Source organism: Salmo salar, chromosome 03 (assembly GCF_965601325.2).
Source record: "Salmo salar chromosome 03, fSalSal1, whole genome shotgun sequence".
Classification (NCBI taxonomy): Eukaryota; Metazoa; Chordata; class Actinopteri; order Salmoniformes; family Salmonidae; genus Salmo; species Salmo salar.
Window position 1 is genome coordinate 33,272,187 of NC_138293.1, and position 144,179 is coordinate 33,416,365.

The 144,179-nt window shown below is 41.8% G+C and overlaps 4 protein-coding genes across 8 annotated transcripts; 3 read left to right on the plus strand and 1 right to left on the minus strand.

Moving 5' to 3' along the window:
* Window positions 1-6,143: 6,143 nt before the first annotated feature.
* On the plus strand, window positions 6,144-88,152 carry spidr (scaffold protein involved in DNA repair). Its single transcript, XM_014191130.3, has 20 exons — window positions 6,144-6,387; window positions 6,805-6,960; window positions 7,094-7,157; window positions 9,192-9,404; window positions 21,826-21,971; window positions 31,895-32,148; window positions 36,620-36,723; window positions 40,641-40,929; window positions 46,461-46,671; window positions 46,964-47,196; window positions 70,624-70,782; window positions 79,095-79,182; window positions 79,388-79,528; window positions 79,776-79,835; window positions 80,604-80,820; window positions 81,101-81,337; window positions 82,730-82,823; window positions 82,989-83,103; window positions 83,514-83,567; window positions 87,672-88,152. The coding sequence occupies exons 1-20, from the start codon at window positions 6,370-6,372 to the stop codon at window positions 87,789-87,791; spliced, it is 2,973 nt and encodes a 990-aa protein (XP_014046605.3). The 5' UTR covers window positions 6,144-6,369; the 3' UTR covers window positions 87,792-88,152.
* Window positions 88,153-88,348: 196 nt separating this feature from the next.
* LOC106599802 (CCAAT enhancer binding protein delta) lies at window positions 88,349-89,959 on the minus strand. The gene has a single exon (XM_014191131.1). The coding sequence runs from the start codon at window positions 89,625-89,627 to the stop codon at window positions 88,713-88,715; it is 915 nt and encodes a 304-aa protein (XP_014046606.1). The 5' UTR covers window positions 89,628-89,959; the 3' UTR covers window positions 88,349-88,712.
* Window positions 89,960-91,285: 1,326 nt separating this feature from the next.
* mcm4 (minichromosome maintenance complex component 4) lies at window positions 91,286-107,444 on the plus strand. 4 transcript variants are annotated; one of them, XM_014190931.3, is made up of 17 exons: window positions 91,286-91,351; window positions 92,005-92,083; window positions 92,250-92,405; window positions 93,908-94,071; window positions 94,186-94,287; window positions 94,427-94,522; window positions 94,651-94,746; window positions 95,124-95,262; window positions 99,649-99,869; window positions 100,159-100,279; window positions 104,207-104,466; window positions 104,806-105,171; window positions 105,488-105,615; window positions 105,881-106,088; window positions 106,380-106,608; window positions 106,820-106,953; window positions 107,140-107,444. In XM_014190931.3, the coding sequence occupies exons 2-17, from the start codon at window positions 92,023-92,025 to the stop codon at window positions 107,230-107,232; spliced, it is 2,574 nt and encodes an 857-aa protein (XP_014046406.1). In that variant the 5' UTR covers window positions 91,286-91,351; window positions 92,005-92,022; the 3' UTR covers window positions 107,233-107,444.
* Window positions 107,445-107,883: 439 nt separating this feature from the next.
* On the plus strand, window positions 107,884-120,310 carry LOC106599804 (ubiquitin-conjugating enzyme E2 variant 2). Of its 2 annotated transcripts, none has more exons than XM_014191134.3 (4): window positions 107,884-108,024; window positions 116,577-116,746; window positions 119,224-119,349; window positions 119,494-120,310. In XM_014191134.3, the coding sequence occupies exons 1-4, from the start codon at window positions 108,009-108,011 to the stop codon at window positions 119,638-119,640; spliced, it is 459 nt and encodes a 152-aa protein (XP_014046609.1). In that variant the 5' UTR covers window positions 107,884-108,008; the 3' UTR covers window positions 119,641-120,310. The 2 variants fall into 2 exon arrangements, with proteins under 2 accessions (XP_014046609.1, XP_014046610.1); XM_014191135.3 differs by having other exon boundaries at window positions 116,577-116,725.
* Window positions 120,311-144,179: the final 23,869 nt, after the last annotated feature.

Genomic DNA, 144,179 nt, shown 5'->3' on the forward strand with positions numbered 1-144,179 from the left:
AGAGCACAGGGTGCCAGTGGCGAATTTGCCAATCTTGGTGTTCTCTGGCAAATGCCAAACGTCCTGCACGGTGTTGGGCTGTAAGCACAACCCCCACCTGTGGATGTCGGGGCCTCATACCACCCTTATGGAGTCTGTTTCTGACCGTTTGAGCAAACACATGCACATTTGTGGCCTGCTGGAGGTCATTTTGTAGGGCTCTGCCAGTGCTCCTCCTGCTCCTCCTTGCACAAAGGCGGAGGTAGCGGTCCTGCTGCTGGGTTGTTGGCCTCCTCCACGTCTCCTAATGTACTGGCCTGTCTCCTGGTAGCGTCTCCATGCTCTGGACACTACGCTGACAGACACAGCAAACCTTCTTGCCACAGCTCGCATTGATGTGCCATCCTGGATGAGCTGCACTACCTGAGCCACTTGTGTGGGTTGTAGACTCCGTCTCATGCTACCACTAGAGGGAAAGCACCGCCAGCATTCAAAAGTGACCAAAACATCAGCCAGGAAGCATAGGAACTGAGAAGTGGTCTGTGGTCACCACCTGCAGAACCACTCCTTTATTGGGGGTGTCTTGCTAATTGCCTATAATTTCCACCTGTTGTCTACTCCATTTGCACAACAGCATGTGACATTTATTGTCAATCAGTGTCACGTCCTGACCAGCAGAGGGCGTATTGCTTAGTCTAGGTCAGGATGTGGCAGGGGGTTTGTGTTTGTTAAATGTTGGGTTGATGATTGGGACTTCCAATTGAAGGCAGGTGTGTATAGTTGCCTTTGATTGGAAGTCCTATATAGTTGTGTGTGTTTGTCTTTGGGGTTGTGGGGAATTGTTTTTGCATTTGCTTTGTGAGCCTGCAAAACTGTTGGCTGTCGTGAGTACTGTTTTTGGTTTTCCAGTGGATACTTTACTTGTTTTGGTAATTAAAGAAACATGAGTGTCCACACTTCCGCTGCGCCTTGGTCCTTCTCTCTCATGTATGACATTTTCAACGAAGAGTACGACTTATTCTGTGACAATCAGTGTTGCTTCCTAAGTGGACAGTTTGATTTCATACCATAACCTCACCCTGGGGCACGCTGTTCACAACTTTCACATCAACAAACCGCTCGCCAGGCACAACGCCATACACGTGGGCTGTGAGGCCGGTTGGACGTACTGCAGTGTTTCCTCTGGAAAATGTGTTAGCTGTGGGGGAAAAGTTAGCGGGGGGGGGTTTAAAATATGTATAAGTACTGAAAAGTTTGGTTCTGGTGACTTTTTAAAAGGAAAATAATCGAATAAACCATCTGAAATATAATTTCCACCCACAGAAATTAGCTCAATAACGTATTGGTAAAAGTAGTACAGTATACAGGATGCAATTTAAGGTTGAGTGCTGCAGCTATCTAAAGAAACACAACAGAAACCTTCTTTCTGAAATAAAAAAAGTTTATTTTGACAAAATGAACAGAGGAACATTTGACTGAACATGAATTAGAGCCCACTAATTCATGTTCATACCAAAATGAGGGCTTTGGAAATCTCTTTCCAGGTTCTGACAAAAACCTAGTTCTGACATAGTTTACAGTCTTTGTCAGAGCACTTTATTATTCTGGGTTTTTGGAAAAATATTTCCAACGCCCTCCTGTAATTGAGCTCCTTGATGGGAGGGCCGTTGATGGAAAGCCGCATGCAGGCGGCTAGATGCTCTCCCTGCACTCTGTTCTTTAAGTCTGTTTTGATCTGTAATAACAGAAAGAATGATAAGAGAAGGGAGAGGGACAGGGAGAATCTAATTTCACATTTAAATTATCTTACTGGTTTCATTGAAGAGAAGTCCCTCTCACAATTAACTGAAGACACTGGTATAGTCAGTACGATTGTTGCCAGCTGGCTAAAGCAGGGGTAGAGCTGCCCCCACTCATCAAACTGCGAGGCCAGCTTTGTCATTGTCATCAGCTGGTCCAACCCCTGAAATACATGAAAAACTAAAAGACGTACAACATTAAAGAAGAGCCAACAGAGTGGTAGTTCTACAGGAAAAATGTTTGGCCAACACTGGCCTAAAATGTTCTCTTCAAAAGATTGTCACACTCATGCCATACCTTGAAAGCTCCAACTAGTACATGTTGTTTGTGAAAGTGCCACTCTTGCAGCACAGCAGCCTCTGGCGCTTGCAAGAACTGCCTGGAGAGGAGGGCCAGGTTAAAGGTGTTTATCCTCTCACTAGAGAACGCAGCCTAAGGTCCCAACACACTGAGGTCCCAACACACTGAAGGCCCCCAGAATCTCCAGGTGTTGGAACCTCTGGTCTAGGCTGTCCTGGAGGCCAACAAGATATGGATCCATGACCTAATTACAGCACAAAACAGAAAATAAATTATTAATAGCTGTTTGTTTTAGTTTATCCAACACGCATGATGTAAGAGTTTTTCCTAGCCACCGTGTTTCTACACCTGCATTGCTTGCTGTTTGGGGTTTTAGGCTGGGTTTCTGTACAGCACTTTGAGATATCAGCTGATGTAAGAAGGGCTATATAAATACATTTGATGTAACATTGGTTTCGTCACAGCATTTGAAAACATTTTTTTTTACCTCCTCTCTGAACCGAGCCCAGAACTGCTCCCTAGTCTTGGTCTTCTCCACCTGGCCTCTCCCTCTCCTCTCCTTCTCCTTGATGTTGAATGCCCCCAGACCCATTGGGTCATCGAGGTCCTGGTGGAGTTGGCTCAGAAATTACCCTGGGGGCTGGGAATCAGCAGAATTATTTTATGGCAAGCAGTGATGCCATTGTCACAGGGACCTACAACACAATAGTTATTTTGCTTGAAGTTATTATAATGAAGTGTCAGTAGTTCTTAAATATTTAATTGAGTCGTGCTGTTAAACTGAGACATTTGCACACGTTTGAACATGAAGATAGAAAATAATGTACCTGCTCTTTTATGGCCAGGAAGTTTACCTCCTCCTTTTGGAATACCTTTGAAAGCCATGTCAGGTGAGGCAGCATGTCCGCCTGCAGGTAAAGTGCTGCCACAAATATGTACAGTTAGAAAGGTTTCACTCCACAATGATACATGAATTGACAATACAAAACAGGTTTTAAAAGCCACATTGTGGACCATTCAAATAAGAGTTTTGAGACACTGAAAGCAGTAATAGCAACATAGTACATTAATTTAATTTCGAGTCCACTACAATCTATAATACATGTAGGCCTACCTGCAGGTGGCACAGAAAGCATAGAGGCCCTAAGCAGTTGGTCACCTGTTCACCTCCACCTCCTCAGACTATGCAGCCAACACTGCGCTGAGGTTTCGCTGAAGATTAGCCACGGCCAGGTGCTGGGACAGCCAGCGAACATTCTTCACTTCCTACAAAATACATTTATTTTGAGTGTAGATGCAGTAGGTAAACAAGATGAAACCAGAGTAGCCAAGTGAAGAAATGTGATGCATAACCTTACCTTTCGCTGAAGCAGCTTTTAAGACTTCTGTCTTCTTACTGCTTTTGGCAAATTAACTATGAAGCTGCTGCAGGTGCTCCTTGAAAGTGTCCATATAGGAGACCTCAGCTGATGCATCTTTACAGGCCAGAGCAAGGCGGTGGGCAGCACAAGCCACAGACACCATCCACGGGAAGGCATCCTTTAGCTGTTTTGCCACACCACTATGTTGTCGTGTTCGAAGACGAGGAAAATTATTTGTATCACAAGAACTACCGTAAAAATAGTAATTCTAAGACTTTGTGTTGTGTCCATACCAGTCATCACTGCAGCCCCATCAGTGCCCAGGCCGTACAATCTCTCTGTTGGTATCTTTTTGATGTGCAGCACCTCCTCGATGGCAGCAATGATGGTGTCTGCCTTGCCATCAGGGACTGACACCAGGTCCAGGAACTGGTTGTAAAGTTGAACCTCTTGGTCCATGTATCTGGAAAACATTCAAAAATCCACACACATTATTAGTCATGTGACTGTAGAATATCACTATTAAAAATAATTTTGTAACACTTATTGAAATAATACCTGACATGTAAATCCAGCTGCTTATTAGTTGCCATTTCTGTAGTTTCATCAGCGTCCAGGCCAATGGCTACTGATGTCTGGATGTCATGACATGGAGGATAGGCTCCTCCACAAGTTGAGCCAGAATCTTAAACATTTCGTCCACTATTATGTGGGACCTGTAGTTTGTGTTCCTGTCAATCTTTAAGTAAATGAGAACAATGTGAAATAAGTCTGGTGACATTTAAATATCAAGTGAAGAAAACATGAGCAAAAACACAGAATTGTGGAGCACTCATTCACCTTGAGCTTTGTGAAATAGTCACAAGCAACCCAGCAATTCAGCAAGGTCCAGCAGTTTTGGGAAGTTTGTGTGATGGGCCTGCTCCCGCTTTGTTAGATGGAGCAGACATTTAAAACCCCCAATGACGGCCTCGTGCTCAAGCACTCAAGCACTCAACCATGACTGAGGAACCTGTGAACAGCAACAGACATAATGCGTTATTATTGAGCCACGATTAGTGCACAACCTGAGACATCTTTTACATTAGAAGACATTTTGAGAAATGGAAGGATCCAATACAACAATCTTTACCTTTTGCCAGCATTGCATGAGCCCTCATACTTTCCATGTGGCGCCCTGTCCCTGGGTGCCGGTTAATATAGTCCAGCTGTAGTTATGTAGAGTGTAGTTTAGTGGAATTACTGGTGGCTGGAGCAATACCTATTACAGATAGCAAGCATTACAACACTACACATAATGCTATAGACTAGTACAGACTAAATATGCAGAAACATTTTTAGCCCTTAGCCTAATTATTGAAATATGACTAACCATGTGGTGTATTATATAGCCACGGCTTCAGTCTGTCAATTTCAAGACACTTTGGGTCCTATCCGGATTGCCGGTGGTGCGCACATGGACTTACTACTCACTCCTCTCCTTTTATCTCCCCTCCTGGCTCTCGCCTTTCCTCTGTTTCACTCTGCTCTCCTCTCTCCTTTTCTCGTTCCATCTCCCCTCTTGGCTCTCTCCTCTGCTCCATTCTGTCCCTCATACATCCCTACCCCACTCTGAATTCTGCCTCTTCTCTGTCTAGTAAAGTAAGCCATACACTTGTTATAAAAACGATAGCTTAAGCTTTTAAAGAGTTAGCTAACTAAAGAAAGTTTATTTAATTCAGGCTGATTTCACATTAGCTAGCTAAGTTAACATTAGCTGATGGTCTTGTCCCTGCTCCCTCTCTTTCACTGCTGTGGCTGGAAATATTTCAATAAACTCATCTGAGAAAGATAAAAATCTAATCGAAGACAGATAAATGTAACTATATTGCTTGCACTTGATACAGTTCCAAATGAATTTGCTAGCTAACTTGCAAGACTAGTAACGTTAGTTAACCATGTTTCTGTCATCAACATACTTGTGGATATTGGATAGCTAATTGCCGTTACAATTGTGGCAGCAATATTATAGATCTAAATTATGTTAGTAGAGTTTTTAGGTTATAGATAGCTTATGTAGTTAACTAGTTGGCTAGGTAACGTTAGTCAAATTAACGTACCTTTCTTGTAGTTTCTCGTGCAGGTGCACGCTGAGGTGATTCAAGTGAATTTTATTTCATGCCACAGAGCTTCTGTATTGCGCACTAGTCACTCCCACACTGGTCCCTGGCATTCCGTTTCTCTGCAGGTGTATGGGGGGTGATAAGTGCATGAATTAAGCATTGGGAAGCTACTGATACCTCTCATCAAGTCACCGAACGTCTTCCTATCACCATAAAATACCGCCATGAATTAACATGGACTGTCAATGGAAAAACATTTTTTTGTAAGGCGTCAAACTGCTGATGGGTTCACGTCATGTTCATGTCACGTGACACGTACACGTCATGTAGACGTAGTAAGACGTTGGTATGACGACATGTTAGTTACATGCAGGCATCACACAGACATTAGTAAGGTGTTGGTATCATGTCATATCAGTCAGATGTTCAATGGTAGGCGACAGTGGTACGGTTGCCTAGGCTTAATTCTGGCACGTATCACCCCCCATACAGGTGCATTCTGAAGTGATTCAAATGCAGTCTTTATCAAGCACTGGTCACTCACACACTGGTACGCTGTGTTTCTTGAGTTGTAGGCTGCCTGATGCGTAACAAATCTTTAGTACTGCATTTCCCAGGAGCCAAAGAAGATTTGACCACTTCCGGAAAGCTTCACGTGAACAAACGTCGCCAGTGGCGCGCCAAGAAGAAAAGTTGTGGAGAAGGCGGCTACCATTAGTGGTCATTTCATATACTGGCTAAAATACTGTATATCACAATATTTTTATATGTTTGGACATTTTATGTCATACCCACTCATACAAAACGACATGTAACCATTTGCCAACATGCCTTTTCAAGGAAAGGTACGTTTCTCTAAGTCTATTCTGCTTGGTAGCTAACGTTAGCTAGCTAAATTAGAATGCTCTGAGTCTGGTTCAATTGCACGACGACAACAACGTTCTATTGATTCTTTCATAGAGGGGTTTTCCCACGATTCATGTTTAGTGACTGGCTTCATTATACTTTAGTAACTCACCAAAGGGAATGTTGATAGAGTGCAGAGCAATTTTCTCTGCATGTGCAGGTTGTCGTTTCTCTAAAATACGAAATAAACTAATTTTGAGCACGCCAGAATAACCTGGGATGCGGATGCATCTGTTAGTGCAGATCCGATGCTTACACATGGACCAGAGTTATCTAGTTAACTAGCCAGCTAACGAGACAGTTTAATTAAATATCAACTTTGCAGTGTTTTACATATGAAGTAATTTATTTTTCAGCGCAAAAGATATTCCAAGGACATAAAGTATATGTTCTTTCCTGATGTCAAAGTTGGTGTCAGAAAAGTGGGACGAGGGCCTTCAATCACTGACAGTTCTGCTACCAAGTCCTGGGAGAGTTGTGGAGACAGCTTTTTGGACACTCCTGTGATAAAGGTGGGTAATGCACACAGACTATATGATCTAGAAGCAGTCTGAACTACTGTACTTCATGTTGTCATTCCAATTAATCTCCATCATTCTGAGTTGCGCATATTGCTTCAAACATATCAATGTGGATTTATTTTAGAACCTAAGTTCGTCTGGGAAGAAATGGCGAGCTGTACGACGACTGGCACAGTCACCGGCACAAGGTATTGTAAACAATAGTTGAATAGTCAACAATACGGTTGGGCGATATTATTATTCTTGGTCTATCGCCGATTGACAGCCATCTTCGATGGTGACGACATCGCAATGTGACAGACGATCGTTTAGCCTATTTTAACAGACGACCGTTTAGCCTATTTTAAGTTGACTGGCGTCCCTATCTGCTATAGCCTATTTCAATAAATATGTACAGAACGCCACAGCGGAATGGAGGCTCAAAAGTTTTTCAAGGGTTTTTCTTTATTTGACTATTTTCTACATTGCAGAACAGTAGTGAAGACATCAAAACTATGAAATAACACCTATTGAATCATGTAGTAACCTTTTTTTTTTTAAACAAATCAAAATATGTTTTATATTTGAAATTCTTCAAAGTAGCCACCCTGCCTTGATGACAGCTTTGCACACTCTTGGCATTCTCTGAACCTGCTTCATGAGGAATGCTTTTCCAACAGTCTTGTTCCCAAATATGCTGAGCACTTGTTGGCTGATTTTCCTTCACTCCAACTCATCCCAAACCATCTTAATTGGGTTGAGTTTGGTTGATGGTGGAGGCCAGGTCATCTGATGCTGCACTCCATCACTCTCTATAAACTGCGTGTACAAAACATTTCCATGTCATAGACTGACCAGGTGAATTTAGGTGATTGCTATGATCCCTTATTGGTGTCACTTGTTAAATCCACTTCAATCAGTGTAGCTGAAGTGGTGGAGACAGGTTAAAGAAGGATTTGTAGGCCTTGAGACAATTGAGACATGGATTGTGTCTATGTGCCATTTAGAGGGTGAATGGGCAAGACACAATATTTAAGTGCCTTTGAACGGGGTATGGTAGTAGGTGCAGGGGCACCGGTTTGTGTCAAGAACTGCAACGCTGCTGGGTTTTTCAAGCTCAACAGTTTCCTGTGTATCATGAATGGTCCACCACCCGAAGGACATCCAGCCAACTTGACACAACTGTGAGAAGCATTGGAGTCAACATCTCAAAGTTGTTTGAATATCCTAAAAACACAAGGTAGCCAAACTAATGATTAGCAAGAACAAACAATATCAATAGCCTATTGAAAAATCGAATGACAAGTTTAATCAATTTAAGTTTATTAAGAAGGAAATGATCCGTGCAGGGCGGAAAAATTCCTCCATGCCAGGTTGAAAACCAAATGACCAATCCTCCTACAAAACCTATCATAAAAGCTTTAAGACAAGGTCAAGTAATGAACGGTAGCCTATTTCCCAAATATTGTGATAGCCTAAGGTGTCCAAAAGTTGCCACTTTCAAAAAGAACAAGAATGAAAGTTTGAGTCTATAGGCATAGGCTTTTCTCAATCGGTTTTATGAGAGATCCAGAGATTAAACAATGTTAAGACAGGCGGATTACTCAAATAAAGCAAATATTATCAAGTTCTGAAGACGCTAGACTTTTAGCTTTTATCCAACCCATGATTTATAGCCTTGCCTAACTCACTACGGCAAGGCAATGCGTTCCTCATCGGAGGCGGACACGCACAAACCTGTTTCATGCTGAAGCTCCACCAGAAAGGAATATTAGAAAATATTTGCCTGCACATAGCCTCTGTCCAGGGTTTCAACAACATTCTCTTTTGTCATGATTCGTCTAGTTGTAGAATGCAATTTCACACTATAGCCCAACAGTGGTTAAACTGAGTTTAAAATAACAAAAATATTTGGTTGGCCAATAGGGGGCGATACCATTGCATATCAATGTTTTATGAGTACCTAATCACAATGGGACAACAATGCTTCATGATGTTTACTTGTCATTTGTGTCTGTGTCTCTAGTGATAACTAACTTGTCAAATGCATTCTACTATACTGATTTAAAATACCTATTGGAAGGTTCTATAAGTGCCTGATGCAAAACTATACGAATGCATCTTCATCTGTCATTGACAATCCATTATTACTGAAATTACTTTATTATTATCCATGAACATCCATTAAAACTTTGTATCGCATGAGACTGACTGTCTTTGTCCTTGTCCACCTGTGTGTCCAGTGCAGTGCAGTGGTCTGCGGTGTGATGAGGACCCAGTGCACATCGCCTGGAGCTCCAGTGAGAGTGAGCTGTCTGACAGTGAGCCCCAAGGCCAGCAGCCTCCTCCAACTCCCCCCAGCAGCATTGTGGCTCAGGTGCACCGCGGGCCCCGGAGACCAGGAGCCCCCATCCAGTCCTACAGCCGAGCCCAGCGCATGCTCAGCACTGAAACAGGTACTTGAGACGGGTGCAATGTTTAGTGCTCTGTTTGCATTCAGCTTGCATTGTATGACACAATCTATGGTTCGTATTTTGATTTCAATATGTATTTGTCTTCAAATGGCATTCAGAGAATATTCGTCAATGCCTCCTCGTCAGTGCAAAAACTGCAGTCGAAAAGGTTGTAATTAAGAATGGAATATTCTGTAGGGATGGGGGAAAAATGTATTCACTAGAGTATTGCAATATTATTTTTTCAGATTTTATATCGGTACTGTGATACTTTTTTCCCTGGGTAGTTAATGTTAGCTAGCACTATAGTCGGCTGTACCTGCACCAACATTTTTTGTTGTTGTTGGGGACCAACTTTTATTTAGTTTGTAATCTTTTCAGAAGGGGGGTACAGGTATAACATCCAAAGTCATATTCATTCAGATATATTCATATATTTTTGCGTTTTGATATTTTCTTGTACCTGTGGGCTGCCACAAAAACAAAACAAAAATATGAGAAATGCAAATAAAGAACAGTATCAACAGTTTTGTATTATTTTGTATGCAAGGAAAATAAACAAAGTCTCCCCCTCCCCAACCCATTCCTCCCCTCAGTCCCCATTGCAATGTGTTATTGTTAAATATAGAAGTCATGACCTGCCATTTTGTTTCCTAGTTGCATAGTTTTTCAATTTTGCGCCTAATAGAAATTATGTGAGAAATTATAGGGCCAAAGCGTAAAGATTTTAAATGCAATTGCATGTTAAACTTTGGTGACCATGATTTAAAAAGGAGCTGTTTTTTTTCTCAATCTCAACTTGTGAAGCGTGCCTCCCATTCACCATTCGGATTCATAGGCTATAGCCAGCCTACCATTGACTATCAACGCGTCACCCACCACTTTACAACTTGAGCTTGAGGCAGCATAATTGTTTGAAACCTGAACCTTTTTACTTTAAGTCCAATAATGAGGCATTTCTTACATTATTTCAAAGTAGCCTTTCGAAAATCCATCCATAGAAACATGGAGGCAATTTTTTTATAGAGACTTCCTCATGCCATTAAACAGCATTTCTCTCCTGTTTATATTAGTTTTCCAATCAACTTTAGTTCGTTTTCCAGAAGCCAAAGAAACAATCCTAGTCTTATTAGCAACCCATGCTAGTTGTTGCTATTAGATTTCCACTCTTTCTAAATTTCTAGCAGAGATTTTCATCTGTCACATATGGAACCGCTCGCATTAGGTGTGCAGTTTAGAACTGTGTTTTCCGCGGTTTGCATTTTGGCAAATGTTTACAAATTACGTTTTATTAGCTGCTTCAATACAGGAGTTACATGTTCAGTAATGGGCTATAGCCATTATTGTGGCGCAGTGGTCTAAGGCACTGCATCTCCGTGCAAGAGGCGTTACTACAGTCCCTGGTTCGATTCCAGGCTCTATCACATCCGGCTGTTATTGGGAGTTCCAAAGGGCAGCGCACAATTGGCCCAGCGTCGTCCGGGTTTGGCCTGGGTAGGCCGTCATTGTAAATAATACATTTTTCTTAACTGACTTGCCTTGCTCAGTTAGTCGGCAGCAAAATTGACCGAAATGTGGATGCCTATCTCTTACCTTTCCATATACATTTTGAAAACGCACTGTGGATTTTATCCCAAGAGCCGGAAGGGTGAGACATGGGAAGCATTGAGCTCATGAAATTAAACCGGGGCAATATATTGATTTTCACAATAGAAATTCTTCTGGTAAGAGTGACTGGGATTAGAGGTCGACCGATTATGATTTTTCAACGCCGATGCCGATTATTGGAGGACCAAAAAAGCCGATACCGATTAATCGGCCGTTTTTGTAATAGTGACAATTACAACAATACTGAATTAACACTTATTTTAACTTAATATAATACATCAATAAAATCAATTTAGCCTGAAATAAATAATGAAACATGTTCAATTTGGTTTAAATAATGCAAATACAAAGTGTTGGAGAAGAAAGTAAAAGTGCAATATGTGCCATTTAAGAAAGCTAACGTTTAAGTTCCTTGCTCAGAACATGAGAACCTATGAAAGCTGGTAGTTCCTTTTAACATGAGTCTTCAATATTCCCAGGTAAGATGTTTTAGGTTATAGTTATTATAGGAATTATAGGACTATTTCTCTCTATACGATTTGTATTTCATATACCTTTGACTATTGGATGTTCTTATAGGCACTTTTGTATTGCCAGTGTAACAGTATAGCTTCCGTCCCTCTCCTCGCTCCTACCTGGGCTCGAACCAGGAACACATCAACAACAGCCACCCTCGAAACAGCGTTACCATGCAGAGCAAGGGGAACAACTACTCCAAGTCTCAGAGCGAGTGACGTTTGAAACGCTATTAGCGCGCACCCTGCTAACTAGCTAGACATTTCACATCGGTTACACCAGCCTAATCTTGGTAGTTGATAGGCTTGAAGTCATAAATGGCGCAATGCTTGAAGCACAGTGAAGAGCTGCTGGCAAAACGCACGAAAGTGCTGTTTGAATGAATGCTTACGAACCTGCTGCTGCCTTCCACCGCTCACTCAGACTGCTCAAATCATTGACTTAATTATAATATAATAAACACACAGAAATATGAGCCTTTGGTCATTAATATGGTCGAATCCGGAAACTATCATCTCGAAAACAAAACGTTTTTTTCTTTCAGTGAAATACGGAACCGTTCCGTATTTTATGTAACGGGTGGCATCCCTAAGTCTAAATATTCCTGTTACATTGCACAACTTTCAATGTTATGTCATAATTACGTAAAATTCTGGCAAATTAGTTCACAATGAGCCAGGTGGCCCAAACTGTTGCATATACCCTGACTCTGCGTGCAATGAACGCAAGAGAAGTGACACAATTTCACCTGGTTAATATTGCCTGCTAACCTGGATTTCTTTTAGCTAAATATGCAGGTTTAAAAATATATACTTCTGTGTATTGATTTTAAGAAAGGCATTGATGTTTATGGTTAGGTACAGTCGTGCAACGATTGTGCTTTTTTTCGCGAATGCGCTTTTGTTAAATCATCCCCCGTTTAGCGAAGTTGGCTGTCTTTGTTAGGAGGAAATAGTCTTCACAGTTCGCAACAAGCCAGGCGGCCCAAACTGCTGCATATTGCCTGACTCTGTTGCAGAGGTGACACATTTTCCCTAGTTAAAAGAAATTCATGTTAGCAGGCAATATTAACTAAATATGCAGGTTTAAAAATATTTACTTGTGTTTTGATTTTAAGAAAGGCATTGATGTTTATGGTTAGGTACACGTTGGAGCAACGTGTACCTAAGCGATTATATGCAACGCAGGACAGGCTAGATAAACTAGTAATATCATCATCCATGTGTAGTTAACTAGTGATTGTGATTGATTGTTTTTTATAAGATAAGTTTAATGCTAGCTAGCAACTTACCTTGGCTTCTTACTGCATTCGCGTAACAGGCAGGCTCCTATTGGAGCGCAATGTAAAGCAGGTGGTTAGAGCGTTGGACTAGTTAACCATAAGTTTGCAAGATTGAATCCCCGAGCTGACAAGGTAAAAATCTGCCGTTCTGCCCCTGAACAAGGCAGTTAACCCACCGTTCCTATGCCGTCATTGATAATAAGAATGTGTTCTTAACTGACTTGCCTAGTTAAATAAAGGTGGAGGGAAAAAAAGAATCTGCGTTCAAAAATGCCGATTTCCGATAGTCATGAAAACTTGAAATCGGCCCTAATTAGTCGGCCATTCCGATTTAATCGGTCGACCTCTAACTGGGATGTTATTCCATCTACTGAGTTTTGATTTAAGTTATTTGAGTGTTCTGTTAAGTTTTTGGCAATGGTTTTATCTAAAGAAGGATATATCTATTCCTAAATATTTAAAATGGGAAACTATTGGGATTCCATTAGAGCTGACCCCATTTAGTCGACTGGTAGATAGATTTTCTTTTTTTGTCGAGCAGTAGCATATATATATAATGAATTTTTTTATATATATATATATATATATATATATATATAAAATCGAAATAATCTGGCACATGAGACACCTTTCTGATTTACGCCTGTCTTTGTGGACTAATCCATTGCTGAGTCCGTTGGGATGGTACACCAGTATCACCAGTAGTGTATTTACCATTAATTACAATCATTTATAATCTACAATGTTTGTTAGGTTGCTGTAATTTCTGTTAATGCATTCAATATATTATTACAGTGTTAGTATTGTCCTTGTACGAATGTACAAGTTGTTTGCAGAGCGCATAACCTAGGCTACACATTTGAGCAAATTTTTATTCCATTTACTAGTTTTCAGTTTAATTAATTGTCTTTTTGCTTGGAGCGCTTCTGTCAATCTTGAGTAAGGACACACACCTGATTACGCATAGAAGTAGGTCTAGGCTACCTGGCCTGTGTGCAAATGTAGGCCTATAAATGTGCTGATTTGGCTTAACTCACCACCACCGTTAAGCTTCTCAGATAAAACATTTCTTTGCCTCAAACAGCAAGTGAAAGTCTGTTTTTACACCCTTGAGAACGACAAGTTCCTAAACGTAGCCTATTTGAAAAATCTTTCCAACTCTCTCCCTTTCGATAACCACTCAGCATAAAAGGGGAAAAAAATGTAATAAAATAGGCCTACCTGATTACTTCTTATCCTTGCACTAATAGCCTACAACTGTGTCTGTCAGGAGATCATCACTGGCTCATGAAACTGAGGGTCCAGAATATTTTATGCAATGTTGCAAGTTTGCTAGCACAGCCTTTGGGCTGGACCAAGTTAATTGTTGATACAATGTTTCAAGTTCCTTGCATATAGGCCATGTGTAGCCAATGTGATTTATGAGCTATTTATTTTTATCAGGATATTTTTTACCTGTGGGCTGCAATGTTTTTATTTGTTGGCTTTACGTAGGCAATGTTTTCATATTGGCTATAGAAGTTAATTTTAGATGTATCATTTTCATTTACAGTGCATTCGGAAAGCATTCAGACCCCTTCCCTTTTTCCACATTTTGTTACATCACAGCCTTATTCTGAAATTGATTTAAATGATCATTTTTCCTCATCAATCTCCACACAATACCCCATAATGACAAAGCAAAAACAGGGTTTTAGAAATTTTTCCATAAAATGAAATGCCTTATTTACGTAAGTATTCAGACTCTTTGGTATGAGACTTGAAATTGAGCTCAGGTGCATCCTGTTTCCATTGATCATCCTTGATGTTCTACAACTTGATTGGAGTCCACCTGTGGTAAATTCAATTAATTGGATATGATTTGGAAAGGCGCACACCTGCCTATATAAGGTCCCACAGTTGACAGTGCATGTCAGAGCAAAAACCAAGACATGAGGTCAAAGGAATTGTCTGTAGAGCTCTGAGACAGGATTGTCATTTGGGGAAGGGTACCAAAACATTACTGCAGCATTGAAGGTCCCCAAGAACACAGTGGCTTCCATCATTCTTAAATGGAAAAGTTTGGAACCACCAAGACTCTTCCTAGAGTTTGCAGAGATGGTTGTCCTTCTGGAAGACTTCAATCTTGGTTTCATCAGACCAGAGGATATTGTTTCTCATGATCTGAGAGTCCTTTAGGTTCCTTTCGGCAAACTCCAAGCGGGCTGTCATGTGCCTTTTACTGAGGAGTGGCTTCCTTCTGGCCAGTCTACCATAAAGGCCTGATTGGTGGAGTGCTGCAGAGATGGTTTACCTTCTGGAAGGTTCTCCTATCTCCACAGAGGGACTCTGGAGCTCAGAATGACCATCAAAGTAATGAATGAAGGGGTGCCAATAATTGTGGCACAAATATATTAGAGAAAAATATTTGTTGTATGATAATGAATTTTTTTCTTTCAATTTTTTTTACTTCAAATAAAGGTTTGAATTTTGTGAATATTTTGAATGAAAGACTAGGAGGATAAACAGCACAGATTTTTTTTTTCACTGCCCCTTTTGCTCATATTTACTAATGGTGCCAATATTAGTGGAGGGCACTGTTTGCAAATAAGGCTTTTTTGTTTTTAATACATTTTCCAAAATTTCTTAACCTGTTTTCGCATTTTCATTATGGGGGATTGTGTGTAGATTGAGGATTTACAAAAAAAAATTAATCCATTTTAGAATAAGGCTGAAACATAACCAAATGTGGAAAAAGGGAAGCGGTCTGAATACTTCTAGAATGCACTAATATATGGAAAAATACATGTAAAAATGTTGGCCAATTGATTGGTCGAAAGAACAAATGACTTTCGGGCGACCAAAATTGTTTTTAGTCGGGGCGAGCCCTTGATTCCATAAGTACAAGTGGGGTTCTCTGTTGGGTACTTGAGTGGGAGGGAGTAGGGTTAGATTTATTTTTATAACTTGAGATGGAGCAGAATTTGTCTATGATCTTCAAAGCGTCTGGGAGAGATTGAGATACATTGTCTAGATAAAGTAAGATGCCGTCGGCGTATAATGAGATGACGTGATCTGTAGACTTTAAAGATATTGGTGTAATCTGCCTGGGCAAGGGGCTCCATAGACAATAGAAATAGTGCAGGTGAGATGGGATCACCTTTCCTGCTACTTCTATTTATTCTGAACAGGATGGTTGAGGGATTAACCTTTTAGTATTTTAATCATATTAATGAATTTGGAGCTAAGTCCCATATGTTCTGAAACCGACCAAAGATATGACCATTGTTGCCTATCAAAAAGTTTGTTCTGTGTCCAGAGAGAGAACTGCTCAAAGAGCTTTGGTTTCTGATGAAGCATGTTACATATGTAATAGATGAAGGAGGTTATCTGAGGAGAATCGATTTTGGTCTGTACATACCATTTTGGTTAAGGAAGTTTCGAGACGGGCTGACAGAATTTTAGAAAATTCATTTTGAGTAAGAGTGGACCTAATTAGTTCCAAAATGTTAAATGGACCTCAGGAGGAATTCCTTTCCAAACAGGTGATTTTGCCTTTATTCATGCTATCCATTGCCCTTTTGAGTTCATGTTGAGAGTAGAATAGTTCTTATTGTTTAAAAAGGACTCAATCTGGCTTGGTGTGGATTTACAATCAGAGGTGTATAATTCTTTATAGAAACCGGAGAATCTTTGGGTGATTTAAATTGGGTTCTGATAGTAATTCACCTGATTTCAGATTCAATGGTTGCAATATCCACAGATTGATCATTACTCCCTAGCTTGTTGGCCAGTATACGAATGGGATGTGTACCATGGGAGTATTGGAGAGCCAATAATATACACCTGCACTAGACTACTGTCAATAAAATTTGCAGTAAACATGTACAAGTTAAACTTCTAAACAGATATTTATATTATTGTGGAAGTGTTTATTCATATCCTTGACTTGCGCAACATAAGCTCCCACAGTGCTTATAAGCGGGAACAAAAAATACATGTTTCCTATGAAAAGAATAACTCACATTTGTATATGCTAAAAATGACAAAATAAATAAAGCAAACAAAATAAGTATAAAATTAACCAAATAAATTACAGTGCAAATAAGTTTAAGGCACACAACAGAATATTGTAGCCTAGGCTACATTTATTTAGAATAAGACGCATCTGTGAATACAGGCTTTGAAAATGATAAAAAGTGCTGTTTAATCAGCTTCTTGATATGCCACACCTGTCAGATGGATGGATTATCTTGGCAAAGGAGAAATGCTCACCAACAGGGATGTAAACACATTTTGAGAGAAATAAGCTTTTTTTGCGTATGGAACATTTCTGGGATCTTTTTATTTCAGCTCATGAAACATGGAACCAACACTTCACATGTTGCGTTTATATTTTTATTCAGTGTAGCTGGCAAACATTTTGTTGTGCATTTCGTACAGTGATTAGATAATCTGGCGCATGCTGCACAACAAATGACTCACAAGGCTCCGGTCTCTACTTTGTTTGCTTGAAACAAACAATATGTGATTGGGGACTACCGTAAGCTTCATAATAATGTGATAGGTGAAGTGAAGAACGCAATGTTCTTTACCTCCTAACTTATTACACAAGTTGACTGCAAGTATTTACTTAAGTAGCTACAAATATTAAAATGTCTTAAACGTAAAATAAATAGTTTAAATAGTATTGAAAAACCATCCTGTGGCTTTATTCCCAAATACCCAGGTATACGCTATACCACCCAGGTCTACCAGTTTGTACAAATGGTTCTCTGTTCTATGTGCGTCGTTTTGGAGCGGATGTGTTTCTTGGAGCATTGCTATCCATCAATGGTTTCTTGCTAGAATATCAAGACAGCTGGAACATTTGATAGGATTATTAAGGCCTTTCTAATGTCACGAGAGAATAGCTAGTTTTGCCATTGTGTTCCTAATGTTTGGTTTATTATTATTATGATAGTAATAAAGTAAAACATGAAATAATTTACCACTTCAGACCTTTACAGTTGTTGGCAGAAAATGGAAACAAAAAGACGAGCAATATGCAAGTCCAATGCGTAAACAGTCAAAAATATGATAGCTGTAGAAGCAATAGCACTTAATCCATTATCTTAATTTATTATTAGCAATATGATTTGAATGACCTTAAACATTAAATGTGGCCTCCCTTAAAAAAAACAAGAACAAGAAAGAAGGTATGTGCGAAAAGGGAAGTATATCCTCGAGATTGTATATAATAATTCACTATTGACTGTAGGGCACGTCCTCCTTGGAAGATACATTCAGTATCCCATGTTGGACTGGCCATCTCTCCTTGCCAGTAGCAAAATAATCTATCTAAAACAATTTGTAGGGACATACCTACCAACTTATGTTTCCATATTTAGTTAGCCCAAATGGATTCAATGTGCTGTAGCCACACAGGAAAGCAGTCCCAGTATGTATGACACCTCCATATATTGTTCATTAAACCCTCTTTGGGCTAGGGGGCAGTATTTTCACGTCCGGATGAAAAGCGTGCCCAAAGTAAACTGCCTGCTACTCAGGCCCAGAAGCTAGGATATGCATATTATTAGTAGATTTGGATAGAAAACACTCTGAAGTTTCTAAAACTGTTTGAATAATGTCTGTGAGTATAACAGAATTGATTTGGCAGGCGAAACACCGCGCACAATCCATCCATGGGAATTTTTTTTGGAGCTCAATCTGTTTTCCATTAGTTTTCTATGGCAATCCCTTTTTAATAGAAATATGCTTGCAGTTCCTATGGCTTCCACTAGATGTCAACAGTCTTTAGAAATTGGTTGATGGTTTTCCTTTGAGAAATGAAGAAGTTGCCCTGTTATTTTCGTGTCACTCCAGGTGCACTCTGTTTTGATGCGCACGACCTGGAACGTGCTTCACTTTGTTTTCATCCGGTATTGAGCACAGTATTTCCCGTCTTAAATTTGTTAGATTAATTACGTTTTCGGATACATACATTTGGATTAGGAACGTTGTTTGGACAAAGTTTACAGTTAACTTATTAGATACTTTGTAGGCATGTTGGGCGAGTTGGAACCGGTGTTTTTCTGAATCAAACGCGCCAAATAAATTGACATTTTGGGGATATAAAGAAGCAAATTATTGAACAAAAGGACCTTTTGTGATGTTTATGGGACATTTTGGAGTGCCAACAGAAGAAGATCTTCAAAGGTAAGGCATGAATTATATAATTATTTCTGACTTTTGTGTAGCACCTGCCTGGTTGAAATGTGATTTTCATGTGTTGGTATGCTGGGCGCTGTCCTCAGATAATTGCATGGTCTGCTTTCACCGTAAAGCCTTTTTGAAATCTGACACTGTGGCTGGATTAACAAGAAGTTAATCTTTAAGCCGATGTAAAACACTTGTATGCTTTTTGAATTCTTATTATGAGTATTTCTGTTTTTGAATTTGGTGCGCTGCAATTTCACTGGGTGTTGTCCAATCAGTCCCGCTAAAGGGATTGGCGCGCGACGGGATCCATAAGAAGTTTTAACTGGCTTTTTTCCCATCATTGTCTAAATGGCCTGGATCATAGGCAATATCATTTTAACTAGTTCAATGGTCAGCAATAATTGTAATATTGTTCCTTGTACCCTAACATGAGTGGGTGTCCTCATTGTCTTATACTGTGGGCAACATCAGGGCAGAGGTCCAAAATGTTAATCAGTGGCATGGGACCCAACTTCTCCTGCCCGAACAGTTCATAGAAAAGACTACTCATGAAGGTCAAAACTCTAGTTCTTCTCATCCTATACAGGGGGTGGAAAAAAGTATTTGATCCCCTGCTGATTTTGTACATTTGCCCACTGACAAAGAAATGATAAGTCTATCATTTTAATGGTAGGTTTATTTGAACAGTGAGAGACAGAATAACAACAACAAAAAATCCAGAAAAACGCATGTCAAAAATGTTATAAAAGGATTTGCATTTTAATGAGGGAAATAAGTATTTGACCCCTCTGCAAAACATGACTTAGTACTTGGTGGCAAAACCCTTGTTGGCAATCACAGAGTTCAGAACCTTCAGCTCCCTCCACAGATTTTCTATGGGGTTAAGGTCTGGAGACTGGCTAGGCCACTCCAGGACCTTAATGTGCTTCTTCTTGAGCCACTCCTTTGTTGCCTTGGCCGTGTGTTTTGGGTCATTGTCATGCTGGAATACCCATCCACGACTCATTTTCAATGCCCTGGCTGAGGGAAGGAGGTTCTCACCCAAGATTTGACGGTACATGGCCCCGTCCATCTTTCCTTTTGATGCGGTGAAGTTGTCCTGTCCCCTTAGCAGAAAAGCACCCCCAAAGCATAATGTTTCCACCTCCATGTTTGACGGTGGGGATGGTGTTCTTGGGGTCATAGGCAGGATTCCTCCTCCTCCAAACACGGCGAGTTGAGTTGATGCCAAAGAGCTCCATTTTCGTCTCACCTGACCACAATACTTTCACCCAGTTGTCCTCTGAATCATTCAGATGTTCATTGGCAAACTTCAGACGGGCATGTATATATGCTTTCTTGAGCAGGGGGACCTTGCGGGCATTGAAGGATTTCTGTCCTTCACGGTGTAGTGTGTTACCAATTGTTTTCTTGGTGACTATTGTCCCAGCTGCCTTGAGATCATTGACAAGATCCTCCCGTGTAGTTCTGGGCTGATTCCTCACCGTTCTCATGATCGTTGCAACTCCACGAGGTGAGATCTTGCATGGAGCCCCAGGCCGAGGGAGATTGACAGTTCTTTTGTGTTTCTTGCATTTTCGAATAATCTCACCAACTGTTGTCAACTTCTCACCAAGCTGCTTGGCGATGGTCTTGTAGGCCATTCCAGCCTTGTGTAGGTCTACAATCTTGTCCCTGACATCCTTGGAGAGCTCTTTGGTCTTGGCCATGGTGGAGAGTTTGGAATCTGACTGATTGATTGCTTCTGTGGACAGGTGTCTTTTATACAGGTAACAAGCTGAGATTAGGAGCACTCCCTTTAAGTGTGCTCCTAATCTCAGTTTGTTACCTGTATAAAAGACACCTGGGAGCCAGAAATCTTTCTGATTGAGAGGGGGGTCAAATACTTATTTCCCTCATTTAAAATGCAAATCAATTTAAAACATTTTTTACATGCATTCTTCTGGATTTTGTTGTTGTTATTCTGTCTCTCACTGTTCAAATAAACCTACCATTAAAATTATAGACTGATCATTTCTTTGTCAGTGGGCAAACGTACAAAATCAGCAGGGGATCAAATACTTTTTTCCCTCACTGTAGCTTGTTTTCCATCTTCTTCTTTAATGTTTTAAATGGCGAGCCAACATGTTTTGGGCACTTATCTCAAAGTCGTTTTTCATGGCTCTCTTTTCACTCTTCAGCAGACAGTGAGAAATATGTTTGGAACATTAAATCTCAGTAAATTCGCAGCATTGAATCACAATACATATAGAGTCGTGATGCATACAATCGCAATACCTATCGTATCGGTACCTAAGTATCGTGATATCATATTGTGATGTCCCCAGCAATTAACAACCCTAATATTCTGTGCATGTTCATTATGTTATCAGCCGCATATGGTAAAAGTAACTGTCAAGTGTTTCCAGATTTCTATAAAGTAATTAATTGCAAAATGAGTTAATTTTCCTTCCAAAAAATTGTAATTATTTTTGTTAAAAAGCAGCTTTTCTGTGTTTGAATGATGTGGGCCCAACCCAACAACAGAATGTTGTCGGCGTATACCGGTAATTACAAATATTAATCTGAGAAGACCGCTGATTAGCCAGCTAAGCCTCCTCAGGGAGGATGACATGTTCTATGAGGAAATGGCAAGCATTTTTGAAGCGGCCTGTTTGAGGTGTGTTTTTTTGTTTTTTTGATGATTTTTTTCTCCAATTTATGCTTAGACCACGTACGAACGAGTATAGGAAAGAGTCAACTCCATAATTTGGGTGTGAGTTAACAGAATATGAACTTTTAAAAGTGAGATTTTCACTGGACACGGTTGGTAAAAATATATATATATATATTTTTTAGATGAGCTTCCGACGATAGACACGGATAGCGATGTGGATGAGGCTGAAGATGATCAGGGAATGGAGGACGGTGTGGGGGAGATCTCTGACTGTGAGTCAGAGTCCTGCGCCCGGGAACCGAAAGAATCATCACCTAAACCTACAACTGTGAGTAAACTAGAGCTTTACTCACACTTTTCCAATACTACAAAAAACAAGATAAAATACTGTATCTATAATCACATCTATAAATACTAAACAGAAATAAATAACTCAGACATTTCACATTGTTTAAGACAAATATACTATTGCTAAAATACTGGACACAAACAATAGTTTACGGTCTACAAAAATGTACAGAGGCAAATTAAGAGCTATGGCATTATAAGAGTTTCAGCCATGTTCAATGACACTAGGTGGTGCTGTGCACCGTACAGTGCATTATTTTGTTCCCTCTGCCTTTATATGACAGTGCTGTGTTTACGATTGTCTACCCCCAGTTTAATCTAACCTCCCTTCACTCAGTATGAGTGTAAAGGTAAATATGTGCACGTGTATAGCAACATGTCAATAGCGTCATGGTGGTTTCCCGTAACACCTGTCAGTCAGTATGTCCGCAGGGCCACATGGTTTGCCCATTAGGCTACACCTGATACAAATCTGGAATATGCCCTTCCCACTCAACTCATGACGCATGTAAACACAACCTAATATACATTTAAGGAAACATGACTTCACATATATACATTTGAATGCAATATGACTATTTTATAGCACTAATCTGAACATCAACAAGGTCTAGTTAGTTATATTTTTATGATCTACCTTTTTAGATATTCTACCACTAGGTGGAGTATTCAAAAACAAACTGACAGAATAGGTCTGGCAGGCCAATACCAACACAGTACAATGCAGGGCACTTTCCTCTGTAGCTCAGTTGGTAGAGCATGGCGCTTACTATGCCAGGATAGTGGGTTCGATTTCCGGGACCATCTGTAGGTAAAATGTATGCACGCACTACTAAGTTGCTTTGAATAAAACATCTTTTACACTGAGTGTACATAACATTATGAACACGTGCTCTTTCCATGACAGACTGACAAGGTTAAAGCTATGATCCCTTATTTATGTCACTGGTTAAATCCAGGATTTTTAAGCCTTGAGACAATTGAGACATGGATTGTGTATGTGTGCCATTCAGAGCTTGAATGGACAAGACAAAATATTTAAGTGCCTTTGAACGGGGTATGATATCAGGTGCCAGGCGCACCGGTTTAATTGTGTCAAGAACCACAACGCTGCTGGGTTTTTCACGCTACACAATTTCCCGTGTGTATCAAGACTGGTCCACCACCCTAAGGACTTCCAGCCAACTTGACTCATGTGGGAACTGTGGGAAGCATTGGAGCATCCCTGTGGAAAGCTTTCTTTTGACACCTTTAGAGTCCATGCCCTTACGAATTGAGGCTGTTCTGAGGGCAAAAGGAGGTGCAACTCAATATAAGGAACATGTTTCTAATATTTTGTACACTCAGTGGTGTATATTATAAGTTCAGGTCATGTTCTAAATTGTTACAGTTCATAAGTTGACCCCAAGTGGTGTTGCTGAATGGAGCACTGTCTATGTGGGGAGAGAGTAGGGCACGTTCCAAAACGGCCAGCAGCCACTTAACCAATGTCCATGTATCAGTAAACTCAAATCTATTTCAGGTAATATACACATGTTTAACCTCATCTTTCTGGAAGGTAGAATTGTTTTGGCCTCTAAAGTTGTCTGTATTTAATTGTGGAAAGGGGGCTATTTTTTTGTGCTGCCTGACCTAGGTTGTGTTATTTACATCATGAGATACAAACAGCCTATTAGATGACACATTATATTTTGCATTCAACATTGTTAATGTTTGACATAAGTCAATCTATTATTTTTTATGGCGGAAATATGTTTATCTTTAGCCTACCTGCTCACATGTAGTGATTGAACAGGGAAAGAAGGGTGCCTTTATGTCATGTGTTCTACAGCGGAGGCTTGCATTATGTCAGTCTTCAGAAGTCATTCAGCGGTGTTTGTTAAAGGTTGGCCAGGCACCTTGAGAATGTACAAGGAGTGGTGTTCTGTTCACTCTGATGTTTTCCAAAGTTCTAGAATATTTTACTATGTGGCTTTGGGAGTGTTCAACTAGCAGCCCACCATGACATTTGATTGATCAATTAAGTCATCGTTTGGTTAAAGCTTAGAAGGTAAGGATGGAAATAATAGACTCTCACCCTCTTGAGGACTAGAGTTGTGTTGAACCCTCCAGATGAGGATTAAAGTGCCTTCAGGAAGTATTCACACCCCTTGACTTTTTCTATATTTTATTGTTACAGCTTGAATTTTAAATGAATTCAATTGAGATGTTGTGTCACTGGCCTATACACGATACCCCATAATGTCAAAGTGGAATGATGTTTTCACCAATGTTTACAAATTAATAAAAAATGAAAAGCTGAAATGTCTTGAGTCAATTAGTATTCAACACCTTTGTTATGGAAAGCCTAAATACATTCAGGAGTAAAAATGTGCTTAACAAGTCATAATAAGTTGCATGGACTCACTCTGTGTTCATTAATAGTGTTTAACATAATTGTTGAATGACTACCTCATCATACAGCAGGTAGCCTAATGGTTAGAGCGTTGGAATAGTAACCGAAAGGTTGCAAGATCGAATCCCCGAGTTGACAAGATAAAAATCTGTCGTTCTGCCCCTGAACAAGGCAGTTAACCCACTGTTGCTAGGCCATCATTGAAAATAAGCATTTGTTCTTCACTGACTTGCCTAGTCAAATAAAGGTAAAAAAATTTAATCTCTGTATCCCCACAAAATAATCTGTAAGGTTCCTCAGTCAAGCAGTGAATTTCAAACACAGGTTCAACCACAAAGACCAGGGAGATCTTCCAATGCCTCTCAAAGAAGGGCACCTATTAGAAAATAAGTTAAAAATAAAAATTAGGCAGGCATTGAATACGCTTTTGATGGTGTATCAATACACCCAGTCACTACAAAAATACAGGCGTCCTTCTTAACTCAGTTGCCGGAGAGGAAGGAAACCGCTCGGGGATTTAAAACAGTTAGAGTGTAATGGCTGTGATGGGAGAACTGAGGATGGATCAACAACATTGTAGTTACTCCACAATTCTAACCTAATTGAGTGAAATAAGGAAGCCTGTACAGAATACAAATATTCCAAAACATGCATTCTGTTTGCAATAAGGCACAAAAGTAAAACAAAAAAATATGGCAAAGAAATGAACTATGTCCAGAATACAAAATTATATGTTTGGGCAAATCCAACAACACATCACTGAGTACCACTCTCCATATTTTAAAGCATAGTGATGGCTGCATGATGTTATGGGTATGCTTGTAAACGTAAAGGACAGGGGAGTTTTTCAAGATAAAAAAAAAATCTAATGGAATAGAGCTAAGCAAAATCCTAGTGGAAAACCTGATTCAGTCTGCTTTCCACCAGATGCTGGGAGATTCATTCACCTTTCAGCAGGACAATAACATAAATAATGCTGAGCGATTTAGTGCTTTTTGAGGTCTGTTCGATTTCAATAATTTGTTTTACTTAAAATGCATTATAAAATAAAATGGTATTAGTCACATGCGCGAATGCAACAGGTGTAGACCTTACACTGAAATGCTTACTTACAAGACCCTAACCAACAGTGCAGTTAAAAAAAAATACAGATAAGAATAAGTAATTAAAGAGCAGCAGTAAAAAATAACAACATTTACAGGGGGGTGCCGGTACAGAGTCGGAGTGCAGGGGCACCGGTTAGTTGAGGTAGTATGTAGGTGGAGTTAATTAAAGTGACTATGCATAGATAACAACCGAGAGTAGCAGTGGTGTGGAGAGGGGGGGGAATGCAAATAGTCTGAGCAGCCATTTGACCAGATGTTCACGAGTCTTAAGGCTTGGGGGTAGAAGCTGTTTAGAAGCCTCGTGGACCTAGGCTTGGCGCTCCGGTACCACTTGCCGTGCGGTAGCAGAGAGAACAGTCTATGACTAGGGTGGCTGGAGTCTGACAATTTTTAGGACCTTCCTCTGACACCGCCTGGTGTAGAGGTCCAGGATGGCAGGAAGCTTGGCCCCAGTGATGTACTGGGCCGTTCGCACTACCCTCTGTAGTGCCTTGCGGTCGGAGGCCGAGCAGTTGCCATACCAGGGAGTGATGCAACCAGTCAGGATGCTCTTGATGGTGCAGCTGTATAACCTTTTGAGGATCTGAGGACCCATGCCAAATCTTTTCAGTCTCCTGAGGGGGAATAGGTTTTGTCGTGCCCGCTTATTATGTGGGTTGAATGATGTAACGCAGAGTAAAACAATAAGTCAAATGATGGTAGTAACTGCCCATTACAGCTCATCACTTATTAACCATTTATTCACAGTACTTTAAGAAATATTTGTTTTGTTTGACTTAATTTCATTGCAAGTCATCTCATTTCTATAGAGCTGCTGCCTATGCTGTCTGACCAAATAAAAAAAAAAATCAATTTCTTAAAATAAACTTTTGACTGCTGAATACCAACTATCAATCACTTAGATCATATATGTTCAGGCTCTCAAAGCAACTGCTTTCTATCCCTGTAGGTTGCACGTTCTCTCTTCTCTTTCTCCAAGTCTGCTCCGCACAGACCGAGTGCATTGGATTATGGTCATTGTAGTTAATTACCATGTTTTCTACACTAAACTAACGAAAATGGCGGTTAATCGCACAGCACCACCAAATCTACACTGGAGTTTCTTACCAAGAAGACAGTGAATGTTCCTGAGTGTCAGACTTACAGTTTTGACTTAAATCTGCTTGAAAATCTATGGCTTGGAAATGTTTGTTTAGCAATGATTTAACTACCAATTTGACAGAGCATGCATTGACTCTGTCATTTTTATGTATTTCATTTTCAATACATTTGCAAAAATGTCAAACATGTTTTCACTTTGTCATTATGGGGTACTGTGTTAAAATGGTTGCTTTAATATATTTTTTTAATCCATTCTGAATTCAGGCTGTAAGACAACATTTGGAATATGTCAAGGGGTGTGAATACATTTTGAAGTCACTAAGGTGCTTAAGCCTATGTTTAATGAACATACTGAAATATGTATGGCCAACGAGAAGCTACATATTAGCCCTAGTTCTGTTGCCAGAGACAATGTTAAAAGGAATACTGTTGCTTGAGATTGTTTGCTGTATGCACACTGGATTGGAGTTACATTGTATGTATGTGTTGTCTTGACAAGTTAGAATGTGCCTCTGAAGGAGTTCTCTGTTAGTTGTAATGCAGTCGAGGCTATGTTCGTGAGGAAGCCTCATGCATGTAGTCAGATAATCATCACCCCCACAGACCATGCAGCCATTTCCCTCTTACTTTCACAGCTGCTATCAGCATTCTGGGAGTCAAAGGTTACCTATCAAACCTCCCTGAACTGGAGGCTTGTGGTCTGAGGCCTCACAGAAACCAAGAGATTATCTCATAAAGCTGAATCCACCTAACATGTGAAACATTAAAAGTTGAACGTTTTTCTTAAGATCGGGTGTTGATGTCAATGGGAGATTTGCTTGACGGTTTGAGTAATCGAGTTATAGCCTAGGTTATTCTCAGGTTTTTCCTATATTCAGTGTAGCTTTTTCTATTCTTTGAAGCCCTGGTTTAATTTGGGGTTGCTTATATTTTACATTTATGCGTATTACTCAGGCTTTTACACAGATTTGTTAGTGTGAATAACTCAAATAAAATCTACACCTTACAGTGAAATACTTATTAACAGGCTCTAACCAATAGTGCAAACAAGGTATTAGGTGAACAATAGGTATGTAAAGAAATAAAACAACAGTAAAAAGACAGGCTATATACAGTAGCAAGGCTATAAAGGTAGCGAGGCTACATACAGACACCGGTTAGTCAGGCTGATTGAGGTAATATGTACATGTAGATGTGGTTAAAGTGACTATGCATATATGATAAACAGAGTAGCAGCAGCGTAAAAAGAGGGGTTGGGGTTGGGGCGGGGGGCACACAATGCAAATAGTCCGGGTAGCCATTTGATTACCTGTTCAGGAGTCTTATGGCTTGGGGCTAAAAACTGTTGAGAAGCCTTTTTTTCCTAGACTTGGCACTCCAGTACCGCATGCCATGCGGTAGTAGAGAGAACAGTCTGTGGCTGGGGTCTTTGACAATTTTTAGGGCCTTCCTCTGACACCGCCTGGTGTAGAGGTCCTGGATGGCAGCCAGCTTAGCCCCAGTGATGTACTGGGCCGTACGCACTACCCTCTGTAGTGCCTTGCCGTCAGAGGCCGAGCAATTGCCATACCAAGCAGTGATGCAACCAGTCAGTATGCTCTCGATGTTGCAGCTGTAGAACCTTTTGAGGTTCTCAGGACCCATGCCAAATCTTTTTAATTTCCTGAGGGGGAATAGGCTTTGTCGTGCCCTCTTTACGACTGTCTTGGTGTGTTTGGACCATTCTAGTTTGTTGTTGATGTGGACACCAAGGAACTTGAAGCTCTTACCCTGCTCCACTACAGCCCTGTCGATGAGAATGGGAGCGTGCTCGGTCCTCCATATCCTTAGTCTTGGTTACGTTGAGGGATAGGTTGTTATTCTGGCACCCCCCGGCCAGGTCTCTGACCTCCCTATAGGCTGTCTAGTCATTGTCGGTGATCAGACCTACCACTTTTGTGTCGTCTGCAAACTTAATGATGGTGTTGGAATCGTGCCTGGCCATGCAGTCGTGGGTGAACAGGGAGTACAGGAGGGGACTGAGCACGCACCCCTGGGGAGCTCGTGTTGAGGATCAGCGTGGCAGATGTGTTGCTACCTACCCTCACCACCTTGGGGCGGCTCGTCAGGAAGTCCAGGATCCAGTTGTAGAGGTAGGTGTTTAGTCCCAGGATCCTTAGCTTAGTGATGAGATTTTGAGGGTACTATGTTGTTGAACGCTGAGCTGTAGTCAATGAATAGCATTCTCACATAAGTGTTCCTTTTGTCCAGGTGTGAAAGGGCAGTGTGGAGTGCAATAGAGATTGCATCATCTGTGGATCTGTTTGGGCGGTATGCAAATTGGAGTGGGTCTAGGGTTTCTGGGATAATGGTGTTGATGTGAGCCATGACCAACCTTTCAAAGCACTTCATGGCTACGGACGCGAGTGCCAAGGATCTGTATTCATTTAGGCAGGTTGCCTTTGTGTTCTTGGGCACAGGGACTATGGTGGTCTGCTTGAAACATGCTGGTATTACAGACTCAATCAGGGACATGTTGAAAATGTCAGTGAAGACACCTGCCAGTTGGTCAGCACATGCCCGGAGCACATGTCCTGGTAATCCGTCTGGTCCCGCAGCCTTGTGTATGTTGACCTGTTTAAAGGTCTAACTCACATCGGCTACGGAGAGCGTGATCATGCAGTCGTCTGGAACAGCTGATGCTCTCATGCATGCCTCAGTGTTGCTTGCCTCAAAGCGAGCATAGAAGTGATTTAGCTCGTCTGGTAGGCTCATGTCACTGGGCAGCTCACGGCTGCTTCCCTTTGTAGTCTGTATTAGTTTGCAAGCCCTGACACACAAGATGAGCGTCGGAGCCGGTGTAGTATGACTCAATCTTAGCCCTGTGTTGAGACTTTGCCTGTTTGATGGTTCGTCGCAGGACATAGCAGGATTTCTTGTAAGCTTCCAGGTTAGAGTCCCGCACCTTGAAATTGGCAGCTCTATCCTTTAGCTCAGTGCAAATGTTGCCTGTAATCCATGGCTTCTGGTTGGGGTATGTACGTACGGTCACTATGGGGACGACGTCCTCGATGCACTTATTGATAAAGCCAGTGACTGATGTGGTGTCCTCAATGCCATCGTAAGAATCCCAGGAACATGTTCCAGTCTGTGATAGCAAAACAGTCCTGTAGTTTAGCATCTGCTTCATCTGACCACTTTTTTATAGGCGGAGTCACTGGTGCTTCCTGCTTTAATTTTTGCTTGTAAGCAGGAATCAGGAGGATAGAGTTGTGGTCGGATTTACCAATTGAAGGTGAGGGAGAGCTTTGTACGCGTGTCTGTGTGTGGAGTACAGGTGATCAATTTCATGTCATTTTAATAGACAAAAAATGTGCTTTTCTTTCAATAACAGGACATTTCTAAGTGACCCCAAACTTTTGAATGATAGTGTACGTGTACGTTGGAGGCAGCTTATGGTAGGGAAATGAATATTCAATTCTCCGGTAACAGCTCCGATGGACATTCCTGCAGTCAGCATTTACATTTACATTTTGTCATTTAGCAGACGCTCTTATCCAGAGCGACTTACAGTAGTGAATGCATACATTTCATTTCATGCATTTTTAAAATATTTATTTATTTATTATTATAATTTTTTTGTACTGGCCCCCCGTGGGAATCGAACCCACAACCCTGGCGTTGCACACACCATACTGGCGTTGCAAACACCATGCTCTACCAACTGAGCCACAGGGAAGGCCAATTGCACACTCCCTCAACTTGAGACACCAGTGGCATTGTGTTGTGACAATTGTGTCATTTTATTGTCCTCAGCAACTGTGTAATGATCCAAATTTGAGGGAAATAAGCTTTTTGTGCGTATGGATAATTTCTGGGGCGTTTTATGTCAGCTCATGAAACATGTTGCGTTTATATTTTTTTTCAGTGTAAAAGCTAGTGTTTCCCTATCCTATTCTGATCAGTGGCTATCCATTTCCCTTTCCTTTGACTACAGTTTGGGTCAGAAGGGTAAGAGTTAGTACTTCCCACTCTCCGCAAAGGATGAGGTGGTTGCTATCAATAGTAAATCAAACTGGATCTAACAGGAAATGGACTTTGAGGTCTCAATCCAAAAGGACCGATTTATTGTTCCGTATAAAGCTGAAACAAAACACATGGCTCGGCTGACTCACTTTATCTGTGTTTGCCAGCGTAGTACTCATTTCGTTTTTATTATTGATCTAGAACTGTGTGGTGGGTAGCGAGGAAGTGGAGCATGCGTCCTGATGCTTTATTTCAAGAGTGCATGAGGATAGCCAGCTAGCCACTTCCCAGATGAAGGCAGATCCACATCCAAGCTCAAGCTAAACCTCCAAAGCCAAGACCTGGGTTTAATATTATTTGAAGTCTTTTTCAAATAGGTGTGATTGATTGAGTGGAATAGAAAAGTCTCCAAAAGTACAAATTCCGCCCACCTGGGCTGGCATTCCAGGCACTGGCAGGCTAAAGTGATCACTCAAACTATTTGAATGAGTTCCAATAGTATTTGAACCCAGGTTTGCCTTGGCTGTCAGCAGCCAACAGGGTTAATAACCTGCACCCCATCTGTGTCGTGCCATCAGGGTTATAAACTAGCCTTTTCCTACTGTTGGTTCAGCAACATGTCAGCTAGGAGGCAGGACCTGTCCCTCATAGGCTGAGAGAGAGCTGTGTGCTCTGTATTTACTTACAATGCATCCAGTGCCGTGCAGGCAGGGTGAGTGAACACATTTTTGAGCACGGGCCAGGAACATCGTGTTCCTGCTCTCTAGCTAGTTAGTGTGACATCTGCTGGCACTCCGCCTAGCAGGGTCAAGTTGAATCAAATAAGAGAGCACGCTGCTCGGCTGCTGCGTAGGCTGGGGTGGTGTGGGTGGCTAACAGGGAAAGGGGGCTGGTATGCTGGTCTTGTCTGCACATGACAGGGTGGAGGGTGTTTCGGATTTCTCTACATGGGAACTGATATCCTCAGGTGTGCTGTGTGTGTGCCCAATGAGACAGAGCGTTCTGTTATTGTTAGTGTAACGTCTTGTTCCTTTGTGCCCACTCTTAATCGTTCCACAAGTGTACCTTAATCCTCATTGATGACAGTTTTTAAGAAGGGTTTTTGATCATATTGTACATAACACTTGACAAGTGCTTATGCCACATATTAGCACCCAAGTGTTGGATCTAAGATGAAAACATACTTCTTTGAATGAAGGAAAATACTTCTGCCAAAGTATGACCTTTTGGAATTAACTTATTGCGCTGATATCATGTTATGTGTAAAGCTCATAATAATAGACTAATCATCCCCAGGTAACAGACACTGACATCTCAGACTACCTGTCTGATGGAGAGGGAGAGAGCCATGACACCCTGAGCCAGAACAGACTGGAGGCTGGGGTTGTGGCTGAGTGTCCTCTGCAGACTGGGGAAGGGGAGGGCAGCAGAAGGTCAGTCAGTGACTGGGTCAGGTCCGCTCAGGCAGCGTTGCAGACGCCCCAGAAACAGACCGACAGGAACTCCAAGACCCCGGAGGACTCCAGCAAAAAGAAAAGGACATTTCAAAGGTTCGACTACTAAAGAAAACATATTTTTAAGAAGCATTTATGATCTCATAATAGGTTCGATCAGTGGTAGGCAACCCTGTTCCTGGAGTGTCCTGCAGGATTGTGTTCCAACTAGGCACCACACCCGACCAACTGAGCTAATTGGTCAGTAAATCAAAAACATTAAGTCTCTGCTGCGTTCCAGGACCAGGGTTGCTTACCCCTGGGTTAGCTCTTGGATAATGAGAAGCAATGCGAGGGAAATAATCATCATGATCATTGCGAGTCACATACACACACACACACACTGTCTGCGGATGTTTCCAGGGTGATGCTGCTGATCAAAGGGCCACCTGGGTGACGACATGTGGGTGCCAAATGTCACTGTCATAGTTAAGCCCCTCGGATAAGGCATAATCTTTCTCCACAGTGTACCATAACAAACTACGGCTTGTGATTCCTCTGTCTTTCTACAGTTGATCAAATAGAATTGTATTTGTCAAATGTGCCGAGTACAACTGGTGTAGACTTTACCGTGAAAGGCTTGCTTACGAGCCCTTTCCAACAATGCAGAGTTTAAAGATAAGAATAAAGTAGTAACACGGAGAATAAAATAAAATACACAAGAATGGAGCTATACACAGGGAGTACCAGTACCAGAGCAATGTGTATGAGGTTCGAGGTAGATAAGTACATGAAGGCAGGGTAAAGTGACTATGCGTCAGGATAAATAATAATAATAATAATAATAACAATAATAATAAGAGTAAAATAAAGAACAGAGCAGCAGAGGCAAAGTATGAGTATTAGCGTGTGTGTCTGGTGTCAATCTGCATGTGTGTGTTGTGTGTATGTAGTACGTGTGGGAGTGTCAATGTATCGTGTGTGTGGTTTGTACACTGAACAAAAATATAAACGCAACAATTTCTAAGATTTTACTGAGTTACAGTTCATATAAGGAAATCAGTCAATTGAAATAAATAAATTAGGGCCTAATCTATGGATTTCATATGACTGGGAATATAGAAATGGATCTGTTGGTCAGATACCTTTTTTAAAAAGGTAGAGGTGTGGATCAGAAAACCAGTCAGTATCTGGTGTGACCACCATTTGCCTCATGCAGCGCGGCACATCTCCTTCGCATAGAGTTGATCAGGCTGTAGATTGCGGCCTTGTGGAATGTTGTCCCACTCATCTTCAATGGCAGTGTGAAGTTGCTGGATATTGGCGGGAACTGGAACACTGTTGTACACGTCGATCCATAGCTTCCCAAACACGGAAGAACTGGGACGTTTTCAGCTTCCTGGAATTGTGTACAGATCCTTGAGACATGGGGCTGTGCATTATCATGCTACAACATGAGGTGATGGCGGCTGATGAAGTGCTCGACAATGTGCCTCAGGATCTCATCACAGTATCTCTGTGCATTCAAATTGCCATCGATAAAATGCAATTGTGTTCGTTGTATGTAGCTTATAACTGCCCATACCATAACCCCACCGCCACAATGGGGCACTCTGTTAACAACATTGACATCAGAAAAAAACACTTGCCCGTACGTCTGCAATATGCCTGGTACAGTTGAAACCGGGATTCATCCGTGAAGAGCTCACTTCTCCAGCGTACCAGTGGCCATCGAAGGTGAGCATTTGCCCACTGAAGTCGGTTACGACGCCGAACTGTGGTCAGGTCAAGACCCTGGTGAGGATGACGAGCACGCAGATGAGTTTCCCTGAGATGGTTTCTAACAGTTTGTGCAGAAATTATTCAGTTGTACACAGTGGTGTAAAGTACTTAAGTAAAAATACTTTAAAGTACTACTAAGTACTATGTTTTTGGGGAATCTGTACTTCACTATTTATGTTTTGGACAACTTTTACTTCACTACATTCCTAAAGAAAATGATGCACTTTTTACTCCATACATTTTCCCTCACACCCAAAAGTACTTGTTACATTTTGAATGCTTAGCAGGACAGGAAAATGGTCAAATTCTCACACTTATCAACATCCCTGGTCATCTCCACTGCCTCTGATCTGGCTGACTCACTATACACACATGCTTCGTTTGTAAGTTATGTCTGAGTGTGCCCCTGGCTTTAATATAAGGAACTTGAATTTCTACTTTTAATGTTGATCCATAAGTATGTTTAAAAACAAATAATTTTAGACTTTCACTCACGAGAATTTTGCTGTGTGAGAGAATTTTTAGTGTGTGTGTGTGTGTGTGCAGTGCATTCAGAAAGTATTCAGACCCCTTGTCTTTTTCCACATTTTGTTACGTTACAGCCTTATTCGAAAATTGATAGATTTTTTCCCCTCATCAATCGACACACAATATCCCATAATGACAAAGCAAAAACAGTTTAGAAATGTTTGCAAATGTATAAAAAAAAAAAAAAAAGATTTACAGTTTTCAGAACCTTTACTCAGTACTTTGTTGAAGCACCTTTGGCAGCGATTACAGCCTCGGGTCTTATTGGGTAGCTCTGGAGCAGGTTTTCATCTAGGATCTCTCTGTACTTTTCTCTGTTTATTTTCCCCTTGATCCTGACGAGTCTCCCAGTCCCTGCCGCTGAAAAACATCCTCAGCCTGATGCTGCCACCATGCTTCACCATATAGATGTTGCCAGGTTTCCTCCAGATGTGACTCTTGGCATTCAGGCCAGAGTTCAATCTTGGTTTCATCAGACCAGAGAATCTTGTTTCTCATGGTCTGAGAGTCTTTTAGGAGCCTTTTGGCAATCTCCAAGTGGGCTGTCATGTACCTTTTGCTGAGGAGGGGCTTCTATCTGGCCACTTCACCGTAAAGGCCTGATTGGTGGAGTGCTGCAGAGATGTGGTTGTCCTTCTGAAGGTTCTCCCATCTCCGCAGAGGAGCTCTGTCAGAATGACCATCGGTTATTGGTCACCTCCCTGACCAAGGCCCTTCTCCCCCGATTGCTCAGTTTGGCTGGGCGGCCAACTCGAGGAAGAATCTTGTTGATTTCAAACTTCTTCCATTTAAGAACAATGGAGGCCACTGTGTTCTTGGGGACCTTCAATGCTATAGAAATGTTTAGGTAACCTTCCCCAGATTTGTGCCTTGACACAATCCTGTCTCGTAGCTCTACGGACAATTCCTTCGACCTCATGGCTTAGTTTTTGCTCTGACATGCACTGTCAACTGTGGGAGCTTTAAATTGATAGGTGTGTGCCTTTCCAAATCATATCCAATCAATTGAATTTACGACGGGTGGACTCAAATCAAGTTGTAGAAACATCTCAAGGATGATGAATGAAACCGGGATCCACCTGAGCTCAATTTCAAGTCTTATAGCAAAGGGTATGAATACTTATGTAAATAAGGTGTTTCTGTTTTATTTTTTATTCCCAAAAATAATTTTACCTGTTTTAGAATAAGCCTGTAACTTAACAAAATGTGGAAAAAGTCAAGGGGTCTGAAAACTTCCCAAATGCACTGTATACTGAACAAAAATATGGATGCTACATGTAAAGTGTTAGCCTCATGTTTCATGAGCTGAAATAAAAGATCCCAGTAATGTTCCATAAGCACAAATGTTTTCTCTCATTGTGGATGACTTTTTTTACATACCTGTTTATTGATCATTTCTCCTTTGCCATGGTAATCCATCCATCTGCCAGGTGTGGCATATCAAGAAGCTGATTTAAACAGCATAGTCATTACACAGGTGCACCTTGTGCTGGGGACTCTAAAATGTGCAGTTTTGTCACAACACAATGCCACAGATGTCTCAAGGGAGCGTGCAATTGGCATGCTGACTGCAGAAATGTTGCCAGAGATTTGAATGCAAATAACTCTACCATAAGCCGCTCCAACATGATTTTAGAGAATTTGGCAGTACGTTCAACCGACCTTGAGAATTTGGCAGTACGTTCAACTGCAGACCACGTGTAACCACTCCAGCCCAGGACTTCCACATCCGGCTTCTTCACCTACGGGACTGTCTCATACCAGCCACCTGGACAGTTGATGATACTGAGTATTTCTGTCTGTAATAATGCCTTTTTGCGGGGGAAAAACGAATTCTGATTGTCTGCGCTCTTGCCCAGTCATGTGAAATCCATAGACTAGGGCCTAATTTTTCCCAATTGACTGATTTCCTTATATGAACTGTAAAATCGTTGAAATTGTTGCATGTTGCGTTTTTATGTTTTTGTTCAGCGAGTGTGCAAAATTTCAGTGGAAGATAGTCAGTACAGGTAGTTTGGGTAACATTTAATTGACTATTTAGCAGTCTGGCTAATTAGCAGTCTTATGGCTTGGGGGTAGAAGCTGTCTGAGGCTGTTGGTCTGAGATGTACCATTTGCCTGACGGTAGCAGTCTATGGCTTGGGTGCACTGCACAGTTGGATGCACAGCACAGAATAATGTTCACTTCTTATAAATCGATTTAAAGTAGCTTAGACTGTATCGAGCGCTATTTATACAGTATTCTTGAGGATATTGACGTTGTGTGTGTTTCCTGCAGTGGCGGCATGGCGGAGCGACTGAACCGACTCCAGTGCAGACAGAGATCAGCCATCAGCTTCTGGAGGCACCAGTCCATCTCTCACACTAATACTACAGCCACAGGTAATACAGACAACAAACAAACACACAAGTCCGTGTTTGACACCCCTGTAGTAGGGCTGGCAATTGCCAGGGACCTCACGATACGATAGATGTGATATTAGATGTGATATTACCACGATACTTTGGTGCTGGTACGATATGTATTACGATTCTCACGATCCTATATGTATTCCGATTCGACACTGCGAATTTTCTTGCGATTCGATGTTCCAAACATATTGCTCACCATATGTCTGCTGCAGAGGGACAAGAGAGAGCCATGAGAACTAGTTTTGATCGAAAAACAAAATTGTCTCTGTATTTAAAAAGAAGATGGAGAAGAAGCTATGAAGGAAAAATACTGGACTTTTGGTATATATACAACTAACTAGCGCAAAAATAGTAATGCGATGGTCAAAACGATACGATATATTGTCAAAAATAATATCCTGATTTGTTACTGTATTGATTTTTTTCTCTCATCACTACACTATAGGCACAGGTATTAGGCTACAGAGTTTTTTATTTGACTGAGAAACTACAACAGACATGCATAAGTAACCATGTGCTCTGTGAATATAGAAACCCAGAAGGGCTAATGAAAGGATCCCCAATCATCGTTACCACACATTCCTACGTACGCTAAGTGTTCCCCGTTAATGGTTCAACATTAACTTTGATTTGATGCGTTCTCTGAGACAGAAGTCAATCTCTCAGGCAGGTGTGATTTTTCTGCTCAGATCTGTGGTCACGTGAAGACTGGAGCTCGAGCGTGTGGAGGAAATGCTGGTTGCTCGTTGATAATTGTGACAGCAGTGAATTTGTTTGGTCGGGGCCAGTATGTAGGTGACAGGAAGCACTCTGCTTACTGACTTATGTTTTCTTTCCATGGTGCTACCAAAGCACGAGTCTACCCTCATTGTCATTGGCTCCTAGATAATTAGGTTAAACCACTATTTTAATGTGACAGTTGATCGTGGAAAAAAAACAACCAAAAAAACGTCTACCTTTTCGAACTCCCGTTCAGGCAGTAGGTCAGTTAGATGGCTTGATTGTCTTTCATCAGAGTGCGAGAAGAACTTGTAGAAGATAGAATGTTAAGGAGAAGACATTTGCTCTAACTTGGCCTCATTTTTAGAATCATGTGACATCTAGTGTGAGTATTTGGCCCTCGTCCTGGATCATAACAATGTTCTGTGTGCTATACTGCATACCTGTGTTGGCACTTTTGTTTGTTGACTTTCTCACCTTGATTTACGAGCACCTGCACTTAAACAATAACATCGGCAGTTATTACAACACAACTATATATATATATATATATATATGTTATTGTTTAAGTGCAGGTGCTCGTAAATCAAGGTGAGAAAGTCAACAAACAAAAGTGCCAACACAGGTATGCAGTATAGCACACAGAACATTGGTATGTATGTGTGTGTGTGTGTGTGTGTGTGTGTGTGTGTGTGTGTGTGTGTGTGTGTGTGTGTGTGTGTGTGTGTGTGTGTGTGTGTGTGTGTGTGTGTGTGTGTGTGTGTGTGTGTATATGTGTGTATATGTGTGTGTGTATATGTGTGTATATATATATATTATATATATTATATATATATATATATATTATATATATATAGTGTGCTCATTACGCAGTTTCTTTAGATGAAGCACAAACTGTGATTTAGTAGGGACTCGTAGTTTCCAACCGGCCAATATTCAACATAGTTTAGAGCAGAAAACATGTTAATTAACTACAATGATCATAATCCGTTGCCCGCCTACTTATCCGATCTGTGTTTTTGTTTTGCCTGATACATAAGAGACGAATGTGATTAATGACTGCTGAATACCAATTATCAAAGTATGCCTTATTTACTCAATCTTACTTAGAACTAGTAAGATTGATTTTGTCTGACAGCAGCTCTATAGAAATGAGATGATGACTTGGAATGAAATAAAGTCATCAAATAAATCAAAGCGATGAGCAGTCATTACTATCATGGGACTTTTATTAGTAGTTTTATTCTGTGTTACAGCAGTCAACCCACATAATGCAAAGAGCATTTCATGTTTTTTTTATTTTTATAAAAAAAAAAAAAATTATCATTTAAATGAAACTAAACCAACCTCAAAAAACAAGAATCGCTCAGCACCAGCTATAACAAACATGTTCATCCTCACGAGAATAAGCTGTGTGTTTGGCACAAGTGTGTGTGCGTCAGTCATAGATGTTATTTCTTCACACACTATTCGATTTTAGATTGATTAGTTTATTGCAGGTCAGAAAGAGGACTCCATTCAGTCTTTCCTGTATTCACCTGCCCACTAATAAAGGGTTCACTATCATTGTTATATACTGAACACAAATATAAACGCAACACGTAAAGTCATGTTTCATGAGCTGAAATAAAAGATCCCAGGAATGTTGCATACAAAAAGCTTATTTCTCACAGTCCTGTTTACAGTCCTGTTAGTAAGCATTTCTCCTTTGCCAAGATGATCCATCAATCTCACAGGTGTGGCATATCAAGAAACTGATTAAACAGCAGGATCATTACACAGGTGCACCTTGTGCTGGGGACAGTAAAATGCCACCGTTTTGTCAGAACACAATGCCACAGATGTCAAGTTTTTGTGGGAGTGTGCATTTGGCATGCTGACTGCAGGAATGTTCCAGAGCTGTTGCCAGATACTTCAATGTTCCTTTCTCTACCATAAGCCACCTCCAACTTCGCTTTAGAGAATTTGGCAGTATTTCCAACCGGCTTCACAACCGCAGACCACAGGTAACCACACTAGCCCAGGACCTCCACATCCGGCTTCTTCACCTGCAGGATCGTCTGAGACCAGCCCACCCGGACATCTGTTGAAACTGGGGGTTACCTCGACTAAGATTTTATGCACAAACTGTTAGAAACCATCTCAGGGAAGCTTACCTGCGTGCTCGTCGTCCTCACCAGGGTCTTAACCTGACTACAGTTTGGCGTTGTAACTGACTTCAGTGGGCAAATGCTCACCTTCAATGGCCGCTGGCATGCTGGAGAAGTGTGGGGGGAGTATTTCTGTCTGTAATAAAGCCCCTTTGTGGGTAAAAACGAATTCTGATTGGCTGGGACCTGGCTCCCCCTGGCTCCCAGGCCCACCCATGGCTGCACCCCTGCCCAGTAATGTAAAATCCATAGATTAGGGACTAATGAATTTATTTCAGTTGACTGATTTCCTTATATGAACTGTATATCGTTGAAATTGTTGCGTGTTGCGTTTATATTTTTGTTCAGTCTAGTATGTCTTGTGTGCCAAATGGAGGAACATGTCTCTGGATATGATACATGTTCTAACAATTCCTTCCACTTAGTGCTGACTTTGATTTACTCTCCTGTTGACAATCCCCTCAGGCAAACATCAGTGATAGTCACATACTCCAACGTAGAGCTGCTTTGTCTTGCATTGAAATGGAGTGCACTGATATGGTCTCGATTCACATCACAAACGGCATGATAGATGGTCAGTGTTACACACACACATTACATTGAGCTAAGTCACACTCTGCTTATTTGTCTATGGCAGGTTTGTTTGAATTGGGACGTTGGGCATGTTTTGTTCTTTAGAGCCACTCTCAGCTTGCTGGATGCGGCAGGCACACAAGATTGACCCAATAGCATTTGCAAGAACGTCATTGAATGTATGAGCTTTCCAGTTTCTGCATTTCATAACAGTATAATAGTTATAGCCTACTTTATTAATTCACATAATCACTGTCATAAGAGATATTACATTATGAGTGACACTGAGTGAAACTGTTCTGAATACTTTTTTCAGATCCAGGAAGTGAATTTCTATTTAACTTCCTTAATTGAAAACTGAATTGACCCCAACCCTGTGAGGCGAGTGACCCACATAGACACTCGCATCACACACCATCTGTGTTGTTCTTGTCTCTCCTCCAGTCGATAAGCCTGGGGTGCTGGTGCTGGAGGTCCTGTCAGTCCAGGAGGAGAGCTGCATGCAGCTGGCCCTGTGTGAGCAACACCACCCCCCTGCTACAGGCCACCACAGGCCTCCATCCAACACCACCACCACTATGACAAGACCTGAACAGCACAATCCCTCTGCTACAGACCACACCTCTCTTCTCTCCACCACAAACAGAGCTCGGGTCCTGGTACTGTTCAGTAAGGAGACGACTGCTCAGCTCATGCCTGCGCCTCGAGACCTCATCCATATATACCCACCATGGTGAGAGAGCATTAGTCTGCGATAGTTAATAATGCAAAGTTATGGTGTCAAGTAATCAATTTAATATTGAAAGGGGAAATGCCCAAGTCATTATGTTATTTACACATCTTCCTCATGCAGCAAAACTATAGTCATTAAGTTTCCTGCACTTGTCTTTTCCTACTATCACTGACTTTGCTGGTAATTACTTTCAGGGAGAATGTACTTCGACTGTGATATGTGGTTGTCTGACCTAGCTATCTTAGAGGGATAGTTACCCAAATTACAAAGTTATACTGATCATAATTGGCGTGAGGTCAAAATCAAAGTAACCATATGGCGTTTTAAAACACCTGATTTTTCTGAGCAATAAAAGGCGTTCCAGTGTATTTCATCTGTGCCTGTGCTAGCACTAGCCGAGCTAGCCTCCCTCTTTAGCGTAAGTGAAGAGTTCAGAACTACTGAATGTATGCGTCTTAGAAGTCGTTTTTACATACAAACTTTATATGTCCCAACTCCGAATCAAATATGCTTCCCAAATATATCACGGTTGCTGTGGTATAACGCTTATTTTGATTTTCTGCATTTATCAGAGTGCCATCGGGTAGCCTGATTTCAGATGTGTCCATGTAAACAGGGAAATCGTTCTTCTTGCAAAGCATGTAAACGTTTTAATAAAATTATTATATTAATCTGACTATCCGCAATATTCGCATTATTGTGTAAAAGTACTCACTGTAAGCAGTTTATTGACAAGGTATGACAGCAATTCATGCTTTGGTTTAGTTTCCCTGGCACTGTTTCCACATGCTACAGTTTTAGCATTTGTGGCACAAATCCCATTGAAGTCATGGGACCAATAATAGCATTTTTCACACACCATGTCCAAATCATCCAAAGTATCTAAAATTGATTGTGAAGCTCAACAAAGTCACTTAAACAGTGCATTTGGAAAGTATTCAGACCCCTTCTCTTTTTCCACATTGCGTTACAGCCTTGTTCTGAAATGGATTAAATAAAACATTTCCCTCATCCATCTACACACAGTACCCCATAATGACAAAGCGAAAACAGGTTTTTAGAAATGTTTGCAAATGTACCTTGAGAGGATCTGCGGAGAAGAATGGGAGAAACTCCCCAAATACAGGTGTGCCAAGCTTGTAACATCCCCAAGAAGACTCAATGCTGTAATCGCTCCTAACAAAGTACTGAGTAAAGGGTCTGAATACTTATGTAAATGATATATTTCAGTTTTTATACAAAAATAAAAGAATTCTCCCCAATTCCATGGTATCCAATTGGTAGTTACAGTCTTGTCCCATCGCTGCAACTTCCGTACGGACACGGGAGAGGCGAAGGTCGAGAGCCGTGCGTCCTCCGAAACACAACCCAGCCAAGCCGCACTGCTTCTTGACACAACGCCCGCTTCACCTGGAAGCCAGCCGCACCAATGTGTCGGAGGAAACACCGTACACCTGGCGACCGTGTCAGCGTGCATTGCGCCTGGCCCACCACAGGAGTCACTAGTATGCGATGGGACAGGAACATCCATGCCGGCCAAACCCTCCCCTAACCCGGACGACGCTGGGCAAATTGTGCGCCGCCCCATGGGTCTCCTTGTTGCGGCCGACTGCATCAGAGCCTGGACTCAAACCAGAATATCTAGTGGCACAGCTAGCACTGCGATGCAGTGCCTTAGACCACTGTGTTTTTAATGTTTAAAAATGTCTACCATTTTTGCTTTGTTATTATGGGGTATTGTGTGTAGATTGATGATGAAAAAAAAACACATTTTAGAAAAAGGCTGTAATGTAACAAAATGTGGAAATAGTCAAGGGGTCTGAATACTTTCTGAATGCACTGTAGATTATTTGAATATGTGTGAAAAGTGCTAGTAACAGTCACATGACTTGAATGCTAAAACATTTGCATGTGAAAACAGTGCCAGGGAAACTAAACCAAACATTGCTGTCATACCTTGTACATTGACTGCTTACAGGATAAGGAAACCAATGTCATTTTGTAATGTTAATTTGGGTGAACTATCCTTTTAAGATGAATACACTAATTCACTCTGGATAAGAGCGTTTGCTAAATGACTAAAATGTTAAATGTAAATCTCAATTATATTTTCTTAAATAGGCCTACCTGTACTTTCTGTTTCAAAATGTGTTATCATGCGTTACGGGAACTTATGCAATGCTGTAGTGTGTATACACAGTTAGAGTAGTTGGGGTGTGTGAAGTTGTTTGGGAGCAGGAGCAAGGCAGAGGATGGTTCCAGCTGTTGGGGGTTTAGTTTGGGAGTCCAGCATGCAGCTCTGGAATATCCAGGCTCTGAGCTGGCCTGGCGGAAGTCCAAGGGCCTACTCGGTGCTCTGACGTCAAAAGCTGCTCCAGGGAATGCTGCTTCGGATTCCTCTTCCTGGCAGTGGAGTAGTTAGGTCATTTCCAGCAAGCCGGCCCGGGAAAAAACACTGGGCTTTTTTTCTGGAGCATTTGGGAACAGAGTGGAAGAAGTCAAGAGGACAGGATTGAAAACACATGCGGCTCTTATTGCGCACACACACAGTGTAGTGTATCAGTGGTTTAGCAATATCATAGCAGTTCTCTTTTCTCTGTGTTGTTTTTCACCAGCAGTGGAGAAGAGTAGTCTCCCACTGACTTATTGAAAGCAAAATAATTTATACTGAAAAAAAATATAAATGCAACATGTAAAGTGTTGGTCCCGTATTTTTTTTTTCTGAAATAAAAATTCTCAGAAATGTTCCATATGCACAAAAAGCGTATTTCTCTCAAATTTTGGCCACAAATGTATTTACATCCCTGTTAGTGAGCATTTCTCATTTGCCAAGATAATCCATCCACCTAACAGGTGTGGCATATCAAGACGCTGATTAAACAGCATGATCATTACATAGGGGCACCTTGTGCTGTGGACAATAAAAGGCCACTCTAAAATGTGCAATGCCACAGATGTCTCAAGTTTTGAGGGAGTGTGCAATTGGCATGCTGATTGCAGTAATGTCCACCAGAGCTATTGCCAGAGAATTGAATGTTCATTTCTCTACAATAAGCAGCCTCCATTGTCGTAGAGAATTTGGCAGTATCTCTAACCGACCTCACAACCGCAGACCATGTGTAACCACACAAGCCCAGGACCTCCACATCCGTCTTCTTCACCTGCAGGATCGTCTGAGACCAGTCACCCGGAACAGCTGATGAAACTAAGGAGTATTTCTGTCTGTAATAAAGCACTTTTGTGGGGAAAACTCATTCTAATTGGCTGGGCCTGGCTCCCAAGTGGGTGGACCTATGGCTGCGCACCTGCCCAGTCACGTGAAACCTTATATACAGTTCATATATTTCCTTATATGAACTGTAACTCATTTAAATTGTTGAATGTTGCATTTATATATATTCTTTTTCAGTGTAGAGCCCACAGAATCTGCTCTTTATACCCAATTTCATATTTTGGTAATGAGATATAGACCAACTATTAATCTAGCTTATTTGCCTATTGCTGAACTTCGTAGCCATTCATTCTCATACATTTCAAATCAAAGTTTATTTGTCACGTGCGCCGAATACAACAGGTGTAGACCTTACAGTGAAATGCTTACTTACAGGCTCTAACCAACAGTGCAAAAAAGGTATTAGGTGAACAATAGGTGAGTAAAGAAATAAAAACAACAGTAAAAAAGACAGTGAAAATAACAGTAGCGAGGCTATAACAGTAGCCAAAAAGAACAGCCAAAAGGGGAAAACCCCAGGAATTCATAAAATTAGCTATGCTGGTAAAATTTATATTTTGTCTATCAGCTTCCTGTGTGACACGTGAATTGTTCCTTCCCCCATAATCCTTCACTGAGTAGGCTGGCCCCACCCTCCTTCCGCCGCCCACTCCTTGTGAGTGGGCAGAGAGCACAGACAGCCAGCAGCAGAGCGCAAATACCTGCAGACATTATTCACCTCACTGACTCGGTCTCTGACGACAGCAGCCGCTCCTTAACCTAACTACCTGTCTGATGACACGTAGTGAACGTGTACTAGTTCCCAACAGTCACCTGCACTGTGCAGGGTCACACTTCCTGTTGCTCCTTTAGGATAGCCCTGACACTGAAAAACAGGTTTTTCAAAACCTTGATACTGACACTAATTGAGTGTGCTGAAGCACCCTATTTATATTAAGAGGCTTTATTAACATTGAGAAGTCTTAGGCTAAATGATAACTAACACATTGAACGTGTGGAACTAGAGTGTGTGCACTTGTTCACTTCTGGACAACATTTAAAACAAGCTATTATTTATAATTTCCTGATGATTGACACTACCAGAAATGTACACCTACTGAATATTAGGTAACATCTTTTTTAAAGTTGACTCAAATTACCTCAAATATCAAATTTGTTATATAGAAAGCAACTGTAGTCTACATTGTATGAAGTGTGATTTTATTACCCTGGCTCCTCCATCATATCACCAGTCAGAGGCAGGCTGGGACATGTAAGCTGAAGCCACAGAGACTGCGGTTGACCCTGAGTCAACTATAAGCCATATTATTACCTATGTCACATCAAAAATAATTATTGAGTCAGACCTTTGTATCATCCACATAATAAACACTTAGAGAAATAATGCGATCTGAATTGGATGGATTGTTTTCAAAGGATGGACATTGTCTGGTAAATTATTGTTCAGATGGGCGTGAAGTGAATATTCTTAACAAGCTGAAATGCTTGACTGTTGATATAACCTATTTTTTTTCAAGAATTTTTCTCTAACTACTTGATTAATGTGAGTGTGATCTTGATATAAAAGGGAAACAAAAAATAGACATTGATCAGCCTCTTTACATGCAAAGGATCATCAAATGACATGCAATGCACACATTTCCTTTCTAGTTTTATTAAGCCCCAACTGAAATGTACGTAGGCTGCTATTCTGAATTTGAATTGAGGGTGTTTATGAAAAATAACAGGAAGAAAGAAAGTGTTAACCACATAAAAAACAGAGCTCCACTTTCTCTGAGGGATTTGGAGCGTACTGTGAAGCATGTTTGGTCAGGCTTGCTGCTTTTCCACAGTATCCTGAACAGCCTGTCTGAATTCACTGTTGTGGAAAAGAAAAATGCAGCTTTCTTTACAGCGAAAGATTCCAAACTTATCAGTTCAATTGTATTTTTCCATGGAGCATGGGGGCAGGCTAACCCACCTGAATCTGCTACGTGCCTGGGGGTAGGGTGTTTAGAGAGTGAGGAGACCGATGGAGGTGGAGGCGGATGCCTGCTTATCAATCGATCTACATTTGACATTCATCATACGTCTTCTTCAGCCTTCCTGCCGCTGCAGTCTTATGCAAGAACAGAGCCCCCCTAAATCTATATGTTTAGTTTACTCAATCTTTCCACTCCTTTTAACCTGAATGTTGTGTGTGTGACAGATGACCGAGTCAAATACCATCTATAGTTTTCTGTCAATTTACTAAACGAGATTTGGTACAACACAACTTCTACTCTATATTTCAAAATTAACCCTTTTTTTCCCTCTACAGGCAAAGTCTCATGATTGAGGGCCAACATAATACCATTATTCTCAACACACACTTCAGCCAGAAGGTCTACTCTGACACCAAACAAACCAGCATGTCCCTCCCCAGAGCCCTGGTCCCAGTAGAGAGATGCAGCCCATACTCTCTAACCAGGTCATTTGGCCAGCTTGAGATCAAAAAGACTTCACCAGAGGGAAATGGCACAGTCAAACAGGTGGGTTGGGTTTCACTATATTTACTGGCAGACATTCCACCTAGAATGGACAATAAAGTTATGTTCTATTGATGTTAACCCAGGTTTGATTTGCCGTATTATTTTGGTGGTCTGCACAGTCACAATCCGTACCAGTGGGGTAAAGTACAGTGTGGGTTAACCTGCTATGTTGTCAGTGTCTCAAATCTTAATTGAGTAACACAAATATTCCCCCATGTTTGTCCAGGTACAATATGATGTCCAGGTCCAATAAGTGTGTTTTTTCCCCTCTATTCAAATCTCTGCCCTCCAGTCTTTATGCAGCCAGGGAGGCCCAGGTGCAGCCAGCAGCGGAGGGTGTCACTCCCTCCTAGAGGCCATCGAGGGCCTGGGCCAGGCTGGGTCAGTGGGGCAGGATGTGGAGGTGGTGGTCCAGAGGGTCTACTGTACCCCCATCAGGGAGCGCTTCACTGGGGCTTTACTCAAGTCCAGAGCTGCTGGCAGATCCCCTAGAGTGCCGCCTCCTCTCCAGAAGGGCAAGAGCAGGTAGAGTTCAGCAACATGTCTTATCTTTTGTCTGATATCTTGTTTCATCTACCATGAAGTCCCCATGAGGTTGAATATGATGGCCAGTTGTGAGTGTTTACATGGTAAACTAACTGCAAAGCCGGGTGTACACTGCAAGATTTTGGCCCCGATTTAGCTGTCCCAGACAAGTTTATGAGATCCGAGACAAAATTCCTCTACTCGGGTCGTGCGGTCTTATCTACTCTCATTTAATGTGAGCAGGTCAGAGAGACAATCTGAGAGCTACTGATCCCGTCTATGAATTATCCCAGACGTCCCGTAGTTTGAGATGTGCAACAAGTTTTGAGAACGGTGATCAGCAATAGCCAATGAGAGCTCGCCAGAGAAGAAGCCAGTGAGGTGATAACGTTGTATCTCATCACCCAGAATGTGTAGATACTTGAGCAGGGGCGATGACTACTACTAGTATGTGTTTGTAGCCTACTTGCCTTTAACCAAAGCCAAAGTGTCTCGTTGCTTGTGAACTTCAGAGCTGTAATGTTATTTAATTAAAAATGTATTGGCAAAATATTTCTGACTGGAAACATTTGACGCTGCTTTGAGTCAAGCTTGTTTTAGCTATGTTAACAATCTAATCACATTGTTTTCACGAGACAACGGGGTATGTAGAAATCTCACAAAGGGAAGAATATTGTAACGTGTGACCCCCTGTCTGTGCCACGTTTTTTAGTGTGCGCACCACCAGGTTCTCAAGACAAAAAACTACAGGAAAGACACTTGAGAGGCTCAGCGATGTTAGGGTTTAGTTTACTGCTCTACGGCAAGATATGAGTTGCCACAATGTTTGTTCTTCAAATTATGTATTTTATTAAAACAGAAACATTGAGTAAATAACCCACATTGTTTTGAGAAATAAATTAAAGGTTTCTTTTTCAGGTTTTCGATCTCAATCACTTTTTTATAGAAAAACAACAAAATTGGATGTTCTGAATTCACAACAATGCTTAAACCACATCAGAAGACCACTTTTAAGGTCTGAGAAAAATTTGAGAAATTTGGATTTTTGGGTGTAGTTGGCCTTTTAATTCAAGTGCACACCTAGCAAGAGGCTGTTGGGGCTGATTTTGTAGCACACGCAATGGTAGAGTTTACAAAACAAATACCTACTGGATTGAAAATAATTATCATTTTGCCAGGTAAGCATAGTTTACTTTGTAGTTAACATTTAGTTGAAAAGGTTTTTCGGAAAGAAAGCCTTTCCATCTACAAGAAGACTGTTTTCATTAGCATCATCGCTAACAGCTACACAAATTGGTAGATGTGCACAACGCACACACACAGATGGGCATTCTTATCCTGTTTAGGATAGGGGGCAGTATTTTCACGGCCGGATAAAAAACATACTCGATTTAATCTGGTTATTACTCCTGCCCAGAAACTAGAATATGCATACAATTATTTGATTTGGATAGAAAACACCCTAAAGTTTCTAAAACTGTTTGAATGGTGTCTGTGAGTATAACATAACTCATATGGCAGGCCAAAACCTGAGAAGATTCTATATGGGAAGTGCCCTGTCTGACCATTTCTTGTCCTTCTATAGCCTCTTTATCGAAAATAGTGGATCTCTGCTGTAACGTGACATTTTCTAAGGCTCCCATAGGCTCTCAGAAGGCGCCAGAACGGGGAATGAGATCTCTGCAGTCCCTGGGCGAAAAACAGTAGGGGTTTTGGAAAGTGGTCGTCCTGAGAACAATGACACTGGTGCGCGCGTGCATGTGAAGACTCCATTTTCTATTTTCAGTGTTTGAACGAAAACAAGGTCTCCCGGTCGGAATATTATGGCTATTTTACGAGAAAAATCGCATAAAAATTGATTTTAAACAGCGTTTGACATGCTTCGAAGTACGGTAATGGAATATTTTGAAATGTTTTGTCACGATAAGCGCCGGCGCGTCACCCTTCGGATAGTGTCTTGAATGCAAGAACAAAACGCAGCTATTTGGATATAACTATGGATTATTTGGAACCAAAACAACATTGGGTGTTGAAGTAGAAGTCCTGAGAGTGCATTCTGACGAAGAACAGCAAAGGTAATCCAATTTTTCTTATAGTAAATCTGAGTTTGGTGAGTGCCAAACTTGGTGGGTGTCAAAATAGCTAGCCATGATGGCCGGGCTATCTACTCAGAATATTGCAAAATGTGCTTTCACCGAAAAGCTATTTTAAAATCGGACACCGCGATTGCATAAAGGAGTTCTGTATCTATAATTCTTAAAATAATTGTTTTGTTTTTTGTGAACGTTTATCGTGAGTAATTTAGTAAATTCACCGGAAGTTTTCGGGTGGGTATGCTAGTTCTTTTTGTCACATGCTAATGTAAAAAGCTGGTTTTTGATATAAATATGAACTTGATTGAACAAAACATGCATGTATTGTATAACATAATGTCCTAGGAGTGTCAGGTTAGTGCTGCATTTAGCTGTGGTTTTGGTTTTTGCTAGCTTGAAAAATGGGTGTGTGATTATTTCTGGCTAGGTACTCTCGTGATATAATCTAATGTTTTGCTTTCGTTGTAAAGCCTTTTTGAAATCGGACAATGTGGTTAGATAAAGGAGAGTCTTGTCTTTTAAAATGGTGTAAAATAGTCATATGTTTGAAAAATTGAAGTTTGGGGATTTTTGAGGTGTTTGTAATTCGCGCCACGCTCTATCATTGGATATTGGCGAGGCGTTCCGCTAGCGGAACATCTAGATGTAAGAGGTTATTCCTTTTTCAGAAAGTTGCAGGAAATATGAATCAGTGATGCATTCTGTTAATGTCTTATGATAAACTTAGGCTTATTTAATACATTTTCAATGCGTATAGTAGATTCCCTACTAAGGTCAATATATTTTTTAATATTCTTGAGTTCTGTTTTTATGCCTGGATTCTGTGAGGGCACAAATTTTCAAAAATTTGGACCAGAATAAGGCTCTCCGTATACCTATTGTTCCTGCAGTGATGATTTTTTGTTTTTTTATTTATTTAATCTTTATTTTACTAGGAAAGTCAGTTAATAACAACAAATTCTTATTTACAATGACAGCCTACGTCGGCCAAACCCAGACAACGCTGGACCAATTGTGCGTTGCCCTATGGGACTCCCAATCACGGCCGGTTGTGATAGAAGGCTGGAATTAAACCAGGGTGTCTGTAGTGACACCTCAAGCACTGAGATGCAGTGCCTTAGACCTCTCTTCATCAAATGTTTTCAGAATTGATCTGCAGATAATCACCAAAAGGCTTTGGCCTACCAGTAACCTATGCAAATTAGGGAGCCAAATGAATAGCTCTCTTACCGATGGATTCTGTAGTCTAAATCTTTCACATAGTATTTATGGTATTTTGCTTGTTATAAAAAAAAAAGACCAACCAGCTTCATGAGACAGTCACCTGGAATGCATTTCAATTAACAAGTGTGCCTTTAAAAGTTAATTTGTGGTATTTCTTTCCTTAATGCGTTTGAGCCAATCAGTTGGCCCAACCAAGTCTCTTCTTATTATTGGTGTCCTTTAGTAGTGGTTTCTTTGCAGAAATTCTACCATGAAGGCGTGATTCACACAGTCTACTCTGAACAGTTGAGATGTGTCTGTTACTTGAACTCTGTGAAGCATTTATTTGGGCTGCAATCTGAGATGCAGTTAACTCTAATGAACTTATCCTCTGCAGCAGAGGTAACTCTGGGTCTTCCTTTCCTGTGATATGGACTTGGTCTTTTACCAAATTGAGCTATTTTCTGTATACCTACCCTACCTTGTCACAACATAACAGATTGGCTCAAACGCATTAAGAAGGAAAAAAGGATCCATAAATGAACTTTTAACTAGGCACACCTGTTACTTGAAATGCAATCCAGGTGACTACCTCATGAAGCAGGTTGAGAGAATGCCAAGAGTGTGCAAAGCTGTCATCAAGGCAAAGGGTGTCTACTATTTTGGTTACTACATTATTCCATGTGTGTTTTTTCATAGTTTAGATGTCTTCACTAATATTCTACAATCTAGAAAATAGTCAAATTTAATAAAAACCCTTGAATGAGTAGGTTTGTCCAAACTTTTTACTGGTACTATATACAGTTGAATTCGGAAGGTTACATACACCTTAGCCAAATACATTTAAACTCAGTTTAAACTCGTAACCTGGGAACTGCAGCACATGAACAATCAACCTAACCATGGATCTATAGGCATAGGCTAGTCTAAGAGTAAGACTTACAGTTTAAGTCGGAAGTTTACATACACCTTTTGCCAAATACATTGAAACTCAGTTTTTCACAATTCCTGACATTTAATCCTAGTAAAAATTCCCTGTCTTAGGTCAGTTAGGATCACCACTTTATTTTAAGAATGTGAAATGTCAGAATAATAGTAGAGTATGATTTATTTCAGCTTTTATTTCTTTCATCACATTCCCAGTGGGTCAGAAGTGTACATACACTCAATTAGTATTTGGTAGCATTGCCTTTAAATTGTTTAACTTGGGTCAAACGTTTTGGGTAGCCTTCCACAAGCTTCCCATAATAAGTTGGGTGAATTTTGCCCCCTTCCTCCTGACAGAGCTGGTGTAACTGAGTCAGGTTTGTAGGCCTCCTTGCTCGCACATGCTTTTTCAGTTCTGCCCACAAATTTTCTATAGGATTGAGGTCAGGGCTTTGTGATGGCCACTCCAATAACTTGACTTTGTTGTCCTTAAGCCATTTTGCCACAATGTTGGAAGTATGCTTGGGGTCATTGTCCATTTGGAAGACCCATTTGCGACCAAGCTTCAACTTCCTGACTGAGGTCTTGAGATGTTGCTTCAATCTATCTACATAATTTTCCTTCCTCGTAATGCCATCTATTTTGTGGAGTGCACCAGTCCCTCCTGCAGCAAAGCACCCCCACAACATGATGCTGCCACCCCCGTGCTTCAAGGTTGGGATGGTGTTCTTCGGCTTGGGATGGTGTTCTTCGTTACGTTTCCTCCAAACATAACGATGGTCATTATGGCCAAACAGTTCTATTTTTGTTTCATCAGACCAGAGGACATTTCTCCAAAAAGTACAATCTTTATCCCCATGTGCAGTTGCAAACCGTAGTCTGACTTTTTTATGGCAGTTTTGGAGCAGTGGCCTCTTCCTTGTTGAGCAGCCTTTCATGTTATGTCGATATAGGACTCGTTTTACTGTGGATACAGATACTTTTATACTTGTTTCCTCCAGCATCTTCACAAGGTCCTTTGCTGTTGTTCCGGGATTGATTTGCACTTTTCACACCAAAGTACATTCATCTCTAGGAGACAGAATGCATCTCCTTTCTGAGCGGTATGACGGCTGCGTGGTCCTATGGTGTTTATACTTGCGTACTATTGTTTGTACAGATGAATGTGGTTCCTTCAGGCATTTGGAAATTGCTCCCAAGGATGAACCAGACTTGTGGAGGTCTACAATTTTTCTTAGGTCTTGGCTGATTTCTTTAGATTTTCCCATGATGTCAAGCAAAGAGGCACTGAGTTTGAAGGTAGGCCTTGAAATACATCCATGGGTAGACCTCCAATTGACTCAAATTATGTCAATTAGCCAATCAGAAGCTTCTAAAGCCATGACATTTTTTTTAAATTTTCCAAGCTGTATAAAGGCACAGTCAACTTAGTGTTTGTAAATCTGACCCACTATGATACAGTGAATTATATGTGAAATAATCTGTCTGTAAACAATTGTTTGAAAAATTACTTGTGTCAAGTACAAAGTAGATGTCCTAACCGACTTGCCAAAACTATAGTTTGTTAACAAGAAATGTGTGGAGTGGTTGAAAAACGACTCCAACCTAAGTGTATGTAGACTTCCGACTTCAACTGCTACATACAAACATACATACGTACGTACGTACCTGTGTGTGAATCTACAACCATTCTCTTGATACTTCCTTTCCTTGTGAGTAACCTCTTGCTATTTGTATTGGCTGCGGACCACGTAGACACTTCAAAAAATGCCTACAGACAGCTGTCAGCGGGGCTTTCCGTTGTACAGTTACACCCTCGTTCTAATCAAAAGACTAGTGAATAGCCTTCTCTCTATAAGACTATGGGTATCTTTATATGCGTTACTCGACTTAATTTATTCATTTCAAGTGACTTACTGAAATCAGTTGCCATCCTTCAATTGTTCATGAATCATGTCTCCTCCTGGGCAGCTCACAGTAAGGGTCTGGTCTGGGCGGGTCTCGTCGTCTTTTGGTCAGACGGGAATTTCCCTCACGCTTCATAAAATGCGGCACCACTTCTCCTCGCAGACCCCTACTGGAAAGCCCCAGAGGCAGAATCAATCGTCCTGTTCGTTGATGTCAAATTGTTGTGGAAAATCTACACAGGGACACACTCTAAGTCAGTCTTTAAATTAATCATTCTGTTTATCACCGCGCTGGAGAGGTTCCAACCAACCGAGTGCAGCCAGTATACATGTCGATCAGGAGCTCCAACGGGGCAGTCCCGTTAATTCTCTTATATACTGACACACAAAGTAATAATTGCATGATTTAGCTTTTTCATTATTCCTAATTATCATAAGCTGAGACCTTGAAACTGAGAGATCGTTCTCAAACAAGGGTCTGGAAGTACTGCCAAATTGCAGATACTACAGTGAGGATTTCTCTCTGGTGTTAATTTGCATGAACACAGAAATTGGTTATTAAAAAAGCACAAACATAAAAATGTCCATCACAGTGCTTAAAACCTCTCTGGGACATGTGGGACCCGCGGTACACACTATTCAACAGCCAGTGAAATAGCAGGGCGGCAAATTCAAAACAACAAAAATCCCACAATTCAAATTTCTCAAACATACAACTATTATATCCCATTTTAAAGATACACTTCTCGTTAATCCAACCACATTGTCCGATTTCAAAAAGGCTTTACGGCGAAAGCATAACATTAGATTGTTAGGACAGCGCCTAAACAAGAAAAACCACACAGCCATTTTCCAAGCAAGGAGAGGCGTCACAAAAACCAGAAATACAGCTAAAATTAATCACTAACCTTTGATGATCTTCATCAGATGACACTCCCAGGACTCAATGTTACACAATACATGTATGTTTTGTTCGATAAAGTTATTATCTATATCCAAAAAACCCATTTTACATTGGCGCGTGATGTTCCAAAAATGTATTGCCTCCAAAACTTCCGGTGAATGAGCACATCAATTTACAAAAATACTCATCATAAACGTTGATAAAATTTACAATAGTTATTGAAAGAATTATAGATACACTTCTCCTTAATGCAACCGCTGTGTCAGATTTCAAAATAGCTTTACGGCGAAAGCACATTGTTCAATATTCTGAGTACATAGCTCAGCCATCAAAGCAAGCTATACAGTTACCCGCCAAGTTCTGGAGTCAACTAAACTCAGAAATAGTATTATAAATCTTCACTTACCTTTGCTGATCTTCGTCGGAATGCACTCCCAGGACTCCCACTTCCACAATACATTTTTGTTTTGTTCGATAAACTCCGTATTTATGTCCAAATACCTCCGTTTTGTTCGCGCGTTCAGATCACTAATCCAAAGGCATAATGCGTGAGCGCAAAACCCGAGACTAAAAGTCAAATAGTTCCATTACCGTTCGTAGAAACATGTCAAACGATGTTTACAATCAATCCTTAGGGTCTTTTTAACATAAATCTTCGATAATATTCCAACCGGACAATAGCGTATTCATTACAGAGGCAAAAGAAGGAACGGCGCACCTGCGTGACCGCGCAGTAAACAACTCGTTGGTCTCAGGCTTGAAACAGCTCTTATTCTCTTCCCAGTAACAGTAGAAGCATGAAACAAGGTTCTAAAGACTGTTGACATCTAGTGGAAGCCTTAGGAAGTGCAAAATGACCCCACAGACACTGTAGTTTGGAAAGGCAATCAGTTGAAAAACTACAAACCACTTCCTGGTTGGATTTTTTCGCAGGTTTTTGCCTGCCATATGATTTCTGATGCCATATGATTTCTGTCACAGACATCATTCAAACAGTTTTTGAAACTTCAGTGTTTTTTATCCAAATCTAATAATAATATGCATATCCTACCTTCTGGGCCCGAGTAGCAGGCAGTTTAATTTGGGCACGTTATTCATCTGAATTTCCGAATACTGCCCCCTGTCACCAAGAAGTTACGGTTGTTGTCCTGTTGGAAGGTGAACCTTCGCCACAGTCTGAAGTCCTGAGCGCTCTGGAGCAGGTTTTCATCAAGGATCTCTGTACTTTGCTCTGTTCATCTTTCCCTCAATACTGACTAGTCTCCCAGTCACTGATGCTGAAAAGCATGCCCACAGCATGATGCTGCCAACATCATGCTTCACCGTATAGGGATGGTATTGGCCAGGTTTCCTCCAGATGTGCCGCTTGGCATTCAGGCCAAAGAGTTCAATCTTGGTTTCATCAGACCAGAGGATCTTGTTTCTCATGGTCAGAGTCCTATCGATGCCTTTTGTCAATCTCCATGCGGGTTGTTGTGCCTTTTACTGAGGAGTGGCTTCCGTCTGGCCACTCTACCATAAAGGCCTGATTGGCGGAGTGCTGCAGAGATGGTTCTCCTTCTGGAAGGTTCTCCCTTCTCCACAGAGGAACTCTGGAGCTCTGTCTGAGTGACCATCGGGTTCTTGGTCACCTCCCTTACCAAGGCCCTTCTCCCCCGATGGCCCAGTTTGGCCGGGTGGCCAGCCCTCGGAGTCTTGATGATTCCAAACTTCTTCCATTTTAAGAATGATGGTGGCCCCTGTGTTCTTGGGACCTTCAATGCTGCAGACATTTTTTCGTACCCTTCCCCAGATCTGTTCCTTGGCACAATCCTGTCTCGGAGCTCTACGGACAATTCCTTCGACCTCGTGGCTTGGTTTCTGCTCTGACATGCACTGTCAACTGTGGGACCTTATATACACAGGTGGGTGCCTTTCCGAATCATGTCCAATCAATTGAATTTACACAAGTGGGCACCATCCAATGCTGGATCGAATCCCCGAGCTGACCCTGAGCAAGGCAGTTAATGCACTGTTACCCGGGCGCCGAAGACGTGGATGTCGATTTAAGGCAGCACCCCGCACCTCTCTGATTCAGAGGGGTTGGGTTAAATGCGGAAGACATATTTAAATACGGAAGACATAATTCTAAACCTGTTTTCGCTTTGTCATTATGGGATATTGTGTGTAGATTGATTGGGGGGAAAATTAATTTAATACATTTTAGAATAAGGCTGTAATGTGGAAAAAGTTATGTGGTCTTAATACTTTATGAATGCACTGTACAAGGAAAAAATACATGTTTTGACCAATCGAGTTGTCGAACGAACAAACGACTTTCGGTCGACCAAGATTTTTTTCAGTTGGGGACAGCCCTAACATATATACAAACGGAGATTCGGTGAAAAGAAAAATCTGACATTGATTGATTTATCAAGACGAGTTCCCACACTTGTGTTAACCTCCCTGGGCAAGTCCCACCTAGTCAACAGCCAGTGGAATCGTGTGGCGCGAAATACAAATACCTCATAAATGCTATAACTTCAATTTCTCAAACATATGACCATTTTAAAGACAAGACTCTCGTTAATCTAACCACATTGTCCGATTTCAAAAAGGCTTTACAGCGAAAGCAAAACATTACATTATGTCAGGAGAGTACCCTGCCAAAAATAATCACACAGCCATTTTCAAAGCAAGCATATATGTCACAAAAACCAAAACCACAGCTAAATGCACCACTAACCTTTGATGATCTTCATCAGATGACACTCCTAGGACATAATGTTATACAATACATGCATGTTTTGTTCTATCAAGTTCATATTTATATCAAAAACTAGTTTTTTACATTAGCTTGTGATGTTCAGAACTAGCATACCCACCGCAAACCTCCGGTGAATTTACTAAATTACTCACGATAAACGTTGACAAAATACATAACAATTATTTTAAGAATTATAGATACAGAACTCCTTTATGCAATCACGGTGTCAGATTTTAAAATAGCTTTTCGGCGAAAGCACATTTTGCAATATTCTGAGTTGATAGCCCGGCCATCAGGGCTAGCTAATTTGACACCCACCAAGTTTGGTCCTCACCAAACTCAGATTTACTATAAGAAAAATTGGATTACCTTTGCTGTTCTTCGTCAGAATGCACTCCCAGGTCTTCTACTTCAACAACAAATGTTGTTTTGGTTCCAAATTATCCGTAGTTATATTCAAATAGCTGCGTTTTGTTCGTGCGTTCAGGTCAGTATCCGAAGGGTGACGCGCGAGCGCATTTCGTGACAAACAATTTCAAAATATTCCATTACCGTACTTCGAAGCATGTCAAACGCTGTTTAAAATCAATTTTTATGCTATTTTTCTCGTAAAATAGCGATAATATTCCAACCGGGCGACGTTGTATTCATTCAAAGACTGAAAGAAAAACATGGAGTTGTCTCGTGAACGCTCATCTCCAGTGTCATTGTTCCCTGCCTGACCACTCACAAAAACTCCTGCTGTTTTTCACCCAGAGACTGCAGAGACGTCATTCCACTTTCTGGCGCCTTCTGAGAGCCAATGGAAGCCTTAGAAAATGTCACGTTACAGCAGAGATGCTGTAGTTTTGATAGAGATGCCACAGAAGGAGATCAAATTGTCAGACAGGGCACTTCCTGTATGGAATCTTCTCAGGTTTTGGCCTGCCATATGAGTTCAGTTATACTCACAGACACCATACAAACAGTTTTAGAAACTTGAGTGTTTTCTATCCAAATCTACTAATTATATGCATATTCTCATTTCTGGGCAAGAGTAGTAACCAGTTTAAATCGGGTACGTTTTTTATCCAGCCGTGCAAATACTGCCCCCTAGCCCCAACAGGTTAAAGCAGCGCGATGGCGCTGTCCCAATCAAAATGGTGCTGAAATTATCATCTGGTTTTCCACACGTGGGTAGGCTATTGCTTCAAATGTATTAGAACGGTTGGATGACTTTGGGAGTTTAAGTAAGCAACAATTTGATACATGCCTTCAATTGCATTAGCCTACTTTATTCCAATATTTTCAAAATTCAGTGATATTTATTCCCACAGTAATTCTTTATGGATCCATCCAGTTGTGGTTAAGAAAACAGCACATGCTTAGTGGTGGGCTATGGGAAGAGATGGTAGAAGTGAAATGCCTTGCAAAGTTAAGTACTGGCAGGAGGATGGTTAACTGGCGTTGCCTAGCAACCATCAAGAGTAGTGCGTGCCAATGCCGCCTCAGCATTACGGCTACGTTTCATACTAAGCTGTAGCAGAAGTTTACTGAACAAAACTATAAAGAATTTCAACAATTTTACTGAGTCACGGTTCATATAAGGAAATCAGTCAATTGAAATAAATTAATTAGGTCCTAATCTATGGATTTCACATGACTGGGAATACAGATATGCATCGGTTGGTCATAGATACCTTAAAAAAAAGGTAGGGGCATGGATCAGAAAACCAGTCAGTATCTGGTATGACCACCATTTGCCTCATGCAGCACAACAGACCTCCTTCGCATGGAGTTGATCAGGCTGTTGATTGTGGCCTGTGAAATTTTGTCCCACTCTTCAATGGCTGTGCGAAGTTTCTGGATATTGGCAGGAACTGCACCATGCTGTCGTACATGTCGATCCAGTGCATCCTAAATATGATCAATGGGTAACATGTCTGGTAAGTATGCAGGCCATGGAAGAACTGGGATATTTTAAGCTTCCAGGAATTGTTTACAGATCCTTGCGATATGGGGCCATGCATTATCATGCTGATGGCAGATGATGGCGGTGGATAAATGGCACGACAATTGGCCTCGATCTCGTGCATTTGTCAAATGTCTATTGACAAAATGCTATTGTGTTCGTTGTAAGTAGCTTATGCTTGCCCATAGCATAACCCCACCATCACCACAAAGTTGCTGATGTCACAACGTTGAAATCAGCAAACTGCTCACCCACACAACACCATACACGTGGTCTGTGATTGTGAGGCTGGTTGGACATACTGCAAAGTTCTCTAAAACAGCGTTGGACGTGGCTTATTGTGGAGAAATTAACATGCAACGTCTCTGTTGGACATTCATGCTGTCAGCATGCCAATTGCACACTCCCTCAATACTTGAGACATTTGTGGCATTGTATTGTGTGACAAAACTGCACATTTTGGTGTGGCTTTTTATTGTACCCAGCACAAGGTGCGCCTGTGTAATGATTGTGCTGTTTAATCAGCTTCCTGATATGCCACACCTGTCAGGTGGATGGATTAACTTGGCAAAGGAGAAATGCTCAGTAACAGGGATGTAAACAAATTTGGGCACAGAATTTGAGAGAAACACGCTTTTTGTGCATATGGAAAATGTATGGGATCTTTTATTTCCGCTCATGAAACATGGCACCATGTTATTCAAGTCTTGCTCTTCACGCAGGCAGTAGCCTGTCCTACTCCCAACCAAAAGCCTGTGACTCTTCTGATAATCATTTAATGTGATTATTTTTCACTGAATCTGTCTATATATTTGGATAATTTATCTCTGTCAGGACAAGTGGAAGTGGTATCTCATTTATTTGTTTGATCATCTATCACTGATCAGAAACATTTAGCGTGCAATAATGTAGCTTAAGTCAAGTCTATTAATATATTTATAGACTCATGTAGTAGCCTTATATAGCCACATGTAGAGCCTAGGCTAGTCCCAATCCAACAAACTCAAAATCATGACTCCTGTCTCGCATGTAAATTCCTTACTTTGTTCTGTAATCCATAGGTTGCATTATCAAAGCATGTCTTGCCTTTACAGTGAGGGAAAAAAGTATTTGATCCCCTGCTGATTTTGTACGTTTGCCCACTGACAAAGAAATGATCAGTCTATAATTTTAATGGTAGGTTTATTTGAACAGTGAGAGACAGAATAACAACAAAAAAATCCAGAACAACACATGTAAAAAATTTTATACATTGATTTGCATTTTAATGAGGGACATAAGTATTTGACCCCCTCTCAATCAGAAAGATTTCTGGCTCCCAGGTGTCTTTTATACAGGTAACGAGCTGAGATTAGGAGCACACTCTTTAAAGGGAGTGCTCCTAATCTCAGCTTGTTACCTGTATAAAAGACACCTGTCCACAGAAGCAATCAATCAATCAGATTCCACCAAACGCTCCACCATGGCCAAGACCAAAGAGCTCTCCAAGGATGTCAGGGACAAGATTGTAGACCTACACAAGGCTGGAATGGGCTACAAGACCATCGCCAAGCAGCTTGGTGAGAAGGTGACAACAGTTGGTGCGATTATTCGCAAATGGAAGAAACACAAAAGAAACACAAAAGAACTGTCAATCTCCCTCGGCCTGGGGCTCCATGCAAGATTTCACCTCGTGGAGTTGTAATGATCATGAGAACGGTGAGGAATCAGCCCAGAACTACACGGGAGGATCTTGTCAATGATCTCAAGGCAGCTGGGACAATAGTCACCAAGAAAACAATTGGTAACACACTACGCTGTGAAGGACTGAAATCCTGCAGTGCCCGCAAGGTCCCCCTGCTCAAGAAAGCACATATACATGCCCGTCTGAAGTTTGCCAATGAACATCTGAATGATTCAGAGGACAACTGGGTGAAAGTGTTGTGGTCAGATGAGACCAAAATGGAGCTCTTTGGCATCAACTCAACTCGCCGTGTTTGGAGGAGGAGGAATGCTGCCTATGACCCCAAGAGCACCATCCCCACCGTCGGACATGGAGGTGGAAACATTATGCTTTGGGGGTGTTTTTCTGCTAAGGGGACAGGACAACTTCACCGCATCAAAGGGACGATGGACGGGGCCATGTACCGCCTTGGGTGAGAACCTCCTTCCATCAGCCAGGGCATTGAAAATGGGTCGTGGATGGGTATTCCAGCATGACAATGACCCAAAACACACGGCCAAGGCAACAAATGAGTGCCTCAAGAAGAAGCACATTAAGGTCCTGGAGTGGCCTAGCCAGTCTCCAGACTTTAATCCCATAGATAATCTGTGAAGGGAGCTGAAGGTTCGAGTTGCCAAACGTCCCTCAGGCCTGGAGGAAAGCAAAAGTAATTCCGCTAATAGCAAAGCACCCTTTACTGGCTCAAACAGCCGACCAATCAACCTGTTACTAACCCTAAGTAAACTTTTTGGGAAAAATGGTGTTTGACCGGATACAATGCTATCCCCAATGCTACCTCCATGTAGGCCTAAAGAAATTTGACTTCAACCAGAGATCTGTATATAATGACGAGATGCTCATGTCTCTGCCCTAACAATGGCAGTCGTTGTCCCAAAGACGGGAAAGAAGGCGACAAGCTCAGGCGCAAAATAAGCCCATAGAAATGCGTTGGCCTTACTTTGGACCAATTTGGGGGAGAATGAACACTCTTGCTTCGCCCCTTCCTCTCTGCTGCGTTTCCGTGTCATTGCGCAATTTGTGTCTGACAGGCAGGTGCCTCCTATAAATAGATCCCTAGAAAATGCAGATTGTTCATTCTAGTGGGAGAGGGTTTGACGGATTGAAACTTTTAAATGAAAAGTAGCCTACTTATTATGAAGTGGAAAATGTAGCCGGCTGAAAATGAGTAAACCGACTGATTAGCCGACGCTAATGGAAAACACTGTAAGAGCGTCTGCTAAATTACAAAATGTAAAGGTAGAGAACTTCGGAGAAAGATGTGAATGGCTTGCCATTTTCTTATGCTTACTGAAGCCCAAACTGTGTGTTGGCTATATAGGCTGATACTTCCCCCTTGTGATAATGTCACTTTCTAATGTCGTTTTGGTTCTTGATCATATGCAATGTTTATGCCATTGTTTATTCTTTCCTGCAGCAAGTTCCTCTGCCTCTCCATGGATATTTGCCTCTCCTTGGTGGCAACATGTGCCCCAGCTTAGTTCTTAGCTATTGTTAAAGTAACTGTCCAGTAAAAATCTGCAATATTCTGTTAACTTCTTGGTGACGGGGCAGTATTCGGAAATTCAGATGAATAACGTGCCCAAATTAAACTGCCTGCTACTCGGGCCCAGAAGGTAGGATATGCATATTATTATTAGATTTGGATAGAAAACACTCTGAAGTTTCTAAAACTGTTTGAATGATGTCTGTGAGTATAAAATAACTCATATGGCAGGCAAAAACCTAACCAGGAAGTGGTTTGTAGTTTTTCAAGTGATTGCCTATCCAAACTACAGTGTCTGTGGGGTCATTTTGCACTTCCTAAGGCTTCCACTAGATGTCAACAGTCTTTAGAACCTTGTTTCATGCTTCTACTGTTACTGGGAAGAGAATAAGAGCTGTAGACTCCCTGAGACCAATGAGTTGTTTACTGCGCGGTCACGCAGGCGCGCCGTTCCTTCTTTTGCCTCTGTAATGAATACGCTATTGTCCGGTTGGAATATTATCGAAGATTTATGTTAAAAAGACCCTAAGGATTGATTGTAAACATCGTTTGACATGTTTCTACGAACGGTAATGGAACTATTTGACTTTTAGTCTCGGGTTTTGCGCTCGCGCATTTTGCCTTTGGATAGTGATCTGAACGTGCGAACAAAACTGAGGTATTTGGATATAAATATGGAGTTTATCGAACAAAACAAACATTTCTTGTGGGAGTCCTGGGAGTGCATTCCGACGAAGATCAGCAAAGGTAAGTGAAGATTTATAATACTATTTCTGAGTTTAGTTGACTCCAGAACTTGGCGGGTAACTGTATAGCTTGCTTTGATGGCTGAGCTCTGTACTCAGAATATTGAACAATGTGCTTTCGCCGTAAAACTATTTTGAAATCTGACACAGCGGTTGCATTAAGGAGAAGTGTATCTATAATTCTTTCAATAACTGTTGTAAATTTTATCAACGTTTATGATGAGTATTTTTGTAAATTGATGTGCTCATTCACCGGAAGTTTTGGGAGGCAAAACATGTCTGAACATCACGCGCCAATGTAAAATGGGGTTTTTGGATATAAATATTAACTTCATCAAACAAAACATACATGTATTGTGTAACATTGAGTCCTGGGAGTGTCATCTGATGAAGATCATCAAAGGTTAGTGATTCATTTTAGCTGTATTTCTGGTTTTTGTGACGCCTCTCCTTGCTTGGAAAATGGCTGTGGTTTTTCTTGTCTCGGCGCTGTCCTGACATTATCTAATGTTATGCTTTCGCCGTAAAGCCTTTTTGAAATCGGACAATGTGGTTGGATTAACGAGAAGTGTATCTTTAAAATGGGATATAATAGTTGTATTTTTGAGAAATTTGAATTATGAGATTTTTGTTGTTTTGAATTTGCCGCCCTGCTATTTCACTGGCTGTTGACTAGTGTGTCCCGCGGGTGGGACGCTAGCGTCCCACATGTCCCAGAGAGGTTAACTCATACTCAAATAATGTTGTTGACTCATCCTATACTTGCCTTTTTAGCCAACGCATAAATATGAGAAGGAAAAAAACTAACCTCAACAGACCACTTAAAAAATGCTTGCTATTTCCTCATAGGATGATGTCATCCTCCCGAGGAAGGATGAGCTGGCCAATCAGAGGACAATTTGCACAAATATTTTTATTGACCGGTATACGCCCACACTGTTCTTTTGTTGTGGTATGCCCACACCATTCCAACACAGATAAGCTGCCTTTTAAAGTACTTAATTACAATTTCTTGAAAGGAAAACTATTTGACTCATATTAATTATAAGTCATTTTTCATAGAAATCTGGAAACACTGGACAGTTAGCTGAACAGACCCCCTCCACAGAGGGCTCTCTCTTTACTCTCCAGCCATATGGCATTGCTTGACAAAGGAAACAAACATTTATAATTGAAGCCAGACCTGCTGTGCTGTCGTGATCCACCAGGCCAATTCTCTGGAACAAAAGACGACATGTTGTTGAGCTCCAGGGAGGGTCCTGCTGGGTCCTGGCTTCAGCAGTGGGCTATAGATGAGGGAGGGGATGCCCAGTAATGCCCACTTGCCACAGGGTGGCACAACGCTGCCTAACCTATAGCTTCCAGTAGGGCCAGCAATAACCTTTGATTGACTAGCAGACTACATAAAACCAATTTCCATTTAATTACCTTGTTCAGAGAGCGAATGGCTATTTGCTTGAGGGGAAAGCTTGTTTTGTTTTTAGCTGTTTTTTATGTTAGTCAGACTTGACAGTTGCCTGAACATGGACCCTGGACTGGATAGAATGTATGGTTGTTGAGAGTACTAGTAGTAGTTTCCTTTATTATCCCACAATGGGAAATTGGTTTGCGGCAGTTTTCAAGAGACAAAACATGAAAATCATAACATGAAATATATATCACTAAAATACATCTATACTGAACAAAAATATAAAGGCAACATGTAAAGTGTTGGTTTCATAAGGTGAAATAAAATAACCTAGAAATTTGCCATAAGGACAAAAACCTTTTCTCCCCCAAACATTTGGGCACATATTTGTTTACATCATTGTTAATGAGCATTTCTCTTTTGCCAAGATAATTCATCCAGCTGTCAGAAGCTGATTTAAACAGCATCATCATTACACAGCTGCACCTTGTGCTGGGGACAATAAAAGGCGACTCTAAAATGTGCAGTTTTGTCACACAACGCAATGCCACAGATGTCTAAAATTGAGGGAGCGTGCAATTGGCATGCTGACTGCAGGTATATCCACCAGAGCTGTTGCCAGAGCATTGAATATCAATTTCGCTACTATAAGCTGCCTACAACGTCATTTTAGAGAATTTGGCAGTGCGTCCAACCGGCCTCACAACCGTAGACCACGTGTAACCACGCCAGCCCAGGACCTCCACATCCAGCTTCTTCACCAGCGGAATTTTCTGAGACCAGCCACCCAGACAGCTGATGAAATTGTGGGTTTGTACAACCAAAGAATTTCTGCACATATTGTCAGAAACCGTCTCAGGGAAGCTTATCTGCATGTTCGTGGTCCTCACCAGAGTTGTGACCTGACTGCAGTTTGGCGTTGTAACCAACGTCAGTGGGCAAATGCTCACCTTCAATAGCCACTGGCACACTGGTGAATCCCGGTTTCAACTGTATCAGGCAGATGACAGACAGAGTGTATGACGTCATGTGGGCAAGCGGTTTGCTGATGTGGGGTTATAGCATACGGACAACGAACACAATTGCATTTTATCGATAGCAATTTGAATGCACAGAGATACCGTGATACCTGTCATCCTCCGCCATCACCTCATGTTTCGGAATGCTAATGCACGGCCCCATGTTGCAACAATCTGTACACAACTTCTGGAAGCTTAAAATGTCCCCGTTTTTTTTTCATGGCCTGCATACTCACAGGACATGTCACCCATTGAGCGTGTTTGGGATGCTCTGGATTGACATGTACGACAGCGTATTCTAGTTCCCGCTAATATCCAGCAACTTCGCACAGCCATTGAAGAGGATTGGGACAATATTCCGCAGGCCACAATCAACAGCCTGATCAACTCCATGTCGAAGGAGATGTGTTGCGTTCCATGAGGCAAATGGTGGTCACACCAGATACTGACTGGCATATCTGTATTCCCAGTAATGTAAAATCTGTAAATTAGGGCCTAATGAATTTATTTAAATTGACTGATTTCCTTATGTGAACTGTAACTGAATTTGTTTGGTGTATATACAAATTGCACTGGATGGACTGGAATAAAGTGCTGGGATGTGCAAGCATGGCTTCTGCCATTTGAAGTATTGTGTTTCTTTAGGAGCCATATTGTTGAATTGCTACCATGCTTTATTACTTTTAATCAGCCATTAGTCATATAATTACCTCTGATGTTGAACCCAAGATATCATTGACAATTATTACACTCAAATTGTAGGTGACTTTGAAATTACTTTTATTGAGGGGTGGGATCCGAGGCAGGGTGCGGAGGGGGATCACGGTGAGCTGCACGTGGGGACTGGTACATTAGGGTAGAAGGGGAGTCCCGGTCAGCTGACTAGGCTGTCACTAATTGACTGACCGGCAGTAGTAATTTGACACCTCTGCCCCTGTCCCCCTTGCTCCTGCCATGCTGCTACAGCTGGTAAGCAAACACCACCTCTCACAGGAAACACATGCACGCACACTTTGTAACACAGTGCACAGCCTTCAGCCAACTGCCTCACTAGTCAACAACCAGATTGAGCTGGCTCAGGTGGGGGTGTGTCCTGGATGTGGCCATGAGGTCGGGAATTTCAGAATGAACGCCTGCCTGCCTCTGCTTGAGTCTGTTAGTCTGTTGCACACTTTGTTGAGGAATAAGAATTTGCCCAATTGTAACATTTTTCTTCCCATTTAGTCCATTTAAATGATAATGTTGTAATGTGTACTTTGGGTGTCGTAATCCAACATTTGAAATCTTTATTCTGTTATTTTAATTTAGTGTTCATTTTAGACAGTCATTATTGAGGGATTGGGAGCGGAGTTTTTAGAAAAATAGGTTAGTGCAATGTAGGCCTAGTCCATAATCCACTGGCCCAGCGTCCCCATTAAGTCTTCAAAGGAAGTAGCATGAGTATGGACTTCTTTTTCCCTCTCCACAATTTATATGACTCACTATTCTGGGTAGCCACTTTTCTCGAGTCCTTTTTGTTGTTCGATTTTATAGCCTGTTCCTTTCACATACACAGGGGAGAGAGGAAACCAGGATTATATTTATGCTAGAAGATGTTTAGTTCCAGTAAATTCGGAATTGAATAAACAAGAAGATTAACTGTTTGCAGGGAGGGAGTGGGGAATAGAGAAGGTGGGGTAGGAGGAGAGGCAGAAGACAAGATGAGGGGGAAAGAAGAGGGAGGGAGTGAGGAGGAGGAGAGCATGGGGAAGGAGAGGAGGAGGAGGCTGGCTATTTTCACAGAGCTTGGAACACAATGTGCTGCAGGGATCCTGTTACAAGCATGTTTATCACTCTGCGACGTGATTGGTGGACGGTGCAGAGGAAGGAATCCCTCCTCAATGCCCCCTGTCAATGAGGCCTCTCGGCTGTGTTAATGTGTGGGTCTCTTACTTACTGTGGGGCCAAGGGGTGGTGTGTGTGTATATAAGAAGGTGTGTGTGTGTATTTGGACAAGCTCAATGGATCGTAATTCCTGGAAGAACCCCCGAGTTGCTGAGAGTTCTTGTGATTGCTCACAATAACAAATCCTGAAATCAGCCCGTGACTGAAACTGAGTGGTACTGGAAAAGGCTAAAAAGAGAGGCTGAATGGGGTATAGTTTTAGTTTAGGGACTTGCTAGATGGGTGGTTATGTCAAGATGGTAATACCACAAGACTCCCCTCTCACCTTTCTCCACTCTATCTCTTCACCGATCAGCTTTCACTTTAGGATTTCAGGTTTGAACAGGCTCTGCTGTCAAAAAAAAGAGAAACCTGTGTAAGTTTTGTGCCGCGGTTGACTTTAAAACAGTGACTGTTTACACTGGACAAAATTAGCTATTCCAGTTAAGACTATTTTATGCATGCTCTGATTTTAGATCTCTGTGGTTGTTTTTCAACATTTGGAAAATAGAAGTTTAGTCAAGAGTACTACAGGATATTTTTTAGTTCTGCCCAAAATGATAAATCTCCCAAATTAATGTAGCTATTAATGTGTATTTGGTGGAAAATATGCACTAAGATAAACAAATGCACACGTCTTGACCGGAGCACAGAGATACTAGCTGTAACTGGAGACAAGTTTACATATGTCAACACTATATTTAGTGTCACTGTAAACAATTTAATGTTAGACTGCTTTTCTGTCCCTCCCTGTGTTGTTTTATTAATCATAATAAACTTATTACAGATAGGACTACACTCTTATAACTGAATGCAGTATAACTACGCATGTAGGATGATTACCTGATTACAGTGCATTCGCAAAGTGTTCAGACCCCTTGACTTTTTCCACATTTTGTTACTTTACAGCCTTATTCTAAAATTGATGAGATTATTTTTGTTTTAATCCATCTACACACAATTGAAAAATCAAAAATAGTTTTTTAGACTTTTTAGCAAATGTATTAAAAATAAAAAGCAGGTAACTAAGTATTGAGACCCTTTGCTATGAGACTCGAAATTGAGCTCAGGTGCATCCTGTTTCCATTGATCATCGTTGAGATGTTTCTACAACTTGATTGGAGTCCACCTATGGTAAATTCAATTGATTGGACATGATTTGGAAAGGCACACAACTGTCTATATAATGTCCCACATTTGACAGTGCATGTCAGAGCAAAAACCAAGCCATGAGGTCGAAGGAATTGTCCGTAGAGCTACGAGACAGGATTGTGTCGAGGCACAGATCTGGGGAAGATTCCCAAAAAATGGCTGCGGCATGGAAGGCTCCCAAGAATGGGCATGGACTCTACAAGGTGTCGAAAGCGTTTCGCAGGGATGCTGGCTCATGTTGACTCCAATGCTTTCCACAGTTGTCAAGTTGGCTGGATGTCCTTTGGGTGGTGGACCATTCTTGATACACACGGGAAACTGTTGCGCGTGAGAAACCAGCAGCATTGCAGTTCTTGACACAAACCGGTGCGCCTGGCACCTACGACCATACCCCGTTCAAAGTCACTTTTGTCTTGCCAATTCACCCTCTGAATAGCACACACAATCCATGTCTCAATACTTAAAAATCCTTCTTTAACTTGTCTCCTCCCCTTCACCTACACTGATTTTGGAGTTGATTTAACAAGTGACAAATAATGGATCATAGCATTCACCGTAATTCACATGATCAGCCTTTCATGGAAAGACCAGGTGTTCTAAATGTTTTGTATGCTCTCTGTCTATTGCCATGAAATACATCATGATCCACATATTCAGACTTTTTCAGACATTCCCCATGGACCTCCCATGTATGCAGTTCCATAATTTAACTGATAACAAAACTTTGCCTTATTGAGTGATTAGAACTTTGCCTAATAGTGTAGAAGAATGTTTCTTCTTTGATTATTGCACTCAGCCATTTACAGCACTGCGTAAGTAGGTTATGGATTGGTAATTGTCAACAATAAAACGCTGTACTGTTCCCTAGCAACGTGGTATGGTGTAGATGAGAAATAAACACAGACCATTGTTTACCAACACAGTTTATATAGCCAATCAGGTGGCTGGAATGGAAACCAATAGACTCAAAACGTTCCTAGTGTCTGGGAAATGCAAATGCATGGTTAGCCTTGAACCTTTGTCCGTTACACACCTCTCCTTCCTATTCCTCCCAATGTTTTTCCTCCCTCTCTCCTGACGGAGGGTATAGAGCACTAAGAGTCCACTCCCCCCTCTGGTATCTTTTAACTGGGGGTTATGAACAGCACTGTTTACCCTCTAAGGACGGGTACAGTACAGGGGCTGTGTCTGGACTTGAAGGGCTGACTTGTGAACTCCTGTCTTTTTCTGCTATCTCCTTCTGCCAAAGTCTCCTGCTAACTCATATTACTCCTCCTGTTGACTCCCTCTGATATCCCTCTGTTAGTCCTAGTAACTCCTTCTGACTACTTCTAGTAACTCCTTCTGACACCGTCTAGGAACTCCTTATGATACCGATTTTACAGCTGCACCATCGATAGCATCCTGACAGGTTGCATCACTGCCTGGTATGGCAATTGCTCGGCCTCCGACCGCAAGGCACTACAGCCACCCTCTTCTACGCTGCTGCCTCTCTGTTATTATCAATGTGTAGCCACTTTAATAACTCTACCTACGTGTACATATTACCTCAATTACCTCGACACCAGTGCCCCCGCACATTGACTCTGTTACGGTACCCCCTGTATATAGCCCCGCTATTGTTATTTACTGCTGCTCTTTAATTATTTGTAATTCTTATCTCATACTTTTTTTAAGGTATTTTCTTAAAACTGCGTTGTTGGTTAAGGTTTTGTAAGTAAGCGTTTCACTGTTAGGTCTACACCTGTTGTGTTCGGCGCATGTGACAAATACAATTTGATTTGAACTCCTTCTGATACCTCCTAGTAACTCCTTCTGCCATCTCCTAGCAACTCCTTGTGCTATCTCCTAGTAATTCCTTCTGCGATCTCCTTCTCTTCCTTGGTTGCTGAGAGCAGCAGAGTTCTGTGGTAGAACAGGACATCTTGTTTACTAGGCCAACGGTTCTCAATCTCAGCAGCCAGCCTGTCAAACCAACCTCCAACACCTCAACTTTAAAATGTCAATACAAGCCCAAATCACAAAGCTTTAGGTTTGGTTCATAATGTTTGTTCAGTTAATGTTATATTCTTACACCCTCACCAACACACATTAATATACCATTACAGATTTGAAATAATAGTCAATGGACTGGAAAATGACTAACTTGTCTTGCAACCCTCCAGTTTATTTCACTAAATTCTACCTGTTTCTATGAGGCCCAGGCTGTATGTTACATTCTCCCTGTGTTTGTGTGTTCCAGGCTGTGTGCGCTGGTCCAGGACGGCTATGGGATGTTCAGCATGGTCCAGCTCCACCCTCTGCCGTCTGAGGACTCTCTCCACCTCTACACCAGGAAGTGGGAGGGCCGGACCTGCGTCCTGCGAGCCATCAAAGTGGTGCAGCGGGTCACTCGGGAAAGGTGAGAGAGTCACACACACCGCAGGCCTTTCATTTGAACTTCAACCCAGGCCTACAGACTATAGTTAGCCAGAGGTATGTATTTTCCTGTATTAAGATTAAAATATGTATTAAGATTTTGATGATTATTTGTGAGGTTATCTGTTCTAGGTCCCGAACAAGGCCAACGTAGTCCTGGGCTTAGGCCTGAGGCTAAAGCTACAAAAACAGGTGTGAACTGTGAACATTAGATGGCTACCATTTGTGTCCCTGATATGAAATCCATGGCCAGTTTCCACTTCCCTCATTTAACCTACAGTAAATGCAAACTAGACACCTTTTGGCGAAATTCACAGTTTTTAATCCAAAATAGGTAAACTATGTGATTTCTGTAGATCCGATGAGTAAATGTCAATTTTTGGGGGGGCGGGCTTGTCTGATATGCGGGTTCGGGTCACTAATGGCTGTAAGCGGAACCAGTGATGCGCGTTTGGAGCAATACTGTATGTATCCAAGGCCCCAGCCTGGGCTCAGCCAGTCGTTCACATAACAGAATGCAGCACGTGACTGAAGAGAGAAGAGACAGCCAACTTGCTAGTTACAGCATTAGCGCGCGCTCTGGAAAGACAGCGGAGAGTGGATAGGCAGTTTGCCAGATACAACATACTAGAAGAGGTTAGAAGCCTGGAGACTGAGTTGACAAGGTGATGCAGCGTACTTCATGAGCTGTAACTGAAAAACGGGCATTTAGAAAGTTTGAGGTGAGGGAACAAAAATTGTTAGCATTGTTAAGTATCTTGCTACAGTAGCTGGATCGAATTCTCCGTTGGTTAGCTAGAGAAATGTTGAGCAAGATTAGCTAACTTAGCTGATCAAATAATTTAGTTTATGGTGTGAAAATTTGCTGGCTAACAAAGTCAGTCAGACCATTAGCTAGCTATCATTTCAACATAAAATTTTATTGGTCACATACACATGGTTAGCAGATGTTATTGCGAGTGTAGCAAAATGTTTGCTTCTAGTTCGGACAGTGCAGCAATATCTAACAAGTAATCTAACAATTCCACAACAACTACCTAATACACACAAATCCAATAAAGGGATGGAACAAGAATATGAAAATATTAATATATGGAGGAGCAATGACTTACCGGCATAGGCAAGATGCAGTAGATGGTATAAAATACAGTATATACATATGGGATGAGTAATGCAAGACATCATTATTAAAGTGACCAGTGATCCGTTTATTAAAGTGGCCAATGATTTCAAGTCTGTATGTAGGCAGCAGTCTCTCTGTGTTAGTGATGGCTGTTTAACAGTCTGATGGCCTTGAGATAGAAGCTGTTTTTCAGTCTCTCGGTCCCAGCTTTTATGCACCTGCACTGACCTCGCCTTCTGGATGGTAATTACGGGGTGAACTGGCACTGGCTTGAGTGGTTGTTGTCCTTGATGGTCTTTTTGGCCTTCCTGTGACACCTGGTGCTGTAGGTGTCCTGGAAGGCAGGTAGTTTGCCCCCGGTGATGCGTTGTGCAGACCGCACCGCCCTCTGGAGAGCCCTGTGGTTATGGGCTGTGCAGTTGCTGTACCAGGTGGTGATAAAAAATCAATAAATCAAATGTATTAATAAAGCCCTTTTTACATCAGCCGATGTCACAAAGTGCTATACAGAAACCAGCCTAAAACCTCAAACAGCAAGCAATGCAGATGTCGAAGCACGGTTGCTAGGAAAAACTCCCTAGAAAGGCCAGAACCTAGGAAGAAACCTAGAGAGGAACCAGGCTCTGAGGGGTGGCCTGTCCTCTTCTGGCTCTGCCGGGTGGAGATTATAACAGAACATGGCCCTTATGTTAAAACATTAATCAATGACCAGCAGGGTCAGATAATAATAATCACAGTGGTTGTAGAGGGTGGAACAGGTCAGCGCACCTCAGGAGTAAATGTCAGTTGGCTTTTCATAGCCGAGCATTCAGAGGTTGAGACAGCAGGTGCGGTAGAGAGAGAGTCCGAAACAGCAGGTCCAGGACAAGGTAGCACGTCCAGTGAACAGGTCAGGGTTCCATAGCCGCAGGCAGAACAGTTGAAACTGGAGGAGCAGCATGACCAGGTGGACTGGGGACAGCAAGGAGTCATCAGGCCAGGTAGTCCTGAGGCATGGTCCTAGGGCTCAGGTTCTCCGAGAGAGAGAGAATTAGAGGGAGCATACTTAAGTTCACACAGGACACCGGAAAAGACAGGAGAAATACTCCAGATATAACAGACTGACCCTAGCCCCCCGACACAAACTATTGCAGCATAAATACTGGAGGCTGAGACAGGAGGGGTCGGGAGACCCTGGCCCTGTCCTATGACAGGGCCAAACAGGCAGGATATAACCCCACCCACTTTGCCAAAGCACATCCACCACACCACTTGAGGGTTATCTTCAACCACCAACCTATTACCCTGAGACAAGGCCGAGTATAGCCCACAAAGATCTCCCCCACGGCACAAACGCGAGGGGGGCGCCAACCCGGACAGGAAGATCACGTCAGTGACTCAACCCACTCAAGTGAAACACCTCTCCTAGGGACGGCATGGAAGAGCACCAGTAAGCCAGCGACTCAGTCCTTGTAATAGGGTTAGAGGCAGAAAATCCCAGTGGAGAGCGAGGAACCGGCCAGGCAGAGACGGCAAGGGCGGTTCGTTGCTCCAGTACCTTTCCGTTCACCTTCACACCCCTGGACCAGACTACACTCAATCATAGGACCTACTGAAGAGATGAGTCTTCAATAAAGACTTAAAGGTCGAGACAGAGTCTGTGTCGCTCACATGGAAAGCAGACCATTCCATAAAAATTGAGCTCTAGGAGAAAGCACTGCCTCCAACTGTTTGCTTAGAAATTCTAGCGACAGTAAGGAGGCCTGCGTCTTGTGACCGTAGTGTATGTGTAGGTATGTACAGCAGGACCAAATCGGGAAGATGGGTAGGAGCAAGCCCATATAATGCTTTGTAGGTTAGCAGTACAGCCCGACAGGATGCTCTCAGTTGTGCATCTGTAAAAGTTTGTGAGGGTTTTAGGTGACAAGCCACATTTCTTCAGCCTCCTGAGGTTGTCTGTGATGTGTACGCCGAGGAACTTGACTTCAGATGAGATAACGTTAGCTCGAGGAACCAATTAGCTATAGTATTAACTGGTTTACGACTCATTGGCGTTCCTCAAGCTATAACGTTAGTTGCTCACTGGACCCTGTCAATCTGTGTGAAATGTTAACTAGCTTATGAACTATCTGCTGTCTATCAACTGTTTTCCCTCTGTTGTTAATTTTCAAAATGAAAGAATTAGGTGAAAATGAGGCATTGCTTGTTAAACAAGTGCATTCAGCAATCAAGTGTAGCTGGAGCTGGGCCTGGCTTAAGCTGGATGCCAATAGAGGTGAAAGGAACACCACACACTTTCCCTCTTTTTCAATAAGGTGTATAAAAAGGGGTATGCCAGGTGTACTCTGCCTGAGAGATCAATTATGCCATCAAAGGGTCTCATGTTCTGCTGCTAGCACATTGTAGAACAGATGTTTACAGGCATAAAGTGTACAATGTAATAACATGCAGTGTAGCCCAAAGATATTGCTTTTGTTGTGATGAACTTGACATACTGTAACACTTTTTTGCGAGTGAGGGGGGGATTATTTTATTTTTTTACCCAGTGAGCTTTATTTTTGCACACATGTAGTGTTGTGCACTTAATCGATGTCTACTATAGTGGCCGCTAGAATAGAGCAAAAATCGAATGCCTGTTTGTTTGTTTCTATTTCTACTTTAAGATTTTTATTTCTTCCCCAAGTGCATTATTTAGATGTGTGTGTGGTAACAAGCGTTCAATTATTAAGACTGTCATGGCTAACTGCAATATTAGTGTATTGTTTTTTTTCTCTGAACTTGTAATTTGCAGTAAAGTCTGGGCAACAAATAACATTGGATTGCGTTCCTTAATTTTTAGCTATGAGTTTGGTTAACATTAACCACTTTTTATTTAACACACAGAGACCGATTATGTAGATCATATTCTTTGTTGTTTAATTTGTACAGTTAACCTGCATTTCAAGAAGGGATCCAGCCTGAAAGTCACTAGAAATATGCATTTTAAAGCTAAAAATAAAATGTAAAAAGTATCCCCCTAGCAGGGATTTTTTGCGTGTTTCGGTGCAAAAAAAAGTCACCTTTTTGGGCCCTCACCAGTTTGCATCCCTGATATAAGGTCCCACAATTGACAGTGCATGTCAGAGCAAAAACCAAGCCTGAGGTCGAAGGAATTATTTGTAGAGCTCTGAGACAGGATTGTGTCTGCAGCATTTAAAAAAATGTCTGCAGCATTTAAGGTCCCCAAGAACACAGTGGCCTCCATCATTCTTAAATGGAGAAGTTGGTGGAACCACCAAGACTCTTCTTAGAGCTGGCAGCCCGGCCCAAAAAAATTGGGGGAGAAGGGCCTTGGTCAGGAAGGTTACCAAAAACCCTATGGTCACTGACAGAGCTCCAGAGTTCCTCTGTGGAGATGGGAGAACCTTCCAGAAGGAAAACCATCTCTGCAGCACTCCACCAATCAGGCCTTTAGGGTAGAGTGGCCAGACTGAAGCCACTCCTCAGTAAAAGGCACATGACAGCCCGCTTGAAGTTTGTCAAAAGGAACCTAAAGGACTCTCAGACCATGAGAAACAAGATTCTCTGGTCTGATGAAACCAAGAATGAACTCTTTGGCCTGAATGCCAAGTGTCACGTCTGGAGGAAACCTGACACCATCCCTACGGTGAATCATGGTGGTGGCAGCATCATGCTGTGGTGATGTTTTTCAGCGGCAGGGACTGGAAGACTGGTCAGGATCAATGGAAAGATGAATGGAGCAAAGTACAGAGCGATCCTTGATGGAAACCTGCTCCAGAGAGCTTAGGATCTCAGACTGGGATGAAGGTTCACCTTCCAACAGGACAACAACCTTAAGCACACAGCCAAGACAACGCAGGAGTGGCTTCGGGACAAGTCTCTGAATGTCCTTGAGCGACCCAGCCAGAGCCTGGCCTTGAACCTGATCGAAAATCTCTAGCGAGACCTGAAAAAAGCTTTGCAGCGACGCTCCCAATCCAACCTGACAGAGCTTGAGAGGATCTACAGAGAAGAATGGGAGAAACTCCCAAAGTGCAGGTGTGCCAAGCTTGTAGCATCATACCCAAGAAGACTTGAGGCAAAGTACATAGTAAAGCACCTGAATACTTATGTAAACGTGATATTTCAGGTTTTGTATTTTTTTGGTTTGTCATTATGGGGTGTTGTGTGTAGATTGAGGGGGAAAAAACAAGGTAATCCATTATATAATAAGTCTGTAACGTAACAAAATGTGGAAAAAGTGGAGGGGTCTGAATACCTTCTGAATACACTCTAACTCTCATAACTTTCCAACCTGAGTTCAAGATGGCCACCCGCTGATCATCCTGCCATGTCACTGTTCCATGTTTACATGTAAAGTGATACATCATTGGTGCTCGCACTGGACCTATGAGTTACTTTCCACAGTCAGGAGCTCAGATTAGAAACAGTTTGGAGAACTGGTGTGGGGACATTTAGAGGAGGGGTTAGTGTGTTTACGGCTTCATTTATTTCTAAGGAATAGTCTCTGTGTGCCAGAAAGCATCCCACAATGTTGTGGTGGGGGGGGGGGGGGGGGGGGGGGTGTTGCCTACAGTCCGCCATGATGGATATGTCCCCTTCAGGAGCAGGCACAAAGACCCAACCTCTATGCACTTGAGGTCAAGGTGGTGCGATAACTATATTACTTACACCTGTAAAATCCTCTCAGATTTCCTGAAGTGCGTAGTTTTGGTGTCAATTTGTGATTGGTCCAAATGCATGTAGCCACCATCTTATACTCTGTGCAAAACAAAACATTCCTGCCATATCAGGGCTCTACGCTGACTTTAACAAACAAAAAATGTACAAGGAACACTTATGCGTCTAAGTTGAAAAATGTAGGCACACAATGAAAAATATTTGAGGTATTAAAGCTAGAATCCTTCATTTTTCTAGGCGGACTGGTGCTCCTAAATTAAAATTCCAGGTAGCACTGTAGAACCCTGCATATACAGTAGCTGGGGCTTGATATTTTAATAAGCCTTTATCAAAGCTTAAACAAGTGTTTTTGATGTGTTGGCACTTAAAAACCTAAATTTTAATCATCATTAAATCGACAATTAGATCGACTGTCAGCAATCAGTTTTTGATAAATGCTAGTTTTGTCACACTCCCTCTTTTCAGTACTCACATACTACTGTACTTAAACAGTATTCTTCAGTAGGCAAATCAGCCCACTTGTACAATGTTACAATAAAGCTACAGAAAGGTCTCGGTAACAAAGTCAGTGTTGTGTGAGGTGAGCTCATTCTTCATCCTGACCTGTTGGACCAGCCCGGGGTGCAGAGCCAGTTCTGTACACAGACACCCTGTGGATTAGGACTTGTGGAACTGGTTTTTAACAACCAACTGAGACAGACTGAGTAACAGCACCAAAGAAGAGGAATAGTAATGACATCAACCCAACGCTCTCGCTCTCACACACACACACACACCACACACACACACACACACACACACACACATATACACTGACTAACTGGTGGCCCTGAACTCAAGGACAGGTTTAATTTATTTTGTTTCTGGGCGTTTGGGTTGGGGGTTGAAGCATCACTTTTTTTCGGTCTTCCTCTCAGTTGGTCCCCTAGTTTGATTTTCTAGACGGGGCACCTCAAAGCAACACCCATGCCCTCGGGTGTCAAAATTGTCATTTGAAACCAACAATTGAAACCAATAGAAGCCAGACTTGTTTTTGTGTGTGATTTACGTAGAGCGGGTGAAAATGTGCTTTGGTGATGAAATGCCACTTCATTATGTTCTAAAATACATTTTACCAAGACAAATATGATTCTTCATGTTCTGAATCATTCAGTGAGGTCTTTCTCTAACATGTCATAAACATTATATCCAAGAAGACGGATTTCGTAACCTAATACATCCGATAATAAGTGCTGGGCTCTGTTGCCCCGAACTGAATGAATTGTTAAAGGCTTTGACAATAAAAAGCTTGCGGTACTCTCAGTGCTCCATTGACATTTGAAATACGCTTATTTTTGTGAGAAATCTTTTAAAACTGTTGCATTAATATGGAAGGCTTATACTAAAAGATGAAAATGTTTAGTGTCACGTCTCAAAATCGATATCTATCTCACCTCTATGTTGTTTTATGTCTTCCGGATTTGAGAAGAAAGACAAGTTCAACGGTGAGCCTGTCAGTTAGTCTTAATTCTCACACAGCATCTGGCCTAGCTGACATAAGGCTATTTTCCAGATTTATTACCACTTTTTTTCCTCTGTCCTCCATTGATTTAGTCACCCTAATTTTGGCTATCCTAAAAGGCTAGTAACTACAATAACTTTTGAATGGATTATGATAGAGACATACGGTTGGGACCATTTGTTTTCTTAGAGGAGTATCTACACAATTAACATGATTTTACTCATTGGTCAAAATATGTGTTTTTGATTGGACACCCTACATAGGGTGTTTGCTCTGTTAAATGTTTTGGTGTGTGTAAGAATCGAAGGTATTCTTCACATACACAGTTTACAGCGGGTATAAAAGGTGCAGTGAAATGCTCATGTGGTAGCTCCCTCAACAATGCAGTTCATTAATCAATAATAGCGATGAAAAGAGTCAAAATAACAAGTAGTAGAAGTAATAGACAAATCGGTATGCATAGTAATAATGGGCTGTATTTACACTGTATTTACAAATATAAAGTGGGTAGTGGAATCAATAGTATGTAAAAGAACAACAGCAGTGTGAGTTCTGAGTGGGGGTCTACTGTAAGTCGCTCTGGATAAGAGCGTCTGCTAAATGACTAAAATGTAAATGTATGTGGGTGTGTTTTGTTTATGGGTGTTCGTTTGTGTAAGGGTTGGATGTGTGAGTAGTCAGTGCAAATCATCTCTAAGGTGCATATAGGCGCTCTGCAAAAAGTCTCTACGCTGCAGGTCTATGCAGGGAGACGGCTTGTCTTTTCAGCAGTCAGATTGCTACTGATAAAGAGGTGTGAGAGAGAGCGCGAGAGTGTGTCTGTCGCACCAGTCTCGGCATGCTTTCTGTTGATTCTGTGAAAGCTAAAAAGTGCCCTGTCTTAACAGATCTGTCATTCCATAAAAGGGAAACCAACTGATATTGTTGCACCTCCCTCTCTGTATACCCTGTCGTTCACTGTCTTTTCCCTTTCCAACCCCTCCCTCACTTTCTTCTGCTCTCGCTCTCACAGGTGTACCAGACTCTTCAGCCTGATAGATAGCCTCTGGCCACCAGTGATGCCCTTCAAAGTACTTGGAGAAAGCCAGAGCTGTCAAGGTGTAGGTTATTCAATATTCCGTTGTGAATCATACCCTGCCTTTTCCGCAATTGAAACTCAATTACGTGAACAATGTATATACAGTATTTCCATTTGATATTGAGAACCCATGTTATTATGGTTAATTTATGTTAGAATAAGAAACTGGCTATGAATACTGTGCACGTAGTGGATTATAATCTTGATTCTGTGTGTTTTCTTTGTAGGACAGCAGACACAAAGGACCAGCCCCAAGCTTCTGTTACCTGCTGTCAGGCCAAGAGGGCTCTGTGGATCCTGTAGAGGGACAGCCTTTATCCTCTCTATACCTGCCTCCTAAAGAACAAACACTCAGAGACATACTGCAGGTAACTAGTGAGAGTGAGTGAGTGAGTGAGTGAGTGAGTGAGTGACTGAGTGACTGAGTGACTGAGTGACTGAGTGACTGAGTGAGTGAGTGAGTGAGAGACTCGCTCTGTTTTTACCTCCCCAACTATTCCTCCAAACATTCGAGTTGAGACCAGATGACACATTTTTCCTTCACTCTGACTTTGTTGAGCCAGTGGCAATCGATGAAATATGAATTGTAGTAACGGCCTGTCATATCTATTTCAGTGTGAGCTCAACAGCCATCGTTGTAGCTTTGTCGCGACTGTCGTCTACAAGAGAACGCAGGTACTTTCAAATGCATCCTTGGATTTCAATGAGAATGTATAGTGTGACTGAGAAACTGTTATCTGTGATATCGATCTTATTAGAGATGGGTAGATGTAACACAACATAGTTAAAGAGTTGATAGGAACATGATCGCATCCTGCTGTGGTGGACAGTGGGCAATCATTTGAACTTGCTGTGTTGACAAGACGAGGCAAACTGCCTTCACCATCTGTATGCATACAAACCTACATTATCTACCAGGTGTTTTTTTTTTTTTTTTTTACTGTTGATCAGTGAAACCTTTACACTTTGACCACCGGGAGGGAGATAACAGGCCCAGAACAAAGCGAGTGGCGAAGTCCAACGCTTTCTGTCTATACCACTCTGTTTTTCATGTCAGTCATCAAATGGATGATTCCGAGCAACCAGACTGAGCCAGCAGAGACTCATGCTTTTTATTTGATGCACATACAGATACAGACAGCAAGGTGTTTATTCACTAAGACACTTAGAATTGTACTTTCCAAGTAAGCTCATAGTCTCTCACGCCATTTCTCTCTCTCTCTCTCTCTCTCTCGTTCTCTCACTCACTCTCTCTCGTTGTCTCTCTCTCGTTGTCTCTCGCTCTTTCTCTCGCTCTCATGTTGTCTCTCTCGCCTTGTCTCTCTAATAATCTACACTAACGACTGATCCCCTCTTTCTCTTCCTCTCTTTATTATCATCTTGGTTGATATGAATGATAGCCCCCACCATTTCTGTCTGTCCCCTCATCTCTCTCCCCTCCAGTCTCAGAGTAGTGATCGGAGCCCAGGGGAGGTTTGGCTGGTGGTGACTGACCCCAGTTTGCAGGAGGAGCAGCAGTCCGATGGGACACCATGCAGACGAACGCTGGCTGTATGTGTGACCACTTCCTGTGTGCTCACTTCCTCTGTCGCCAAGGCAATAAGCACCCCCACCCCCAGTGCCTGCCGCTTGTCATTCAGGGACGCAGTCAGAGAGCATGGTACTGTTTTACTGCAATATCATGGTCTGCTCCCCAAATGGCACCCTATTCCCTATGTAGTGCACTTCATGGAATAGGGTTCCATTTGGGACGTACACATGGTGTTGTTCATCTAGTCTGTCACTATATAGTGTATATTGCATTAGCCACTATGTATTGTATACTGTAGGACATCTGAAGTCGCGTGGCTACTGCTTCCCCAAAACTATTAATAATGGAAGCACCTCCATGTCAGGGTCAAACTACTGTTTTATGACACTATGCCATGATTTCTCTCCAGGTGGGATCCTGTGTGTGGAGCAGTCAGTTGTGCAGCTGCGGCCTCTGGTATCAGTGTGCTGCCCACATACCGAGAGCACGCTGGGCCCAGGGACACTGTCATTGTCCCAGGCAAAGCCCTTACCTCAGCCCCTACCTCAAGCCCAGCCCCATGTCCTTCCTCAGGCCTTACCACAACCTGTGACGCTGGATCCCCTGGGTCCGGAAACACCACCCAACTCCCTCTGCACATTCTCGGGTCAGTCACGCTCTCCTCCTTGATCAATTGTTTTTCAGGGTTAGCCCGGATAATTGTTTTATTAGACAGACGGACAAATGGTTTTGAGTGTTTTGTGACTGTTGCCTGTTTGTATTTGTTACTTTGTGCGAGACAGAGTGGCCTTCTTGTGTTTAGTCGAAGGCATTGTGTTCTTCCGCTCTCATTCAGTTTCCCTCAAGCGGTTGAGCCACTGGTTGTGACAACCTTTCAAGGCCCATCAATGTAACCAGCTGTGGACTATCTATCTGTAATTAAGAGATGATACTGTTATCCTAACCTCAGTGATAATGGTATGAATCTGATTAAGGGATCCAATCAAACTACAGAGTATCTTATGCATTCACTGTCTGTCTACAGTCTATTTTATATGCAACGCAGGGAAAGTTGAGTAAGTCACGATAAGTTGCATCTGTTAGCACCCTGTGTCACAGGAGAGATCAAAGGTGAAACTGTGAACCCTTTGGATTAGTTCAGGTCTCTCACTTGTCTTCCATGTTGGATCAGCTGGCTGAATAAAACAACAAACACCAATGCCTGATTCACACTATTCACGCCAACCCGAATGCTGTGCTGAACCCGTGCTTTGCTGGCTCAGATAGTTTATTTTCAAATGGTCATTTCCAGCGTGGCTCCAGACGCTATGGTAGATGCATAACCAGGCCAGCACGGTACAGTTGTGCTTGGCTCTGTAGTGTAGAATAAGGTATTTTTTCTCAATTGTTTTTAACCTTTATTTAACTAGGCAAGTCAGTTAAGAACAAGTTCTTATTTTCAATGACGGCCTAGGAACCATGGGTTAACTGCCTTGTTCAGGGGCAGAACGACAGAGTTGTACCTTGTCAGCTCGGGTATTTGATCTTCCAACCTTTCGGTTACTAGTCCAACGCTCTAACCACTAGGCTACCTGCCATATAATGTGTCTTTATCTGCACTCGTAAGCAAGTTCTAACTTATGGCAGTTTGCATGGCTCTGTGTGAAGGCAGATTTTTTTTTATTGGTTGGTAATTATGTATATATTTTACATAAGCTGTGGGGGGGGGTGGGCATATCTCTGGTTGTTAACTATGATTGTGTCAGTTCTTTAAGGGAGTAAACACTTGCTATCCATTTTAACTCACAGATAAGAATATATGGGGCTGCAAACTTTTTTTTTCTTCTTTTGACCCTAAAATGTCATTCTTATCTTCTTACTGAGCTTGTTTTATCTTTCCTTTTTTTAATCCTTACCACAGTGGCCTCAAGAATATTGATACAATTGTTACACTGCTCAGTCCCAGTTTCCACCCATGTTGCTTGCCAGTTTAGTCAGTGTGGTGCCCTATAAGGTTTGCTTCTCTGGCTAGTGCTGATGGTTGTGTTGGTGATGGCAGGTGTGATAGTTGGTGTGGATGAGGACACGGCCTACTCCTGGCCAGTCTGCAGCCTGTGTGGGAGCGACCTCTTGGAGATGACACTCCAAAAGCCGTAAGTCTTCAATTCACCTGCTGATGACCTATAGGGGATACACCTAATTAACTGATTGAATCTTATTGGTTTACCAATAGAATAACTTAATTTTTTCGCAAAGGGAACTTCTTTATTATGGTTGAAATGTGATGTCAATATCTGCATTATGTCTGTTGTCCCCAGTCAAGCATTCCTTTGTGTTGCTTGTGATTCACTGGTTGATCAACCAACCGTGAACATGCAGCTTGAAGTTTTCATGGATTGTTCTACACTAAAAGACTTCACTGTGAAAGTAAAGGTGAGACAAGATTTTGAGTTTAGGTTGTGTATTGGCAAATGTCTGTATTTTCAATGTGTGACATAGCAGTGCATAAGCATAAAGTAATATAACGGCAAGGTTGATTTAATCTTAAGATGTGGTCTCAAATCTTTTCACTTTAAGTGTATTCCAATACTTCTGTATTTTCTTATAGTGTCACTGTCAAATATAGTCTTAGATTGTATCATTAATGGTTAACATGAAACTGTTGAAAACTCTATGACAAAGTCAATGCTCATAACAGCTTATTACGTTATTATAAGATATGTGCTGTAATGTAATATGGCATAATTTAATAAAACCACTAATATGAAGAAGTCCAGTTTGACAGTCCAGTCCAGCCCATTTATTCAACTAGTATGGTGACTATTCTCTCTACTGTTTTCTAGCTCCAGCAGAGCACCATCATGTCTGTGTTGAACTGTGCAGCCTCTGGCCATGAGGTGAGCTCTCTCTCTCTCTCTCACATGTTATGTAATATGCTGTACCTGCCTTTTTATGCAGACAGTACTTACCTCTCAGTTTAGTGCACCGATATAGAATTGTGATCCTCCTATGTGTCAGACTGTCAGTATGTTTGCTGAAAGTGACATCATTGTCATCTGTCTAATATCCCATAGTTGGACTGTGTTAAGAGAGCTGTTTAGAACAATGGCTGGACTTACTCACACAGATCAATACTGTAAGAGGAGCCAGATGATACTAGTATCGCTGGAGTTGGATCTATATTTCCTTCTAATCTACAAACACTGGTATCACCACGTACCACCATCAGAGCCAAATATCTAATTATAAGGCTCTGACATCTAAATATATGGCTCTGACCACCATATACAGTGCATTCGGAAAATATTCAGACCCCTTCCCTTTTCCACATTTTGTAACGTTTACAGCCTTATTCTAAAACTGATTCGATAAATAAAAATCCTCATCAATCTACACAAAATACCTCATAATGACAAAGTGAAAACGGGTTTTTAGAAATGTTTGCAAATGTATTAAAAATTATAAACAGAAATACCTTATTTGCGTACAGTACCAGTCCAAAGTTTGGACACACCTACACAAGGGTTTTTCTTTATTTTTTACTTTTGACTGGTACTGTAAGTATTCAGACCCTTCGCTATATGACTTGAAATTGAGCTTAGGTGCATCCTATTTCCATTGATCATCCTTGATGTTTCTACAACTTGATTGGAGTCCACCTGTGTTTATTGGTCATGATTTGGAAAGGCACACACTTGTCTATATAAGCTCCCATAGTTGTCAGAGCAAAAACCAAGCCATGAGGTCGAAGGAATTGTCCATAGAACTCTGAGACAGGATTGTGTCAAGGCACAGATATGGGGAAGGGTACCAAAACATTTCTGCAGCATTGAAGGTCCCAAGAACACAGTGGCCTCCATCATTCTTAAATGGAAGAAGTTCGGAACCACCAAGTCTCTTCCTAGAGCTGGCTGCCTGGCCAAACTGAGAAATCGGGGGATAAGGACCTTGGTCAGGGAGTTGACCAAGAACCTGATGTTCACTCTGACAGAGCTCCAGAGTTCCTCTGTGGAGATGGTAGTACCTTCCAGAAGGAAAACCATCTCTGCAGCACTCCACCAATCAAGCCTTTATGGTAGAGTGGCCAGATGGAAGCCACTCCTCAGTAGAAGGCGCGTGACAGCCCGCTTGGAGTTTGACAAAAGGCATCTAAAGGACTCTGACCATGCGAAACAAGATTCTCTGGTCTGATGAAACAAAGATTTAGCTCTTTGGCCTGAATGCCAAGCGTGACGTCTGGAGGAAACCTGGCGCCATCCCTACGGTGAAGCATGGTGGTGGCAGCCTCATGCTGTGGGGATGTTCTTCAGTGGCAGGGACTGGAAGACTAGTCTGGATTGAGGGAAAGATGAACGGAGCAAAGTACAGAGAGATCCTTGATAAAAAAAACCTGCTCCGGAGCGCTCAAGACCTCAGACTGGGGTGAAGGTTTGCCTTCCAACAAGACAACGACCCTTGGCACACAGTCAAGAAAACACAGGACTGGCTTTAGGACAAGTTTCTGAATGTCCTTGAGTGGCCCAGCCAGAGCCTGGACGTGAACCCAATCGAACATCTCTGAAGAGACCTGAAAATAGCTGTGTAACGGCGCTATTTTCCATCCAGCCTGACAGAGCTTGAGAGGATCTGCAGAGAAGAATGGGAGAAACTCCGCAAATACTGGTGTGTCAAGCTTGTAGCGTCATACCCAAGAAGACTCAAGGCTGTGATCTCTGCCAAACGTGCCTTAAGAAAGTACTCAGTAAAGGGTCTGAACACTTATGTAAATTTGATATTTTTTAAAATATTTTTTTTATAAATTAGCAAAAATGTCAACCTTTTTTTTTGTCATTATGGGGTATTGTGTGTAGATTGATGAGGGGGGAAACTATTTAATCTATTTTAGAAAAAGGCTGTAATGTAACAAAATATGGAAAAAGTATAGGTAACTGAATACTTTCTGAATGCACTGTATCATCCAGCATTCTAGAATGGATATTGTTGACAATCTGGTTTACATCCATTATTGAGAATCAGGGCAAACCAACAATCCAGGTTAATTGAGGTGGATCAGCGCCACATACTCAATACAAATATTTTCTATTGAGTTTTTGCGCTGGATGTTTTCCCCCCCAATCTAATAACAATACTTTGTCATTATAAATTATATTATAGAGTGTAACTAACTTTTGATGGTTAGCTTAGCTCCAACTTTTGTTCTCATTGAGCATGTCTAACTTGTATATACAGTTGAAGTCGGAAGTTTACACATAGGTTACGCTCTTCTTGACATTTATGTTGCCTATTTGTATAGCTTGACAGTGTTTATTGAATGTTATTAGGTAACATGTTTATTGTTAGCATGAGTGCTAGTTGTGACTCGGGTTACTACAGTTGAAGTCGGAAGTTTACATACACTTAGGTTGGGGTCATTAAAACTAGTTTGTCAAACACTCCACAAATGTCTTGTTAACAAACTATAGTTTTGGCCAGTCGGTTAGGACGTCTACTTTGTGCATGACACAAGTCATTTTTCCAACAATTGTTTACTGACAGATTATTTCACTTATAATTCACTGTATCACAATTCCAGTGGGTCAGAAGTACATACACGAAGTTGACTGTGTCTTAATACAGCTTGGAAAATTCCAGAAAATGATGTCATTTCAAGGCCTACCTTCAAACTCAGTGCCTCTTTGCTTGATATCATGGGAAAATCAAAAGAAATCAGTCAAGACCTCAGAAAAAAAATTGTAAACCTCTACAGGTCTGGTTCATCCTTGGGAGCAATTTCCAAACGCCTGAAGGTACCACTTTCATCTGTACAAACAATAGTACGCAAGTATAAACACCATGGGACCACGCAGCCTTCATACCGCTCAGGAAGGAGACGCGTTCTGTCTCCTAGAGATGAATGTACTTTGAAAGTGAAAATCAATCCCAGAACAACAGTAAAGGACCTTGTGATGATGCTGGAGGAAGCGGGTACAAAAGTATCTATATCCACAGTTAAACGAGTCCTATATCGACATAACCTGAAAGGCTGCTCAGCAAGGAAGAAGCCACTGCTCCAAAAGTGCCATAAAAAAGCCAGACTACGGTTTGCAACTGCACATGGGGACAAAGATCGTACTTTTTGTAGAAATGTCCTCTGGTCTGATGAAACAGAAATAGAACTGTTTGGCCATAATGACTATCGTTATGTTTGGAGGAAAAAGGGGGAGGCTTGCAAGCCGAAGATCACCATCCCAACCGTGAACCACGGGGGTGGCAGTATCATGTTGTGGGGGTGCTTTGCTGCAGGAGAGACTGGTGCTCTTCACAAAATAGATGGCATCATGAGGCAGGAAAATGATGTGGATATATTGAAGCAACATCTCAAGACATCAGTCAGGAAGTTAAAGCTTGGTCGCAAATGGGTCTTTCAAATGGACAATGACCCCAAGCATACTTCCAAAGTTGTGGCAAAATGGCTTAAGGACAACAAAGTCAAGGTATTGGAGTGGCCATCACAAAGCCCTGACATCAATCCTATAGAAGATTTGTGGGCAGAACTGAAAAAGTGTGTGCGAGCAAGGAGGCCTACAAACCTGGCACAGTTACACCAGCTCTGTAAGTAGGAATGGGCCAAAATTCACCCAACTTATTGTGGGAAGCTTGTGGAAGGCTACCCAAAACGTTTGACCCAAGTTAAACAATTTAAAGGTAATGCTACCAAATACTAATTGAGTGTATGTAAACTTCTGACCCACTAGGAATGTTAATGAAAGAAATAAAAGCTGAAATAAATAATTCTCTCTACTATTATTCAGACATTTCACATTCTTAAAATAAAGTGGTGATCCTAACTGACCTAAGACAGGGAATTTTTACCAGGATTAAATGTCAGGAATTGTGAAAAACTTAGTTTCAATGTATTTGGCATAGGTCTATGTAAACTTCTGACTTAAACTGTAAGTCTTACTCTTAGACTAGCCTATGCCTATAGATCCATGGTTAGGTTGATTGTTCATGTGCCGCAGTTCCCAGGTTACAAGGTGGAAAATGTGTTGGGGAAGGAGGTGGGCCCCCTCAGCGCTTACGTCCGCGTGGTCACCAGGAAACCTGCCCTGTCGATCAGCCTGGAAGAGATCTGCCTCTGAGGCTGTCAAAGTGTGGAGTGGGATCCCGTGAAATCAATCTGTAGGACTAGGAGGCCTCCTCAGCCCAGCCAGGCCCAGGCTCTCTGTACAGAGCATGAGTTAGGGTGGAAAAAATAGATCTGTTTGTGTGTTACTGATATGTTAGGACCCTGGAGCTGACAGCCCAAGGTTAGAACTGAAGGACCAGAGAGGAGTAACATATGTCAGACTTTGTCACGTGGGTCCAAATGGTGACTGTAAAATACGCCTGTTTGCTGTATATAGCCGCACGTTTCTTTCAGTGTTCCCTTGAATATCTACCTCCTAATCTATCTCTGAAGATGAATGGTGCTTGTACTGTGTCAATAAACCTTGTATTATATGTTAGTGTATTTGTTTACCTTTTTCTACTTTCTTCTACTAGCTGTGAAAATGTTATTCTAGAGAGGTGGCCCAACTCCAACTGAGGTAGATTCTTGGCACCAGCAAATCCATATAAAACATACTTTAACCATGCCAAGTAATTTATAATCACATATGTACTAATATGTTCATCCCAAACACACTCATAGACAACGTTGATTTGTATGACTTTTCAGCACTTTTATTAGAGATTCCATAATAGACAAATATTTAACTTTTTTTTTTAATATAAACTATATAAAATTCAAACATGCTCTTGCTCTTACAAAGTTTGGAATTATAAAACATGTACCATATCTGGTATAACAACAACTAAATGAAGTAGTAAAATAATTTAATATAGAAAAAAAAAATCCCCCAAAAAGATTATGGCAACAATATGGGAGGAAGCCTAAGTTTCCAGTACATTTCCAGTGCCATAAATGTAAGCTTGTTTATAATGCATCTGTTACAGATGGTAAGTCTGTGTTGAGGTATGTATTTCAAAAGTTCAGTTAATTAGAAAGTAAGATTAATTGGTCACCGTCTGGCCCCACCCGTGGTCCCCAAAAACGAGGAGTTGTGATTGGGAAGCTGCTTGAAGAAATCTCTCAGGCCAGTGAGCTCACTGGTTAGTTGATCGATAGTTTTGTGTAATCTGTCGTTCTCTGAACCCAGTTCAAGCATTTTTTGCTGCATTTCCACGTTGCGTTGCTTTGCTTTGTCCCTACTTTTCCTCACTGCAACGTTATTCCTCTCACGTCTCTGGCGGTACTCTTGGCTGTACCTGTCAAAATTCTTTTTCCCTTTCTCCTTGCCGACCTTCCGAGGAGAGGAGTGGGCTGATTGGCTTGAGAGGGGCTCTGGGGTTGATGGTGGAGTTGGTTGTCCCATGGGAAGGCTCACGGAGGTCTGCGCGCAGTTTTTGATCTGGGAAGGTAACGACGAGGACATGTCATTGTCGCTCCAGTCCGATTCCTGTTTGATCGGTGCACTGAAGACCCCCTTGTTGTCAAATCCACCCTTGAGCGTCCTCTCGAACTCTTTTTGGCTTCCAACTGCGTATGCGTTGGTTGAACAGTTTGACAGCTGTTGCATATTGCTGGACGACGTAGTCGAGCTTGGCATGTAGAAGTCTGTCTTCTCTTGCTTCACAGTGTTGAATAAGTCAAGGAAAAGTTCATCGTTGCAGAGTTCCAGGTGTGGTACTGCTGTCATCGACTCTATGTAGGAGCTGAAGTCGATGGCACTCTCGTCGTCGTACATTGCAGGGGCTGTGTTCAGCTCGGCCATGGTTGTGTCCTCGCCCGTACCATGATCACTTCTCCCGGGTTTGCAGACCCCCTGAAGACCGCTGCTCAGCTTATTGTCGTAGAAGTTTGTAGGCTCCATCGCCCAACTCATGTTGCATTGTGGAGACACGCACTGAGAATCCAGGCTGTATATATCACACATGAACTCTGCTTTCTGCCCTCGTGGGATCGGACGTCAATAGATTTCGTTACTTAGTAGCCAGGTAGTTGGAACAAGCTTGATACAATGTATCACGCTCACTCTGTATTACTGGAGCTTCCTCTTCCCTTTCCCCCACAGTTGCTTCTTTTAAGTGGTGTTTAGGTTTATTCTAAAATAGTGGCGGTATATTAAGGTCTGTAACTTCTCTGAAGTCTCTGTATTTCGCGGAGTGTATTTTGTATCTTTCCTCTGCTTACGTCAAAGGTTTACCTCCCCCTTTGACAAGCCAGTAGAGTCAAGTTTGAATCACGTGGTCTCCCTAGCTCCCATTTGAGGAATGAAGGGTGTGCGCACATGCCACCCTCTTTCTATACTACGAGTGTATTGGGGGTATTCGATTATGCTGAACCGCGGGGCACCGGTCTATGACCCGTGAGGTCAACGGGCAAAAGCGATGAGGTAGCAGCATCCTCTCAAATCGAACAGTAATCTGCGCCGCTCTGTCATGTCAACGATGCAGCATGGTGCATTGTCCAGAAACGCATCACTTTTCCATAAATATATGTTTGAATTTTCAATCTAGTTTTAATTGGGAGGGCAGTTAAATAAGTGTTTTTCTCAAAGTGATCACTTGCATGTGAAAACATAGAATCCTACTCATTATGCCACATGCTTAATTACTTAACTTTAGTTTTGAGGCGACTACGCCGTGGGCTTTAAACGGCGAACCTGGCTCACGCCCGGGAGGAAGCCCGGTTCCAAAACGAATGCAATCAATTTTCACCCAGGGCAAAACACGCCAAGGCGCCCGGGCCAGATTAAAATAATTCCCTAACTGACAAGCGCACAATTTCATGCTGCGTATGTGGAGCCAGAGTTTTTATAGGCATCATCATGTAAACCAGTGGTTCCCAACCGTTGCCCCCTCATGTAGTTTTTACCAGTAGGCCTATGGTCTCATGAGTCTTCTCTAGTACCCACTGTGGGTAGGCCAAGTACCCTTGGTTGGGAACCATTGATGTAAACTGTCAAGTGCACGTCTCTGGTCATATGACATTGTGGGCAGTGGAAATGTTACATAATGAACAATATTTTATATTCACAGATTTTTGTGTACAGTATATGCCGTTGTCTATAAATTAAATGTCCATGATGGCCCTGGAAAGTAGGTTATCATGGTTATTAATTTGTTATAAAGGCATTGTTACTATATAGAAGAATGCAGAGTAATTACTTATGGTAAGAGCAATTCTACATGTTTGATGTGTTCCCGGAATTTGTTTCATGCCATTCCCATAAATTCTATGAAAACCTAAAGATATGTATTCTGTATTTTTCGAGTGATAGTCGAAAAATGTTAACACATTTCTCATGGCACATACGCCACCTTGTGGTAAAGGTTTACACTAGCGCCCCTGAGTGGAATATGTCGGGTGAAACGATATCAGATTGATGGGGGGATTACCCAGACCTTTAGGTGAACACAATTATTACAATGCAAATAATTGGTCTACTCCTGAAATAATGATGAAATACTTACAAAAATAAAAGTATTAATGTAAACCGTACTGATTGTAAGACACTCCGGAACCACCTTGATGTGCAAACGCTAATGGTTAGCGCACCCGTAGTTTAGCTTCGCTATTGGTGCAAAGTTTCCCGGGACTTGAAACGTCACACCCGCAATTTCGCGCCAAATTCATTGCAGTAGCACCACGTAGTAGGTAAGAGAAGTCATTTTAAGATACTGTAGCTAGCTATTTCTAAGGTTATCAAAAGCTAAATTAACTAGGTCGTTGTCTATTAAATGTTTTATGTTAGAGCAAATTCAGATTACCTAATTCATGTGTTTGGGAGTGTTCACCGGATTTTTTTAAAAATAAAATCAGACTGGGTTTCCTCGGCTAGTAGTAGTTGGTGCCTTTCATGCAAAGATACTAACGTAGCTAGTTACTGTAGCTTTCTCTCTATTGTTAACTTGCACTAGCTAGCTACTGTTTTACAATTGTCTTGAACATGCCAGCCATCGAAGTATTTGATAAATGAGTAGGAATAGATATTTGAATGTACCTAGTTAAGGATTTACAATCAATATTTGGTTTTTAGTTTACAAGCTCTTTCGGAAGTTTAGTTGACTTCCCAGCCAGCTAACTGGCTAGGATGCATTGTTTCATTACACGTCGAAAAGAATGCAAATAGCTACCAACAATTAACTAGTTAGCCAGTGACATAACTAACTACTGGCTTTATTAGCTGATTCAAGTTCAACTCAGCTATGTGTTACTTACTGGTTGCATTGTTATTTTACGAAGACGCATACATTTAACGTTATTGAACTTTTTTTTGGACCGTATAGTCAACCAGATTTCTTTTCTAGGACCTGTGATCATACAGAATGTCTTCAACATCAACTCCCGGTAGACGCAAGCGCAACAGGGATGACATTCCAGCCACTCGTAAGTTGACAGAAAAATGTTCTGAGGACCATAAACTATATTTACAGTTTGATTTTGTACAGTGATATTCTGTTTTTAATTTAATATAACACTCAAGGACATATAAATCACATGAAAGGAAGCAGTCTAATCTAACGTAACCAACTGTCTTTTTCTGTCTCTGTAGCTGGCAGTGATGGCCTGGTCTCCCCTCCTTCCCAGCGGCGGAGAGGTCAGGACTCCTCCAACGGGGATCTGCCGGCCATGCCCACGTCTCCAGCCACAGACATTGCCAGCCCTGCTGTCCATGACACCTCTCTGTTCTCCAGCCCACGCCGCTCAGGTAACTGCCTCTCCAGCATTGACACACAGAATGATGCAGTTTGAGTTAGTCTTTTTTTTGCAGTCGCATAAATATACAGTACCAGTCAAAAGTCTGGACACATACTCATTCAAGGGTTTTTCTTTATTTTACTATTTTATACACTGTAGAATAGTAGTGAAGACATCAACACTATGAAATAACACACATGGAATCATGTAGTAACCAAAAAGTTAAACAAATCAAAATAGATTTTATATTCTTCAAAGTAGCTACCCTTTGCTTTGACAGTTTTGCACACACACTCTTGGCATTCTCTCAACCAGCTTCATGAAGAATGCTTTTCCAACAGTCTTGAAGGAGTTCCCACATATGCTGAGCACTTGTTGGGTCCTTTCCTTCACTCTGCTGTCCAACTCATCCCAAACCATCTCAATTGGGTTGAGGTTGGGTGATTGTGGAGACCAGGTCATCTGATGCAGCACTCCATCACTCTCCTTCTTGGTCAAATAGCCCTTACACAGCCTGGAGGTTTGTTTTGGGTCATTGTCCTGTTGAAAAACAAATGATAGTCCCACTAAGCGCAAACCAGATGGGGTGGCGTATCGCTGCAGAATGCTGTGGTAGCCATGCTGGTTAAGTGTGCCTTGAATTCTAAATAAATCACAGACAGTGTCCCCAGCAAAGCACCATCACACCACCTCCATGCTTCACGGTGGGAACCACACATGCAGAGATCATCTGTTCACTTACTCTGCATCTCACAAAGACACGGCGGTTGGAACCAAAAATCTCCAATTTGGACTCATCAGACTAAAGGACAGATTTCCACCGGTCTCATGTCCTTTGCTTGTGTTTTTTGGCCCAAGCAAGTCTCTTCTTCTTATTGGTGTCCTTTAGTAGTGGTTTCTTTGCAGCAATTCGACCATGAAGGCCTGATTTCCCACAGTCTCCTCTGAACAGTTGATGTTCAGATGTGTCTGTTACTTGAACTCTGTGAAGCATTTCTTTGGGCTGCAATCTGAGGTGCAGTTAATTGCCCATTTCTGAGGCTGGTAACTCTTAATGAACTTATCCTCTGCAGCAGAGGTAACTCTGGGTCTTCTTTCCTGTGGTGGTCCTCATAAGAGCCAGTTTGGTGTTTTTTGTGACTGCACTTGAAGAAACTTTTAAAGTTGTTGATATGTGAAACAGCCTGGATTCAAACCAGGGACTGTAGTGACACCTCTTGCATTGAGATGCAGTGCCTTAGACCGCTGCGTCCATGTGTGTGTGAACTATTTAACTGTACTAGAATGCTTATTAGGCCGCAAGTAAGTAAGCATTTCACGGGAAGGTAAGCATGTGACAAATAACGTTCGATATGATTTATATGGACAGATCCAAGATCAGCACTCCTACTCTGAGATGCTTTGTGGAGATGGGCCCAGATCATTTGTGCAGCACAACTGCAAAAAATGAACTGGAACTGTACCTAAAAGAACTGAGATTTTGACCATGTGATGTCAATGTCTTCTCCTCAGTTCTCCCCAGTGAGGTGGACATGAGCTCCCCTCTGATGTACGGGACTCCTAGCTCCAGGGTGGAGGGCACCCCCCGTAGTGGTGTGCGTGGCACCCCAGCCAGACAGCGCCCTGACCTGGGCTCCATCAGGAAGGCCCCCCAGGTGGACCTTCACTCTGAGCCGGTGAGTAGAGAAACTCCTATATGGAGAAAGATGTATAACCGCTAATGCTATATAGATATAGAATGACATTGTTAGGAAATCTATAACAGCTAATGCCATTTTGTCCTCCACCAGCCAAGTGCAGATGGTGCAGTAGCCAGTGAGCAGGCAGTGGGTCAGAAGCTTGTTATCTGGGGCACTGATGTCAACGTGGGAACGTGCAAGGAGAAGTTCCAGGTACGGAAATTAACCTTAGGGCTTTGCTTTCTTTGGTGTAGAAAATTAAATAATACAAATGTAATTGATAAGAAAAAATGTGAGTTCAATCTGTTAGATCATTTTATCTGAATGCTATTATTGTTCATTTTCCCCACAGAGATTCCTGCAGAGGTTCATTGACCCGACTTCCAACGAGGATGAGAATGCTGGTTTGGACCTGAACGAGCCTCTCTACATGCAGAAGCTGGAGGAGGTAGGTCCCCCTCCCCCTAGCACCAGTGACACCAATAACAGTGATCAACCATTTACATCTTGTCTTGAGACTAGTATTGCACTTATTTTTTTGGTAGTGATAATTTTCTATTTGTGTTGTCCCTCTAGATCAGTGTGGTTGGTGAGCCTGTGCTGAACGTCAACTGCGGCCATGTGCAGTCCTTTGATGCAGACCTGTACAGGCAGCTCATCTCCTACCCCCAGGTAAACACGCACGCACCAGACGGTCTCACATATGAACCCTCTTGAGTCTTAAGTGGGGGGTGTGTTTAAGTTCTACTAAGCTAACATGTGCAATTGTTTTAAGATGGTCATTTAGATATTTGATTTCTAGCTTTAGGACCTCTTTAATATTAATGGGAGATAATGGGCTATGAATGCTAACTTAAAATGTTTCCCATATGACAGCGTTAAATCAAATTGTGACAGCTAGCAAAGGTGGGTTGGTGTAATATTTGTCTGCTAAATATTTTTCTACCATTTATTACCATGGGCATAGAGATGCAATATGTTTAATTATGTATGGCATACCAATAAGAATGGTGATTCATAATGTTGTTTTTCCTATATCTCTTTCACAGGAAGTCATCCCCACATTTGACATGGCTGTCAATGAGCTGTTCTTTGAGCGTTTCCCAGACTCCATCTTGGAGCACCAGATCCAGGTGCGGCCGTACAACGCCCTGAAGACTAGGAACATGAGGAGCCTGAACCCTGAAGGTAATAGGGCTGTGGCGGTAATTACATTTTGTCAGCCGGTAACTGTCATGCAAATAACTGCCGGTCTCACTGTTATTCACCGTTAATTAACATAAATGCGCTTAACATCTCCGGACTTCCACACATAGCCTACAAGACACTGATGTGGACCTCTGGAACACACTTTTTAAAATAGGCTAATAAATCAATTTAATATAGCCTACACCAACACAATAAATCCATTATTTATTTTAGTCATTTCTGAAGAAACATGTGGAGAAAAGAACCGAATAGCATATTCTGAGTCATGTTAGGCCCAGATCTGGCTATGCCATGTGGCTGTTCGATACACTAGTTCATTTCGCAGACAAGATTTGCTTATAATTCCTGTGGCATTTTATATTATAGTAAGAAGAATAGAATTGAACATAGCTGAATAAAATAGAAAGGATATTTTTCTGGTGGGAGTGCGCACATGCATGCTGCTGTTCTGTTGATTGGTTAACAAAGTGATCATTTAAAACATGTCCTATATGCTTAAATGTAGTTATTTATGCAACTTTAGTTGTGATACAAACCTTAAGGTATATGTTTTGATTTCTAAGGCTGCATGATGCGACACTTAATGGTGATTTGACAAAAGTAGCATGTTTCTTGCACATGCTGCATACCATCTTTCTCTTATTCACAATTTGACAAGCACTCAGCAGTATTCTCATCCATCAGACTATTCTGAATTGAATCTGGTCTTTGCATATAGCCTACTAACATGTGTGGGATTATTTGATTTAGAGTGGCCCACAAAAAAACATGCTATCCTTAGTCTGCACTGGAATAGCGAATGGCGTAAGCGCTTCCCGCGGTTCCGTTTTTAATATGCCAGGTTGGCTACATCGGTTGTAAAGTGAATTAATGTGTTTAATTTTAAGAATTTAGCAATAAAGAAATAAAGCAATAAAGAAAGCTTGAACCTCTTTTTAATAGTGGCCAGTCAACTGTTTTCACGTGATTGCGCAATGACTGGGCTTATAAGAACACGTTTCACTAGGCTCTTTAGGCTATGGGCTCTCCAGCCTTGTTCCAGGGGTCCTAGGCGTATAGGGTATGCTTAGTTATGTGGCCACTTTAGTTGATACAAACCATATCAAAACATATAGGCCTTTGGGCTAGGTAGTGAGCATGAAGCATCCGACTCTGGTTTGAAAAAGTAAAAAAAAAAATGCATGTGCTGTTTCTTGCCTAGACTGCACATGCTGAACGTCATTCACAACTGGTGATAATCTCACCCATCAGGCTATTCTCAATGTAATCCTGTCTGCATATACTAAATAATATACAGTATCAATCAAAAGTTTGGACACATACTCATTCCAGGGTTTTTGTTTTATTTATACTATTTCCTACATTGTAGAATAATAATGAAGACATCAAAACTATGAAATAACACATGGAATCATGTAGTAACCTAAAAAGTGTTAAACAAATGAAAATATATTTGAAATTCTTCAAAGTAGCCACCCTTTGCCTTGATGACAGCTTTGCACTCTTGGCATTCTCTCAACCAGCTTCATGAGGAATGCTTTTCCAAAAGTCTTGAAGGAGTTCCCACACATGCTGAGCACTTGTTGGCTGCTTTTCCTTCACTCTGCGGTCCAACTCATCCCAAACCATCTCAATTGGATGGGGTCTGGGGGATTGTGGAGACTAGTTCATCTGATGCAGCACTCCATCACTCTCCTTGGTCAAATAGCCCTTACACAGGCTGGAGGTGTGTTTTGGGTCATTGTCCTGTTGAAAAACAAATGATAGTCCCACTAAGCGCAAACCAGATGGGATGGCGTATCGCTGTGGTAGCCATGCTGGTTAAGTGTGCCTTGAATTCTAAATAAATCAGACAGTGTCACCAGCAAAGCACCATCACACCACCTCCATGCTTCACGGTGGGAACCACACATGCAGAGATCATCCGTTCATCTACTCTGCGTCTCACAAAGACACAACGCTTGGAACCAAAAACCTAAAATGTGTACTCATCAGACCAAAGGGCAGATTTGCACTGGTCTAATGTCCTTTGCTTGTGTTTCTTGCCCCAAGCAAGTCTCTTCTTCTTCTTATTGGTGTCCTTAAGTTGAAGGCCTGATTCACACAGTCTCCTCTGAACAGTTGATGTGTCTTTTACATTTATTTGGGCTGCAATTTCTGAGGCTGGTAACTCGAATGAACTTATCCTCTGCAGCAGAGGTAACTCTAGGTCTTCCTTTCCTGTGGCGGTCCTCATGAGAGCCAGTTTCATCATAGCGCTTGATGGTTTTTGCGACTGCACTTGAAGAAACGTTCAAGTTCTTGAAATTGTCCAGAGTGACTGACCTTCATGTCTTGAAGTAATGGACTGTCGTTTCTTTACATATTTGAGCTGTTCTTGCCATAATATGGACTTGGTCTTTTACCAAATTGGGCTATCTTCTGTGTACCACCCCTACCTTGTCACAACACAACTGATTGGCTCAAATGCATTAAGAAGAACATTAATTCCACAAATTAACTTTTAACAAGGCACACCTGTTAATTGAAATGCATTCCAGGTGACTACCTCATGAAGCTGGTTGAGAGAATGCCGAGAGTGTGCAAAGCTGTCGTCAAGGCAAAGGGTGCCTACTTTGAAGAATCTCAAATCTCAAACTTTTTTGGTTACTACGTGATTCCATGTGTTATTTCATAGTTTAGATGTCTTCACTATTATTCTACAATGTAAAAACAAAGAAAAACCCTGAAATGAGGTGTGTCCAAACTTTTGACTTGTGCTGTATGTGTGCAATTAGTTTTGATTTAGGGCCATTATCGCGCACCTGTCGGAACAGGGCCGGGGGAAAAAAGGTCATCCTTATGCATTTAAATAGCGAATGGAGGACATTTTCACACGGTTCTTTTTTCATGCCAGCCAGGTAGGCTACTCCGGTTGTAAAGTGAAGCAATGTGCTTAATATTAGGAATTTTAAGAAATAAATATATTAGACCTATATTAGACTAGCCTATAGAAAACTTATGGTATCCCTCTTTTTAATAGAGGCCATCAACTCAGTTTTCTCACGCAATTGCATAGCCTATAGAAATGTTGCGCAACATGGGCTAATAGTAAAACTTACTTCATTCCATGCATCAACCAGCTATTTACATTTTAGTCATTGAGCAGACACTCTTATCCAGAGCGACTTAGTTAGTGCATTCATCTTAAGATAGCTAGGTGGTACAACCACATATCACAGGCATAGAAAGTACATTTTTCCTTTAAAGTAGCTGTCAGTAGAGTAAGAGCTAGAAGAGGGGGTCAAGTGCAAGTGCTGGTTAAGTGTTATTTTTTATTTTTTTAATGGGAGGGGAGGGTCGAAGAGAGTAGGATTATTTAAAATACTGTTTGAAGAAGTAGGCTTTTAGATGTTTTTGGAAGATGGGCAGAGACTCTGCCGTCCTAGCTTCAGGGGGAAGCTAGTTCCACCATTGGGGTGCCAGGACAGAGACGAGCGGCCCTCCCGTAGGGGTGGGAGGGCCAAGAGGCCTGCGGTGGCAGAACGGAGTGCTCGGGTTGGGGTGTAGGGTTTGAGCATAGCCATAGGTAAGCACCATGGTCTTGTAGCTACCAGGAGCTGGCTCTCACTGCAACAGGTGATCCTATTCCGCCCAAACTCTGAATGCCAGGGCTCTCATGAAGTGTTTGATTAGATTTTCGATTGCATTTGCACCTATGTCAGTGATTAGAGGGACAATAGAGCGCTTAATACCAGGGTATTAGCGACTGGCCGTTAGTAAGTTTGCTAGGCTACTAATGACCATCAGCGGCATCAGCGCGTCGTTTTGGAGAAGTCTAGTAACCGTGACTCATCGGTCATGTCATTTGACTGCAGTCATGACTCGTGACTTCCGGTGTGGCGGCAATACGGTAAACGTGACTGTCCTAGTAATAGTACAAAAGCTGAAGAACATACGCACATCAGGGTACATCAGTCTGATGAAGACCTACGGGTCGAAACGTTGTTAAAAATAAATATCACCTGGGAGCATGAGCAGCATTGTGCGGCGTTTTCCTTTCTGTTTTCCTAGTAATAGACCATATCATCTGATCGATGTCTAGCCTCCCTGAACAATGGATGAACATCTATTGCACTATAAACCATATGAAGAGTGAATTATACTCAATTAAACATTGATTTTCTTTCAAAATTGAGCGTTTGAATGAGCCTGCGGCCTCGTGCCAGATGATTTGTACTTTTGGGGCTTACATTGATTCCATTTGCCCCGGGCAAGCTCAGTCAAGCATATCTGAAATGTTTGAAACAAGTACAATTTGAAGCCATATCTGGTGCTATAGTGCTCAGTACTTAATACAATCTTCCTCTGTCCCTCTCCTTCCAGACATTGACCAAATGATCACCATCAGCGGCATGGTGATCAGGACCTCCCAGCTGATCCCAGAGATGCAGGAGGCCTTCTTCCAGTGCCAGGTTTGTGCCTTTTCTACCCGCGTGGAGGTGGACCGCGGCCGCATTGCAGAGCCCGCCGTGTGCCGCAACTGCAACACCACCCACAGTCTGGCCCTCATCCACAACCGCTCAGCCTTCTCTGACAAACAGATGGTGAGATATGGAGTGAAAGCGTTTTTTTAAGTAGGTCATGCAGGGGGTTGTTATACTTTAAGACAGTCAGTCTGCTTACTTTAAATGGAAGATACCATTTGTTTGGATGCTGCTGAACAGAAAACTGAGGGTATTGGTTTAGTTCAGATACCCATTAGTCCATAAAAGCTTGTCTTCTTGGGTTAGAACACAAATCCAATACTAGTGTATTCCCAGACACAGCTCTGAAGAAGCAGAACTCTGGTTTTCTCATTCTGATTCCTTTTTTTTTCTCATCTCCCCTTTTCAGATCAAAGTGCAGGAGTCTCCTGATGACATGCCTGCTGGGCAGACCCCTCACACCACCATAGTGTACGCTCACAACGACCTGGTCGACAAAGTACAGCCAGGAGACCGCATCAACATCACTGGTGAGCTGTTTGCCCTGTAGAAGAACTGGTTGTGAAGCAATAATGTATAGCTTTGCTGTTGGATATGGTATGTGGAAGAGGGCAACCCGGCAATACGTATTTTACTGGTTTGTGACCCACTGACGCCGCCCCCGGTTAGAGGGGAATAAAGCAGCCCAAGAGTTAACACGCATGAACTTTATTTAAACACCCTGAGGAAGATGAACATGGGGATGGTCCTGTAAAGGTACAGAGAGAAAATGAATATGCTATACAGGATATAAATACACTGCGTAGATATGTGCAGAGTGCAATATAATGAGAGAAGCTATGCTATGTATGAAGGCATGATGATTAATACAACTGGAGCAAAGGACTATCTAATAACCAGTTGAAGTCGGAAGTTTACATGCACCTTAGCCAAATATATTTAAACTCAGTTTTACACAATTCCTGACATTTAATCCTAGTAAAAATTACCTGTTTTAGGTCAGTTAGATCACCACTTTATTTTAAGAATGTGAAATGTAGCATATAGTATCTTTCATCACATTTCCAATGGGTCATAAGTTTACACACTCAATTAGTATTTGGTAGCATTGCCTTTAAATTGTTTAACTTGGGTCAAACGTTTCAGGTAGCCTTCCACAAGCTTCCCACAATAAGTTGGGTGAATTTTGGCCCATTCCTGCTGACAGAGCTGGTGTAACTGAGTCAGGTTTGTAGGCCTCCTTGCTCGCACATGCTTTTTCAGTTCTGCCCACAAATTTTTAATGGGATTGAAGTCAGGGCTTTGTGATGGCCACCAATACCTTGACTTTCTTGTTCTTAAGCCATTTTGCCACAACTTTGGAAGAATGCTTGGGGTCATTTTCCATTTGCAAGACCCATTTGCAACCAAGCTTTAACTTCCTGACTGATGTCTTGAGATGTTGCTTCAATATATCCACATAATTTTCCTGCCTCATGATGCCATCTATTTTGTGAAGTGCACCAGTCCCTCCTGCAGCAAAGCACCCACACAACATGATACTGCCAACCTGTGCTTCACGGTTGGGATGGTGTTCTTCGGCTTGCAAGGCCCCCCCTCCAAACATAACGATGGTCATTATGGCTAAACAGTTCTATTTTTGTTTCATCAGACCAGAGGACATTTCTCTAAAAAGTACGATCTTTGTCCCCATGTGCAGTTGCAAACCGTAGTCTGGCTTTTTTATGGCGGTTTTGGAGCAGTGGCTTCTTCCTTGCTGAGCGGCCTTTCAGGCTATGTCGATATAGGACTTGTTTTACGGTGGATATAGATACTTTGGTACCTGTTTCCTCCAGCATCTTCACAGGGTCCTTTGCTGCTGTTCTGGGATTGATTTGCACTTTTCGCACCAAAGTACGTTCATCTCTAGGAGACAGAATGCGTCTCCTTCCTGAGAAATATGATGGCTGTGTGGTTCCATGGTGTTTGTACTCGCCTACTATTGTTTGTACAGATGAACGTGGTATCCTTCAGGCATTTGGAAATTGCTCCCAAGGGTGAACCAGACTTGTGGAGGTCTCCAGTTTATCTTTGATGTCTTGGCTGATTTTCTTTTGATTTTCCCATGATGTCAAGCAAAGAGGCACTGAGTTTGAAGGTAGGCCTTGAAATACATCCATAGGTACACCTCAAATTGACTCAAATGATGTCAATTAGCCTATCAGAAGCTTCTAAATCCATGACAATTTTCTGGAATTTTCCAAGCTGTTTAAAAGCACAGTCAATTTAGTGTATGTAAACGTCTGACCCACTGGAATTGTGATACAGTGAATTATAAGTGAAATAATCTTTCTGTAAACAATTGTTGGAAAAATTAATTGTGTCATGCACAAAGATGTCCTAACCGACTTGCCAAAACTATAGTTTGTTATCAAGAAATTTGTGAAGTGGTTGAAAAACAGGTTTTAATGACTCCAACCTAAGTGTATTCAACTGTAGTAACCCGAGTCACAACTAGCACTCATGCTAACAATAAACATGTTACCTAATAACATTCAATGAACACCGTGAAGCTATACAAATGGGCAACAAATGTCAAGAAGAGTTCATCTCTGCTTGGAGCACATATGTGGTAAACACGTCCAACAGGCATAACAATAGTGATACAAACGTATGTTTTCACGCATCCCCATATACACCGGTCCACCCATGCTCACAGACTGGGAAACTGGGGCAAAGACCGTTCGGGTACGGGCCATATTTACTCCCTTGGGGAGTGTGGGTCAGGCTGGTTAGCCAATCAGGGCTCGGAGAGACTGCATGGCTAGAGCATGCACAGGGGTGAGATACATGGCTATTGTCTAGTTGGCTGAAGCCAGGAGCTGGATATGTTCAATCTCTCATGCGAGGGGGAGAAAGGGTGTGGATGAGTGAGAGCCAGACAGCACGGCTCCAGAAAGCAAATAAACAAATGAGCACACAATGATGTAGCGCCCTCGGCAAGGGGATTCTGTAACAGGCTATAAAGTGCTTTCCAAAAAGTGTGCTCTCGTTAAAGGGGCAATCTGAAGTTGCCACATCTGTTTTTGGACTAATAAAGAAATGATATTCAGTGATTTGTTGTAGAATATAACTTGTAAGTGCCTCATGCGCTTAGTTCAACTACCGTATCCCAGGTTAGTAACAAACACTGTATAGACTTAAAATATGCTTAATTGTAATTGTGATATTTTGGTGGTCAGTCCTTGCATCAATAACGCTTTGTTTTGTTTCAACTGCTGTTTGCCCCTTTTTTTTAAAGCCTATAACCATGGGCTTAGTTTTTCTGGTCAGGTCATGTGGTAAGGAGAAACAATTAGCCGTAGTCATGCATACTGCTGCTGTGCCTTACTAGAGTTTGAATAAGAAGACATGGTTCTATAGACTCATTTCCCTGCTGCGTCATGAAAAGTTGAGTGTGCAGTTCGTCGTCAGAAGCCTCTGTGTACCTAGCAGTGGATACGATCACGTGCAACTTCAAATGCGGCTTGTGCAAAGTAATTTTATTTTTATTTTTTTAACACGTAATCCGATGGTTATCGTCAACAACGCAGATGTCGTCAGAGGATTGATAACCTAGCAAGCCAACAAGGCAAGGGAAAATATCACAAATAAAGCTAGATAAAGCCATAAGAATAATATACTTGTTGAACATTAGAAACAAGTTGGAACCGGTTCAGGGAACCGAAAACCGGGTAAGACCGAACATTTTTTTTAAGAAACAGAACCGAGAATAAAAGTGATCTTTACTGTTCTGGAGCAGTAAAGATAGCAGGTTAAATAAAATGAGTCATGATCCAGGGCTAGCTCTGGTCCAATGTTAAGTCAACTCTGTGAAGTTCAGTTCCTTCATAGAAGTCACTCCTCCGTAGGTATAATTATGTGGGCCTAATTCAAATAATGTATGTCATATCAACAAGTTGCCCAGCGCTTCATGCCCAGTGCTCTCCTCACCCGCCGAATTTCATTCACATGTCGCACCTTACATTTGTCTGTAGCTTGCCTGCTCCATACCAAGCTCCCATATACATTGGTGAAGTAATTTAATGTCGAGTTGAATGTAAAAAAGGTTTAAAAAGGAACAGAAATGAACAATATAAACGTTACATTTTTTGGGGTTCAAACCGGTTCAGAACTTTATTTTGCTGGTTGGAACAGTAACGGAACCAAAAAAATAATGGTTCTGTTCAGAACTAAATGATTAGAGAATAATTTTGGTTCCATCCCTGCATAGCAATAGCCATCAGTCTTGTGTGTTTTCATGGTCATCACTCACTGTTGAGAAATTTAAGGTCCCGAGACTCCCAACATCAGTGTTAGCTATCCTGCTACAGAGCTTTTTGATGTTGGGATGCAAGTGCATCACTGGAATGTTGACGTTTGATGGTAAATAGAAAATGGTCCTATTGTCGTGACGAAACTCCTCAACTCCCCCACAGGTATCTACAGAGCGGTTCCTATGCGTGAGAACCCTCGCCAGAGCAACGTGAGGTCTGTGTACAAGACCCACATCGATGTCATCCACTTCCGCAAGACTGATGAGAAGCGCCTTCACGGGCTGGATGAGGATTCAGACCAAAAGCTTTTCACTGAAGAGCGCGTCCAGACACTGAAGGAGCTGGCCTCCAAACCAGATGTATACGATCGTCTCTCCTCCGCCCTGGCCCCCAGCATCTATGAACACGAGGACATCAAGAAGGTCAGTGAAAGCAGTTGTAGCACAAAGATAAAATGTTCTATATTGCCTGCTGTGTAATTGATGTTTGTGCTACAACGCTTTTGGGAAACTCGCCATGGGACCGTTTTCTCATCTCTCATCAAATGAATGTGGGGTCCTCTGCTGCCAAGGATGTGGAACTGCTGTCTTTCAGATTACAGTGGATTTTGCTTTCATTCAACATCCATGAACAGTACTATAAAGTTTGTCCTTCTTTTCCCAGGGCATTTTGCTGCAGCAGTTGTTTGATTTTTGACTGAGTTTAGATTTGACTTCCATTCAAAATGCACAGTACTATAAACTTTCTCTTCTTTTCCTAAGGGTATTCTTCTCCAGCTATTCGGGGGCACCCGTAAAGACTTCAGCCAAACAGGCCGCGGTAACTTCCGTGCCGAGGTAAACATCCTGCTCTGTGGGGACCCCGGCACCTCCAAGTCCCAGCTGCTGCAGTACGTGTTCAACCTGGTGCCCCGCGGTCAATACACGTCTGGGAAGGGCTCCAGCGCCGTGGGCCTCACAGCCTACGTGATGAAGGACCCAGAGACCAAGCAGCTAGTGCTTCAGACGGGGGCCCTGGTGCTCAGTGATAACGGGATATGTTGTATTGATGAGTTTGACAAGATGAGCGACAGTACGCGCTCTGTGCTGCATGAGGTCATGGAGCAGCAGACTCTCTCCATCGCTAAGGTGGGTTTAAAAAAAAAAAAAAAGAACAAAATAAGATCAGGGGATAAACTTTCCTAGTTAAAGGTTAAATAAAAAGTTTACTGATGTTTAAGTTTCAGCACTAGGTTCAAGACTATTCACAGAAACGATGCACTTCACAAACTTATAGGCCCATCTTGAATTTTAATGTTAAATGTGGTGTTGGTAACATCGAATGATTTAAATAGTTTCACTACTGTAGAAGCATTAGAATTTAGTTTTCTGTTTTGTAAATAGTCTGTTAGTAATGGTGAACTACAGGGTAGTTTCTTACAAAGCTCTCTCTATTTTTGTGCAGGCAGGAATCATTTGCCAGCTCAATGCACGCACCTCCGTCCTGGCAGCAGCCAATCCTGTGGAGTCTCAGTGGAACCCCAAGAAGACGACCATTGAGAACATCCAGCTCCCTCACACACTGCTCTCAAGGTAAATATTACCTGATAGGTCAACCGCCCTGGACACTTTTATTGATAAATGATATTGATTGTCAATAATATCCTTAAGGTCACTGAACCCCAAACAATGACTTCTCCACTGTAACTAAATGCACCTTGTTGACAAAAATATATAAAATTAAAAATAACTCACAACATGCATATGACCAGCTATAAATTACAAATAATTTGAGTATGTGAGGCATTAAACATAATATATGAAAAAAGAACATTTAAATGCTATTTTTCCCCTACAGATTTGATCTGATCTTCCTGATGCTGGATCCTCAAGACGAGGCGTACGACCGTCGCCTGGCTCACCACCTGGTGGCGCTCTACTACCAGAGCGAGGAGCAGATCGAGGAAGAGTTCCTGGACATGGCTGTGCTGAAGGACTACATTGCATACGCTCGCACTTACATCAACCCCAGACTGAACGAAGAAGCCAGCCAGGCACTCATTGAGGTACGATATAGGCATATAATAATAACAAATACTCTAAGCTGAAAGGGGTTGTGATGTAGACGTAACTTCAGGGCCTGACTGCCCCAAATGCTGGTAAAAAAAAGTATTAAGTGGCTGGCTAGGTTTGTTTCGGGCCCTGAATGTAACAAGTTCTGTGCTGGTTCCAGGTTTAGGCTATATTAAGCCAGATGAAGTCCTGGTCAACACATTGCACAAAAATATCCTGCAGTAGCATTCAACAGTGTAAAGGTTTTATAAATAAATTGGATTGATTGTATGGGTATCTTCCAGGCCTACGTGGACATGAGGAAGATTGGCAGCGGGCGGGGGATGGTGTCTGCCTACCCCAGGCAGCTGGAGTCTCTGATCCGCCTGGCTGAGGCCCATGCCAAGGTGCGCTTCTCTGACAAGGTGGAGACCATCGACGTGGAGGAGGCCAAGAGACTGCATCGTGAAGCCCTCAAGCAGTCCGCTACAGACCCCAGGACTGGCTTTGTCGACATCTCCATCCTCACAACCGGTATGGAGGATTTAGTCTATTTGTAATTACTTACTATGACAGCTCTTCAAATTCCTTTCAGATGTCTGCCATGTTAAATGTTTCAAGTATGTTTTTTGATTTGTTGGCTGTGCGAACCCAACCATGTTATGAATTTGTATCTGTCAGTATCTTTGATAATGTGCAATATGGTGCAAATATTATCTTCTCTTTTTGTTTTTAATCAACCCAGGAATGAGTGCCACGGCCCGTAAGCGTAAGGAGGAAGTGACCCAGGCCTTGAAGAAAATGATCCAGTCCAAGGGAAAGACCCCTGCCATGAAGTACCAGCAGCTGTTTGATGACCTCCGAGGACAGTCTGAAGCTGTAAGTAGTACCTCCCAGCTCTGCTTTTCCTGTTGATGAGAATTATCAAAACAGTCCTCACAATTACCCTAAAACAAGATTTAAATGTGTATTTTTCTGTACATTTTAATTGGATGGTAGGCATATCCATCTTCTGAATAGTGTTTCTGTCTCCTAATGTGTTTCTTACAATTTGTTAACTTTCAGGCAATAACAAAGGACATGTTTGAAGAGGCTCTGCGAGCCCTGGCAGATGAAGACTATCTGACTGTCACTGGAAAGACTGTTCGCCTGCTGTAAAGAAACTCATGCCTCCCCTTACCTTGTACAGTCATTGAATTTGCACTTATTTCCCTGAACCAGCAGCTTTCTCTCTACAGAATACTGATCTGTGAAGAATGTTTGACCACATTAATGTTAATGACTCAGTCAGGACTAGCATTCTATGCTTCATGATTACTGATAGTGCTTGGGGGTTTTGGTGAGCAATAAAGAAATGCTTTTGTATGTCATTTGGGATGTTTCAGGTTTGGAAGAATGCTGATGCCAGGGCTACAATGCAACACTATGACAAGGTGTGCCATGATTACAGGCAGTATGCACTTAGAACTACTGTGTGTTACCCAGCCTAGACCAAAAAGAGCAAGCATAGCAAAAGCATAGTAGACAGGAAAAAGTCCCTAGAAGGTAGAAACCTAGAGAGGAGAGGAGATCTGGCTGTACCAGTTTGAGGTACTGTATGTTCATAGCATTCTCAGGCTTATTTAGTAGCTATGCAGTTGGTGTAATGTGCCCCTCTACTGATTGTCCCAATGCAAGACCACCTTGTCAAGCCACATTCTTAGTACGCCTTTTGGCTTTAATTGAATATTGTCCACCTCCCAGCTTTAATTGAATCTTGTCCAACCCCCAACTAAAACCCCTAATTAGTAGTATATAGTCGAATCCTTGGAAAGAACCAGCGGGTGGGAGCGGTTTCTGCATACGTGCCTGAGGCCCAACACACCCCTATTTCATAGACTGCGGTCAAATAATCGTGATGTCACATTGTGTGCTTCTGGATTTGGCTGAAGAAGATGGCGGCCTCCTCAGGTTTGTCTGCTACACTGGGAAATATGTAAAGATTCTAAATGTTATTTGTACGTGTGAGTCATAGTATGTATTTACTTGAGCACAATCTGAAAGATATGCTGGGGGTCTGAAATGCTTGCAGCAAGCTAGCTATCGGCTATTATTGGCGAAGGTTAACTAATTTGTTAGTAACAAACTGTTTTGCTAACAGCCACCAGATTTATCTGACAATGTGTATTTTCATTATATGAAGTTGGTCACAAACTAGCATAATGATTTGATAGGAACCTAGCCTGCCACCAAGTAACTTAGCGTCTAATAACGTTAGTATATATAGCTAACTATGTTCGCTTGCTAACTTTGATCATAGATGTTACAATTAGCTTGCTAGGTAAAAGCAAACAGAATTTGCCCTCTTTAAGAATACTGGTTTTCATAATTTGCTAGCTAATGTTACTCCACATGTGCGCGCGTCACTAGTTACAGAATGATACAGATGTGATTGAACAAAATATTTTTGATATCCATTATTACTGGAGTTACAGTTTACCGAACTGTACTGGTTAGCTGAGGAACTTTCAATTCAGTCGATACTTGTAAAAATATACATTCTGAAAACGCTTACCTGTACCTATGTTTGTCCTGTACAACCGTGGTCCTGCGGTGTGCTGAAATTCATACCTTTAATAACATCGAATATAACCATTGACTTTTTTGCTCAACTGTAGACATAGCGGCCTTGACTATGTACGTTGAGAATCAATTGGCACATTCGCGCAGAGTTGAGCAACACAAATGAGGAAAAAGTCAGTGGTTGTATTCAATGAAAGTTTTAATTTAGTATGTATTAAAGCACTCCTCAGAAAGACCGCGGTTGTACTGGACAAACAGGTTTAGCGATGGTATATTGGTCCGTTAATACAGGACTAAAGGCCCACTGCATTACTTTTGTTTAGATATGCTATTTTTATTATTCTGATTTTTCAGGGGTTGCTGCAGCACCCCTACTTCCCGCGGCTATAATCATATTGTAGGCAGTTTTCAGAATTGACATTTTTACAAGTAACGTTATTGACTGATGGTGACTCAATGTTGTTGCTATCAAATCGCACGACCGGTTACAAAAACTCAACTCCGCCTCAATATAAGAGAACGGAATTGAGCATTCCACCAACGGTTTGGTGTAGCACCGACAATTCTAGACCAACCTTAACTTGGCAACATTATCTTCGTTCTCGAGCTGCCAAACATGCATCTTCTAAAATGGCCGTGTCCAGTTGCATGTGGTGCGTTTCTATGTAGAAAATGTTCCGTTATTAAAATAAATATATTTTTATTCAGGAAGTTATCCAACAGTGTGTACTACATCTTGTCAATTTCAAATCTTCTCTCATTGATTGAGACAGATGGGTCTAATACAAAATTGATACAAATTCACATACACCAAATACAACATTCACATTACCGTTACTTTTTTAAATGTACAAGCCCTTAACCAACAATGCAGTTTTTTTTTAAAAGCACGAAAAATATGCTAAATAAACAAATGGTAAAATAGTAACACAATAAAATAATGAGGTTATATGCAAGGGGTATCGGTATCGAGTCAACTTTATTTTCAGGAAACTTAACTTGTAAATATTTGTATGAACATAAGATGCGGCAACTGAGACATAAACTGAACAAGTTCCACAGACGTGACTAACAGAAATGGAATAATATGTCCTTGAACAAAAGTATCTGGTGTGGCCACCAGCTGCATTAAGTACTGCAGTGCATCTCTTCATGGACTGCACCAAATTTGCCAGTTCTTGCTGTGAGATGTTACCCCAGTCTTCCACCAAGGCACCTGCAAGTTCCCGGACATTTCTGGGGGGAATGGCCCTAGCCCTAGCTTTATGTTCAAACTCACAATCAAATATGCTTCCCACAAATAACAGTCACTCTGGTTGAAAGTTTATTTTGATTGGCCATTTTCTGCATTTATCAGAGTGCCATCAGGTAGCCTGATTTCAGATGTCCATGTAAACAGGATTATTAGGAACATTTGTTCTTCTTGTAAAGCAAGTAAACATTTTAATCAAACTACACTGCTCAAAAAAATAAAGGGAACACTTAAACAACACAATGTAACTCCAAGTCAATCACACTTCTGTGAAATCAAACTGTCCACTTAGGAAGCAACACTGATTGACAATACATTTCACATGCTGTTGTGCAAATGGAATAGACAACAAGTGGAAATTATAGGCAATTAGCAAGACACCCCCAGTAAAGGAGTGGTTCGGCAGGTGGTGACCACAGACCACTTTTCAGTTCTTATGCTTCCTGGATGATGTTTTGGTCACTTTTGAATCCTGGTGGTGCTTTCACTCTAGTGGTAGCATGAGACGGAGTCTACAACCCACACAAGTGGCTCAGGTAGTGCAGCTCATCCAGGATGGCACATCAATGCGAGCTGTGGCAAGAAGGTTTGCTGTGTCTGTCAGCGTAGTGTCCAGAGCATGGAGGCGCTACCAGGAGACAGGCCAGTACACCAGGAGACATGGAGGAGGCCGTAGGAGGGGAACAACCCAGCAGCAGGACGCTACCTCCGCCTTTGTGCAAGGAGGAGCACTGCCAGAGCCATGCAAAATGACCTCCAGCAGGCCACAAATGTGCATGTGTCTGCTCAAACGGTCAGAAACAGACGCCATGAGGGTGGTATGAGGGCCCGACGTCCACAGGTGGGGGTTGTGCTTACAGCCCAACACCGTGCAGGACGTTTGGCATTTGCCAGAGAACACCAAGATTGGCAAATTCGCCACTGGCGCCCTGTGCTCTTCACAGATGAAGCAGGTTCACACTGAGCACGTGACAGATGTGACAGAGTCTGGAGACGCCGTGGAGAACGTTCTGCTGCCTGCAATATCCTCCAGCATGACCGGTTTGGCGGTGGGTCAGTCATGGTGTGGGGTGGCATTTCTTTGGGGGGCCGCACAGCCCTCCATGTGCTCGCCAAAGGTAGCCTGACTGCCATTAGGTACCGAGATGAGATCCTCAGACCCCTTGTGAGACCATATGCTGGTGCGGTTGGCCCTGGGTTCCTCCTAATGCAAGACAATGCTAGACCTCATGTGGCTGGAGTGTGTCAGCAGTTCCTGCAAGAGGAAGGCATTGATGCTATGGACTGGCCCGCCCGTTCCCCAGACCTGAATCCAATTGAGCACATCTGGGACATCATGTCTCGCTCCATCCACCAACGCCACGTTGCACCACAGACTGTCCAAGAGTTGGCGGATGCTTTAGTCCAGGTCTGGGAGGAGATCCCTCAGGAGACCATCTGCCACCTCATCAGGAGCATGCCCAGGCGTTGTAGGGAGGTCATACAGGCACGTGGAGGCCACACACACTACTGAGCCTCATTTTGACTTGTTTTAAGGACATTACATCAAGGTTGGATCAGCCTGTAGTGTGGTTTTCCACTTTAATTTTGAGTGTGACTCCAAATCCAGACCTCCATGGGTTGATAAATTGGATTTCCATTGATTATTTTTGTGTGATTTTGTTGTCAGCACATTCAACTATGTAAAGAAAAAAGTATTTAATAAGATTATTTCTTTCATTCAGATCTAGGATGTGTTGTTTAAGTGTTCCCTTTATTTTTTTGAGCAGTATATTATATTAATCTACAGTTGAAGTCGGAAGTTTACATACACCTTAGCCAATTACATTTAAACTCAGTTTTTCACAATTCCTGACATTTAATACTAGAAAAAAATCCCTGTCTTAGGTCAGTTAGGATCACCACTTTATTTTAAGAATGTGAAATGTCAGAATAATGGTAGAGTGATTTATTTCAGCTTTTATTTCTTTCATCACATTCCCAGTGGATTAGAAGTTTACATACTCAATTTGTATTTGGTAGCATTGCCTTTAAATTGTTAAACTTGGGTCAAACGTTTCGGGTAGCCTTCCAAGCTTCCCACAATAAGTTGGGTGAATTTTGGCCCATTCCTACTTACAGAGCTGGTATAACTGAGTCAGGTTTGTAGGCCTTGCTCGCACACACTTTTTCAGTTCTGCCCACAAATTTTCTATAGGATTGAGGTCAGGGATTTGTGAAGGCCACTCCAATACCTTGACTTTGTTGTCCTTAAGCCATTTAGCCACAAATGTGGAAGTATGCTTGGAGTCATTTTCCATTTGGAAGACCCATTTGCGACCAACCTTTAACTTCCTGACTGATGTCTTGAGATGTTGCTTCAATATTTCCACCAAATTTTCCTGCCTCTCGCTGCCATCTATGTTGTGAAGTGCATCAGTCCCTCCTGCAGCAAACATAACGATGGTTATTATGGCCAAACAGTTCTATTTTTGTTTCATCAGACCAGAGGACATTTCTCCAAAAAGTATGATCTAGGATATAGGACTCGTTTTACTGTGGATATAGATACTTTTGTACCTGTTTCCTCCAGCATCTTCACAAGGTCCTTTGCTGTTGTTCTGGGATTGATTTGCACTTTTTGCACCAAAGTACGTTCATCTCTAGGAGACAGAACGCATCTCCTTCCTGAGCAGTATGACGGCTGCGTGGTCCCATGGTGTTTATACTTGCGTACTATTGTTTGTACAGATGAACGTGGTACCTTCAGGTGTTTGGAAATTGCTCCCTAGGATGAACCAGACTTGTGGGGGTCTACAATTCTTTTCTGAGGTCTTGGCTGATTTCTTTTGATTTTCCCATGATGTCAAACAAAGAGGCACGGAGTTTGAAGGTAGGCCTTGAAATGCATCCACAGGTACACCTCCGATTGACTCAAATGATATCAATTTGCCTATCAGAAGCTTCTATAGCCATGACATTCTTTTCTGGAATTTTCCAAGCTGTTTAAAGGCACAGTCAACTTAGTGTATGTGAACTTCTGACCCACTGGAATTGTGATACAGTGAAATAATCAGTCCGTAAACAATTGTTGGAAAAATTACTTGTGTCATGCACAAAGTAGATGTCCTAACCGACTTAACAAGAAATTTGTGGAGTGGTTGAAAAACGAGTTTTAATTAATGACTCCAACCTAAGTGTATGTAAACTTCTGACTTCAACTGTAACTGTCCACAATAATCGCATTATTGTGTGCATGAAACCATATTCATTGTTTGATAACCATATTCATTGTTTGATTACTTCATGGACCAGAAAAAGTATTTATTTAAAAAAACTGAGCATTTTCTGAATTCAAACGCACCACCAGCATCTGGACACAGAACATACAGTATGTTTGGCCGAAAAGAGTACAAAGATAGTATCGCCAAGTTAAGGTTGGTCGAATATTCTCTGTGCTACACCAAACTGTACCTAACCTGAAACTCCCAGTAATGGATACCAAAACTGTTTAGTTCAAATCACATTATCTTGTGTAACAATCAGTGCCTTCAGAAAGTATTCACACCTCTTGACTTTTTCCACATTTTGTTGTGTTACAGCCTGAATTAAAAATGTATTAATTTAGTTTTGTCACTGGCGTACACACAATATCCCATAATGTAAAAGTGGAGTGTTTTTGGAAATGTTTAAATTAATTAAAAAGTATCCTTTTGTTATGACAAGCCTAAATATAAGTTCAGAAGTAAAAATGTGCTTAACGAGTCACATAATACGTTGCAAGGACTCTCTGTGTGCAGTAATAGTGTTTAACATTTTATTCCCTCTTCCGACTGTCCATCAACTCCTGTCTGAACCCTACGTCACAAACAATAACACATCGTAACGCAGCAAGAGATGGTTTCGTCGCTGTAGCACATTCGTAGATCGATTTATAGCCAGTAATCTAAAATAATTAATAGATTTTAAACAAACACCATTTTCTGTTTGTCATAGACAAACCGTACTCATTGTTACATCCAGGCTGTATCATACGGTTACATCAAGGCTGTATCACATCCGGCCGTGATTGGGAGTCCCATAGGGCGGCGCACAATTGGCCCAGCATCGTCCGGGTTTAGCCAGGGTAGGCCGTCATTGTAAATAAGAATTTGTTCTTAACTGACTTGCCAGTCTTGTGAAATCCATAGATTAGGGCCTGATTCAATTATTTCAATTGACTGATTTCCTTATATGAATTGCAACTCCGTAACATTTTTGATACTGTTGCATGTCGCGTTTATATTTTTGTTCAGTATAAGCAGTGATTAGGAGACCCCAAATTATCTTGCATTTTAGACAATACATTATAAAATATGTGGTTTGCCTAATGTCTCTTATGTCACATTAACATTTCAAGTGAATATACTTAGAAAGTTTACTCAGACATCTTATGAGCATTTTGCATGCATTTCATTTCAAAAACTCACATTTTTGATGAGGTGCGAGGCTCTTTCATAGGAGTAGATTACCGTTTTTATGGGCTGGTGAGATCAGCCATTCACAGGTGTAATTTGATGGTTCAATTACAAAGATTGGACCCCCCCCCCCCTTTACCTCCAGAACAGCCTGAATTCTTCAGGGCATGGAAACGTTACTCAACCTGAGATGACAATGTAAAAATCTGTCCTTCTGCCCCTGAGCAAGGCAGTTAACCCACTTCCCCGGGCGCCGATGACGTGGATGTCGATTAATGCAGCCCCCACGCACCTCTCTGATTCAGAGGGGGTTGGGTTAAATGCGGAAGACACGTTTCAGTTGAAAGCATTCAGTTGTGCAACTGACTAGGTATCCCCCTTTCCAATTTGAATGAAGGGACCTAACGTGTGCCAGGAAAACATTCCCCATACCATTACACCACCGCCAGCAGCCTATACCGTTGACACCAGGCAGGATGTGGCCGTGGACTCATGCTGCTTACACCAAATCCTGACTATGTCATCAGCATGACGCAACAGGAACCGGGATTCGTCAGGCCATGTGTTTCCACTCTTCAGTTGTCCAGTGTTGGTGATTGTGTGCCCACTGGAGACGCTTCTTCTTGTTTTAGCTGATAGGAGTGAAACCATGTGTGGTTGTCTGCTGCAATAGCCTATCCGTGACAAGGATTTACGAGTTGTGCGTTTCGTGATGCCGTTATGCACACCACTGTTGAACTGCGCCGTTATTTGTCTGTTTGTAGCCCGCCTGTTCGCTTGCACAATTTTTGCCATTTTCCTTCGACCTCTCTCATCAACGAGCTATTTTCGCCACAGGATTGCCGCTGACAGGATGTTTTTTGCACCGTTCTCGGTAAACCGTAGACACTGTCGTGCGTGAAGCCCAGGGGGGCGTTTGTTTCTGAGATACTGGATCAGGTGCTCCTGGTACCGAACGATCATACCACACTCAAAGTCGCTTAGGATACTAATTTTGCCCATTCTAAAGTTCAATCGATCAGTAACTGAATGCCTCAATGCCTGTCCTAACTGCTTTACATAGCAAGCCACGGCCACGTGACTCACTGTCTGTAGGAGCGATCCATTTTCGTGATCGGGGTAGTGTACCTAATAAACTGGCCAGTGAGTGGGGGCTTTAAAAGTTTAAAGGTGCAATATGCAGAAATCGCTCTGCCAATTCTTTGTTGCTAAAATTCTAATAGTTTGTCTAATTTCAATAAAAGTTTGATTAAAAAAGCAGTGTATAGTGTAGACAATCATTGTACCATGTAAACCACTGTGAAATATATTTTCAGTAATAATGTATTTTCTGCTGTTTGAAGCTAGTTACAAAAACGAAAGTAAAAGACACAAAACCAAAACTTATGCACGGGAAGCATAGAAATAGTGCACAAGGAACAGATCTACCGCTTCTTGCGGATTTGCTTTCAATGAGTGACATATTTTGGTCGGGTCGCCCAAAAAGTGACATTGCAGCTTTAAAATCGGCAGAATTTGAATCAGATTTTTTGGGGAGTGGCAGCAAAGATTGAATATAGGGGAAACACTGCTTTCACAGTTTGCTGTTTGCGTGAAGGAAATTGCCCCCTGCCAGGTCTGATAGTGCAGTGGTGGATTTTGAGGAATCATGACAGCTGCATTCCATTACTTTCATAGCCAAGCACAGAGTGCCATATCTCTGGTTCCACTCTGGCATGCAGAATGATCCAGAACACAACACCCACACTGACATACCCCACTCAAAATTGCACATAGACATGTATCTCATTATTCCCTCTCTGGAATCATGTAGGATGAGGTTAGTCCTGTTCCATCACTAATTATCCAGTGTTCAATAGGCTACGGATAGTGTTAGGATGATCACTTAATGATGAATGTTCATGGGGTCAGATTGGGAAGATCGAGGCAGGTCAGAATTTGATACTTTGCCATCAGTGTACAGTTAAAATGGTAACCTACACTGACATCGCATTTACCCATTAGAAGGAAGTGTTCATTCCAGTGACTTACAGCACAAGGGATGATGACAGTGGTAGTTGGTTGCCTGTTTTCAGCCACTAGCAAATACTAAGTTCAAGAAGTAGTTGCAGATAACTTGAGTCAGCCGTTTTATATGGTATTGTTGTGCAGTGTTGCGGCCTGAACAGTTGTTAGCATGGGGGTAGCATGGACAAACCCGCCCCAGCATAACCAGTCTTCTAGTTTTTAATCTTGTATTGTTTTTATTTCAGGAGTTAAAGTTCCACGTAATTTTCGCTTGTTGGAAGAGCTTGAAGAGGGTCAGAAAGGTGTTGGAGATGGGACAGTCAGCTGGGGCCTTGAAGACGATGAAGATATAATGCTAACGCGGTGGACGGGCATGATCATCGGACCGGCACGAGTAAGTGTGACTGCAGCAGGAGTAAGTAAGAGTTGTCTACGCGCCACATTACTGTGTAAGTCAGCTGAGCTAAAGTAACAAAAGTCTCAGGCAAGGTTACACAGGACTTAATGTTTGATCAGATGGTGGATAAATGAAGATGTCCACTCAGACTGTTTACCTTTTGAAAAAAATGTTCCTTTCTGCTTAAAGAATGACTGCCCCTAAAAAAAAAAAAAATTATTTGGAAAAAGAACGGGCAAGTATGCTTTGCACGGTCCGGTGCCCCAGGTGGGCGGAGACCTTTCCTTAGAGCAAGCCCCGCCCACCCGGGGCACCGAGTCACGCAAAACAAACTCGCCCACTGGAAGGTCTTCCCCAGACAGTGGTTAGTACTTGCCCATGGTCAGGAAATACCTACCCTAGGGAAAATGGACTTCCATAAAGTTGTTCAACAATCTTGGCCAAATGCCAAGGATATGGATTAAGTCCGACGAGCTTCTGCTTGGGCTGTTAACCGTCAAAACTCAGACAGGTGTGTTGATGGTTAGTATGTAGCTACATTTTGTTAGCTAATAGCATTATGTCATTATTTGATAGCCTAGTATCATAGCGGCATAGCCTAAATACATAGCCTCTCCCTTACATGTAATGTGAGAGGAAGGTTTGCATAGCTAACGTTGCACCTGAGGACAGGTTTGATCCCTGCTAACTAATGTTAGCAAGCTAGTTATCTCATAATCAAGCAAACATGACGACATGTTTGATGTAGCTTTCTTTCAATAATGTTTAAACTCGAACTGGCTAGCTACTGTCCTTGTTTGTTGTGATTGATTGGAAAAGACACAACCAAGAAACGCCCACATTAAACCACACCCCCAAGACAACTCTCATTTGCCTTCTGTCATGGTATTTGTTAATGAGCATTGATGAAAAACGAGGCCAAATCAGGAAGTGCAGTTGACCTTTAATGGGTGACTGAACTGCCTTTTTTTTCCTAATTTCTTTTTACCCCCTTTTCTCCCCAATTTCGTGATTACGAACTTGTCTCATCACTGCAACTCCCCAAAGGGCTCGGGAGAGGCGAAGGTCGAGTCATGCGTCCTCTGAAACATGACCCGCCAAACCGCGATTCACCCGCTCACTAAACCCGGAAGCCAGCTGCACCAATGTGTCGGAGGAAACACTCTTCAACTGAAGATCGAAGTCAGCCTGCAGGTACCTAGCCTGCCACAAGGAGTCGCTAGAGCGCGATGAGCCAAGTAAAGCCCCCAGGGCAAACCCTCCCCTAACCCGGACGACGATGGATGCCTGCAGGCTGATCACGGCCGGTAGTGACACAGCCTGAGATCGAACCCCAGGCTGTAGTGACGCCGCAACACTCCGATGCAGTGCTTTAGACTGCTGCTCCACTCAGGAGGCTCTGTACTTCCTGTTTTGCCCTAATTTTAGATTTGGTTAATTAAGAAATGCTAGGGGCCAAGACTGAATTCAAACATGAGTTGGTTTCGTGGTGTGGTTTGATGTGGGTGTCTCTTGTGTATGTTTGCAGGTAGAAGAGTTATCCAAATTATTTCGCCAATTAGCTTCAGCCGGCTGGTGTCTGACCGTGGCAGTTGGTTTGACTAGTTTGGCTATTTAAGGACCGTCAATAAATTACACAATGTAAATGGGACAATATTTTAATGTAGAACATCTTTTAGTTTTCTCATAATACTTTGAATATATGTATATATATTTCTACAATTTTATAGTTGGTTTGAGGTTTTTAAATAATTGAAATTTGGAGCTTTTGGAATTGAAACATTGTCCCATATACATTGTGTAATTTACCAAAGATCCCTAACTTACCCCATAGGGATATCCAAAGTCAATTCAAATTTACCACGAGCATTACGATTGGGTTGTGTGCAGCTGCACTCGAAATTGATGATTACTTGCGTGCTGCCAGCTGTGGGCATGTGGGCAGGATTGAAACAAACCCAACATTTATTTATTTTGTGATGCAGTCATGACCACAAATCTCACAAAACTCTGGTTTGGACAAGACTGACTTCATGGCCAAAAGTATCCTATTTACATGTTGTAGTACATTTTTACAGTAGAAGAAATGTTTCTGACTGAGATTGATTTTCTAAATGAGAAGTTGTTTTTTAGGAGCAGTTGCTTTTTAAGGGGGTAGCACTCCCATAGGCACCAATGCATTAACAGCTAGGTCTGGTCTGCTTACTTTATTGACTGTATATGAACCAAACAAAATAGCGAGTGGGATGTCTTGCTTCCTCTTTTGTCTCTGGTTTGATTACCGAATCACCTCTGTAACATAAGCACCTCTAAACGTGTTTCCACCAGGGAAGTGGAAGTGTAATATATGTGTGTAAGACCACACTGTGGCAGAATTGTGTTCTTGAAAATTCTTGAAAAATAACCAGTAAGTCAAAACAGGCATTGTAATGTACATAACTGATCACCTTTACCCTGACCAAGCAATGTTTTTGTTTCTTTGTTTTGTTTTCCAGACTAATTATGAGAACAGGATATACAGTCTGAAAGTGGAATGTGGTCCAAAATATCCTGAATCGCCACCGATCGTTAGATTTGTAACAAAAATTTGCATGAATGGGATAAATAATTCCAATGGGATGGTAAGTTACATTACATTCAAATTTTTGCTCGTACAAATGATATTGGCCTAAATCTGTTGTTGAATTATTAGTGTATATATGTTCTGGTAAATGAGGTGCTCTTCAAAGGATGTTCACTGATTTGCCGCTCTCTCTCTCTATCAGGTGGATACACGAAGCATACCGACTCTATCTAAATGGCAAAATTCTTATAGCATTAAAGTTGTTCTTCAAGAGTTAAGGCGTCTAATGATGTCCAAGGAGAACATGAAGCTTCCACAACCACCAGAAGGACAAACCTACAGCAATTAATTGTTCACGGATTGTTTACTTTTGACCCCTATTGTCTTAAACCTTATTCTCTTATAAAATATTCCCTCCACTATTCCAATAATTTAGACTGAGAGCAAGGTGGGATATTCCTAAAATTTGACATTCCTTCTAGTTAGCTCATTCTAGAATGTCCCCACTGCGAGTGAAATGATGTTTTTAAGAACACAGGTGAACATAGTTATTCCTCTTCTATTGACGTTAGTGTTACCATTCACTTTCTGATCAAGAGATGTATCAAGTTGGCTTCCCAAGGGAAGCATAGCACCAGGTGGATACCCAAGTCAAACAATTTATCTTTCGAATGGCAGGTCACTGAAATAAAAAATTGAGATGTGTGTATGATGGCATGATCCAACTAAGAAATAGACAAAAATACACAAGTTGTAATTTGTAGGTACATTGAATTATTATGAAGATTAAAATGTGGCTGTAGGCCAGAAGTAGTGTCACCGGGTGTGAAGGATTTGTTTTCTATTTTCTATTTTACACAATGCTAATGTTTCTGTCCTGCAGCTTTTTGACTTGTAACCGACCTTAAAGGCTGTTTGGTTCAGAAAAAATACCCCTTGCATTTAACTTTTAGTGAAAATGACAAGTGTATGTATGACATTGTGATTTTTCTGACATTAAAATCACTATCTGAAAAACATGTTGCAAACTGGATACATTTTTACTCAATCTATTAGGAAATATCTGTTGAAGATGAAGATTATACTGTAACAGTTATTTAAGCAATAAGGACTGAGGTGGTGTGGTAAACGGCCAATATACCACGGCTAAGGGCAGTTCTTAACACAACGAAACGCGGAGTGCCTGTATACAGCCCTTATTCGTGGTATATTGGCCATATACGGCAAGCGGTACTGGAGCGCCAAGTCTAGGTCCAAAAGACTTCATAGCAGCTTCTACCCTCATGCCATAAGACTCCTGAATAGCTAATCAAATGGCTACCCAGACTATTTGCATTGTCGTCCCACCCCTCCCCCCTTCCCCCCCACCCCCTCTTTTATGCTGCTGCTACTCTCTGGTTATCTATGCGTGGTCACTTTAACTATACCTACATGTACATATTACCTCGGTTAACCTGTGACCCCGCACATTGACTCTGTACCGGTACCACCTGTGTATAGCCTCGCTACTGTTATTTTACTGCTGCTCTTTAAATATTTGTATTTTTTACTTAACACATTTTTCTTAACTGCGTTGTTGGTTAAGCATTTCACTGTAAGGTCTACTACACCTGTTGTATTCGGTGCATGTGACAAATAAAAATGTATTTGATATACCACAAACACCCTTATTGCTATTATAAACTGGTTTCCAACGTAATTAGAGCATTCCAAATAATGTTTTGGGTCATACCCGTGGTATCCGCATTCAGGGCTCGAACCACCCAGTTTATAAAATGAAATAAATTCTGAATGTCTTGTACTGACCTGTCTAACAGCCAGATTATCAACACTATCAACGATTCTCAAAAATAAGTTAAATATATTCTAGTTTATGTCCATCTGTGATGCGATATATACACTACTGTTCAAAAGTTTGGGGTCACTTAGAAATGTCCTTGATTTTGAAAGAAAAACTCATTTTTGTCCATTTAAAATAACATCAAATTGATCAGAAATACAGTGTAGACATTGTTGATGTTGTAAATGACTATTGTAGCTGGAAACGGCAGATTTTTTTATGGAATCTCTACAAAAACAAGAATTTCTAAGTGACCCCAAACTTTTGAACGGTAGTGTATATATAATATTTCATAGATCTTGTTAGCCTTGATATACAATTGCTTTCATGCTTTAAATGGGGTTCAGGGATTAACCACTAGCAATTGGCACAAAAAACAATTACAGTGGTGATATCAGGCCATTTGGACAGTGTTTAATAGCCATTTGCCAAGCTATAGCAGATAATTAGAAAATGATCCATTAGCTTGTGTTTTCAGTCCCCATTTCTTCATACAGTTGAGTTTCATGTGCAAAAGGCCATTAACTTTGATTAATAATACTGATTAATTCATGATTTTGGACAGTAATTATACACTTTTTTCATATACTGTCTGTCAGAACTCTGGATTGCAGGAGTCAGTATCCTAGAACAGTACAGTACTGCTTTCACGTTACAGAGGATTGTGTGATGTGACACTCAGGGTGATAGACTGTAATGGTTAGTGACTGTAATGCCACCATGCCAGTCCTCGGCATGGCCTGACCACCATATATCTCTCCCACTGCAGTGGCCTGACACAGAGCAGCTTGACTGTCTTGGGGCTGAGCATCACATTCACTGCAGACTAGTAGACCGCCCACATCGCTGTGGACTGGACACCACATCTCACACACACACACACCCACCATATAACCTCAGTATGGGAGAGCTCATTGTCAGCATAGCCACAGAAACATTTCCTTTGTTAGATGTGTTCATTCATTCTCTCTGCTGTATTTGTGTATAGATCTCATCTCAAGCTGATAGGTTTACATAAACAAAGGATATATTCTCAACAGAAAAACAGGATAAATGGTATCCCAAAAGACGAGAAGGACAACAAAGCCATATCCCATATCCAAATATTTTCTGTATTGTAAATATGCACCAGCATGGCCATCTTAGTAACAGCAGAATAACTAATTAAAACAACCTAAATATACTAAAGGAAGCATCTATTCAAAAAGCACACAGTAAAAATGGGTTTATTCATATGTTCAGATGCTGGGAGGAAACCATCTTTGAAGAGAGTGGTTGTGGGAAGAGTTGGTGGAGGATATCTTCCCTGGTGGACTAAATCAAAACAGTGGTGGAAAAAGTATCCAGTTTTCATACTTGAGTAAAAGTAAAGATACCTTAATAGAAAATGACTAAAGTAAAAGTTAGTCACCCAGTAAAATACTACTTGAGTAAAAGTCTAAAAGTATTTTGTTTTAAATATACTTAAGTATCAAAAGTAAATATAAATGCTAAAATATACTTATGTATCAAAAGTAAAAGTATATATTATTTCAAATTCCTTATATTAAGCAAACCAGACGGCACAATGTTTGTGTTTTTTGTTTTAATTTACAGATAGCCAGGGGCACACTCCAACACCCAGACATGATTTAGGGAGTACTTTTGGGTGCCAGTGAAAATGTATGGAGTAAAAAGGGATCTATTTTATTTGGAATGTAGTGAAGTAAAAGTAAAAGTTGTCCAAAATATAAATAGAGAGTACAGATACCCCAAAAAACTAATTAAGCAGTAATTTAAAGTATGTTTACTTAACTACTTTACACCACTGAATCTAAATAGTATTTCCTTGATTCCTTGTGTCCTCTCCATCCTGGACCTCCAATGTGATTTGAGAAGGAGCTCAATGAGGAATCAACTAAATACAATTGATATTCTCCATGAGGAATCAAGGAAATAGGATTGAGATTCACCCCGTCTTGTTATCAAGCTTCAGCCATTCTATAATTAATCAGATCTGAAATCATCCCCTAGAGGGAGCTATATGCCTGTGAGTTCACACTACTGGGTGTTCTCTGAGCGCTTTCTATTCTAGCTGGGGTTTCTACTCTATTGGCCATAACTGTTCTGAAAGGCAGGGGCAGCAGTATGATGCTGCTTAGGTTTGTCTCCAGTGCCTCCATTGCCACATGTTTACATTACTCTTTAGAAAGAGATGCTTTAGACAGAGCTGCTCACCAGAGGGAAGAATGATTTGTATTCTCTTGTTCCAAGATGGCAGCGCAGTAGGACATGTATATCTGTCTTTGTCTTATCCCGTGTCCTATCCCTTGTAAATAGCCAGTCTTTTTCGTATATATCTTAATCTCACTTTCTATCTACAAACGAAATATACTTTCCTGCAACCCTCCTCACCCAATGTCGTACGGATAATTGCTAAATTGTAATTATTTCGCCACTATGGCTTATTTATTGCCTTACCGCCCTAATCTTACTTCATTTGCACACACTGTATATAGACTTTTCTATTGTGTTATTGGCTGTACATTTGTTTATTCCATGTGTAACTCTGTATTGTTGTTTGTGTTGCACTGCTTTGCTTTATCTTGGCCAGGTGGCAGTTGTAAATGAGAACTTGTTCTCAACTGGCCTTCCTGGTTAAATAAAGGTGAAATAAAATAAAAAATAAAAAATATTTGCACTAGCTACTTGTGCTGTGCAGTGCTGCCTGCCTGTTAGCCAGCGTTCACCATGTGTCTTCATTGTTCTTTTGAATTGGTGTCCAAAGCAAAGCACCAACTATGAATGATTAATTTATGTAATTAAGGCATCATTCTGGACACCCGCAAGTGATTATTTCTCTCACAAGATGTCCTCTCTTGGAGACTTAAAAGCAACCAGATAGAGAACACAATTATTCCATCATTTGTCAGGAGCCTTTGAATGTAGTTATTGTCTGAGTGCTGATATATTTTACCAGGGTTTTGTATCAATAGATGCTTTCACAGGAAAATGAGAGAAGTACAGTATGTTACAATATATTAGAAGTATGGTAACATACTGGAAGTATTGCTAGTATAACTTCTGACTTGATGTGACCTGACGTGTATTGGAGTTCCCTACGTGCAAAGCCCCAAGCCAGTAGCCCTGTGGGTTGGCTATTATATGTTGTTGGGTGGTGTATGGGTTATATATGGGTTGGCTATTATATGTTGTTGGGTGGTGTATGGGTTAATTATCACAAGCACGTGGAGTAAGGTCATTGTGCATTTTTACTAGTCATTACAATGCAACGCAATCTTCTCGATAAGTTCTTGAGTCTGGTCTCTGAACATGCAATAAAGTACCTGCTGCAGAGGTTGGATGATGAGGATTTAATGTTTTCTATATAGGAGTGCGAGGTAATGACATCCAACATACTTTTTCTTTTGACCACAATAACCATGCATTTACTGCAAGTAATCCGTTTGAAGTCTTTAGTAGAGCTCTGATTTACTTTACCCAATTCCCAGTTACACACAGAGGAAATACACTGAGTGTGCAAAACATTAGGAACACCCGCTCTTTCTATGACAGACTGACCAGGTTAATCCAGATGAAAGCTATGATCCCTTATTGATGTCACCTGTTAAATCCACTACAATCAGTGTAGATGAACGGGAGTAGACAGGTTAAAGAAGGATTTTTAAGCCATTCAGAGGGTGAATTGGCAAGCCAAAAAATGTAAGTGCCCTTGAACGGGGTGTGGTAGTAGGTGCCAGGTGCACCGGTTTAAGTGTGTCAAGAACTCAATGTACGTCTGGAGATAATGTAGGGGCTGTTGTAAAAGGTCCAATGTAGTGGTTTTTGTTTAAAATTGTCAAAAATAAACTAAAATCGCTTCTTAGCAAAGAGTAATTTCTCAAGCAAGAATGGACTGTCGGGGTGGGTTTGAGTGTGGAGGGGAAAACGGAAAATTTGCTGTTATTGGCAGAAAGGTTTGGAACTCTCAAACAGGCAGAAATTTCAGGCAGCCTTTTCAAACAGCACTTACACTAAAAGGGCATTATCATCATTTTCACAATTTCACAGTGTCAAGAATGGTCCCACCACCCAAAGGGCATCCAGTCAACTTGACACAACTGTGGAAAGAATTGGAGTCAACATGGACCAGCATCCCTGTGGAACGCTTTCAACACCCTGTAGTCCATGTCCCGACAAATTGAGGCTGTTCTGAGGGCAAAAGGGGGTGCAAGTCAATATTTGTCACGATCACTGTCCTCAAACTCCCTGTCATAAATAAGCCAAGGCGCAGCGTGCCGGTAATTCCACATCCTTTATTTTTGAAGTGAAACCGAACAAAACAGAAACGTGACGTTCTGGGGCTGCTCAAAGGCAGCTACACAAAAACAAGATGCCACAAGTCAAGGAGGGAAAAAGGGCTGCCTAAGTATGGTTCCCAATCAGAGACAACGATGGACAGCTGCCTCTGATTGGAATCCACACTCAGCCAAAACAAAGAAATAGAAAAACTAGATTGCCCACCCCACATCGCACCCTGACCTAACCAAACTAGAGGAAAATAAACGTCTCTAAGGTCAGGGCGTGATAATATTAGGAAGGTGTTGGTAATGTTTTGTACACTCAGTGTATATTATTGCATTCTAACAGAATGTGTTTACTAAAAAGACTGTCTTATAAAGACTTCTCTCCACATAATAAAGTATTTAACCTGAGAGAGATTCATCTTAACAATAGGAGCAGCAAATCCACACCTGACTGTTTAACCTCCAGCACCGTCACGCTAATCTGAATTTCAACTCTGAACACCTCAATAAAGACTTCAATTTAATCCTTTTTCTTATTTTCTCAAGGCTCTCTCTCTCTCTGCAGGAAGCTCAAATGGAGGCTTATACTGACATTGTTTCACTTTTTACATCCTCTGTCCTCTCACGCTCAGCTCTCTACCCATGCAGTCAGGCAACCAGTCTCCCATCTTTCGAAAACGTGTGAAATTAGTAAATGGTGCTTTGGGTTTGAGTGATTGAGCTGAATGTAGCCTGTGAGTGTTTCAGTGATCTAAGTTCGGAAGGAATGTGGTGAGGAGGACATGATGCTAGTCTACAGACTGGCTGCTGGAGCCAGCCCTCCTTAGTGGATTCCCAGAGTTCTCAACTTCTGCCCCCTGGGGCCAAAAGGTCACGTCTTCTGTCTGTCCATACTGTAAAAAGCTTTGTCTCTTTTAACAGCCTACAGGACAGGAGGAATGACTGGAGATGGAGAATGTCTGTCTATCGCAAAAACATTTTCGCATACATTTCACAGGATTTACCCCAGTGATTGTCTGAGCTTGTGCCAATTGAGAGTGAACATATACAGTGCCTAGAAAGTCTACACCCCCCTTGGTTTTCTTCAGATTTGATTGTGTTAAAAAGTTGGATTAAAATGGATTTAAGTGTCTTTTTTTTTGGCAACGATCTACAAAAAATACTCTTCTGTCAAAGTGGAATCAATGTACACTTAGGTTGGAGTCATTAAAACTAACTTTTCAACCACTCCCCAAATGTCTTGTTAACAAACTATAGTTTTGGCAAGTCGGTTAGGACATCTACTTTGTGCATGACACAAGTAATTTTTCCAACAATAGTTTATAGACAGATTATTTCACTTATAATTCACTGTATCACAATTCCGGTGGGTCAGAAGTTCACATACGCTAAGTTGACTGTGCCTTTAAACAGCTTGGAAAATTCAAGAAAATAATGTCATGGCTTTAGAAGCTTCTGATAGGCTAATTGACATCATTTGAGTCAATTGGAGGTGTACATATGGATGTATTTCAAGGCTTACCTTCAAACTCAGTGCCTCTTTGCTTGACATCATGGGAAAATCAAAAGAAATCAGCCCTCAGAAAACTAATTTTAGACCTCCACAAGTCTGGTTCATCCTTGGGAGCAATTTCGAAACGCCTGAAGGTACCACGTTCATCTGTACAAACAATAGTACGCAAGTATAAACACCATGGGACCACGCAGCCATCATACCGCTCAGGTCGGAGACGCGTTCTGTCTCCTAGAGATGAACGTACTTTGGTGCGAAAAGTGCAAATCAATCCCAGAACAACAGCAAAGGACCTTGTGAAGATGCTGGAGGAAACAGGTACGAAGTATCTATATCCACAGTAAAACGAGTCCTATATCGGCATTACCTGAAAGGCCGCTCAGCAAGGAAGAAGCCACTGCTTCAAAACCGGCATAAAAAAACAGTCTACGGTTTGCAACTGCACATGGGGACAAAGATCGTATTTTTTGTAGAAATGTCCTCTGGTCTGTTGAAACAAAAATAGAACCGTTTGGCCATAATGACCATCGTTATGTTTGGAGGAAAAAGGGGGACGCTTGCAAGCCGAAGAACACCATCCCAACCGTGAAGCACGGGGTGGCAGCATCATGTTGTGGGGGTGCTTTGCTGCAGGAGGGACTGGTGCACTTCACAAAATAGATGGCATCATGAGGTAGGAAAATGATGTGGATATATTGAAGCAACATCTCAAGACATCAGTCATGAAGTTAAAGCTTGGTTGCAAATGGGTCTTCCAAATTGACAATGACCCCAAGCATACTTCCAAAGTTGTGGCAAAATGGCTTAAGGACAACAAAGTCAAGGTATTGGAGTGGCCATCTCAAAGCCTTGATCTCAATCCTATAGGACATTTGTTGGCAGAACTGAAAAAGCGTGTGCGAGCAAGGAGGCCTACAAACCTGACTCAGTTACACCAGCTCTGTCAGGAGGAATGGGCCAAAATTCACCCAACTTATTGTGGGAAGCTTGTGGAAGGCTACCTGAAACATTTGACCCAAGTTAAACAATTTAAAGGCAATGCTACCAAATACTAATTGAGTGTATGTAAACTTCTGACCCACTGGGAATGTGATGCAATAAATAAAAGCTGAAATAAATAATTCTCTCTACTATTATTCTGACAGTTCACATTCTTAAAATAGAGTGGTGATCCTCACTGACCTAAGACAGGGAAGTTTTACTAGGATTAAATGTCAGGAATTGTGAAAACTGAGTTTAATCGTATTTGGCTAAGGTGTATGTAAACTTCCGACTTCAACTTTTTTTTGATTAATGGAAAATAATGCCAAAAACACCTTTGGCAGCAATTTCAGCTGTGAGTCTTCTTCTTAGGGAAGTCTCATAAGAGCTTTTGCACACCTATATTATGCAATATTTTACCCATTATTATTTTCAAGCTCTGTCTTCAAGCTCTGTCAAGGTGTTGGAGATCATGGCTAGACAGACATTTTCAAGTCTGGCCATAGATTTTCAAACAGATTTAAGTGAAAACTGTAGCTTGGTCACTGAGGAACATTCATTGTCTTGGTTAGCAACTCCATTGTAGATTAGTCTTTGTGTTGTAGGTTACTGTCCTGCTGAAAGATGAATTCTTCTCCCAGTGTCTGGTGTAAAGCAGATTGAAGCAGGTTTTCCTCTAGGATTTTACCTGTGCTTCACTTCATGCTGTTTCTTGTCATCCTGTAAAACTCTACAGTCTTTGCAGATGTCAAGCATACTCATAGCATGATGCTGCCATCACCATGCTTGTAAATAAGGAGTGATATCAGTGATATGTTGTATTGGATTTGCCCCAAACATATGTTTTTTATTTAACCTTTATTTAAGTAGGCAAGTCAGTTAAGAACAAGTTCTTATTTACAATGACGGTCTATTTTTATTCTGTACATTTTTATTCTGCTTTTCACTCTGTCATTTATGTCATTAGACCACTCCCGAGTGGCACAGCGGTCTAAGGCACTGTATCTCAGTGCAAGAGGTGTCACTGCAGTCCCTGGTTTGAATCCAGGCTGCATCACATCCGGCTGTGATTGGGAGTCCCATTGGGCGGCGCACAATTGGCCCAGCATCATCCGGGTTTGGCCGGTGCAGACCGTCATTGTAAATAAGAATTTGTTCTTAACTTTACTTGCCTAGTTAAATAAAATATATATCTCTTTTTTTATTGTGGAGTAACTACAATATTGTTGATCCATCTTCAGTTTTCTATCACAGCCATTGAACTCTGGTAGTTGCTTTAAAATCACCAATGGCCTCATGGTGACATTCCTAAGCAGTTTCCTTCCTGTCCTGCAGTTCAGTTCAGAAGGACGACTGCATCTTTGATGTGTCTGGGTGGTTTAATACATCATCCACAGCATAATTATTAACTTGACCATGCTTAAGGATACAGTAAATTCAATGTCTGATTTGTTATTGTTACCCATCTACCAATCACTGACCTTCTTTATGAGGCTTTCGAAAAGCTCCCTGGTCTTTGTAGTTGAATCTGTGCTTGAAATTCAATATTTGACTGAGGGACCTTACTGATGTTATCATGGCACAAGGCGAGACCCAGATGCACACACAGGAGGCAGATGGTTGGAGTCTTACAATGTTTATGAATCCAAAAGGAGTAGGCAAGAGAATGGTCGTGGACAGGCAAAAGGTCAAAACCAGATCAGAGTCCAGGAGGTACAGAGTGGCAGACAGGTTCGTGTTCAAGGCAGGCAGAATGGTCAGGCAGGCGGGTACAAAGTCCAGAAACAGGCAAGGGTCAAAACCGGGAGGACTAGAAAAAGGAGAATAGCAAAAAGCAGGAGAACAGAAAACCACTGGTTGACTTGGAAAAACATACAAGACAAACAGGCACAGAGAGACAGGAAACACAGGGATAAATACACTGGGGGAAATCAGTGACCTGGAGGGGGTGTAGACGAACACAAGGACAGGTGAAAACAGATCAGGGCATGACAAGATGTTGTATGTATCGGGACAGAAGATGGGGTAGTCATACAAAAATCCATATAACTTATTACGTGATTTGTTAAGCCAAATTTTACTTCTGAACTAATTTAGGCATGCCTAAACAAAGGGGTTGAATCCTTATGCAACGACTATATTTGAGTTATTTACATTGTATTAATTTGTAGAAATGGGTAGAATTTTCTTTTCACTTTGACATTATGGCGTATTTTGTGTAGATAAACAAAACAAAAAGATAAAGATAATTTACTTGTTTTGAGATTGAAGCCATTTGAGGCCCATTTTCAAAAGAAAGGATGCACAGACTGTATTACAATGGTAACCTGGAACAACAGAGAACAATATATTTTTCACTATTAGGCTTGTTGTTTATCTATAGATGAGAATTTATGGATGTTGATAACAGAAAAAGGCATTGATTTCTCCTGAAGGGGGGGGATTTGCTCACACATTCAAGTGCTGTATTTACAGTGGTGAGCTAGTACATGAATGGCCTCTTCTCATTGTGAGAAAGGGGACAGATTGGAACCACATGTCTGCTTGCACTCTTGTTTCCCAGGGATATTGACAGGCACTTCACAGACAAAGTGCAATACTCATGCAGATAGCTAGGCTTCAGTCAGCCTGTTTATACTTATGGCCCATTGTGCTCACGGCTATTGGAATCCAAGATCCATAGAATGATATATCAGTTAGTCAGGGGAAGTTCGCTGATATCTTATGGCTGATCTTGTATGATGACAATAAACATACTATCTGAAACATCAATTCAAATAGCCTATTTATTGCCACTTAATATGTGGCCAGTGTGATATTAAAGAGGGCCTCACATCAACTGACTGAATGTTGAGAAAGGAGGTAAAGAAAAAAATATGAACAAATAAGCTGTGTACTTAATGCATTCCAAGTTATTTATACAGAGGAGAGAAAAGTCAGTAGACTTCATGTCTCTACTCTGCGGGAACTATTAAATTACGTCTGGATGTTTCTAATTACCTCACTATAAATGTTGGAACACAACACTTCTCCAGTGTTGGAGGGCCCTTATAATGCCTCCTCACATGTTTAGGGAAGCACTGGCCCATGGTGGTCCTTGTATATGTGTTTCTGGCATTTGGAATGTGGCTTTTTGTGAGAGAAAAGTGAGCATTCCTGCTGCTGGCGCAAGGGGAAAGGAAATGGGTAATAAACCCCCCCTCCCCCCCAAAACAACTCCCTTATGCCGCAGCACGCTGGAGCCAGTGATTCTGACTGGGATCCACTTAATTGCTCTTAAATGAAAAAGATTGTTGCCTTCCCATTTTTCTGTGTTTAAGAAAGTCAAGTCAAATCCCATGTGTATAGCAACCAAGCTGCGGCTGGCCGGCGACTCTCATCTAGCAGTTTAAGCACTAATCCTGCTCTCAGTGCGATGCCATCACTAACATTATTATTAATATTGAGCAGAGGACTGTGTGCAACAGTAACCAAACTCTGGAGGAGTCAGAATGTCCAGCCTGCTTTGCTCTTAGCCCTACGGCCATATGGAATGTGCAACATGTTGAGGTGGTTCAGTCCATCACGTCATTTCCCCCAGTGTTATATAAGGCAGTCTATGTATAATAGAACATTTGGATGTTATTCTGTATCCGTATTGACCTGCGCATTAACGAGCACATTCTGTTCATATTCAGAACCAAAATACACTATATATACAAAAGCATGTGGACACCCCTTCAAATTAGTGGATTCGGCTATTTCAGCCACACTTGTTGCTGACAGCTGTATAAAATCGAGCACACAGCCATGCAATCTCCATAGACAGACATTGGCAGTAGAATGGCCTTACTGAAGAGCTCAGTGACTTTCAACGTGGCACCGTCATAGGATGCCACCTTTCCAGCAAGTCAGTTCATCAAATTTCTGCCCTGCTAAAGTAGCCCCGGTCAACTGTAGGTGCTGTTATTGTGAAGTGGAAACATCTAGGAGCAACAACGGCTCAGCCACAAAGTGCTAGGCCACAGAAGCTCATAGAACGAGACCCTCCAAATGCTGAAGTGCGTAGCGCGTAAAAATCGCCTGTCCTCGGTTGCAACATTCACCAAACTGCCTCTGGAAGCAACGTCAGCACAAGAACTGTTCGTTGGGAGCTTCATGAAATGGGTTTCCATGGCCAAGCAGCCACACACAAGCCTAAGATCACCATGCACAATCCCAAGTGTCGGCTGGAGTGGTGTCAAGCTTCCCGCCATTGAAAGCAGTGGAAACGTGTTCTCTGGAGTGATGAATCATGCTTCAACATCTGGCATTCCGACAGACGAATCTGGGTGTTCGGCGGACGCCATGAGAACGCTACCTGCCCAAATACATAGTGCCTACTGTAAAGTTTGGGGGAGGAGGAATAATAGTCTGGGGCTGTTTTTCATGGTTTGGCCAGGCCCCTTACTTCCAGTGAAGGGAAACCTTAACGCTACAGCATACAATGACATTCTAGACGATTCTGTGCTTCCAACTTTGTGGTAACAGTTTAAGGAAGGCCCTTTCCTGTTTCAGCATAACAATGCCCCCCGTGCACAAGGCGAGGTCCATACAGAAATGGTTTATCGAGATCGGTGTGGAAGAACTTGACTGGCCTGCATAGCGCCCTGACCTCAACTCCATCGAAAACTTTGGGATGAATTGGAACGCCGACTGCAAGCCAGTCCTAATCGCCCAACATCAGTGCCCGACCTCACTAATGCTCTTGTGGCTGAATGGAAGCAAGTCCCCACAGTAATGTTCCAACATCTAGTGGAAAGCCTTCCCAGAAGAGTGGAGGCTGTTATAGCAGCAGAGGGGGGACCAACTCCATATTAATGCCCATGATTTTGCAATGAGATGTTCGTCGAGCAGGTGTCCACATACTTTTGGTCATGTACTGCATCTAACCGTATAAGTTCACTTTTACATACTGCGTGACAGATAGGCCTATTTTACTATCACGACAAACTGTCTGTCAGACAGAGGCCATCATGACTTTAATGTCACGTTAGACTTTCATGTCGTGTCAGGCGTTTTGCTTTGTAATGTAGTTAATTGTTGAGGAAAAGAAGTGTGTCACATCCCCAGCAGTCATTGGTCACATCCCATGAAGCTGAGCTGACTGCTGCTGTCTGTCCTCGTTGTCACACTTCCATGCCCAGGGCCTAGGGCATTGGCTGGTTAGATGGTGCTATTGTGGCAGGCAGCGGCTACAGGGCCACAGAGAGCTGGGACCCTGGCCTTGCAGGATGTCAAACAATGCTGGGAAGGAAGAGGAGGGAATCCTGGGCTTTGTGTTAGATGGAGCCTGGTGGTCATCATTAGCCCTGGTTGTCTTGAAGAGAGGAGTCTTCCCCCCCATAATGACTCCTCACCAATGGAGGCTGGTGGGAGGAGCTATGGGAGGACAGGCTCATTGTAATGGCTGGTATGGAATGAATGGAACGGTATCAAACACATCAAACATATGGAAACCAGATGTTTGACTCAGTTCCATTTATTCTATTAATGCCATTACAATGAGCCCATCCTCCTATAGCTCCACCCACCAGCCTCCTCTGCTCCTCACTCACTGTCCCCCCGGGTCCTCTTGAAGAAGAGAAGAGAAGAGTGAACAGAGGATAGGAGGAGAAGGGAAAAGAAGAGAAGAGCTTTTTATTATATGAATGACTCCTCACTGTCCCCGGGGCTTGGCTTGAGTTAGCTTGGTCAGCATTCATCAGTCTCTTGTTGCACGCTCTGTGAATGATAATGAAGTCTTCTGTCTCTGGTTCGTGCCAACGTCTTTGATTAATATTTCAGCGTTTGGTTTGCTTTATTCTTTTCAAAACAGTATTTTCCAAAGCATTGACACAGAGCTGGCATCATCGCATTGTTGTTGTTCTCTTCAATGGAATTCACCTGTCATTCAACAGGCCCATATCTGTCAAATCTGCAGCATTACCCGGCTTGTCACAGTACTACGGAGATGAAACCTACACGGAGGCCTGATTTTCATGGTACTCTCATGTGCTCAGCGGAGTGGCGTGCCCAGTCAGACCAGACCCCATCTGCCACAGAAGGGGGCAAAGTGGATTACGTCAAAATAATTCTCATGCATTGATAACCAATTATAGCTGGAGTCTCTACACTCTAGAGCACATCAAACAAGATCAAACAGTGACCTTATACAGCTAGCTGCCAAACGGAAACCATGTTTACAGTTTATAGCTCTTTACTGTTATTTCATTGTGGAACATTGTGGTATATGATGAATCAATGTTCATATTCACAGTTAAGAAAGGACATGGCATCATGATTTGGATGACATATGCGTCAGCCTTATGGGACAAACTGGGATGCTGGGTCACATTTTTCTCATGTTGAGCGGTTCAAATGCAAGAAAAACAAGAGAGGCCAAACTTCTGACCGCTCTGCCTCCCTCAAGCCACATGAAAACGTGCCTCTTAACCACACAAAAAATGATGCAGTTGGTTACATCGCAGATGAGCAGAGGGAGCAAAAAAAGATGTCCAAATATTTCCATGGCTTCTGTGGCCTTCTGCTAGCATACTTCGGGCATGAGCCCATGTGTGCTGTGGCTAGTTTGTGCCCTCTCAGCACTGTTCCCTTCCTTTAACTATCAGTGTCTTAGCTCAACTAGCCATCTACATTATCATCCAAGATGCTTTTCTTCCCTACTCACTCACTCATTCACTCAATCACTCACTCTCACTCACTCCCCCTGAAACACCCTTGGGAGTGTTGTTCCACTGAGAACTCAGGGTGGGGATTTTTTTGTGAGAGGACATCATTGCCTACGTAGTTATTCCATACGCTGAAACTGAACATGTGCAGCCAGAGTATCAGCTTTATCAAGATATGTATTCAAAATGAGGTTTTAAACATTGGTCCTCAGAGGACAGTGGTCCTCAAGGGCTTGGGAGTTCTTATGATTACTTATAAAACTCAGGAGTCAACTGTTTCAATAAACTGTCTCTACTTTTACTGCCTGTAATTGTGACTATAATTAGGGCTTATGAAACACTTATTCTTTGAATTCTTACTGCAGTTATTTTTGTGAGCCCTGCATGATCCAAATGGGGGAAAAAGTTTAGAAAATGTGGCAGAAACCTTTTTTATTTCAGGGGGTTGGGGGGTTGAGCTTTTGCTTTTCAACTGGATCGAGAGCAAATCTCAATAACAAAGAGTCTCTCTGTGGTATTAACCAACCATAAATTGACATGAAATGTATTCCTGATAATGCAACCATTGGGAACAGAGGAGCCAGAAATAACTCTCTCATGCAAGATGTGGAAGAGATTAGGACTGAACCAAGCAGCAAGTGGAGGCGGGGGTTGAAAAGAAGGGTGGAGGGAGTTAGGGGTGGAGGTGGAGAGTGGCGGAGTGTCACTTTACTACTCTGTGGAGGGTTAGAGAGAGAGAGAGTGAGGAGAAGAGAGGGGGGTGGCCCTGTGAAAAATAACTCATAAAAGTCCCATTTGTTGGTGATGCATGAGGAAGTGAAGCCAGCTTTTACACATGTGTCTGTGGTGCTAAATTAACTGTTAACACAAATAATCAAAGTGCAGGGCCCATTGAGAGCTGGCGCCAGTGAAATGAGGGGGAGAGGCTGGCTTTGGAGGCGCCTCCATCCCTCCCTCCTTCCCTCTCTCTCTCTCCCTCCCTCTCTCCTTCCCTCCCTCCCTGGGCTAACTAGCAGGTGGAGGTCTACCAGGGGCTTTCACAGGATGGAAGTGCTTACAAAACAGGCGGGCGGCCCACTGACAGAGGAAAGCACCGCCGCACTCCTGCTTTCCAGCTATTGTGTAGAAGTGTGCTTCTCTTTTTAGAACCTCACCTTTGTACAGTTAAGCACCGACACAGCTCTGAGAGCCGGAAGAGACATGGCTCTGATAACTACCTCACCTACTGTAGCTACATGCCTGCCTTAAGTTAATTACCATGTCACTATTAGACCTTGACTTTATTATTTTTAACGTGGTACAGTGCAATTACTGCCCTAGCTCACTGGAGCAGAGTGCTTTTCTGTAACATCACAGTGAGAATTAAGTAACACTTTATTTGAAGGGTACCTACATGAAGACCTAACCTATACATAACACATCCATAAGCTGTATATAAGCATTTCATAAACGCTTATGTTGACAACCTCAATGTAGGTGAAAGGGGAAGGACTGTTGTCTGATGGAGATAGTAGGGGGGCAAACTGTGGCCACAGAGCTGCTCCCTGTGTCGAAATGCTTCTCCAGACTCCTGTTGCCAATGGGCTGTAGAGAGAGGCTCCACAAACACAGATTTAAAAAAAAATCCTACTGAAGCCTTCAGGGTCTGTTAATATCTCAAAGTTTGTTGCCCATGATCCTTGAAAATAAATAGCTGCTAGTATAATTATATTACTTAATATTATTATGCACATTTTTTTAAAGAAAATATACAAAATTAGTATTGAAATAGGTGATGAAATGTTGGCAAAAATGGAGTTTAAACTGTAAAACAAAAGTAATCTTAGTTAATGGTTTTATTAGAATTTCGACCCTATGACACCATTGCCGTTTTTTCACATACTGTCTGGATTTGGGTTGGAAAATAAACAGATAAAGGGAAGATGTGTCATCAGATAAGCTGTGATACTTATGCTATGTATTACAGCTTTAGAAAGCTTTTCTATCAGATTGAATAAACAAAAGTATTATGCTGCTGCTACAAGACCATTTCAGTTGTGCTGAACTCTGTACTCTTCCAAAAACAATTCAAGTCGCGAGGGGAAAATAAATATAACAATTTGAAAAAAGTAATACCCTGCAGTCCTGTAGCCTCGATGCTATGTGACATCAGCAGAAAGGAAGCACGGCCCTGGCTGATGATCCCCACTTCCCATGCAGCCCAGGCAGCAGCCCACAACTTCTGGCTGCAAACTGGACTCAAGGGTAGACGTAACATAGTAAAAGTGAATCCGGAACACTCCAAATAGTATGATATGTTACGTTTCGTATGGGTATGGATTAATTTGTGGATGTCCATCATCCATTTCGTATGATATGTTAAACATTTCAATTCGTATGATATGTTATGAATTGCAATTCTTACAATATGTTACGAGTTTGCAAAACGTATGAATGTTCCCGAATTCCAATTTGTTGTTGCTAACATTAGCTAGATGGCTAACACTAAGGTTAGCTGGGTTAGGGGTTAAGGTAACGGTTAGAAGTTAGGCTAAAGGGTTTAGGGTTAGGGGAAGGGTTAGCTAACATGTTAAGTAGCTGCAAAGTTGCTAAAATTATAAAGTTTTCCGCGATTAGATTTGAACATGCAACCTTTGTGCTGCTAGATGTTCGCATTAACTGCCCACCCATCCACCCTTTTGCCTTAAGTAACCTTCTGTCTTATGTAACCATATCAAATGTAACATATCACACTCATTTGAGTATCTCAGATTTACTTTTATTATGTTACGTCTAGTCTATGAGACCAGGCTGCACAACTGGGCCCTAGACCTAGGTTCCCTGGCGCCACAGTCATCATGTGTGTCAGTCACTTGCAAAACGCTCTGTTTTCCTTAGAGGATGAGCTAAGCTCCTCCTTTAGCCCTAACGATTTATTTTAGATTCAGAGTCCAGAGACCTCCTTTCTTGAAAATCTTTCGTTTATCTTGGCTATGTTGTTTCTATATGAACCAATCAGCTTAGCCTTCACTGGAATGTCCCGTGAGACCCGCCTTTGGTTTCCCAATAGGCCCATTCATTTTGAGGACACAAGTTTAACATCTGGTTCGTATTAGCAGCTCTTACAATAGCTCTCATCTAGGGGCTCCCTCCTCCGGCGTCGCTCACTGGGACAAGAGGGCAATCAGTACCTCAAGAAACTTTATTTGATAGTAAATCTTAAAGCAGAAATGATTGACTATTCCCTTTTTATGCTGAGTCTGTGTTTTTGTTTTACTTGTTAACTATTGCAGTTTATCAAGGTATGAATATTGAGAACTTTGTAAAATGGACTAATTTGACATCTATATAGATATTTGCAATTTGCTACAGTATGTGTTGAAATACTTAGATAAGGTGGACAGAAGATAGATCATGCCAATTTTGTGATGAAGCTGTCACATAGGGGAAATATACCAATGAATAGATACACAAACAGTAAATTGTTCAACATGTTCAAATACCATTGAACCACAATGACAGCATTTGAGTCAATATCTTTGAAAGGTCCCATAACATGAGCATTTAAGTACCCGCATGATCGCCATTTAATATTAATGAAAAGGAGGAATCAAATCCCTGGTATGATGTGACCTAAATCCAACTTCTCTGTGTATTTATGATATATTTATATGGTGAGTGCTTTGTAATCACTCTTTTCACTCCTAGTGTTGTTGTCATTCAAGATGCCTGGTTGGGTTGCACTTGTGTTTCAGGTCATCTCTGCTTCCAGCCACTGATATGAGCTGTGTTCATCCTCCCCTTCTCTATCTTTTGCTCCCCCCCCGCCCCCCCCCCCCCCTTCTCTCCTCTCTTCTCTCTCTTTCTCGTTCCCTCTTTCTGTCTCTCTCTCCCTCTCTCTGTCTCTCTCTCCCTCTCCTCATCTCTCCCCACGTCACTCTGGCAGCCAAAGTCTGGGCTTGATGTTCATTTACTCTGTTGCTAGATCATTATATTCCGTCTCTTATCCTCCGGACAACACTGGAGAGAGAGGTACACTGAGGTGCTTGCCAGAGTACGCTGCTCGCCAAATGATTAAAAAGGAAGTTGAGAGGAAAAGCTTGTTAAGTTCCTTATCGATGCCTTTGTCTGGAAAGTCATTTTTTTATATTAATATAGGGAACATCAGATGAATGTCTTGATTTAATTTGGGCATTGATCAGAAAATGTGTTCGATAAACCATTGTGATAATGGTCTACTGACTTTTTCAAACACATTTTCAAAAGGGTTTTCTCTTATCAAGTCTGAATCTCAGACACACAGAGTGGCTATTGTGCGTTTCATTATTTGAAATTGGCCTTTCAAACTCTCTCTGTCTGCTGTAGTTCCTGTTGAAGTCTTAGTTTTTTTTTGGGGGGGGGGGGGGGGGGCTTGGACAGGCTCATTCACTATCTATAATTTACACTGCTTTCTCTGACTGAATTCTTGTGGTTTCTAATTCATACACTTGGACTGGCATGTTGTTTATGTTCATTTCTTTGCTATTTATTCTATGGTTTCTGGAAATTGTTATTGGCCTAATTTTAGAACAAATCGAGACTGGGATTGCTACAATACAGTAAGCCTACAGGCTCTAGAATACGGCATCTCGTTTTACCATTAGCTACGTTCAACACCTACCATGGATGGGCCTGCAGCCTCCCTTAACTGGCTCTACAGGGTTCTACCTGAGTTATCCTCCACCTATCTCACATCACCAGACTCAGTAATCTAGCATCTGCTTTGTGGAATAGTTATAGATCAAATCGGATGTGTTACCCTTTTCTCACAGCGATTTCACAAGTTCCCGGACTTAATATGTGTGGTCCCAACCAAGCAAGCACATGACCAAATGGACAACCATTAACTAAGTTGAGTTCACATACAGTATGTGAAACACAATGCGATGAGAGCAAAAGGGTATTGATTGGAATTAAATTGATACCCCAGGTTTTTATAAATAGAGAATGTCAACACAAACATCACAGATGACACATTCAAACATCACTGCTATGCTGTTACATAACATTTAATCACATAGCTAGCTAACTAACCTAGCTGTCTGCAACTAGAATTCTTTTCAGTCCTTTCAGTGGTCATGGTTTTAAATTTCATGACTAAATGAGCTTGTTATTATCATTACAAGTTTGATTTAGTCTGCCAACAACAATCCACATCAGTGTGTGTGTCTGTTTGTTGTGTGTGTGTGTGTGTGTGTGTGTGTGTGTGTGTGTGTGTGTGTGTGTGTGTGTGTGTGTGTGTGTGTGTGTGTGTGTGTGTGTGTGTGTGTGTGTGTGTGTGTGTGTGTGTGTGTGTGTGTGTGTGTGTGTGTGTGTGTTCCCTGAGAATGGAGCTCCCTGATGGCCAAAGTTGGGGCTGGGGAGAGGTCATTGATTCAAGGGCTGTAACTGTGTGACAGGCTTCATTGTAAATCCTTGCCATGCTTCACCCATTGGCGTCTCTCTGAAGCCCAAACATTTCAACCTTTGACCCCCAGGGAGGTTTGGTTTACAGCCGGCGTTAACAACCTTGATAGCCTGCTGAGAACCTGCCCATTTGATCCGAGGGACAGAGCCCCTATTTACAATGAATATCATTGGACACTGGGACCATTTTGTCGACCAAATTGTTGATCTGGTGCATTTCTTTTCTTAACATTACTGACTTGACTGATGTTTTTAGATGCATTTAGGCTGTATTGTTTTGGTAAATGCACCTTTTAGCAGTAAAACAGAACACACCTCTACACAATTACCAGCTTTACTATAGTGACAGGTCACAATAATGCACGATAATGGTGTCGAACAACCTTTGCATTGTGTAGTGTTTAATTAGTAACATTAAAAAAAAACGTCAAAAACGTTGTCTATGGCTATCCTGAAAAAACAAAATACATTTTTCTATCGAACAATGACTCTGTGAAAAACACAATGAACAGTAAGTGGCCATTTAAGGGCCCCACATTAAAACCACCTACTCCCCGACTATTTATCACACACATGTTTATTTCCCAATTAGCAGCACCTACTCCTCTGAATGGCTGGCAGAGAGAGAGAGAACGAGCTGTCCACTTGGAGTTATAGCTACGATTAGGTTAGCATTGTGAAGTCTTTAGGGCCAGCCAGCTCCTGTGGGGGATAGTGTTTTATTTGTCACCTGGGACCACTGCTCGGAGAGCCAGGTCACAGTTCCACACAGCAGGGACCTTGTAAAATGCCTGTTGCTGCCGCCTAGGCTGAGATGCAACAGGGCTGCCATTCAACTGCCCTGCTGTAGGAATATCTCCCGCACCAGTGGGGGTGTCGGGGGAGAGTAAGGGAGGGTCGGACGGAAGTCAGATCTGGTTTAAAGAGAAGAGAGAGAAGGATGGGATGAGCTTTGTGTGCAGACAGTGGTTGCTTTCAAAGCATCCATTGACAGGATCCCTCCCTGTGTTAGTCAGCTGATTGCTGAAGTCTTTTAAGTAACACTTTTATCTGATGGTTAACTGAAATACGTTAAACTGGAAAAGTCCAAAGCGCCCACCATGCAAGATCATCTGTGTTGTTAATTTGGTCAACCTCATTCTGTTGTGGATTATCTACAAAAGGAGACAAATGCTGAATACATACAGTACCAGTAAAAAGTTTGGACACAGCTACTCATTCAAGGGTTTTTCTTTATTTTTTACTATTTTCTACATTCTACATTAAAACTATGAAATAGCACATATGGAATCATGTAGTAACCTAAAAATTGTTAAACAAATCAAAATATCTTTTATATTTGAGATTCTTCAAAGGAGCCACCCTTTGCCTTGATGACAGCTTTACACACTCTTGGCATTTTCTCAACCAGCTTCATGAAGAATGCTATTATAACAGTCTTGAAGGAGTTCCCACATATGCTGAGCACTTGTTGGCTACTTTTCCTTCACTCTGCGGTCAAACTCATCCCAAACCATCTCAATTGGATGGGGTCCGGGTGATTGTGGAGACCAGGTCATCTGATGCAGCACCATCACTCTCCTTCTTGGTCAAATAGCCCTTACACAGCCTGGAGATGTGTTTTGGGTCATTGTCCTGTTGAAAAACAAACGATAGTCCCACTAAGCCCAAACCAGATGGGATGGTGTATCGCTGCAGAATGCTGTGGTAGCCATGCTGGTTAAGTGTGCCTTGAATTCTAAATAAATCAGACAGTGTCCCCAGCAAAGCACCATCACACCACCTCCATGCTTCACGGTGGGAACCACACATGCAGAGATCATCCGTTCACCTACTCTGCGTCTCACAAAAACACTGCGTTTGGAACCAAAAATCTCAAATTTGGACTCATCAGACCAAAGGACAGATTTACACCGGTCTAATGTTCATTGCTCGTGTTTCTTGGCTCAAGCAAGTCGCTTCTTCTTATTGGTGTCCTTTAGTAGTGGTTTCTTTGCAGAAATTCGACCATGAAGGCCTGATTCATGCAGTCTCCTCTGAACAGTTGATGTTGAGATGTGTCTGTTACTTGAACTCTGTGAAGCATTTATTTGGGCTGCAATCTGAGGTGCAGTTAACTCTAATGAACTTATCCTCTGCACCAGAGGTAACTCTGGGTCTTCCTTTCCTGTGGCAGTCCTCATGACAGCCAGTTTCATCATAGCGCTTTATGGTTTTTGTGACTGCACTTGAAGAAACTTTAAAAGTTCTTGAAATTTTCCAAAATGACTGACCTTCATGTCTTAATGTAATGATGAACTGTCGTTTCAGTGGGTACTTTGAAGAATCTCAAATATAAAATATATTTTGATTTGTTTAACACTTTTTTGGTTACTACATGATTCCATATGTGTTATTTCATAGTTTTGATGTCTTCATTATTATTCTACAGTGTAGAAAATAGTAAAAAATTAAGAAAAACCCTTGAATGAGTAGTTGTGTCCATACTTTTGACTGGGACTGTAAATAGGCAACTGTTACATTCTGCTTTGATTTCTTGCTATTGAAATCGTACACAATCAAAACCAGTGCAAAAACTAGCACCAACAATATACAGGTAACTGCCAAAATAAAGGAAACACTTGAGTAAATGAGAGATACAAAGTATATTGAAAGCAGGTGCTTCCACACAGGTGTGATTCCGGAGTTAATTAAGCAATTAACATCCCATCATGCTTAGAGTGGTGTATAACAAATGCCCAGTTGCATATTATTTTGTCTATCATGGCTAGAAGAAGAGATCTCAGTGACTTTGAAAGAGGGGTCTCAAATGACCATACTGGGTTTAAAGGGTGTGTGTCTCTCATTCACCAGATCCAAACCCAATTGTACATTTATGGGAGATTCTGAAGCACCTGAGACAGCATTTTCCTCCACCATCAGCAACACACCAAATAATGGAATTTTTCGTAGAAGAAGGGTGTCACATCCCTCCCATAGAGTTCCAGACACTTATAGAATATATGCCAAGGCACATTGAAGCTGTTCTGGTGGCTCATGGTGGCCCAACACCCTTTTAGGACACTTTATGTTGGTGTTTCCTTTATTTGGGCAGTTACTTGTACATGCATATACAGTATAGTTACCTAATACACAAAATCATGTTGACTAGATGTTTGTGGGATGAATTGCACCCAGGGAATAGTAAAGACTTTACTCTGCTCTATACTGCTACTAGAAATGTCCCATAAATCTCATGGTTCTCAATAGGGCACATGAAATTTGTGCTGAGGCAATGTCTCTGAGAGTTAGAAGCTGCGGGTCACTCCAGAGTAGACTCTTGGCTGATCATATCCATGGAAAAGGGGTGAGACACACACAGCCCAACTCCTGCCAACAGCACCAAGATTTGTGCGTCATCAAATTACCAAAAAAGTGTTGCCAATCGCAATTGCTGGGTAACATAATGACTGTGCTTTCACTGTAATAGGGAATGATTACATTTCTAATGGTGTGGCATGTTTTTCTGAACTGTACAGCATCTCGTTAATTTATCTTTGGTTTCACCACTGACACACAACACTTGAAAATACTGTCTAGCTTGTTTTTTTATTGGGGTGGAGCCTTCATAAGCCTTGTAGATTTATGAGGAATGTGTTGCCATGCAACATTGATGCTGAGTGAAATGGTTACCTTCAGGTGGCCTCTATAGAATCTTTATAACATGAATGCTATTTACAATGATCAATAATCCAGCAAAGAAAATACAATTAAAAGTATTACAACTACAAAGTCTATATACTGTATCAATGATCTAATAACAGTGTTGTTGCCTACCCTTACCATCAGCCCGTCAAGAAGTCTAGGATCCAGTTGCAGAGAGAGGTATTTGTCACAGGGTCCTTAGTTTAGTGATGAGCTTTGTGGGCAATATGGTATTCAATGCTGAGCTGTAGTCAATGTACAGCATTCTCACATAGGTGTTCCTTTTGTCCATGTGGGAAAGGGCAATGTGGAGTGCGATTGAGATTGCGTCATCTGTGGATCTGTTGGGGCGGTATGCTAATTGGAGTGGGTCTAGGGTTTCCGGGATGATGGCGTTGATGTGAGCCATGACCAGCCTTTCAAAGCACTTCATGGCTACCGACGTGAGTGCCACGTGGCGGTAGTCATTTA

Bases quoted from the DNA above. Each gene is read 5' to 3' on its own strand.
- mcm4 (XM_014190931.3), top strand. From the start codon at position 92,023: ATGTCTTCAACATCAACTCCCGGTAGACGCAAGCGCAACAGGGATGAC. The intron at 99,870-100,158 runs GTGAGATATGGA...TCCCCTTTTCAG, and splicing joins CCTTCTCTGACAAACAGATG to ATCAAAGTGCAGGAGTCTCC. The intron at 104,467-104,805 runs GTCAGTGAAAGC...TCTTTTCCTAAG, and splicing joins AACACGAGGACATCAAGAAG to GGTATTCTTCTCCAGCTATT.
- LOC106599804 (XM_014191134.3), top strand. The intron at 116,747-119,223 runs GTAAGTAAGAGT...TTTGTTTTCCAG, and splicing joins TAAGTGTGACTGCAGCAGGA to ACTAATTATGAGAACAGGAT. The intron at 119,350-119,493 runs GTAAGTTACATT...TCTCTCTATCAG, and splicing joins TAAATAATTCCAATGGGATG to GTGGATACACGAAGCATACC.
- spidr (XM_014191130.3), top strand. The intron at 46,672-46,963 runs GTGGGTTGGGTT...TCTGCCCTCCAG, and splicing joins GAAATGGCACAGTCAAACAG to TCTTTATGCAGCCAGGGAGG. The intron at 82,824-82,988 runs GTAAGTCTTCAA...TGTTGTCCCCAG, and splicing joins GAGATGACACTCCAAAAGCC to TCAAGCATTCCTTTGTGTTG.
- LOC106599802 (XM_014191131.1), bottom strand. From the start codon at position 89,627: ATGTGTGATATATACAGCCTGGATTCTCAGTGCGTGTCTCCACAATGC.